General features: G+C 40.4%; 1 protein-coding gene and 1 non-coding gene across 2 annotated transcripts; both read left to right on the forward strand.

Annotated features, from left to right (window-relative positions):
* The first annotated feature begins 2486 nt into the window (after positions 1–2486).
* On the forward strand, positions 2487–114802 carry LOC126088218 (neural-cadherin-like). Its single transcript, XM_049906345.1, has 26 exons — positions 2487–2568; positions 6092–6207; positions 46353–46517; positions 61118–61255; positions 62977–63163; positions 63244–63477; positions 68471–68643; positions 68746–68895; positions 70559–70864; positions 73337–73610; positions 77366–77574; positions 77904–78067; positions 81081–81249; positions 81333–81539; positions 81656–81927; positions 82385–82590; positions 82805–82947; positions 83793–84053; positions 84833–85183; positions 89828–89941; positions 90042–90228; positions 91504–91693; positions 98485–98723; positions 104352–104552; positions 107021–107194; positions 111224–114802. Exons 1-26 carry the CDS (start codon positions 2487–2489, stop codon positions 111334–111336), a joined length of 5025 nt encoding a protein of 1674 aa, XP_049762302.1. The 3' UTR covers positions 111337–114802.
* On the forward strand, positions 3992–4097 carry LOC126090334 (U6 spliceosomal RNA). Its single transcript, XR_007521178.1, has one exon. It is a non-coding gene; the product is annotated as a U6 spliceosomal RNA (small nuclear RNA).
* Positions 114803–124133: the final 9331 nt, after the last annotated feature.

Raw genomic sequence — 124133 nt, forward strand, 5'->3', positions numbered from 1 at the left:
AAATTCGGGACGTGTGGGGTGTCGCATTGTCGTGCTGGAATTGTCCAAGTCCGTCGGAATGCACAGTGGACAGGAACGGATGCAGGTGATCAGACAGGATGCTTACGTAAGTGTCACCTGTCAGAGTCGTATCGAGACCTATCAGGGGGTCCTGTATCAGTCCAACTGCACACGCCCCACACCATTACAGAGCCTCCACCAGCTTGAACAGCCCCTGCTGACATGGGGTTGTCTGATTTGTCTGATTCACGAGGTTGCCTCCGTACCCGTGCACGTCCATCCGCTCGATACAATTTGAAACGAGACTCGTCCGACCAGGCAGCGTGTTTCCAATCATCAACAGTCCAAAGTCGGTGTTGACGGACCCAGGTGAGGCGTAAGCCGAGAAGAGAGAAGAGTAAAGTGTCTTCGTCTCCTTGTCGATCGCCCCACGGCCGTACGTTATACATCCCTAGCACACTATTGGCTACCTCTGAGCGGACCCCGGAAGCAGGGGCGCCATGCGCTCACCATTTTTAACCCATGGGCAGCTGAGTGGTATCCTCGCGAACAGCTCGTGGTGTGATCGTGGGAGTTAGCCAGGCCAAGTAAGCTCCGAGCAGGGCTTCTACGTTAACGGAAGTTGAAACGCAGAGAGTAAAAATTTAAAAAAAAATTGTTTTTTTTTCCGTACCACAATTCCTTCTGAACTAGCAGTCCTGCGCAGAATCTTATTACTTAATATTGTGACTAATGAGTACAGATGGTACGAGTAAGAGGAAGCAGAAATTGACAGAGTTCGAGAGGCAATCATCCCGTGACTTGCAAATCAACTAACGAGGTGCCAAAAAAAAAAAAAAAAAAAAAAAAAAACAAGTCTCTCTTATCCTGTCGTGAAGGCTGTGTTCCTTTTGAAACGTCACAGGCTCAGGTGTCGGAGACGCCCTAACGTCGACTGGACGCCACCTGGCCCTCTGCGGTATCGCCGCCAAGTCGGACGCTTCCTTTGAGTGAACTGAACTGTTGTGCGCGTGCTCAGATCGGCGCTTAGCCTGGAAAGGGCGAAGAGGGCAGTCGCTGAATAAAACGGGACGGCACTTTCTTTGTTCTGCTCATATCAAACGCTTTCCCTCCCCACTTTTTTTTCCCCCATGAGCCGTCTTTCCGAGCCTTTGAATATGGAAACGCAATTAAAATTTAAACCGGTGCAACGTACGCCGGCAGTTTATACATTCACTTGGCAAAAGTCTGTAGAGGAACACGGCAAAATTTCAACTCTCATTTTCTACCCCCTGCTCGTCTCTATGTATGCTCTATCTCTCGTACACCACACACACACACACACACACACACACACACACACACACACACACACAAGCGCGCCCGTGCGCTTTCAACGGCAGCCTCGGAATCAAAATAATCGAACCACATTAGCATATTGCATTTCCTGGTCAAAGTAATCACATAACTGCCGTGGTCCCGGCAGTATTATGCGTGAGCCCACCAGCTGGAAAGGTTGCCGCTGCGAGCACTGCGCATCAGTTCATTCAGTGCCGCTGGCAAGACCTCAGCACAGAGTCCTGCACCCGTTTCACCGTTAACTGCACGAATCCTCAAATTAGGACAGGCGGAAGAGGTGGTATAAAATGACAACATTACGATTTCAGCGGAATCGCTGAAAATACGAACGCATACGAAAGTTGCTCATAAAACCGTTCTAAGAACTCCACTTCCTGATCCCTCAGATTTTACCACTCACGGCAGAACGGGCAATTACTGATATAGAAATAAGAGGAATTAGTCGGAAAATAGGAGAAATTGTTTGATTCCGTATTTAAATATAGTGACATTGGGTGCTTATTTTGTTATTGACTGTGGGAAAGGCTAAATTTGTTTAGGTACACTCAGAGATTTTAAGTTGGTGAAAAACTGAACGGAGAATTTGCATTCATTTCAGCTGTAAGACTATAATAAAATGAAGTACCGCATTGGGAATGCTGACTGTTGCTTTTGGTGAGTGTTTATGAATGATACAAAAGTTTGCAAGTGATACAAACTTTTCAAACACGTTGGCGAAGACGTTCAAAATGACGAATGCTCTGGGTACTCAATCAGTCAGCAACCGATTAGAATGTAGAAAAAAAAAGGTGAGGACAGTGGTTACTGATAATCGTAAAATCATATTAGAGAGGTTGCTGAGGATGTTGGATAATCATTAACCACAGACCAAACTTGAAACGTGTAGCAGCAAACTTCGTTTGTAAGGTTTTGAGTTTCGACTGACAGAAGGGCATAATGAACAGTGTTCGTGGCTTTCTGGTTGCAATTTACGATAGTATAACTGTTCAGATGGCTCGTAACCGATGTCGAAACGTGGGTGTTTGCGAATGATGCCAAAACAAAGGTCCAGTGATACCAATGAAAGCTTCTTGAAGAACCAAGACCTATTGAAGCTCGTAAAGTTCAGTTGAATGTTATGCTAATTTCTTAGAGTTCAACAGTGTCACATGGTGGATAAGAAGTACACGCTTGACAAAATAAGATTGTTGAATATATTTATGAGCGAGAACGGCTATAGGTATTTTCAATGTGAGCACCATTTGTCACACGGCACACATCAAGTCTACAGCCGAGTTCTTCCCTAACGTTGATAAGTGCGTCTTTAGTGATTGTAGCAACAGCTGCTACAATCCGGTTTCTTCAGACAGGTCTGCTGCTAGCGGAGGCACGTACACACGATCCTTGATGAAGCTCCAAAGGAAAAAAATCGCATGGCCTTAGGTCGGGTGAACGTGGATGCCTTACAAAGCAAGCCCTGTCATTGGGCCCCTTGCAACCTATCCAGCGCCTGGGTACAGTGAAGTTCTACCGATCGCGTACTTCGGTACTGCAGTGAACATTTATAAGTTGCTCTTTCATTTGACATATCATTTATAACTGTAAGTTTAATGTGATAAATATTATAAAGCGTTAAAACCCCTACATTCATTTATAAACACCCTGTATGTGTTAAACAGTGTCGGTCTGACAAGGGAACCCTGTGGGACTAAGGCGCTTAATGGACACAAGTAGCAATAGTCTTGGGTCTATACACCACATGTTTCAAAGTCTTTGCATCCAAGAATTAGTATTCGTAGGCCCTGGGAACGAACTAGCAGGCTCTACTTAATCAGGCACACTTCGTACCACCTACCCTAGTAACTAGGCAGAATGATTTTCAACAATATATATGTCCGAAAGAACAGACACCATCTTCATACATATAGTTAAGTATTGGTTAAAAACAGTCTTGATGCAATTTATTTATTTATTTATTTATTTATTTTTTTCTCCAATGACGCGTTTCGCCTTATTTAGGCATCTTCAGGTTATCAACATAGAAAACAGAGACCAACTACATCTATTCAAGAATCGCGATCGCGTTGTGCAGACTTGTATAACCTATAAGCATGTATAAACAGATCAGGCCGGCCGGTGTGGCCGTGCGGTTCTAGGCGCTTCAGTCTGGAACCGCGTGACCGCTACAGTCGCAGGTTCGAATCCTGGATCGGGCATGGATGTGTGTGATGTCCTTAGGTTAGTTAGGTTTAAGTAGTTCTAAGTTCTAGGGGACTGCTGACCACAGATGTTAAGTCCTGTAGTGCTCAGAGCCATTTGAACCATTTATAAACAGATCAACTAATGAAAGAGCAAATACCTTAATTTGGTATTTTTTAGAAGAATCCTTTAGTCAGTGTAGCCAAAGAGCATAGTCGAATATATCAGGCCAACATCGCCTTCGTTAATATAGTTAAGGCTCACCGGCCATTCGACCGTCTTCTGTGCGGATGCACACAAATTGCCCGAACTCTTACGGGAATCTGTAAAACCGCGAGTAATGAGTGTAATGGGCAGGGGCACTACGAATATAGTGCGGGATAATATTTTGGGAATGTGGGTCTCACGGCAGGCGTGCCAGAGATAAGTTACTGCATTGGCACTATCCTCTTTGTACTCGGTGGCTCAGATGGATGTACTCGCTTCGGCAGGTTCATATACTAAAATTGGAACGATACAGAGAAGATTAGCATGCCTCCTGCACAAGGGTGACACAAAAAAAGAAGAAGAAAAAAGTTGGTCAGAGCGTCTGTCATGTAAGCAGGAGATCCCGGGTTCGAGTCTCGGTCGGGGCACACATTTTCAACTGTCCCCGTTGACGTATATCAACACCTGTATGCAGCTAAGGATATTCATTTCATTGTATTGATTTCATTGTAGATTTTCAACTAGATGACCTTAAGAATGAGAGTCTCTGAATTGAGAAATATTTTTTAGAAGCGGATCAGTAACTTTAATTTTGCTCGGCGTTTTCCCTTTCCACGTGGAGCATATGACTGAATTATAAGCAACATACTTTGCATATGCATGCCACACATTGCCTTCGCCGTGCCGCCCTTCAGGGGCATAACTAATATACAGAACTGACCATTAAAATTGCTACACCAAGATGAAATGCAGATGATAAACGGGTATTCATTGGACAAATATATTATACTAGAACTGACATGTGATTACATTTTCACGCAATTTGGGTGCATAGATCCTGAGAAATCAGTACCCAGAACAACCACCTCTGGCCGTAATAACGGCCTTGATACGCCTGGGCATTGAGTCAAACAGAGCTTGGATAGCTGCCCATGCAGCTTCAACACCATACCACAGTTCATCAAGAGTAGTGACTGGCGCATTGTGGCAAGCCAGTTGCTTGGCCACCATTGACCAGACGTTTTCAATTGGAGACAGGTATGGAGAATGTGCTGGCCAGGGCAGCAGTCGAACATTTTCTGTATCCAGAAAGGCCCATACGGGACTTGCAACATTCGGTCGTGCATTACCCTGCTGAAATGTAGGGTTTCGCAGGGATCGAATGAAGGGTAGAACCATGGGTCGTAACACATCTGAAATGTAACGTCCACTGTTCAAAGTGCCATCAGTGCGAACAAGAGGTGATCGAGACGTGTAACCAATGGCACCCCATACCATCACGCCGTGTGACACGCCAGTATGGCGATGACGAATACACGCTTCCAATGTGCGTTCACCGCGATGTCGCCAAATACGAATGCGACCATCATGATGCTGTAAACAGAACCTGGATTCATCTAAAAAAAATGACGTTTTGCCATTCGTGCACCCAGGTTCGTCGTTGAGTACACCATCGCAGGCGCTCCTGTCTGTGATGCAGCGTCAAGGGTAACCGCAGCCATGGTCTCCGAGCTGATAGTCCGTGCTGCTGCAAACGTAGTCAAACTGTTCGTGCAGATGGTTGTCTCGCAAACGTCCCCATCTGTTGACTCAGGGATCGAGACGTGGCTGCACGATCCGTTACAGCCATGCGGATAAGATGCATGTCATCTCGACTGCTAGTGATACGAGGCCGTTGGGATCCAGCACGGCGTTCCGTATTACCCTCCTGAACCCACCGATTCCATATTCTGCTAACAGTAATTGGAACTCGACCAACGCGAGCAGCAGTGTCGCGATACGATAAACCGCAATCGCGATAGGCTACAATCCGACCTTTATCAAAGTCGGAAACGTGATGGTAGGCATTTCTCCTCCTTACACGAGGCATCACAACAACGTTTCACCAGGGAACGCCGGTCAACTGCTGTTTGTGCGTGAGAAATCGGTTGGAAACGTTCCTCATGTCAGCACGTTGTAGGTGTCGGCTCAGGCGCCAACCTTGTGTGAATGCTCTGGAAAGCTAATCATTTGCATATCACAGCATCTTCTTCCTGTCGGTTAAATTTCGCGTCTGTAACACGTCATCTTCGTGGTGTAGCAATTTTAATGGTCAGTAGTGTAAAAGCACGCCGGAAAGCATCCGCGAATGTTTTGGCTTTAACGGAAGGCGTTCCCCATGATGTGATGTATCACCCCTAAATGTTTGATGCAAAGACTTCGAAATATCCTTTGTAATGCTCAGCCGGTGGTTATTTGTACACTACTGCTGCGGACTTTCTTTTGGGTAGTTAGGTTTACATAGATTTTTAGTTCGAGGTATTTTAGTGTTTTAGTTGTCGTCGAGTGTTGTGCATCGGTTATATTCTGTTGTGTTTGTGTGTTGCAGCGTCCCGTATTCGATATGAGATTACGAGCGGGAACATAGGCGGCTCGTTCGCGGTGAAGAACATGACGGGCGCCATCTACGTGGCGGGCCCGCTGGACTACGAGACCAGGAAGCGGGTGAGTGCGGCGAACCGCGCGCGCGCGCGCGGCTGCTGTCTGCCTCCGTGGCTCCCAGCGCAGCGGGCTGGGCCGGTGCCGGCAGCGGAGGACGTGTCGCGTAATTGGCCGTCCGTCGGCTTGCGACAGGCGAACGCGAATGGGCGGGCTGCGCCGAGCCGCGCCGCGGCTGCCAGAAAGGCCGCCACTCCGCCGGACATCACTTGCTGACGCCCACACTCACGTCTAAGGGATGCGTGCGCGCTGGATAGACACGAAGTTTTAATTATCACATCGGAAACTACAAAGTTACGTCACCAATTGTTTCTTTGTTTGTTTACATGTACACTCAAGTCCCCACACGACCGTAGCGCGTCGCTAGAGGACCAAAACTAAATGTAGCCCATTGATAAAATGGCGTATCGTGAAGTAATTTATTTTCGGCAGCAGCGCAACCATTGCATCTGTGTCAGGCCTATCGACATGACTTCTTTAGCCGTCTGAGTTGGCCTGACACAGAAGCAATAGTTCCGCTGCAGCCGAAAATACATGGTGACCAAGAAGGAGATAGAGAAGATCCAAAGAAGAGCGGCGCGTTTCGTCACAGGGTTATTTGGTAACCGTGATAGCGTTACGGAGATGTTTAACAAACTCAAGTGGCAGACTCTGCAAGAGAGGCGCTCTGCATCGCGGAGTAGCTTGCTCGTCAGGTTTCGAGAGGGTGCGTTTCTGGATGAGGTATCGAATATATTGCTCCCCCTACTTATACCTCCCGAGGAGATCACGAATGTAAAATTAGAGAGATTAGAGCGCGCACAGAGGCTTTCAGACAGTCGTTCTTCCCGCGAACCATACGCGACTGGAACAGGAAAGGGAGGTAATGACAGTGGCACGTAAAGTGCCCTCCGCCACACACCGTTGGGTGGCTTGCGGAGTATAAATGTAGATGTAGATGTAGATAAATTTGAAAACTGAATAAATAACGGAATAATGTAGATAGAGAGGTACAAATTGACACACATGCTTGGAATGACACTGGGTTTTATTGGAACCAAAAAAATACAAACGTTCAAAAAATGTCCGACAGATGGCGCTTCATCTGATCAGAATAGCAATAATTAGCATAACAAAGTAAGACAAAGCAAAGATGATGTTCTTTACAGGAAATGCTCAATAAGTCCACCATCATTCCTCAACAATAGCTGTAGTCGAGGAATAATTTTGTGAACAGCACTGTAAAGCATGTCCGGAGTTAATGGTGAGGCATTGGCGTCGGAAGTTGTCTTTCAGCATCCCTAGACATGTCGGTCGATCACGATACATTTGCTTCTTTAGGTAACCCCAAAGCCAATAATCGCACGGACTGAGGTCTGGTGACCTGGGAGGCCAAGCATGACGAAAGTGCCGGCTGAGCACACGATCATCACCAGACGACTCGCACAAGAGATCTTTCACGCGACTAGCAATACTTTGTTTATTTTGGGTTCTAATGAAACCCTATGCCGTTCCAAGCATGTGTGTCAATTTTTACCTCTCTATCTACATTGTTCCGTGGTTTATTAAGTTTTCAAATTTATACTGACCTGAAACTTCCTGGCAGATTAAAATTGTGTGCCCGACCGAGACTCGAACTCGGGACCTTTGCCTTTCGCGGACAAGTGCTGTACCATCTGAGCTACCGAAGCACGACTCACGCCCGGTACTCACAGCTTTACTTCTGCCAGTATCTCGTCTCCTACCTTCCAAACTTTACAGAAGCTCTCCTGCGAACCTTGCAGAATTAGCACTCCTGAAAGAAAGGATATTTCGGAGACATGGCTTAGCCACAGCCTGGGGGATGTTTCCAGAATGAGATTTTCACTCTGCAGCGGAGTGTGCGCTGATATATCAGAAGTAAAGCTGTGAGTACCGGGCGTGAGTCGTGCTTTGGTAGCTCAGATGGTAGAGCACTTGCCCGCGAAAGGCAAAGGTCCCGAGTTCGAGTCTCGGTCCGGCACACAGTTTTAATCTGCCAGGAAGTTTCATATCAGCGCACACTCCGCTGCAGAGTGAAAATCTCATTCTTATACTGACCTTTTGATCACCCGGTAAATTACTTAATGACACCCCACTTTATCAGTGGGCTGTTCCATGTTGCTTTGGACCCTTTAGTCAAGCGCTACGGGGATTTCAATGTGTACCAGGGCTGCAGACTGTACCTGCAAACACAAAAAAAATCAGCCCTCTTTTTCTATGTGACTAACCCTCCAACTAAACAACTCATTTGCGTATCTACGAACTTTTGTAAGCAGCAGAGAATGAAAGAATCTGCATTCATCGTTGTTACGGGAGGCGTTGGGAAATGAAGTGCCTGGGATAATTTTAACCAGAATATTAGCACAAGGTTTTTATTAACTATTTCGGCTACTAAATAACAATTGTAATTTTTTTATCAAATGTACGAGGAGCGTTCAATAAATAATGCAACATTCTTTTTTCTCCGCCAGTTTCGGTTGAAAAGAGGTGGAATTTGTTGTGGGGCAATGTGAAATATTCCCGTTTCAGTCTCTATAGTTCCGTGAAGACCCGATAGCTGGCAGCGCTGTACGTAGCCTTCAAAATGGCGCCTGCAACGGGGGTGCGTTCCAGGCAGAAGACGTGTCATTGAGTTTCTTTAGGCGGAAAACCAGAACAGTGTGTATATTAACAGGAGCATGCAGAATATGTACGGAGACCGGGGAGTGAACGAAAGCACGGTGAGTCGTTGGACGAGGCGTCTGCCATTATCGAAAACCTGTCCGGTCTCCCGGGTGCCGGCCGGCCGCTCAAAGCTGTGACTCCTGCCGTGTTGGAACTTGCGGACAGTCTCATTCGAGATGACCGACTGTTCACAATCAAACACCTTGCTGAAACTTCCTGGCAGATTAAAACTGTGTGCCGGAATGAGACCGTTCGCGGGAGAGCTTATGTAAAGTTTGGAGGATAAGAGACGAGGTATCGGCAGAAGTAAAGCTATGAGGACGGGGCGTAGCTTAGTTGGTAGCTTAGTTGGTAGAGCACTTGCCCGCGAAAGGCAAGGGTCCCGAGTTCGTGTCTCGGTCTGGCACACAGTTTTAATCTGCCAGGAAGTTTCATATCTGCGCGCACTCCGCTGCAGAGTGAAAATCTCATTCTGGAAACAGCTTGCTGCTTAACTGGACTTCTAAGTTGTTAATGCTGACACACTGGTCCACCAGTTGGGGTACTCCAAGGTTTGTGCCCGCCTTGTTTCTCGCCGCCTAACAGGAGACGTCCACCTGTTTGGCTCACAATGGAGGATGGAGTCTGCGGGAAGAAGTTTGTGGATGATGTGGAGGTTACTGATACAGGAACACGTCAACCACTAGAGAGGTACCATGCGGGCATACAGGCCATCTTAGCAACGTGGTGCAAGGTCGTCGCGTTGAACGGAGATTATGTTGAAAAATAGGATTCTGTAGTTAAAAAAGTGGGGAATAATATGGTGTATTGGAATCCTGAATACAACGAACCTGATTGCAGAAAAAAATGTGTTGCATTACTTATTGAACGCCCGTCGTATTTTCACGTTGCTCTATAAAAGATCGGTTACTGCATTCAGTAATGAAAAGAAATATCCATCAAATTAATCACAAGTATAACAGTCAGCTAGCTGATTTAATAAACATTATGACACAGTAAAAAAACTATAGTTAATTTATGACTTGTTTCGAAAAAATACGTGTGGTAAACTTCTTGTTCATTAATGTTGGCATAACTAGCCTAAAGGCGCCTTGGAATAGCATAAGGGGCGTTCAAAAAGAGCCGGACGCATAAATACAGAAACCAGTAGGCCTACCTGTATGTTAGAAGTATTGACGCTGGCTGTTGAGACACTTGTCCCACTATGACACAAGGGGGTGAATGGCTGTCTCATAAAATTCCCCGGGCTGCGATGTTAACCGGTTCCACACGTACAGCTGGACGTCGTCGTCCGAGGTGAATCGTTTGCCCCTCAGAGCCTTTTTAAGGTGACCAAAATTGGCGTAATCACAGGTAGAGAGGTCCTTACTGTATGGGGGGTGGCCGAGAACTTCCCATTTGAATTTCTGCAGGAGTGCCGCAACTGTGTTGGCCGTACGAGGCTTTGAATTTAAGTGGAGCAGAATGACCCGACGGGTGACATTGCCTGGTCGTTATGATTTGATCGCTTGGCGAAGGGTGGTCGAGGTTTGCGAGTAACGCTGGGCGTTCACTGTTGTCCCGTGCTGCAGGAAGTGAATCAGAAGGGGGCCATCTTGGCCAAAGAAGAACTGCAGCATAGGGGCAACCAACGATTCACCTCGGACGACGATGTCCAGCTGTACGTGCGAAACTGGTTAACACTGCAGCCCCGGGAATTTTATGAGACAGCCATTCACCGCCTTGTGTCATAGTGGGACAAGTGTCTCAGCAGCCAGGGTCAATACTTCTAACATACAGGTTCTGGTTTCTGTAATTATGCCTCCGGCTCGTCTCTTTTTGAAGGCCTTTATTATAAAATGGTTCAAATGGTTCTGAGCACTATAGGGCTTAACATCTGAGCACATCAGTCACCTAGAACTTAGAACTACTTGTACCTAACGAACCTAAGGCCATCACACACATCGATGCCCGAGGCAGGATTCAAACCTGCGACCGTAGCGGTCGCGCGGTTCCAGACTGAAGCGCCTAGATCCGCTCGGTCACAGAGGCCGGCTTTATAATAACAAATGGACAGTATAATAAATAATAGATAACAGACAGAAAGCAATCACTTTTCCATTCGTTTCAGTATTATCTGTAGGTCGTTTGAGTTTCCGTACACATCGAAATGCCACCGAGCCGAATTTGAGATTAATAAAGCGTAGTAGTCTCAACCAAAGTGTACTGCTGGCAGTCAACAAAACAACATGCAGTGACTGCACAGCCATTTCTTTAAGTCGGTTGAGGAGGAATGCTTCATATTTTGAGAGGTAGTGAAATCAGTAGTTCGTATTAGTTAGTTACACCCATCTATAAGTGTAATATTAGACGTGTTAACTTTTTTACAAAAAGGAAGCATCGAAAAATCAGCAATAGTCCAAAAATAAATTAGTGATGCACTATGTTGTTTCAAAAATACGGAAACAAATTACGGCAGTCAAGATTGAAATTTTCAAACAACCCCTCATTAAACATTGCACCCCTCGTCGCAACACTGCTTGCAGTTCAACGGTGATCGTCCCTGTTTGTATTTCTAGGAGGGCAGCGTTGTTCGTAGCGCCATGAACCAAGACGTTCTTTGTGATTCCTTTTACTTTGCAGACATCGCGTTTGATTCGCCATCACAGACCACGGTGACCAATGAACGTGCCCTGTGTGACTGATTTTACCTTATACTTCGAGTATGTTGGAGCATCGTTATGATGAAACATTGGGCCTAGTCGTACAGTTAACAACAGTGACATCTCATTATCCACAAAGTTCCCATGTGTGAGACTTTAAACACGATTCTCTAAGACGAAAAGATGCTTTTAAGCTACTACTTGATCCTACCGCGACATACATCTACAGAGGACTTGTGTTATATAGGTGAATGCACAAAGGTGTGTGGATTTTCGTGTGAGCTATTGCTGTTGCTTACGGTGTTTCTCTTTAAAATAGCTTCATTAGTGAACAGCATGGATTGCAGTAATCTGCGGTTAAGGGTTACCCTTACAAAAACGGCATCCAACGAACTTCATCGGCTACGTGGAGATGTTGCGCGAGCTGCTACATCTCTCATGGCCACGTCATCGACGGACGTTAAACCCTCCTTTGTTTCCAAAGAAAACGGGGCAGGCAAACACAGTATGTTCTTTCTGTCTCATCAAAGTCCAGCTGTGAACCTTGACGACACTTACTAGCTGTATGTGTTTGCAAACATCCGAGAACAGCAGATCTTCCCTGCGCGTTCTTTTATTTCTGTTACGGGTAGCAGAACGCATGTACTGCCGGAAGCGATTCGTTCCTATAAATTAATTTTGATGCCGCCTGTTTCCATATCCTACGGCAGCAGCGATTCCATTAAATCACTACTGATGCGACATGCTTCTCTCTTGTAACTGTTTTCCCGGGACCCGTGACATATGGTAATCCTGAACCTATTTACGAATGCAAAACGCCAACCATTCGCAGCACATGTGGCTGCAAAAATAATTAAATGAAATAAAACTGTGGCATACATAATACATTGTTATTTCGTTAATGCACTGCGTACTTTTTACAGTACTGTTATACCCGCGAAAACAGGTAGCTGTTCCCTCTCGTAGTAGATGACAGACCAACGTGAACTAGCAATTGCGTTCCACCAACCCCTCCCCACCCACGTCCCTACACCTCTCCCTCTGCCCTCTAAGAGGACCCATACCTCAACGGGCGTATCTTTCATCATCCAAGTCAGACGAGATCTCTGCTGAAAATCTTAATATCCAAAGCCAGGACTATTCCTGCGCCGAGATTAGTCATCAGAAGCAACAAGTGTTCTATCCGTGATATTAGGTCAGCGTTGTCGAGGAAACCATGACTCGACGCCGTTCAACCAAGCCAGAAGGAACAACATTGCGCGTATTCCATTCTGTGGTGCAACAACTAGTAAGATAGGCCGAGTCCTAATCAGGCAGGGAATCAGACCAGTCTTCTGGTCACCCAGGCAAATTTAAGAAATTGTTGCGACCTGAATCTCGGCGTGAGAGTACCAGGGATTTATATAATATTCCTTGCGAGTGCGGCAGCAGTTACGTGAAGTTGTCAGTACGAACTATGACCGATCGCTGTATTGAACGTAACCGTCACCTCAAATATAGGGATCTTGAGAAATAATCAGTGGTCGATCACAGTCTGTTAAATAAGCACCAGAATATGTTTGAAAATATAAGAATTGTGGCTCTCGCATGCAACTATTGGGGCTCCGTGATTAGGGAAGTAATGGAAATTGCACTGTGTTATATCAATTACACCACCAATGTAATTTTTGGACGTAGGGGACGCCACCACAACAAAAGCCTTCACCGTGGCGTAATCTAGCCAATCAGACGCCGTGCTCTGGGCATGGAAGTAAGTACCTCGCCAATTTGACAACGGTCAGATTGAGCCCCTGAAGACGATAAGGGAAAAAATATCTCGGAAGCTTGTAATTTTATCAGTATTCGAGCGGAAAGTTAACTAAGAGTCTTTTATCCATCAGATTCGTTCTGTTAGAAATGTGCCCTCCAAAAGACGACGTCGGATGAGATGCTACTTTTAAAGTGAAGGTTATTTGAGAACGTATCTACAGGAGACAACTGATGCTTGCGAAATCTGCAGCTCTCTTACGTCCATCTTTAAATTCATTCATCCAGTGAAGAACAGTGGCAGGGGTGTCTCCAAATGAAATTCCCAGACAGTCTGTATCCATCTCCCCGCTATTCTGAAATGAAAATGTTTATATCTACTGTTCAAGCCAATCGTGGCGGAGTGTACTTCGGCTATATATACTACCACTAAAATTTCTCCCTTTCCTGTTCTGTAGAAGACGGGGAAAAACTGTTTGTAAACCTATTTTAGAGCTCGAATTTGTTATTTTTTCGTCTTGATCATTTCACTAAACCTTCTCTGTCTCGTCTTTTAATTTACCTGCTAAGATTCCATGACTCACGAGCAGTAGTCAAGAATAAGTCGGGTGATGGTTTTGTGTGCTACCTGTACGCTGTATAGGATTCTTCCAGTGAATCTTACTAAATATACACATCTACTTTTGCTACATGTAGTTGTATCTTGTAGTTGCACTTTCGAGCCTGCCGCTGTGGCCTAGCGGTTCTTGGCGCTTCAGTCCATAACCGCGCGACCGCTACGGTCGCAGGTTCGAATCCTGCCTGGGGCATGGATGTGTGTGATGTCCTTAGGTTAGTTAGGTTTAAGTAGTTCTAAGTTCTAGGGGACTGATGACCTCAGATGTTAAGTCCCTTAGCGCTCAGAGCCATTTGAACCATCCATTTTAAAGCGCCCAGAATGAATGCACTAACTTGCGCAGAGAGAGGGAATGGTCTCCACAGCACGAGAGCAGTGAAGTACCTGTCCGATGTTGCAACGTAGTAACATGCACACAGTCTAGCGAAGAAAGCACTGAATATGTTAGGAATAAATGCCTATCGAATACCGAAATGATGTCCTACAGTTAAACGTCGTACTAAAATTAGGAACAGATTAAGCGGTAGTTTTCAGCGGAGAAGGGAGTTCAAAAAATGGTTCAAATGGCTCTGAGCACTATGGGACTCAACTGCTGAGGTTATTAGTCCCCTAGAACTTAGAACTCGTTAAACCTAACTAACCTAAGGACATCACAAACATCCATGCCCGAGGCAGGGTTCGAACCTGCGACCGTAGCGGTCTTGCGGTTCCAGACTGCAGCGCCTTTAACCGCACGGCCACTTCGGCCGGCGAGAAGGGAGTAGCCTAGTGTTTAAAGACCCTGTTGACGACGAAGCCGTTAGAAACGGAACTCATGTTAAGCTTTTTCGATAATGGGAACGGCAGTCGGCCGTGTCGTTTTGAAAGGAACGATCCCAGAATTCGCCTAAAGTAATTTATGGAAAGTACTGGAAGCTCAAAACCCCTCCCAAATTCGAGTCGAGTGTCTTGCCACTGTTCCGTCTCTCTTGTTCTTGAGCTGGTCGTCGACGGAGCGGTAAGACCCAATCCTCGTTTCTTGCATAGTGGCGGCAATAATTCGTTACCGTCATTTAATGTTGCATCACAGTCTTCGTAAAAACAGCAGACTATGGAGATATTTTTCACAGCCAGTTACTTCTTCGTCGCATTCGGAAAGCAGCTCCCACAATCCACCCTTATTTACACCACACTGTCAGAAATGCTTTATTCAGCTAGGCGCTGATAACACGGCCAGGTGGCAGTTTACTCGCTTGGCAAAACATCGCGGAAGTGGGCCGCACATAAAGTTCGCCCGTATACGGGGCTCCCAATTTATTATGCACGCGAGGACACCGAACTGACGAGCGGAATTTTCGAAACATGAGCGGAGCGTAATATGCTACGGCTTTGTCGGCTTCGATCCCGCAGGAAGCGCGCCGTTCCCTGCCGGTGTAGGGCACGTACTTCCTCAAGCTTTGTACCGTGCAATCCGGTTCTGTCCCTTCCGTGATTTATCCGCAGCGAACGATTTCAGCGGCGATTTTTTTCCACCGCTTGTCGCAGAGAATGGGGCCGTTGTGCAGAACGGAAGTGTGTGTGTGTGTGTGTGTGTGTGTATGTGTGTGCGTGTGTAAAGCACTTTGTTTGCCGCTTGGAGTGGATTATATTGCTACCCCCTGTCATTACTGGTCCGTAACTTAATTGTTTATTCATTGGAGCCTTTTTAATACCCACCAGGATGGAGTGGGGGAGCCTTGTCCATTGAGCACAGAGCCAGCGATTTCGAACCGGTTACGGTTGTTTATCGGCGGTAATGAATAGCCAGTGCTGGCGATAGCGGCGACAGTGCAGCAGTAGCAGCCGCAGCCCGGCTTGGGCGCCACAGTACAGCACCCGCCTACATCTCTCCCCCGCCCTCTTCCATTCCCCTCCGTGTTCCAAACAACCCGCACACACGCCAATGCGGTACCCGCGCGCGCTGATGGACGGAAAACGTCACTATTTCTCTCTCATCGCCAGGGCTAATTACAGCCTTGTAGGCTGTGATGGATTGATGCGTGACTCATTCACACTGTGTAATAATGTTTTTAGCACCCCAGCCAACCTTTTCTTTCACTGTGCGGGCTCTTGATTAAGGCCCCGTACTCGTGACCCGAAAAAGCTAAAAATCGGCGGTTTGCCGTTCCCATCCAGTTGTTACGCGGTTCCTCAGATATCCTAATAGCCTAGTACGCCGTCCCTAACGACGTAGTTGTTGCTGTTGTGGTCTTCAATCCTGAGATTGGTTTGATGCAGCTCTCCATGCTACTCTATCCTGTGCAAGCTTCTTCATCTCCCAGTACCTACTGCAACCTACGTCCTTCTGAATCTGCTTAGTGTATTCATCTCTTGGTCTCCCTCTACGATTTTTACCCTCCACGCTGCCCTCGAATACTAAATTGGTGATCCCTTGATACCTTAGAACATGTCCTACCAAGCGATTCCTTCTTCTAGTCAAGTTGTGCCACAAGCTCCTCTTCTCCCCAATTCTATTCAATACCTCCTCATTAGTTATGTGATCTACCCCTCTAATCTTCATCATTCTTCTGTAGCACCACATTTCGAAAGCTTCTATTCTCTTCTTCTCTAAACTACTTATCGTCCTTGTTTCAATTCCATACATGGCTACACTCCATACAAATACTTTCAGAAACGGCTTCCTGACACTTAAATCTATACTCGATGTTAACAAATTTCTCTTCGTCAGAAACGCTTTCGTTGCCATTGTCAGTCTACATTTTATATCCCCTCTACTTTGACCATCATCAGTTATTTTGCTCCCCAAATAGCAAAACTCCTTTACTACTTTAAGTGTCTCATTTCCTAATCTAATACTCTCAGCCTCACCCGACTTAATTCGACTACATCCCATTATCCTCGTTTTGCTTTTGTTGATGTTCATATTATACCCTCCTTTCAAGACACTGTCCATTCCGTTCAACTGCACTTCCAAGTCCTTTGCTGTCTCTGACAGAGTTACAATGTCATCGGCGAACCTCGAAGTTTTAATTTCTTCTCCATGGATTTTAATACCTACTCCGAATTTTTCTTTTGTTTCCTTTACTGCTTGCTCAGTATACAGATTGAACAACATCGGGGAGAGGCTACAACCCTGGCTCACACCCTTCCCAACCACTGCTTCCCTTTCATGTCCCTCGACTCTTATAACTGCCATCTGGTTTCTGTACAAATTGTAAATAGCCTTCCGCTCCCTGCATTTTACCCCTGCCACTCTCAGAATTTGAAAGAGAGTATTCCACTCAACAAAAGATTACTCTAAGTCTACAAATGCTAGAAACGTAGTCGGCTGGAATATATCAATTGCCTTCCTTTTAGTCAATTAACTGAAAATAATTATTTTCGTTTCGTATTTTCAGAACGACAGTGGTCGAACATGAATATAATAGCTTTTGTGGCACCTCTGCATCTGCATCATACTCCGCAAGCCACCTAATGGTGTGTGGCGGAGGGTACTTCCGGTACCACTACCTGATCCCTCCAACCCTGTTCCATTCGCGAATAGCGCGTGGGAAGAATGATTGTCGGTAAGCCTCTGTACTGGCTCTAATTTCTCGAATTTTCTCCTCGTCGTCGGTACGAGAGATGTATGTGGAGGGGAAGTAATATGTTGTCCGACTCCTGAAAAATGCTGTCCCAAAATTTCAATAGTAACTCTCTCCGTGATGCACAACGCCTCTCTCGTAACGTCTGCCAGTGGAGTTTGTTTAGCATCTCCGTAACGCTCTCTCGTCAGCTAAACGAATCGCGCCGCTCTTCGTTGGATCTTCTCTATCAGTCCTACCCCACTCGAAATGATGCAGTTTTGGTCCTAAGATTTGCATTTTGGATGGAGAATACAATTGGCACTAAAGAAAATGGTTTTGAAAGCATTGTTGAAAAATTGATAAAGTTATTTATATTATCTTCTGTGTTACTACGAAGATGAGGAAGTCTTCTCTTCTCTGACATATTCAATCTCTGCTTCTACTCCACCCCTCATTACGCACACACACACACACACACACACACACACACAGTCTGAGATACTGCAAAAGTTACAGAAAGGGCGGGAGGGACGACTGCGCGAAGAAATGAAGCATTATGGTTCAAATGGCTCTGAGCACTATGGGACTTAACTTCTGAGGTCATCAGTCCCCTAGAACTTAGAACTACTTAAACCTAAGGACATCACAAACATCAATGCCCGAGGCAGGATTCGAACCTGCGACTGTAGCGGTCGCGCGGCTCCAGAGAAGCATTATGTTCGCCGTCAGTTTGTGCTAAGAAGACTGCAGTGTGCGAGCAACGTGACCTAGTGGTCGAGGCACTGGACTGTCATTCAGAGTGATTGGGTTCTAATCTCCATCCAACTACCGACATTCAGTTTCCCCAAATAAACTACACGACAGTCATGTTGGGTGTCTCTAGAAGGACACAACCAATTTCCTTCACATTTTTTGTCCAACCCGAGCGGGTGATGGGTGCCTAAGGAGCTCGTCGTTTACATGATGCTGGAACTTTAATCTCCATGCTTTTTTTGGGATCGGTGGACGTTTTGTGATACAAATATCCTTAACAAGCTGACATGTACCAAAATTTTTACAAAATAGGTCATGTACTATAATAATACTTACATCTCGCTAAAATTAAGATATTCTGATTCTACATCGAAGCTGTTTTTAACTCTGTTCTTTCCATTACATTATCATGTATCATCTTTTAACCTATGAGGTTAAATGGACATAATGTTACGTATTTGCAACTAATATCAATTATGGAATTATGTGCACCTGACTGTTGTTATTCCAATAACGCAGATGCGTAGCTGAGATAGTTTTTGGACCCGACGGGCTGATTCTAGACCGAAATCGATCGTCTCTAATTGAGCGCACCGTTACAGCTATGTATTCCATAGTTCAGTTCTTAAATAGGTATCCTCTCAGTTTGACTCTTCTGGCAGAAGGTCTCTATTGAAAGGTATCCGAATTACAGTGGAGCTTCATGGGAGTCCTTAGCATAATTTGATGATGCAGTCCCGCGGTAAGAAATTCAGCTACTAAAGTGGTGGGTGTGTTGCGTGTGCTTGAAAGTCGGCAGCCTGTCACGCTCCAGTAAATTCTCAACGAGGCAGCTGGAAGTTACTGGAGAGCGGAACCCAGCATCATGAACTTCCAGTTCGTGTAACTTCAGTGAACTAATTCAGCGTTTTGTCGCTAACAGACTCACGGAATATGCCACACTCTTCAGGCAGATCCTCGATTTCCTTCCTGAAACGGTACCATACTAGTCAGCAAATGTTACTGAAGTTGAGTTATGTACAGAAGGCGTAACTCAGTTTTTCACAGGTTTTTCGTACAGATATTTGACGTACGTGTGTACTAGCTCTGCCTCTCGAGTCCTGTCATAACGGTGTCCTATAGTTACTCATTTGAAGTGAAACGTCGTCTGCCTCTTCACTTAAACTCCACAGAAATGTGAAAATCTCTTAGTGCCAAGTCCAACACCACTAGATCGAATAGTGGAGTACTAAGTAGTTTAGGTCACACAGAACATCCCATAAGAGCATCATGCATCTTTATTTGTATTTGAATGCACCTGTGTAGGTTTCACAACGTCTCGATATGCGCGCCGGCATTGGTTGTACACTGGTTGGCATGAATGGAACAAGCGAAACACGACTCTTGTCCCCAAAGACCACAACCAGAAACTTTTTTCTCTTCAATGTTTCTACATCCACATACACGGATTGGACAAATGTATGGAAACACTGCGAGAAATGCGCGCTTGAATATACGAGGGTCAGTCCAAAAGAAATCACTCATTTTTTCTTAAATCCATCTTTTATTCTACATGTCTGAAAAATTTACAGTGTGTGGATACATCCTTTAGGAACAATATTTTCATTTCTCCACATAATTTCCATCCCTCTCAACTGCCTTGCGCCATCTTGGAACCAGCGCCTGTATACCCGCACTGTAAAATTCTTGACCAACCTGTTGGAGCCACAGTTTGGCAGCGTGCACAAGGGAGTCATCATCTTCAAACCTTGTTCCACGAAGAGAGTCTTTCAGTTTCCCAAAGAGATGATAGTCACATGGAGCCAGGTCATGACTGTAAGGCGGGTGTTTCAGTGTTGCCCATCCGAGTTTTGTGATCGCTTCCATGGTTTTCTGACTGACATGTGGCCGTGCATTGTCGTGCAACAGCAAAACATCCTGCTTTTGCCAATGTGGTCGAACACGACTCAGTCGAGCTTGAAGTTTCTTCAGTATCGTCACATATGCATCAGAATTTATGATGGTTCCTCTTGGCGTGATGTCCACAAGCAAGAGTCCTTCGGAACCGAAAAACACTGTAGCCATAACTTTTCCAGCAGAAGGTGTGGTTTTGAATTTCTTTTCTTGGGTGAATTTGCATGATGCCACTTCATTGCTTGCCTCTCCGTCTCTGGTGAAGAATGATAGAGCCATGTTTCATCACCTGTCACAATTTCTTCCTAGAAATTCATCTCCACCATTCTCGTATTGTTCCAAAAGTTCGCTGCATACAGTTTTTCTTGTTTCTTTGTGAGCCACTGTCAACATCCTGCGAACCCACCTGGCACAAACCTTTTTTAACGCCAACACTTTCAGTGTTCTGCGAACACTTCCTTCCCCTATCCCAACGTAGCGTGACAATTCGTTCACTGTGATGTGTCTGTCAGCAGTCGCCAACTCGTTAACTCTCTGCACATTGTCTGGAATGTGTGCAGTACGAGGCCTGCCGCTGCGAGGACAGTCCTCAATATTGCTGTGCCCGCTTTCATCACGTAACCAACTAACTGTACTGCGATCGACAGCAGCATCTCCATACACCTTTTTCAACCTCTTGTAGATGTTTCCCAGTGTCTCGTTTTCACAGCACAGGAATTCTGTGAGAGCACGTTGCTTCTGACGAACGTCAAGTGTAGCAGCCACCTTGAAGACATGCTGTGACGGCGCCACTCACGGGAACAGGTTGAACTAAGTTTGAAAACTAGCGGGAAGGATGTATTTACAAACTGTAAAACTTTCACACATGCAGAATGAAAACTGTAGTTTTTTACAAAAATAGGGTGCATTTCTTTTGGAGTGACCCTCATAAATAGAGATGCTAGCCAGGACTGCTGGTTGTAGTACTGTATTTGCCCATGAACGGCATTTGTGCAATATCCTCAATAAGTTGCAGGGTCCAGGCGTGGTCAGAATGGTGTTCTGTCAATCGTGGGCACATTATGTGGGAGCTAAGTGAATACGACCGTGGGCTAATCGTCGGTGCTTGTATGATGTGTGCTTTCGTAACCAAGGTATCCGAAGTGTCTGTGTTTCAAGAAGGCACAGTATCGAAGATCTGTACCGCTTACAGGTCAAAATGGAAAATATCATCAGCTAAGTCGCAACAGGGACGAAAGTGCGTGTTGAGTGATCGTGACAGACGGTCATTGAAGGGGATTGTGGTGAAAAATAAGAGAGAGACATAGCACTGATGCAAATGCCCTTGACAGGAAAACGTGGCGCCGAAGCCACAAAACCTGGACCACGGAGCAATGGAATTTGGTCGGACGAATCTTATTGCACTTCCCGTTTTAACTTCTGGTCGAATTTACTTCCCAAGAATGAAACATAGTGGGGGTTCGGTGACGATTTGGGCAACCATATGGTGAAGTTCTATGGGCCACATACATGCATTCTGCAAGGTCGCATTACTGCCAAGAATTACGTGACCATTTTGGCTGATCAGGTCCTTCCTATGGTACAGTGTTAGTTCCTCGATGGTGATGCTGTTTTGCAAGACAACATGGGTGCCGTTCACACAGCTCGCATCGCCCAGGACTGGTTTAGTGAGCGCGACGATGAGCTGTCGCTTCTCTCCTGGCCAGGACGGTCACCAGATCTCACTGTTATTGAGCTTTTGTGGTCTACTTTGCAGAACAGGGTGCGTAATTACTATCCACTTTCATCGCCGTTACCTCGACTAGCCGCTATTTTGTGGGAAGAATGGTATAAGAATCCCTTGAAAACCACGCAGGACTTGTACAGGTTGTTTCAAAAATGACCGGTATATTTGAAACGGCAATAAAAACTAAACGAGCAGCGATAGAAATACACCGTTTGTTGCAATATGCTTGGGACAACAGTACATTTTCAGGCAGACAAACTTTCGAAATTACAGTAGTTACAATTTTCAACAACAGATGGCGCTGCGGTCTGGGAAACTCTATAGTACGATATTTTCCACATATCCACCATGCGTAGCAATAATATGGCGTAGTCTCTGAATGAAATTACCCGAAATCTTTGACAACGTGTCTGGCGGAATGGCTTCACATGCAGATGAGATGTACTGCTTCAGCTGTTCAATTGTTTCTGGATTCTGGCGGTACACCTGGTCTTTCAAGTGTCCCCACAGAAAGAAGTCACAGGGGTTCATGTCTGGCGAATAGGGAGGCCAATCCACGCCGCCTCCTGTATGTTTCGGATAGCCCAAAGCAATCACACGATCATCGAAATATTCATTCAGGACATTAAAGACGTCGGCCGTGCGATGTGGCCGGGCACCATCTTGCATAAACCACGAGGTGTTCGCAGTGTCGTCTAAGGCAGTTTGTACCGCCACAAATTCACGAAGAATGTCCAGATAGCGTGATGCAGTAATCGTTTCGGATCTGAAAAATGGGCCAATGATTCCTTTGGGAGAAATGGCGGCCCAGACCAGTACTTTTTGAGGATGCAGGGACGATGGGACTGCAACATGGGGCTTTTCGGTTCCCCATATGCTCCAGTTCTGTTTATTGACGAAGCCGTCCAGGTAAAAATAAGCTTCGTCAGTAAACCAAATGCTGCCCGCATGCATATCGCCGTCATCAATCCTGTGCACTATATCGTTAGCGAATGTCTCTCGTGCAGCAATGGTAGCGGCGCTGAGGGGTTGCCGCGTTTGAGTTTTATATGGATAGAGGTGTAAACTCTGGCGCATGAGACGATACGTGGACGTTGGCGTCATTTGGACCGCAGCTGCAACACGGCGAACGGAAACTCGAGGCCGCTGTTGGATCACCTGCTGCATTCGCTGCGCGTTGCCCTCTGTGGTTGCCGTACGCGGTCGCCCTACCTTTCCAGCACATTCATCCGTCACGTTCCCAGTCCGTTGAAATTTTTCAAACAGATCCTTTATTGTATCGCTTTTCGGTCCTTTGTTTACATTAAACCTCCGTTGAAAACATCGTCTTGTTGCAACAACACTGTGTTCTAGGCGGTGGAATTCCAACACCAGAAAAGTCCTCTGTTCTAAGGAATAAACCATGTTGTCTACAGCACACTTGCACGTTGTGAACAGCACACGCTTACAGCAGAAAGACGACGTACAGAATGGCGCACCCACAGACTGCGTTGTCTTCTATATCTTTCACATCACTTGCAGCGCCATCTGTTGTTGAAAATTGTAACTACTGTAATTTCGAAAGTTTGTCCGCCTGAAAATGTACTGTTGTCCCAAGCATATTGCAACAAACGGTGTATTTTTATCGCTGCTCGTTTAGTTTTTATTGCCGTTTCAAATATACCGGTCATTTTTGAAACACCCTGTAGATGTAGATGTAGACATGATAGGCCGACTGGAAAGGAGAGGCGGGTCGCACCAACGCAGCAACAAGACTGTTGACGAGTAGTAAATATAAGGCCTGAGCAGAAGCGGTAGGCCTACGCGACAAGCTTTCAGGGAGGGAACAGCGTCGTAGCGCGACGCCGGCCCGCCACGCATGGCTGGGGAGGCGGCGCCAGGTGATGAATGTCGGCGAGGGCGCCTCAGCCGGCTAGCACTGAGTAACTGTGCCGCGGTGCTGGGCGGAAGCTTCCGCAGCGCAGCGCAGATCCGGCGCGCGGGAAACTTGCCCCGCAGCGCGCCGTGAGGCACGAACAACCGCCCGCTAAATTTAAGAAGTTGCACGCGTGGCCCAAGTTTGAGCGGGGCAGCGCTTTACGCGGACGCGCCACGCGAGCCGTTCCCAGGGCCGCCGCCGACGACGACGCCGCCGCTTGGGTGGCTGGGAAGAGGACGCGGGGGCGGAGGCGGGAGACAAATAGCTGCTAACTTCGTATTGGCCGTCCCGCCGGCACCTCCTGGAGCGGACACAAAACGACAGCTACAACCGCGCGTCCGTCGGAAGGGACGTGCGCAGTTTTACGGACGAACCGAACGAAACAGGTCGTTGAAAGCTTCCGTATAGCTCCGGGCGGACATCTTCTTACATCCCATCTCCGAGGTGGTTCGCGAAATTCAATTCGCAGGAATCCCTCCTTCCTTTTCAGAGTCGTAAGTTTCATCCGCAATAAAAAATTGTTCAAATGGCTCTGAGCACCATGCGACTTAACTTCTGAGGTCATCAGTCGCCTAGAACTTAGAACTAATTAAACCTAACCAACCTAAGGACATCACAAGCATCCATGCCCGAGGCAAGATTCGAAACCTGCGACCGTTGCGGTCGCTCGGCTCCAGACTGCAGCGCCTAGAACCTCACGGTCACTCCGGCCGGCTTCATCCGCAATAGATCTCTATAAAGCATGGTTTTCAGCCAAGTTTCTTACCATTCATCTACCCGCGATAAAGGCGGTTGAGCTCCCTAGTTGTGGACTAAATTCATTGAAATACTACAGCAATCAACCACGCCGGTTGGGTTCATTACTTTGCGAGTCTCTGCAGTGAGTCTTGTAGATCCTGTACAATTGAATAATTTTTCGTTTGAAACTTCCTTCGAATGATTTTAGGATCCGGAGAAATGTTTTCTATATTTTTTTTCTTCTTCAAATTGCTACCCATTTCTTTCAGTGTCTTTCTGTCTGCTCTTTACCCTCGTCAGTAAGAAAAACATAATATCTAGAGAGCTTCAGTAACCTGTACTTCGTTAATCGCAACGTATCTGCAGCCCCAGTTTTACATGTCGTTTAAGAGATGACAGGTTTTAGACTATGCGACCATCTTTGCTCAAGCTTGTTCGCACTAGTTGTTTAATCATACATATCTGATAAGAGCCGGCCGCTGTGGCCGAGCGGTTCTAGGCGCTTCAAAAAAAAAAAAAAAAAAAAAAAAAAAAAAAAAAAAAAAAAAAAAAGGCTCTGGGCACTATGGGACTTAACTTCTGAGGTCATCAGTCCCCTAGAACTTAGAACTACTTAAACCTAACTAACCTAAGGACATCACACACATCCATGCCCGAGGCAAGATTCGAGCCTGCGACGGAAGCGGTCGCGCGGTTCCAGACTGTAGCGCCTAGAACCGCTCGACCACCCCGGCCGGCTTCTAGGCGCTTCAGTCCGGAACCGCGCTGCTACTACCGTCGCAGGTTCGAATCCTACCTTGGGCATCGATGTGTATGATGTCCTTGGCTTAGTTAGGTTTAACTAGTTCTAAGTTCTAGGGGACTGATGACCTCAGATGTTAAGTCCCATAGTGCACAGAGCCATTTTTATCTGACAAGCTTCTGGTGAAGTAAGCTGGAAATAATGTGTTGTTACCGTGTGACTGACATATGCACAAACTATTTCCTTTTCCTAGATCCGAGGTCATTCGAAGCAACTAGTTATGAGATTCAATATTAGCGTTGGGTATCACCTCGTCCAGTGATCGGATCAGGAATTCTCCAACAGTAGGATAGTTGTACAGGAATTGTGACAAACTGACCTCACGGGTCAAGGGCTCTTACTGAGGGGAAAGGAGGCAGCATGTGGTTCAGAGCCACGCGATAAAATGTGTGTTAATGAAAGGCTACTACTACCTTTTGTCGTATATAGTATCTAGTTTGTTAAACTAATAGTCCTTATGTGTTAAAACTGTGTGTAGAACAGCTTCAGCAAAATTTTTAATTAAGATCAAGTAAGTAAGATTGTTGGTAAATTAAAAAAACATAGACGTATTATTTGGCCTATTAAAGGGGTCAGCAAGGTGGAAGATCGTTTGCTGTTAGAGATTTGCGAAGCTCCCAACGTAGCCCCTCTTGGAAATATTGAGAGAAATGTTTTAGAGCCGCTGGACCACTCACTGGTAGAAAATCTGCTCAATTAACAAACAAAACTCAAACATGTATCCGCATTGCTACTGTTGTCTCGAAAATTTAAATAAATATCTCCGACACTCGTTCATAAACCAAAACATCTGCATTTCACGTTTTCAAAATCCTAGAAAATGCACGCAAGGAAGTGTTGCAGGCCTCTATTGTTCCTGATCTATATTAGCGACATAGGAGACAACCTGAGTAGCCGTCTTAGATTGTTTGCAGATGATGCTGTCATTTACCGTGTTGTAAAGTCGTCAGATGATAAAAACGACTTACAAAATGATTTAGATAAGATATCTGTATGGCGCGAAAAGTGGCAATTGACTCTGAGTAAGGAAAATTTGAAGTTATTCACATGAGTACTAAAAGAAATCAGCTAAATTTCGATTACGCGGTAAGTCACACAGTTCTGAAGGCTGTAAATCAGCTAAATACTTAGGGATTACAATTACAAATAACCTAAATTGGAACGATCACATAGATAATATTGTGGGTAGAGCGAACCAAAGACTGCGATTCATTGCAGAACACTTAGAAGGTGCAACATGTCTACTAAAGAGACTGCTCACATCACGCTTGTCAGCCCTATTCTGGAGTATTTGCTGTGCGGTATGGGATCCACATAAGGTGGTACTGACGGATGACATCGATAAAGTACAAAGAAGGGCAGCTCGTTTTGTATTATCGGGAAATAGGGGAGACAGTGTCACAGACATGATACGTGAATTGGAGTGGCATTCATTAAAACAAAGGCGTTTTTCGTCGCGACGGGGTCTTCTCACGAAATTTCAATCACCAGTTTTCTCTTCCGATTGCGAAAACATTCTGTTGGCACCCACCTACATAGGGAGAAATGATCATCACGATAAAATAAGAAAAATTTAAGTGTACGTTTTTCCCGCGTGCCGTTCGAGAGTGGAACGGTAGAGAGACAGCTTGAGGGTGGTTCATTGAACCCTCTGCCAGGCACTTTATTGTGAATAGCAGAGTAATCACGTAGATGTAGATGTAGACATCCTGTCGTAGTTTACAGGCGTCCCTGCACACCTCTTCTTTTTTTTTTAAAAAAAAAAAAAACGTTGGCAACGAAAAGGGATACAGTTACAATATGTACATTAAACTGCAATTTAACGTGCCCCTAAGAAGCTCTACTGGAATCTGAAAGCAGTTAAGAGGAAACGAAAAATAAAATAGTTGTCAGCGAGTGCGCTCTCTGGCCGCTAGCAAAACAAACAAGTCTAAAGCATTCCCTTTTAGTCTGTGCGAAAGCACGCAGTAACTCGGTTTTCCGTGCATAATAGGCCCTGCTGACGACGTTAAATCATTTGAATGGAGAGAGATGAGGAAAAAAAGAACCGCAGCTGTAAACCACGAAACTAGAAGAACATGAAAGAGAGAAGAGCATCAAGATGAATCCAAATGAGAGCTCTTGGACGACATAAGAATGAGCGCCATTATAGTCGGTTTGAAAAACGGGGATTAGCGAGGAAATGTAGAAAAAAGAATATGCGGATTAAAGTCGTCTGTACCGTCGGCCGGCTTCCCCCTGTGTTGCACTTTGTGCAGCATATGACGGCTGTGGAAGTTGAAACGAAGCTTACGTAGTTCAAACCTCTAGCGGCAAGCTGGAGTACCGCCCGTTAATTCAGAGAAGGAATACGATCTGTTAGGAAGGATGATTAAAAGTTGAAAGTCCCGTCGTTGTCGCGAGTATTTAAGACGAAGTGTTCGAACTATACAATGATGGGAAAGTGCATTTTTCAATAACATATTTCAGCTCTCGCATTAAATGTTCTGGGGAAACTGCAGATCAAAATCTGCATGGTCCACTGGAAATTGATCACAGCCCCCCGCGTATACCGGTCCACTATCTTAAAATATGCGGCGTCTCTCTCTCTCTCTCTCGGTTTAATGCGATAATGCCCCACTGAGAAGTGTGGCTCATTCATTGACATCAATCTATTTTTGTAGCTTTACGCAAGAATGAAAGCTCTAGTAATTGTAACAGTTATAATGCCACTTCATTCCGCTGCAAACATCAAAATTTCGTCTCGAACTATGCACTATACCGAATGTGCAGGCGGGTACAACTTAGCGTGCAGTAGTACAAAACCAAGCCTGTACCATAAATCGCACAAATGTAACTCCTCATGAAAAGGAGTAAGGTCGCCTGTAGTAGCTAGACGAGGACGCCTACCCAGTATTAGTTAATTATTTACTTTTTTGCCCTACGTTGTAGCGTAATACCTAACGTACTACAGTAGGCATATTTCTGTCTACAATTATATTCCTCCATTTACTTGAAATATAGTAACAACGACTGTAACTGTTAAAATCATAGCTAAATTTATTCTTGCTGTTATTGTCAGTATTGCTACTTCTAAACTACCATCATTATTACTACATCTCACTCCACGAGTATTATCTCTACCACTACTTTGATATGTAACTACAGAAAACCATCTACCTACTCGTATTTAACAACTTTTCCATCGTAGGATCCCCACACTTACTCGTTCGCACACGTTTCTGTAGTTTCACTGTTGGCCCGTGGGAACTTCAGAAGTTTGTGTGTGTGAAGGGATCTGAAACTTTTATCCATTTTAGCATAGAATGCAATCTTTGCTCAGATTTCGCCAGGCTGCAAGAAGAAATTCCTTGATCTTTGGGCGCACTGCCATGTTCATTGTCAATCTTTGCTACATGACGACCAGCGCCACCCCAATTTCTACAGTTTCTCGTGCGCAAACATCTGTACTTCAGTTGAGCTGCTGTTGCAGTAGTACAGGTGGAGAGGTCTTGGTCCAGTTCAGATGACGATGTGCCTCCCACGCATTTTTGGACACAGCGTCAACAGAGTCATAGGGGATCTGCCGGGTTGCAACATGGTGCAGGATCTCCTTTAATATCTGGTACTCCGTCCCGAGCCGGCCGGGGTGGCCGAGTGGTTCTAGGCGCTGCAGTCTGGAACCGCGCGACCGCTACGGTCGCAGGTTCGAATCCTGCTTCGGGCATGGATGTGTGTGTTCTAGGGGACTGATGACCTCAGAAGTTAAGTCCCATAGTGCTCAGAGCCATTTGAACCAACTCCGTGCCGAGTCGATTGTTGCCGCCCATCAGCAGCCATATTCGCATAAAGATGTAATTCCCAGATCGAGGCCGGGCGTTGTGGCCGAGTGGTTCTAGGCGCTTCAGTCCGGAACGGCGCTGCTGCTACGATCGCAGCTTCGAATCCGGCCTCGGGCATGGATGTGTGTGATGTCCTTAAGTTAGTTAGGTTTAAGTAGTTCTAAGTCGAGGGGACTGATGACCTCAGATGTAAAGTCCCATAGTGCTTAGAGCCATTTGAACCCAGATCGAGTACCCTAGGGTGCCTTCTTATGCGCAGCGATGTTCGTTTGTTTATTTCCTTCTGATTCGGTGCCAGTACGTGCCATATTGACTGTAGCTGGTAAGAAAATGAAGCAGCCCTCTAGGGGGCTTCAGATGTCGTAACCGGAGCCTTTATTTGTTTGGGAAGAAATCGTAGGTTCGTCTTTTTTTGCCGTCATCTCAGCTTTCCTGCGAAAGAAACGGAGTACGTAATTTGATTGTTGCTGTAGAAATATAAGGGTCAGTCAAATGAAAACGAGGCAGGTGGAAAAAAGAATGAAAACTGTGTAGTATTTCACAAGTAATTACCATCACTGTCAATTTATTAATCCCACCGTGAGACAAGACAGACAATGCCTTCACGCAAAAATGTATGAGTTTGCCTACGCAACCATGACTATACTCAGACGTGCACCTCTTCGTCCGAAGCGAATCGACGTCCACGACTGTATGGAGTATGTGTAAGGGCTCACCAGCGTAGTTGACACGACCTTGGGAAAGCCCACATCTTGGCAAGGCAGTAAACAGTCCGCTGCAGAAGTTTCGTTGGATAGCCCTTACACGGCCTCCATGAAGTCCCCATCTCTCCCCATGCGATGCTCATATTTTTAAGCCCTGAGAAAGAAAGACATTTGTGGTCATCGATTTTCTTCAGATTGAGTGCCAAATAGGAGGAACAAAGTTAGAACAGGTGGACGGTTTCAAGTACTTAGGATGCATATTCTCACAGGATGGCAACATAGTGAAAGAACTGGAAGCGAGGTGTAGCAAAGCTAATGCAGTGAGCGCTCAGCTACGATCTACTCTCTTCTGCAAGAAGGAAGTCAGTACCAAGACTAAGTTATCTGTGCACCGTTCAATCTTTCGACCAACTTTGTTGTATGGGAGCGAAAGCTGGGTGGATTCAGTTTACCTTATCAACAAGGTTGAGGTTACGGATATGAAAGTAGCTAGAGTGATTGCAGGTACTAGTAGATGGGAACAATGGCAGGAGGGTGTCCACAATGAGGAAATCAAAGAAAAACTCGGAATGAACTCTATAGATGTAGCAGTCAGGGCGAACAGGCTTAGATGGTGGGGTCATGTTACATGCATGGGAGAAGCAAGGTTACCCAAGAGACTCATGGATTCAGCAGTAGAGGGTAGGAGGAGTCGGGGAAGACCGAGGAGAAGGTACCTGGATTCGGTTAAGAATGATTTTGAAGTAACAGGTTTAACATCCGAAGAGGCACCAATGTTAGCACTGAATAGGGGATCATGGAGGAACTGTATAAGGGGGGCTATGCTCCAGACTGAACGCTGAAAGGCATAATCAGTCTTAAATGATGATGATGAAGAGGTACACTTGTCGGTACAAACATAGTTCCGTAGGCAACCCCAAACATTTTTCCATGAAGGCATTGACCGTCCTGTCTGACAATGGGATAAATGTATTAACAGTTGTAGCGATTGCTCTTGAAATAACGTACAATTTACTTACTTTTTTTTCATCTGTCTCGTTTTCGTTTGACTACCCCTTATATATAGCGATTAACCCCGCTCCAGACAAAATGTTTATACTTTTCATTCCCTGACCAAGCAGTCGGGGCTGTTCGAGACCCGACCCGTTTTACAGTTCCTGTCGTTTCCGTCAAATCTTAGCGGTCCGGGAGTGGCGCACATGTGTTACCAATTGCGAACACTTCGCAAAAGATTCCCAGTTCACTTTTTTTCTGGCCGGCAGGGCACATCTCAGACTGCTGGCAAAGCTGTTTCCTGACGCTCTCCATTACCTTTGACAAAGAATTTCACAGGTCCGTAGCGTATTTGTTTTTGAAACAGACATTCTGCAGCTACAGTTTGTTTTTACTTTTTTTTATTTTCTACATACATATTTTCTACATACGTATTTCGTTCTTTGCGACTAGTTTTGGAGTCGCAGCCCTACTCCACAACAGAGGTTCCCAAATTTTTCCTCTGTTGGACACATTGAGAGTCCTGGTACTCTAAAGGAACACTTCGTTCATTTTGAAGGTTAATATATTTTTTTAAAAAAATCAGCAAAACTTGTTTTATTCTGTTTTTACTTCACTTTTAAATCCTGGCTAATAACACAGAAATGATAATCAAAATTTTTAAAAAATAAGTAGTACCGGCAAAGTGTCGAAAAAACACCATGTTATTAGTAGTTTTCCGCGGAGCACTTAGTCACGTCCCGCTGGACAGCAGTGTTGTAGGGAGCACAGTTTGGCAGTTTCGGAAACCCTGCTGTAGAGGCAACCATTCCCACCATCAATCAAGCCGTCAGTCTGGACTCGGACATCGCTTCTGATCACAGCTAGTTTGGCTCGTTAAATGGGTCGATGCGGTGAAATGAAGTTTCCTAGCCTGCGTCACAAACGTAGCATAATAATCGTACGCGGCTGTATTAATCACTACATGACTTACTTTCTAGTAGGACAATTCGTTGAAGTAACAACAGTCGCTGAGGAGTACAGAGTTATTTATAGATACATCCAGGGTTTCAGAACATGACTACACTTACAGAAAAGTGACGCGTATCACTGGACAGAGCATGTCTTCAAATTTCGATCGTAATATGCGCCATGACATGGTTCCACTAAGTTACGGCCATCTCAGAATGCACTGAGGTGACAAAAATCATCGAGTACTTCCTAATATCGTGTCGGACCTCGGACCTCCTTTTTCCGTCGTAGTGCAGCAGTTCCACTTGGCACGGACTGAACAAGTCGTTGGAAGAACCCTGTAGAAATACTGAGCTACGTTGCCTGTACAGCCATCCCCAATTGCGGAAGTGTTCTCGGTGCAGCATTTTGTGCACGAACTAACCTCTCGATTATGTCCCATAAATGATCGATGGGATTCACGTCGTGCCACCTGGGCGGCCAATTATCCAAATCGTCCAGAATGTTCTTCAAACCAGTCGCGAACTGGTGCCATGGCGCATTGTCATCCATAACAATTTCATCGTTTTTTTTTTTTGGAACGAGAAGTCCATAAACAATCATTTCCAGTTAATGATAGGTTCAGTTGGACTAGAGGACCCAGTCCATTCCGTGTAAACACAGTCCACAGCATTATGGAGCCACCACCAGTTTTCACAGTGCCTTGTCGACGGTCGTGGTCCGTGACTTTGTTGGGTCTGCGCCGCACTTAAACCTTACCGCCAGCTCTTACCAAATGAAATCGGGACTCATCTGACCAGGCCACGGTTTTCTAGTCATGTAGGGTCCAACCGATATCGTGACGAGTCCGGGAGAGGCGCTGCAGGTGAGCTCCAGCTGATCTCAGTGGAATGATCATATAAAATTAATTGTTGGTAACCAGGTTGAGATTCATTGGGAGAGTCCTTAGAAAATGTAGTCCATCAACAAAGGAGGTGGCTTACAAAACACTCGTTCGACCTATACTCGAGTATTGCTCATCAGTGTGGGATCCGCACCAGATCAGGTTGACGGAGGAGATAGAGAAGATCCAAAGAACAGCGGCGCGTTTCGTCACAGGGTTATTTGGTAACCGTGATAGCGTTACGGAGATGTTTAACAAACTCAAGTGGCAGACTCTGCAAGAGAGGCGCTCTGCATCGCGGTGTAGCTTGCTCGCCAGGTTTCGAGAGGGTGCGTTTCTGGATGAGGTATCGAATATATTGCTTCCCCCTACTTATACCTCCCGAGGAGATCACGAATGTAAAATTAGAGAGATTAGAGCGCGCACAGAGGCTTTCAGACAGTCGTTCTTCCCGCGAACCATACGCGACTGGAACAGGAAAGGGAGGTAATGACAGTGGCACGTAAAGTGCCCTCCGCCACACACCGTTGGGTGGCTTGCGGAGTATAAATGTAGATGTAGATGTAGATGTAGATGTCGTGCTTTTAGCAATGGCACTCGCACTGGTCCTCTGCTGCTGTAGCCGATTAACGCCAGATTTCGCCGCGCTGTCCTAACCGATACGTTCGTCGTAAATTCCACATGGATTTTTGCTGTTATTTCACGTAGTGTTGTTAACTGTTAGCACTGACTACCGTACGCTAACACCATTGGTTTCGGTCGTTAAGTGATGGTAGTCGGTCACTGAGTTGCCCGTGGTAAGATGTAATGCCCTAAATTTGGTATTCTTGGCACAATCCTGACACCGGAATTTAAAATTCCCTAAAGATTTCCGAAATGGAATGTTCCACGCTTCTAGCTCCAACAACCGTTTCACGTTCATAGTCTGCTAATTTCCGTCAAGCGGTCATAACAACGTCGCAAACCTTTTCACTTAATCGCCTGGATGTAACTGACAGCTCCCCCAATGCCCTCTGTTTTATAGCCCGTGTACGCGTTGCTAGCACCATTTGTATATGTGCATATTGCTGTCCCATGAGTTTAGTCGCCTCGGTGCATGTAGACAAATCATCCAGTCTGTACTTTCGAATCGAATTAGTTCGCAACTGTCGGCGTACAACCCAGTGAACAGATTCCCAGTAAGGACTGTTGTCATCGCTATTTCTCGAGCAGCAGCAGCAGCAGTGACTTCAGTGAATTTCACGCATGTATTGTCGTTTCTCCATCACAAACTGTACCCGTATTGAGCATGTGTACTGTGAGTTAAAAACTTGGAGTGATGCGCTATCCACTGATATGTGTCTACTTTCCGTATGTCTTGTAGTTTGCCGGCCGCGGTGGCCGAGCGGTTCTAGACACTTCGGTCCGGAACCGCGTGACTGCTACGGTCGCAGGTTCGAATCCTGCCTCGGGCGTGGATGTGTGTGATGTCCTTATGTTAGTTAGGTTTAAGTAGTTCCAAGTTCTAGGGGACTGATGAGAGATGAGATGTCGTGTGGCTAAGGCCCCCCCGTCGGGTAGACCGTTCGCCTGGTGCAGGTCTTTCGATTTGACGCCACTTCGGCGACCTGCGCGTCGATGGGGATGAAATGATGATGATTAGGACAACACAACACCCAGTCCCTGAGCGGAGAAAATCTCAGACCCAGCCGGGAATCGAACCCGGGACCTTACGATTAACATTCCGTCACGCTGACCACTCAGCTACCGGGGCCGGACAGGGGACTGATGACCTCAGATGTTGAGTCCCATAGTGCTCAGAGCCATTTGAACCATTTGTCTTGTAGTTTTTGAGCCAACAGCGTTGGCACAGTGGTAACACCATTCCCCGTCGCATCACCGAAGTTACGTACTGTGTGGCTTGGCTAAGCACTTAGATGGTTTACAGGCCGGATCTGCCGAGCGCTCCTGCCAAGCGAGGTGCACTCAGCCCTTGTGAGACCATCTTGAGAAGCTGCTTGATTGAGGAGTAGCGGCTCTGGTGGCGAAAACTGACAACGGTTGGGAGAGAGGTGTGCTGACCACATGCCTATCGATGTCTGCATCCAGCGACGCCTATTGGCAGAGGACGACACGGCGGTCGTTCGGTACCGTTGGGCCTTCCGAAACCTGTTTGGATGGAGATAGTTGTAATATTTGCACACTCATCTCTTGAAACCCCGGAGGTACTTACGAATAGCCCTATACGTAGTAGCATGTTTACTTCGCGTTAACCGTACGGTGGACAGAGTATGGAAAATACGTATATGTTACAGCGTGTGACGAAATAAATAACAAAAATTAAAAGAGAAAAAATTATGGATATGGAACTGTAAATTTAGAATTTTTGAAAGACTTTTTTACGGACTGTATTGACCGGCTTGAATGCGGTCAAATTCAATGTTGTGTGAAATTTGCCTGTAATATAATTTACCATCCCGATTAATTACATTTTTGAATTCACGTCATTGTTGATTTATTCAGAGTTCTCACTTTAGACGTAGAATTTGTCCTTCTGCCACAATACTAATTCATTAGTCGCCATCGATGTTCTTCTCCTTGTTGACCGTGTCGGCATCGGTTCACTTCACGAAGACGGTGGAAACCAAGGAATACAATGCTACGTCGCTTTAAATAACTCTCGTAAAATTTAGATACTTCTCACTATTTTTTATTCACAACACAATAAGACTTGCTCTGCCCGTCGCACAAACCATAAATACTAACAATATGGCTGCCTTTCCGCACACACCAAAAATTACGTCCATCCTCTACAAGGCAACAATCGAAAGTGTCTCTTAACTCCTTCTTGCAGTATGAAACAAAAGAGAATCCAATATGCACATTACAGAGATTATATTCTACATCCCTCTCAATTTAATCCTTGGCGCAGCCTTTAAGGTATTGTATGTCTCTTCGTCGGAATGTGTCATTACAAGCGGCCTCAATAATCACAATTAATGATTATGAAATCGCTGTACTAAATAAATTTCGGTGCAGGACTGTGTAAGTCCGTTGCATGTAGGCCCAAAAATTAAATATTATTATTTTTCGTTTGAACGCTTCTCGAGGCCCTTTTCGTCCACACTACATCGCTGTCAGACGACCATTACCAATCAGCATAGCAACCATCAAGGAAATCGTACGTTTTGGAGGGCATAACATGGAAAGTACCCTTTAATGTGGAAGGGAAGAGGCGGTCCCCGCCGCCTCTGCTTCCGCCGTGGTCTTTTTTTTATTATTTTTAGACTAGAACGGCCGACCCCGCAGCTCCGCGAGCGGTTGGCCGCGGCCGTGAAATAATTCACGGATTACGAGGGCTCCGTGCGCCCTCGGCGCGGCCCCATTGTGCTCCACGGCTGTGCCGGGGCAGCCTCCAGCAGTGCGTACAGCACGCATTGCCACGCCACGAGCCAGCACATGCTGCCGAGGTGCTGCACAATGAGCACGCGACGACACGGCTGGCTCCTCATTTGCTGCACTGACGGAAAAAATCGCAACGTCAAAAAATAATCAATACAGAGTAAAGAAATTTCTGGAATACATTTGTCTAGGTAACGTACACTACTGGCCATTAAAATTGCTACACCAATAAGAAATGCAGATGATAAACGGGTATTCATTGGACAAATATACTAGAACTTACATGTAATTACATTTTCACGCAGTTTGGGTGCATAGATCCTGAGAAATCAGTACCCAGAACAACCACCTCTGGACGTAATAACGGCCCTGATACGCCTGGGCATTGAGGCAAACAGAGCTACGATGGCGTGTGCCCACGCAGCTTCAACACGATACCACAGTTCATCAAGAGTAGTGACTGGCGTATTGTGACGAGCCAGTTACTCGGCCACCATTGACCAGACGTTTAGAGTTGGTGAGAGATCTGGAGAATGTGCTCGCCAGGGCAGCAGTCGAACATTTTCTGTATCCAGAAAGCTCTATACAGGACATGCAATATGCGGTCGTGCATTATCCTGCTGAAATGTAGGGTTTCGCAGGGATCGAATGGAGGGTAGAGCCACGGGTGGTAACACATCTGAAATGTAACGTCCACTGTTCAAAATGCCGTCAGTGCGAACAAGAGGTGGCCGAGACGTGTAACCAATGGCACCCCATACCATCACGCCGGGTGATACGCCAGTATGGCGATGACGAGTACACGCTTCCAATGTGCATTCACCGCGATATCGCCAAACACGGATGCGACCATCATGATGCTGTAAACAGAACCTGGATTCATCCGAAAAAATGACGTTTTGCCATTCGTGCACCCAGGTTCGTCGTTGAGTACACCATCGCAGGCGCTCCTGTCTGTGATGCAGCGTCAAGGGTAACCGCAGTCACGGTCTCCGAGCTGATAGTCCATGCTGCTGCAAACGTCGTCGAACTGTTCGTGCAGATGGTTGTTGACTTGCAAACGTCCCTATCTGTCGACTCAGGGATCGAGACGTGGCTGCACGATCCGTTACAGCTATGCGGATAAGATGCCTGTCATCTCGACTGCTAGTGATACGAGGCCGTTGGGGTCCAGCATGGCGTTCCGTATTACCCTCCTGAACCCACCGATTCCATATTCTGCTAACAGTCATTGGATCTCGACCAACGCGAGCAGCAGTGTCGCGATACGATAAACCGCAATCGCGATAGGCTACAATCCGACCTTTATCAAAGTCGGAAACGTGCTGGTACGCATTTATCCTCCTTACACAAGGCAACGCCGGTCAACTGCTGTTTCTGTACGAGAAATCGGTTGGAAAGTTTCCTTATGTCAGCACGTTGTAGGTGTCGCCACCGGCGCCAACCTTGTGTGAATGCTCTGAAAAGCTAATCATTTGCATATCACAGCATCTTCTTCCTGTCCGTTTAATGTTCGCGTCTGTAGCACGTCACTTCGTCGTGTAGCAATTTTAATGGCTAGTAGTGTATTTAAGTGATTAACGTTACAAGATCACAGGTTAAGGTAAACGTGGCATAATCCATTGCAAATGTCAAATGCTGGTACATAATAACCAGCGTAACCACCAGAATGTTGAATGGAAGCATGCAAACATGTATTGTACAGGTGCCGGATGTCAGTTTGTGGGAAGGATTTGCACGCTTGTTGCACTTACTCGGTCAGTACAGGAACAATAAATGCTGGGTCTTGGAGTACACTGGAGTTGTGATCCGACGATGTCACATATCCGCTACATTGGAGACGGAGTTGGTAAGGTAATTGAGCAGACCAAAGTAACATGTCGACGCTCTGTACGGCATGTTGGAACAGCCGTATGTGGGCGAGTGTTATCCTGTTGAAAAACACTCACTGGAAGGCTGTTCAGGAATGGCAGCACAAAAGCCGAATTACCAGATTGATGTACAGATTTGCAGTCAGGTTGCGTGGTACTACCACGAGAGTACACCTGCTGTCGTGTGAAATCGCACTCCAGGTTGTAACGGAACATATTAAAGGCTTTACTGTACCGAAGTATGCGATACCCTCCAATTTCAACCAGTTTAACGAGTATTTATGATTATAGCAAAGGTATTGTGTATGTTAACAATGATTGCATAACATGTCTCCATAAACAGTCAACCCATTAAATTATACTGAATAACTGACCCACACAAAAGTTTATATCACTTGATCACTGATACAGCAAATGTCATCATGTAAAAACACTAAGTTCATCTTAAATAATTAATATGAAGTACGAAAAATAGTGGCCAACTTAGGTATTTTGGATCTCCTTAAATAAAAATCACCCAGTGAAACCTATTTGTGCACTAAGAGCGTTTTCACTCAGTATTCACGTAAGCAATCCTATTTTAGACGAAAACCAATGTAATTCTTAATAATTCATGTTATTTACTTATTTATGCAAATTAGAGAAGTCAATTGACAAACTTCTAAAAACGGCCTTTTTGTAACAAAGAATTATTCTGCCAAGTCAACAAATCTGTCTGTCATTTTAATAACATGTTAAATTATGTCACTCGATGCAAATTAATAACTTTTCTGTACAAATTATGGCAACAGATGTACATGTGACTTGTAAACTATATCTCTTTTTAGTAGTTCTTTGACAATGTTATAAATAGAAGCAGCAAGAACGGTCGGGAGGCAGTCGGAATGTCACTTTGGTAAAGTGTGTTTGTGTGTTATTGTTTGAGGTGGATAAACAATGCAAAGAACATGTAACGGAAGTACTACTTTGTGTTGTGTCATGGTCTTTGGTGGACAGTGGAATTAAGATGGCCACCAGAGTAATAAATATTTGAAGTTTACATATTTGTTGGTTTCGCTCGTTCTTTATCATCAAAAGCACATAAAAGACACGGGACCTCATGTTTTTAACCCTAGACAACCAGATGTAGAGCCAGCATCAGCATCGAGAGACAGCAGCGATCCAGCAAGTAGCAGCGATTACTACAACACAATGCATTTTAATGGCGCCAACCTAACATCAAGTGCTAACAAGCTCCGTAAATGGGAGTGAAATAGTGCGATTATAGCAATTAGCAATATCTACGACCAGGCGACCATTACAAGGTGTAGTTCCAGTGTGTCTAGCATGCAGATAGGTTGGTTGCAGGCGCTCAACTGTCCTCCTCCTAGCCAAGACACGGCCATCACTGGCACCGAGGCAGTACCAGCATTCATCAGAAAACACAACAAACCTCCACCCCGCCCACTAGTGAGCTCTCACCGAGCGAGGTGGCGCAGTGGCTAGCATACTGGACTCGCATTCGAGAGGACGACGGTTCAGTCCCGCGTCCGGCCATCCTGATTTAGGTTTTCCGTGATTTCCCTAAATCGCTCCAGGCAAATGCCGGGATGGTTCATTGAAAGGGCACGGCCGACTTCCTTCCCCGTCCTTCCCTAATCCGACGGGACAGATGATCTCGCTGTCTGGTCTCCGCCCCCCCAAACAACCCAACCCCCAACCTAGTGAGCTCTCGCTTGACACCACTGAAGTCGCAAATGGCGGTGGTTTGGTGCCGGTGGAATGCACGCCACAGGGCGTCTGGCTCGGAGATGTTCTTGAAGTAACCGCTTTGTATCAGTTCGTTGTGTCACTGTGGAGTCAACTGTTGCTGAGATTGCTGCTGCATGTGCAGTACGATGTGACAGAGCCATCTCCCTCTCGGTAGTACCACGTGGCCGTCGTGAGTCCCGATCTTCTTGCGACCATACATTCTCGTCACCTCCGCTGCCAGCAATCATGTACAGTGGCTACATTCCTGCCAAGTCTTCCTACGAGTACAATATCGCAAAAGGAATACCCAGCTCCCGTAGTCCTACTACACTACCTCGTTCAAACTCAGCGAGATGGTGATGTTGGCATCTCGCTCACAGCGTCCAATCTCAAAGGTAATTAGCGCCTACTACTGTTACAGCGTACATTTAAAGCAAACATCAACAGAACAGGCTCTGCTGGCCGGCCGCGGTGGTCTAGCGGTTCTGGCGCTGCAGTCCGGAACCGCGGGACTGCTACGGTCGCAGGTTCGAATCCTGCCTCGGGCATGGGTGTGTGTGATGTCCTTAGGTTAGTTAGGTTTAAGTAGTTCTAAGTTCTAGGGGACTTATGACCTAAGATGTTGAGTCCCATAGTGCTCAGAGCCATTTGAACAGGCTCTGCTAACGGTATACTACGCCTTCCACATCGCTGGCAACGGGTTCTACACAACGCTGGTGACTGCTTCGAAGGACAGTAACAGGTGCAAACATGTAACTCTTTTGTATCTGTTGTGATTAAATAGTTGCCAATATTTAAGTTCCAACCCTCGTAGTAAACTTCATTTATCCATGAATGCTCTCTTTCCCGCATTAGTCGGTGGAGTACACTCTTTGACATCCTAAAGACAACGAGGATGAAATATAGGGGCGAAATTTATCTGCAGCTTGTACGAAAACCAGACTGCAGTTATAAGATTCGCCCGCATCTCGTGGTCGTGCGGTAGCGTTCTCGCTTCCCACGCCCGGGTTCCCGGGTTCGATTCCCGGCGGGGTCAGGGATTTTCTCTGCCTCGTGATGGCTGGGTGTTGTGTGCTGTCCTTAGGTTAGTTAGGTTTAAGTAGTTCTAAGTTCTAGGGGACCGATGACCATAGCTGTTAAGTCCCATAGTGCTCAGAGCCATTTGAACCACTTTTAGTTATAAGATTCGAATACTACGAACGGGAAACAGTTGTTGAGTAGAGCGTGGGACGGGGTTGTAACCTGTCCCCAAGTTAATTGATCTGTACACTGAACGAGCTATGAAGTAAGCCGGCCGCGGTGGTCTAGCGGTTCTAGGCGCTCAGTCCGGAACTGCGCGACTGCTACGGTCGCAGGTTCGAATCCTGCCTCGGGCATGGATGTGTGTGATGTCCTTAGGTTAGTTAGGTTTAAGTAGTTCTAAGTTCTAGGGGACTGATGACCACAGATGTTAAGTCCCATAGTTCTCAGAGCCATTTGAACCATTTGAGCTATGAAGTGAACAATGAATATATTTGGAAACATAATTAATGTTTATGGAGAAGAAATAAAAAGCTGTAAAAATGGCCGATTATGTTGCTTTTCTCTCAGGTACAGCAAAGGACTTGGTAGAGCAGTTAAGTGGAATGGATAGTGTTTTGAAACGAGGTTACCTGATGAACATCAACAAAAGTAAAACAGAGGCAATGAACTGTAGTCGAATTAAATCAGATGATACTGACGGCATTAGATGAGGAAATGACAAGCAAAATAACTGACGATGGCGGATGTAAAGACTTGCAATAATAAGAGAGAGGATAGTGAAAGAGAGAAATATGTTAATTTCAAATCCGCCTGAAACCCAGGCATAGGAGCTTTAATCAAATGGTGTTGTTCCAGTGCAGTTGAAGTTTAGGGGGAATACCAAGTGGTCTGAGGTGTGAATGTCAATGTAGACTGAGGAGTAAGGGGTACTAGAGTAGTCGGTGCAGTTGTGGAAAGCCACAAATATTTAAATTTCTGTCCAGGGGATCGAAGTTTTCAAACATACGGTTTCGTGAGGTTAACAAAGACTTCGACAATGTTAGATTCAAATGAAATGATATAAAATAATCGGACAGCGCTGAAAGACACCTTGAAAGCTCCCGTAAAGAGGAAGAGTAGATCTGCGGCTCGTAGGAGGATACATACGTAATTAGGGAAAAAATTCTGCGAGCCTGGACAGAAAAGCCATATACAATAACATTTTAATACGTGATAAAAGATGCTTAACGTTATCTGTAATAGCCTAGTACGACAAAAAAACTGTTGGTGCTTGGCTGACCAGCCGCTGTCGCATCTTTCGCAAGATTACGTCGTTTGGATATATCGGGTCAATACACCACTCTTCCGGCCGTTGTTATCTTCCCAGGCGTTGAAGCCGTTTCTGCTCATTCAAATAGATGGTCACTTGTTTTTCATGAAGGTCCTGTCAAGTAGTAAAGGTTTAATTGTGAACACCTTGTACTACAATACGCCGTTACGTATTTGCCCTAGAATTCCAAAACATTAATTGTTTAGAGAATAATCATTAGCCATATATATTTCTCCTCATTCAAGTAGATCGTCAACTTCCCTCAAGAAGCTGGGTGCATCCTGTTCCAGTTCTCCGATCGACGATACCTCTCGGCACCAAGCTAGACATACTGAATTAAGTGACTCATATGTTGAAAAATGCATTCCTAATTGCCATTGCCTATATTGTTTCTTTTGTACTTTTACGCAAGAAAACAGTGTAAATGATAGTTAGAATGTGAGTTTCTACGTACGTGGTCACTCAAAATTCCAAGTTCTATATGTTTTATGCTTCGTGGCACTGAAATAACGAGGAACGTTACAATCAAAAATTTACGCTTGTTTTCGTCAAATGGAAGTTACCGAAGCACTGAAACCGTTCAGAACAAACAAACGCCGTATTTAAAATCTCACAAGGTAAAGAAACCGCACTTATGAATTGGGGTTGTAAATAAAGAAGTCATGACCGACAGTAAGAAATTTCTTTAATGCAGTAAAATAATAATAGTTATGAGTAATTACTCCTAGATTTAGATGGAACAAAATGTAAAGCAAAAAGTTTGAAAGGAAAAGTAAATAAGTCTGCCTGAGCTTTATTAAGACAAAGACCTGTTCGTAAAGTAAAGACGTAGGAGTTTAGTATTCAAAGTTTTACGTTTTCTCCCTTAAATACTGTAGGCACCCCGGTGGTCCCGGTCGCCTACGGTGGACTGGATGGCCGAGCAGTGACCTCTCCAGTTGTCAGGATGCTAGGAAATGGCTGTAGAAGCGTCAGAAACGCCAAAGAAACATTATTAATTCATAACACCTTTATTCCTGCCGAGTACAATGTGGCTTGTTGATATCAACGACCTTCCCCGAGTCCTCGCTGACTCGCAGCGATGACACCAGATCCGGGCCGCACAGTCTTGCTAGCGCAGCGCCGCGTGCTGTGACGTAGCGGAGGAATGCCCTTACTTCGGCCGCGCGTGGCTGGCGGCGTCCGGCTGAGCGGCCGGCTCGGCTGCGGACAGCAGGTGGCTCCGGGTTGGAGTCCCGGCACTGTCGGCACGAGAGGCGTTCTCGTAGTGCGGAGTGTACTCTATCCCACCCCGTCTTCTTCCCTGCTGCTCCTGGTGGCTCGTCCGCGGTGGACGGGCGGAACGGGCTGCAGTCCCCCAGCGTCGTCGGCTCACCCGGTTGTGACAGCGGATGCACAGGGCCTAGGCCCCGAACGATCTCGACGACGACTCACTGATGTGGTCAGCATGGGCGGCGAGCGAGTCTGCCGCGATGTCTGCTAGTCCTGGGTCGATGACTGACAGCGGCAGCAGAGAGGACCAGAGCTGGTACTGTCCCATCACGTCTGCTGCTGGATGGGCCACCCTTACTGCAACATCTCCTTAATAAAGATTAACATGTCGATCACCGAGCTGACCGCTACGCAGCGACCCAGTACACATCTAACTGCAAGTCTAACTGCGAGTGCGAGTGTCTTGTTGCTATCAAAGCTGGCGTATTTGAAGGAAGCACGAGCGACGTCCTGACGTCATGCTCGTTTGTAATGACCGCATTCGTTCCACTTATACTGCTGATTCATCTGTCTTACTCGCCCCTTAGGTGTTCTTGCGACAGAGTTACGTGTTGTTGCGGCAGACTTACGCGAAGTTGTGAAATGCAGTACAGCTGACGTTATACCTCTGTCTTGCACTCTACGAAAGTCTCCGTCTAACACAAACCCACGCGCTAAGCAATTCTCTCTCGTCTGTTGTGTGTAACCAGGCCATTGCCCCTGCGTGACGACACATTCCGAAATATGTGCAAACCTTCTTACCTCTTGGCTCTCGGCATAGGCAACGAAACTCTGAGAATACTCCACGTTTCCAACTCTTTACTATTCCGCGACACTACAATACGAACTTAATGTTAAAAAAAGTAACGAATATCTATATGCCAGGAAAACAAAAAATGTCTGTATTTTGTTCCCTGTAAACTAAAAAATATTATATGAAAATAAAGAAGTAATTACATTTCTTGTAATTATAGATTAGTGCATACAAGACCATAAATGTTCATCTTTGGCAACCTGAATAGTAACAAAATCATTAAGTCGCTTCTCAGAAGCAAATATTGTGAGAAACAGCAGAAATTCCAGTTAAATTTTCAATGCATGGTCTAAGACTGGACGTTTACCTGTAGAAGAATTTGTGGCAAAAACAATGGGGATAAATTTAATTCAAATAGTGTGTAAATTCTTTATGATGTCAAAAATCTGAGTAACACCTGCTGCGAAATTTCACAATCCCTGAGTGCTTCACAAAGTTGCATTACTTTGTTTTACTTGAAGTAAACTTAGCATTACCACCTTTCTTTAAGAACAGTTCAATTTAGTAGCTGCAGCGGATAAAGCCTCTCGTTATTTCGATGTTGTATTTGTGGTAGGCAACCACTACTATCTGTTATAATGTTCCCGGAAAACGAGGTTATCGCGATCACAGAAGTGGAACTTAATGATGACGAAGACATTGTTTAGGCATATCGCGGACATAATATCTGCTCGCAGTTATGAGCGTTTTTCAATTTGATCACAGTTTCATTTTCATGTACTCCCGACTGCCTCTGTAGTCTTATTGTTAGTGTCGCTGACTGCAAATGTGGAGATGCCGGGTTCAATACCTAGGGAAAATATCAGGTATTTCTAGGGTAGTGAGGTCTGTACCGGCTAAACTTCAGAGAAAAGAGAAGCTGCTTGAATACAAACAAGCAAAGCAATTAACACTCAAGCCTCCGAAGTGGCGTCATATTGAAAAGCTTGCACTCGTTAGCTTCTCAGATCAAGCTTGTTAATTTCTTTTCCCAGAGGTACTAGAAGATCTGTTTGCCGATCTCGTTTCCTTCATCCTGTGAAAGTATTTCCTCACTGTTTGTAATTCGCTCCCTCTCTGTCCCCCCTCCCTTCCCCCCCCTCACCCCCCCCCCTCTCTCTCTCTCTCTCTCTCTCTCTCTCTCTCTCTCTCTCTCTCCCTCTCTCCCCCCCCTAAAAGTCGTCAGACGCATTTTCTATGGTGTTTCGGCAGATATTTGCAATCTCTTTTATGCAGTGCTTAGATGGAGTCGACCCAAACAACTAATGCTCATCACGTGTTTCATGCTTCGCGCATTTTCAGAAGAAAGCGTCAGTTTATTCCCTGTTACGTACTAAATTATTTTTACAGTGGAATTTTACTTGCCCATTCGCTACGGTGGTACCAAATCAGTCTAGTGTGATATTCGTTTTATCGATACGTATTAACAAGGACAGTAAAACGAAGAACTCAGCAGCGCTACTCAGCCGCTGCTGGAGTTCTGATTACTCTTCCCGTTTTACTGTTCCTGTTGATAAATATCGATAAAACGAATGTCACTCTAAACTCTCGTTTTTAATCATTTTGAACGGGAAGCAAACCAACGCTTTGCACTGACACAGGACTCGCTTGAAAGATTTGATGAGCAGCATTTGTTTGGGCTGACATCAGCTAAACGAAATTGCAAATATATGCCGAAACACAAGATAAAATGCACCTGACGGCGTTTAGGAGAGAGACCCAGTATTGGACAAAAAAATTTTCTTGTGATTTTTCTTTCTAATATTTTTGCCTTTGTCGCGTGACATTTACTTTTTTTAGTAATCTTCATAATTTTTACAGACTGACTAGCCTAAGAAGAAATACGAGTATATTTCTTTTTCCCTCCCGTGCAATTGTCCAGATCTGATTTAAATTGTATTTATCACAATGTGACTTACAGTTATATAATCTTCGCCGACTTCACGTGAACTTATAGTTGATGGAAACGATCTTTTTATACCTAGTAATTGCGCTCGTTAAAGATAATATCGGTGCGATCTCGTGAACCTATTATTTTTCCTTTACTAATTTTTGCCGCTACATATGAGATCTGGTATTAAGGGCATAGTCCTTAATCTGTTGGTTGCTCTGTACTTGTTGTTGGCACCCTTAGGAGAGTGGTATAAAAGAATCAGTAATACCACCTTTATGACTGCAGAAGTGACACCATTGTTGTGTTATAAGTACAGTAGTTTAGCAACGACGTGAACACGCCTCCGCTGCCGCAGCCTAATTGGTCACTGTATTAGTTCATGTGTGTGTGTGTCTTGTGTATAGAATGCTGTTGTAATGTTTGGCACGCAGCGCTAGCCAGCGCAGTTTGGCAGCGGGGGAACCCCCGTCGGCGGCCCGCGCTCACACTTGCTTTGCCGACAGTATGAGCTGCGCCTGGCGGCCTCGGACAACCTCAAGGAGAATTACACGACGGTGGTGATCCACGTGAAGGACGTCAACGACAATCCGCCGGCCTTCGAGAGGCCGACCTACCGCACGCAGATCACCGAGGAGGACGACCGCAACCTGCCAAAGCGCGTGCTGCAGGTCCTGCCCATCGCACCCCCCGACCACCGCCATTACTCAGCAAGCGTCACTGCATGCCATGCACCGCCTGAGCTGTTTTCAAACTACTCTTTTTTTTTTTCAGTAGTAGCCACAAGCAGACTTTCTTCTGCAGTAGGGTAGTTTCACCTACCAACTACCTTACAGAAACGTATTTCCTTTTTTACGGCTACCTAATCCATCACCCAGAGTTGCCCATCCCAAGCTTCTGACAGGCAAGAACAGGAATTTTATATATTTGGGGGGGTGACCTATTTTAACTTACGCAGAAAAATACCTTGAGAAATACGAGGGCTATTCGAAAAGTAGGGTCCGAATGGGCGCTAAATGGCAACCACAGTGAAAATCCGATGAAGCTTTGCACAGATGTGTCTCTAGTACGCCCGTCGATCGGGTCACGCCGCTCTTTTCAGTTCTGAGCGCACAGTGAGCACGAAAAAAAGACCAGAAAATAGTGTCTCCCGCCAAGTATGCCCTGCCTGCCGAGAGATTTCACCTGATTTCATGCAACCTCACATAACTTAATTATAATGCATTTCTTTCTTCATGCCAATTGTCAGCCGCACTCTGAAGGAAAATGAAGATATAACAAGGCGAAAATCCCCATTAATGTATGAGTACAAAATAAATGATCAGTCTTTGGAAGCGGTAACATCAGTCAAGTATCTGGGTGTGACTATTCGAAATGATCTCATATGGAATGATCAGATTAGACAAGTAACGGGTATGGCGAACTCTGGATTGTGGTTTATTGGTAGAATCCTGAAGCGATGCAGTCCTTCAACAAACGAAATAGCTTACAATACGTTAGTTCGTCCAGTCTTAGAGTATTGTTCGTCTGTATGGGACCCTTACCAGTCGGGTCTGATTCAAGAGATTGAGAAGGTCCAAAGAAGAGCGGCAAGATTCGTGACTGGTACCTTTAGCCATCGCGAGAGCGTTACAAATCTCATAGAAAGTTTGAAGTGGGTCACACTTGCAGATAGACGACGCGCCAAACAGAAGGGGCTGCTCACTAAATTCCGAAATCCAATCTTCGCCGGCTGTAGAGCATATACTATCACCACGAACTTTCAAATCGCGTAGTGATCATCATTCAAAGATAAGGGAAATAAGAGCTCGTACTGAGGCGTTCAGACAGTCGTTTTTCCCTCGCGCGATCCGTGAGTTGAGCAGGGGGGAGGGGGGGGGATATGACTTTGCCGCGAATTGTGCCCTTCTCCACACACCGCTTGTTGGCTAGCGGAGTACAGATGTAGATGTAGATGTAGATGTAGAAGATACTCCTGCAGCGTTTTCGATGGGAAGTGTTTGATCACAGACAATACAGCACGTAACTGGTTTCCCCTGAGTTTCATCTCTGCTCATATGAACCGCTTTCTATATTATAACATTTTGGCACAGACAACAAGCTGTAGACCAGCGTACAGAACTGGGGGAAAAGCACAGGCGGCTGCTTTCTAAGACGAGGATGTTGGATAGTTGGAACAACGGTACGAGAAATATCTGTCGGAGCGGCGACTATGTAGAGAATTAGCTGGAAGATGTAGCTAACTGTTGCAAATAAAACATTTTTGATATTTACAGTGGTATCCATTTCGTGACAGATCGGGCCTTGCTTTCCGAAAAGCTGTCGTATAAGCACATTCACAGGAAACATCACGCCAGTGTCGAGTAATACCGACTCTAGCTTTGATAATGGCCCCAATTTGCCAAGGAAGAGAGCCACAATTTCAGGTAGTCCATATCCAGTTTAGGGCACTCATTCATGATTAGGTCCCGCAGGGCCACCAGATTGTAAGGTGTTTGACTGCTACGTTTCACCCGCTGTCGCAGATAGTCCTAGACATTTTCTATGCGACTGAGATGGGGTGACTTAGAGGGCGAAACGAGGTACGATACGATATCACAGTTTTCGTCGGACCAGGAATGTTTGCTTACAGCCTTGTGAACACGACTGTTGTCATCTTACAATGCGGGAGTGTCCACACCATACTCATCATAAAGATGAAGGAAAAAAGTTCGAACAGTACTCGCACTCTTGACGGTTCTGGACAAACTTAATTACGTGTATATTGGGTTGCTGCATAAGTTTAATAAACACAGCAGATACACGTAACATAGACTCTTGTCATCAATAATGTATTCTCCTACACACACTCTATTTACAACAGTCTGTTAATTCTGGAGTAACTTCTCGATACCGCGAATGTAGAAACCACTTGGTTTTGAGGCAAAGTATTCCTCGAGCCATGTTCGGAACGTATTTTCATCCAGAGAGGAAGTTCCTTAAAGGCTGTTCGATTGCGAGCGGAAAAGGTGAAAATCTGAGGGCGCAAGAACAGGTTGGGTGCGGAACGACTTCTCATCCCAACTTCTGTATAGCGTTTTTCGTCAGCCTAGCAGAATGCGAGCGGCCGTTACCGTGAAGTAGCATCACTTCGCGCAGTCTTCCTGGTTGTTGGACTGCGTCTGCAAGGCGTCTCAGTTGTTGACAATAAATATCAGCAGTGATCGTCACATCTCGGGGGAGCAATTCGTAATACACCACACAGCCGCTGTTCCACCAGATACATAACAACGGACGCACGAAGGTCTTTGTACGGAAAGTTGCTGCTTTGTTTGGCCTCAATCATTCCTTTCCCTTCCCTACGTTAGCATAAAGCCACCACTTCTCGTCACCCGTAACAGCACAGGACAGGAATGGTCGCTGTTGTTCATGAGGCAATTGATCACGAACAAGCACAAATGCTCCTATAGGCCAACCGCTGATTTTTGTGATTTTGGCTTAGAGCATGCGGTACCCATGCGCCAGATTTTTGAAGCTTCCACGTTGCTTGCAGATGTCACACGATTATGGAATAATCACAGTTTATTACATCTGCGAGTTATCATAGTGGATTAATGCGTTTAAATGATATTCATCAAACGCCGAAGGTCTTCCTGAACGTGGAGAGTCACTAACGTCAAAACTGTCTTCCTTAAAACTAGAAAACCACTTTTTTGCCGTGCTCTGTCCAGTGGCATTCTGTCCATACACGGCGCAAATGTTCCTAGCAGCCTTCGCTGCTGTCACCCCTCTGCTGAACTCCAACAGGAGAATATGTTGGAATTGTTCCAATTTCTCCACTTGGCATTCCATTTTCTACCGTCCATAGCTCTACTCACTGTGAAAAAGGACATTTTAATATCTGTCCTAGGAGAAAGAATAAGTTATTCTTGGGTGAACCCACTCTAGAGCAAGAAACGCAAAGTTACCCGTGAGAGAAACAATCGTTTCCAAATCCATTACGAACCACCTCATAAACTGCTGTTTTCAAAAAATTACACACAGTTTGTTCGTTCTATTCGACGAAAGTACTAGAGACACATGAAAACAATGGATTCGATATCAGTAGCGGACATTTTAGATTATTTTTGCACGTCTCTGCCTTCCTGTCCCTACCGCTGCACCTATGGTTGCTAGGCTGTCTCATCAGTGCAGCGTTATTCGCCAATCAATGTTGGGACGGACACACGCATCCATTAATATACACGAACTTTTCTCTGACACGGTGTAACAAAATGCTACCGATAACCTTTGAGGGGTTATGGAGGGTATCATGAGGAACAAACTAATGACAGGAACCTGTGTCCAGAAAGTCGCCCAGTTGTTTTAACATACGCGGAGCACGCGTAATGAGTACTGTACTGTCAAGCCCATTGCGAGCAGTTACGCCTGAGCGTCCGTCAGCACGTAAGAGCACGCTTGCTGCTGCCTGGGTGGCCTAACTGCAGGCGTTAATTCAGGCGACATCCCGCTATAGCCTCGTCTGTGATGTTTCTGTACGTGGTTTCCTATCCTCAATGTATTCCTCAAGACTCGCTCTGCAGTCCAACGACGTTTGAGTGTATCGTTTGTTAGAATCTGTGTATCATAACTGTCGTAAATGCATGTAGTTGAAAGTACACAATACTAGAAGCAAAAGGCTCAGTAAACATGGACTCTGAAACGCATATCTAGGAGCTATGAACACTTCTTCATCTTCGATACTGTGAAACAAATATCTTCCACTGCAAGCTGTCTGCTTTTCATATTTCGGGAGGTGGTAGATTGGACCAAAACAAGACATTGGCTCTGAAATCCATACCTTCAGAGTCATGAGCACTTCATTATTTTCGCTATTGTGAAACATCTCTTCTACTGAACAAATGTTCGTAGCTCTTAAGGTATGCACTTTAGAACCCATGTTTACTGGACATTTTTTCTTGTTTTGGTTCGTACTACCTCCTCCCAAAATATGGAAAGTAAAAGAGATTTGTTTCACAGTATCGAAGATGAAGAAGTGCTCATAGTTCTTCAGATACGCCTTTTGCAGCCCATGTTTACTGAGACTTTTTTTGCTTCTGGTATCATGTACTTCCAGTTGCCTGCAGTTACGCAATTAATTATGATACACTACAGATATTCTATGAGAACTATGCCTCCCCTGTTGAATCGCGTGATGTGAAACTCGTCCACTGGGAATTGCGTCTGCATCAAAAGGAAGTTTAATGGTTTTGTTTAAAGGTAAGTGCTGAGCGAATATCAGATATTATGTGCGTATAGGAACGGTATAAAATTAATAAGAGAGATATAAATGGCAATCGGTGACCCTTGCTGAGTAATGCACCTTACTTTTGCCCTTATGCCTGCGTTTGTTATTTTTTTCCTTTGTTTTCATGTCAGAAACGCTAAGCAGCATGTATCCTGCCTGTCCCAGCATGACAGAGATACCGTATGGCATACTTGAATGCTGCATGTATGACTTTTGTTTATTGGCATGGCTTCATTTGATTTGTTTGTAGTATGAACTGACTCTGGTGGCGTCTGACAGCCTAAATGAGCAATCGACTAAGGTGGTAATCCACGTGAACGACGTCAACGACCTCCCACCGGTGTTCAATGCGACACTGTACGAGGCATCCCTGCAGGAGGAGTTCTCGGGCCCGCATCCCTACAGACTGCTCCAGGTCAGGCATCTGGCGCCGCTGCCTTCTCGTTAGCTGGTGGTGGAGTAATCTGCGGGCGCGGCCGCTGGGTGTTGGATACCGTAGTACAGTAGCTACACGCCAAGGGAATAGCTGGTGCTTCAGCGAGCACCGTTCTACGCATTTCTTCATACATTCCACCTATACCGTGGTCGAGTCTCCCCCTTACATAAGTAGACACGCAACTCCACTACTCTGTTGATGTACTTACCTTCGTTGATTTCGTTGTGCCCAGAATTACAGGTTGAAGCCTTCATTTGCTGCCGAAAGTCAAACTGTTTGACAACAAAGAAGAAACTTGTTTATTCCGTTAACTTCCAGCTCAAATACGAGTATATACAGTGTGACTCAGCTGCTCCTACCACTGGGTTTTATGCAGCCCGCAGCACCTTCGAATGCCACTCGCAAGATTTTCATATTATCTCGCTCTCAATGCGCGAACCGATATTCTTATGTTGTTGTTGTGGTCTTCAGTCCTGAGACTGGTTTGATGCAGCTCTCCATGATATACAATAAAGCTGTGTGCCCTCGGGAAAAATTACGGCTGTAGTTTCCCCTTGCTTTCAGCCGTTTGCAGTACCAGCACAGCAAGGCCGTTTTGGTTAGTGTTACAAGGCCAGATCAGTCAATCATCCAGACTGTTGCCCCTGCAACTACTGAAAAGGCTGCTGCCCCTCTTCATGAACAACACGTTTGTCTGGCCTCTCAACAGATACCCCTCCGTTGTGGCTGCACCTACGGTACGGCTATCTGTATCGCTGAGGCACGCAAGCCTCCCCACCAACTGCAAGGTCCATGGTTCTTATAGAAAAAATAAATAAGACCTTATTGTACGAAATTTAATGTTAAATTTTGTACTGGGATTCGTTTTCGCCGAAGGCCATAGTTTTTCGGGTTATTCAACAAAAACACATTTGATGGTCACTTTTGTTCATTTTTCTTGAATAATAGCGAAAAAAATCTAAGTAAAAAGTTTAACTACGTTGATGATGATGAGGTCCCATAATCCGAGGAGCGAAGGGGACGACGCGGGAGACCCGCACCGTCGACTAGGCAAGATCTTAGTCATTGCTAGGACATACAATGCCATTGCCTTAAGCCGCCCGGTGTGCCCGAGCGGTTCTAGGCGCTTCAGTCTGCAACCGCGAGACCGCTAGGTCGCAGGTTTGAATCCTGCCTCGGGCATGAACGTGTGTGATGTTCTTACGTTAGTTAGGTTTAAGTAGTTCTAAGTTCTAGGGGACTGATGACCTCAGATGTTAAGTCCTATAGTGCTCAGAACCATTTGAATTTTTGCCATTGCCTTCCTGCGACCGTAATGGGGATGAATGATGATGATGAAGAGGACACAACAACACTCAGTCATCTCGAGGCAGTGAAAATCCCTGACCCCGCCGGGAATCGAACGCGGGACCCCGTGCGAGGGAAGCGAGAACGCTACCGCAAGACCACGAGCTTAACTACATTAAATTTCCTAAAAAAAAGTCCTATTCATTTTTTTCTGTAGGACTAACAGGTTGTGTGCAGCGAAAATGAGAACATGAAAATCTTGCATGTGGTATTTGAAGCTATTGCAGGTTGTATAATAACCGTATCAGTCCACCTAATTTTGAACATTCTTCCGTAGCACCACATCTCAAATGCTTCAACTCTCTTCCATTCCAGTTTTCCCACAGTCCATGTTTCACTAGCATACAATGATACACCCGAAACGTACATTCTCAGAATTTTTTTCCTCAATTTGAGGCCTATGTTTGACGCTAGTAGATTTCTCTTGGTCGGGAATGCCCAGTTTTGCCTTTACTAGGCTGCTTTTTATACCCTCCTTGCTCCGTCCCTCATGGGTTATTTTGCTGCCTAGGTAGCAGATTTCGTTAACTACTTCCTGATCAGCAGTTTTGATGTTAAGTTTCTCACTGTTCACATCTGCTTATCATTACTTTCGTCTTTCATCGATTTACTCTCAATTTATACGCCATATCCTTTACTAGTAGTATTCCCGCCTTCGCAATGGAAGTTATAGAAGGGCGTTAGGTGTAGTATAGCTGTATGTGTCACTGTAATGTGATGTAACAGAAAATTCATTACAATTTTTTGAAACCAAACTGGCCGTTTGTCCATGCACAACCCCAGCCATTTTCTGAATGCGAAACTTTTCAAAGGAAAGGGATAACCAGGCAGTTTGCCACCTAAAGTTATCTCCTCACGAGAGTCAGCTTTTCATATTCCCTTTCCACGGGCTGTACCTTTGTTGGTACGTAAATTATTTTCCTCTAATGAGACACAGTGTAGTTCGCACTGTTATTTCTCTGTCACGAGAGCTGTGGAATGGAATTTTTGGTTTGCATTTCATACCCATCTTACCAAGTTATCGGTTGAATTGTAAAAAAATTATTTTGCTGTGGGTCCTGTTTTCGCTCCAAACTTATTGTTTATAGGACCTGTGGTTTGGGCTTGGCATCGAGTTGCCAAATCGAAGACACGTCACCCCGTCCCCCTCCACCCCTCCCGGCACACACAAAAATTGAATACTGATTTCACCTCAATAGGAACTGAAATTTTCAAAATACTTTCTTGGTCGAAACCAATGGCATTTGTGCAGCGCAAATATTTGTTTGTTCACTGAAGTGTTCAAAAATTTCATCTGCGACAAAAAGTCCATAAAAATCGTCGCGGCGACGTTTACGTGGGACAAATAACACACTCGGTAAATCAGGACTTCTCTCGAGATTTTTGCTATTATGGGCAACAAAGCTTTTAAAAGATAATCGCTGTGAAACTAGCCCCTTATTACACAACAATTACTTTCCCTTACTTGCCGTGCCTTGGAGTTTGTCTTCTTACCGTACCACTCCCGTTTACATTCCAACTTAAGAACCGTCAAGCAATGTATTTCCATTTTGTTTACTTAACGCAACTCGGCGGCAGCAGCCGAACGAAATTTTTCCATGCTAACGCCTGTGTGGTGGGGCATATACTGCGCGACAGTCAGATGCGCTGCCGGCCAACAACCACACCATTACGCGCCCCCTTTAACTCAACACACGTCACGTGACCGCCTGCACGCAGAAAGCCAAACAAAATCACCATCACAGAACCCTTTTAAAAGGTCTATAAGAGAATTGGGATTGAAGAGTGGTGGACTGTGCTGGTAAGACAAAATAACTGGACATTGAGAAGTGTGAAAGAAAGGAATGAAGACGACAAGGTATTTGAAATGGCCAAACATCTGATTCCAGTAATTTTAGAAGAAATGTTTCTTATGCAAGGGAGTGGATGATGGAATATGTGCCACTGTATTATAAGTCATTCCATGACTCGCACGTGGAGAGTAATTACTTTTTAGAGGAAGAGAAGACCAAAGAAAACTTTCTTAGAAATAAAAAATGAATATAATTACAACATTACAGGCATTATTCGTATATTGCAGTCACTGAATACAGAAAATACAGGAAAATATGTGTGTATGTTCAAGTAACTAAAACACCTCTCGTAGAGATGTTGTAATTGACAGAGATGACAAGGATGGAATACAATTTCGTAAGAAAACTAGAAACAGGAGAAGTAGATAGCCAGGAAATAAGGAAATGACAAGTAAAATGATAAATGAAAACCGAGCACAACTTTTTACATTACTGAACAAAGCTACACGAACGGGCGTAGTCGATTGAATTCAGTATGTGATATGTAAGACGTAGGCGTACTAAAAGAAATGGCTTATTAAAACTCCTGAGTCTAAAGCTGCTGTAGGCTACACAGAAAGCACACTTATTCTAAAAGAAATTCCAAGAAAGAAACTAAAATCAGACGAGGCACTTGACACGATCAGTGCAGTGGGAAATTTCAAATAAAACTGATGCACACGTCGCTAGAGAAACGCCCCCTGGTAAAAAAAAAAATGCATGGTATTTAAACAACCCATGAAAGGAAACAGTCTGCAAACTTATATGATCCACATAATTAATTCTTAATTCGTGTGTTCAGAACCTCGTGACACGTGGACAATGGAGTAACAAAATATTCTTATTGCCTTAACTGACACAAGTCTTTTCAGAATTTAATATTCACAAGTGATAACACTGTAATTGCCAATGCAGGTGATTTACAGACGACCTTCGTGAAGCAGAGCAATGTGAAATGCGCAGATCTGGGCAGAAAGGAAAGATTCTGCTTCCTGGTAAATACTTCGTTTGTTGTGGAGTAACTACGCGGACATCATGCAATAAATAAAGAGTGTTTACTGTTAAGTATTTTCACCAGTATCAATGTGATGTAATAAGGAAAACAAAATGACTGTATTAAAACAGGATTGCATAATGTTGGATACGACTTATTTACCTTGATAAGTACAGAAAAAAGGAAATTAAAGAAAGAACAGCAAGCAAGTTAAATGAAATTCCTTTCAAGCGAAGGAAGAGTATGAGCTTAAGAAGGAAGTTAAAAGACTCCCGACGTTTTTAAGCCAGGGAGAAAAGAAACGTAGAACTGATACCGCTCATAGAGAACATATATTTTTCTCGTTTACGACGTAAACAGAATGAGAATGTATATTGAGTACACCAGATCAAACCTAATTGATTGCACTATGAATGTTGGTGATTATTATGTGACGACCCAAAATTAAAAGAGCCTTATGTACAGTCTGCGGCTCAGATTAACACTTCCTGCTAAGTTAAGCTTATACTAATCCTACACGGTAAGAAATCTGTACGACGAATGCGACAGTCCCTCAAAGGAGTGATATCTTGGACTTAACTTTGCTACAGGTTACATGTTTTCTGCACAACTTTTTAAGATCTTATGAGAACTTGGTGAAAAAGCGATGATATTTTCATTGTGGGTCATTAAATTAATAGCTGTGCTGACAGAATCGCGGAGGACGTATTCACGGAACAGAGAAAGAACAAAGTCAGTTCGATAAGGGAGTAATTACAGTAGTTTCATGTCGAAATCTTATCAAAGGTGGGATGTCCTCCGGAACAGATGAAACGTATTGTGATACCGTCACGGAATATAAAAGAACAGATGGCATTATTACAAAGGTGTAATGTTTCCGCAAAAGAAAACTAAAACTCACTTCCGATTTTCCACCCATACATGTATATACTAGGCAAGCGCCAGGCTGCAAAAACTAAAGGTTTGCAGTTCGAGCCTCAGTCGGTCCTGAGATGTTATCTCTACGCCATCGCATCTTTTGCTTCTGGTAATGATGTGTTAATGCGAAAATTGCGGAGATGCAGTGTGTTCAGAGTCCATTTCAAACTATAGTTCCCCTACAACTGGTTGGATAAGTTAGTCAGCAGATTGGAGGAAGGACCACGACTAGGAAAACACTGCAGTTATCAAACCAAACTTCGGTTTGATGATAGCTCTACTTTGCTACCTGTACTGTACTGACAGAAGTTCAAAGTAATTTTGGTAAAATCCAATTCAGTGTTGATGAAGAACCCAGTCAGCGTCTACCAGTAAGTCCTCACCTGCGATTCTTTAAAGAATAGAACTCCAGTGTATAAATTAGCTTCAAACGTATGATTACAAATGAGTTAATATGTTCAAATATTTGAAGTTATCCACTTAATACCTTTACACCTTAGACGCAAAACCATAATTTTATCTCATCAACAACGAACGTTTAGTTAGCCATAAATTCCTTTCCTTTCATTACTTGAAGCGGATGTTAGCGAGAAAACACTTTAAAACCGTTTGAAATGTTGTGTAAAGTTTGTTGGAAGTCACCGAGTGTGTTTTCGGTAAAATGCGCTCCATTTTAAGTAAAAGCTAGTCTTTCACGCGTCTCAATTTTTATGCCGTTATGTCTCCTGAACTGTGAGTCGTACAATGATATAATTTTTCAGGTGCGAGTACATTCAGTGGTGTATGTGAACACTGTCTGGAAAATGTATCGTGAACAGGGGTAGTAGTAAAGAAATAATAAATTATAAATATTACCTGATGCAGCAGTCTTACTGCATTAATGGCGAAAATGTAGTAAGTGATTAACGTTTGGGAACATAACAAAAAATTCAGAGGCAGTACTTCTCACTACACCGTCGTACACTTTCGCTGTTCGGACAGTCAAACCGTCACATGAGGCATAAAATTTTAATTTATTACTTCTTCGCTACTAACTGTATTTGCAGCACATTTTGCAGACAATATCCATGAATACCACTGGATATACCTGCAAAATTACAATATATGACATATAGCTCAGGACATGCATGAAAAACCAGCTTTTGCTTAAAATGGAGCACAAATTACCTAGACTATACTCAATCAGTGTTTGATAATGAGAGCAGTTAGCATCTTCTTTGTCACTTGCATGCTTAAGGCCAGATTTTTAAGAAGGTATTGCATTTGTAAAATATTCAGTGGTTTGAAACTCTTTTATACATGTGTGTTCGATTCTTTACAGAATCAGGAGTTTACTCATTTGAAACTATTCCGCATACCTGCTTCTGAAAGGTAGGATGCATTGCACATGAAAAATATTAACTTACTTCATGTGTTCTTTTCACTTTCTGTCTGGGTAGTGTTGTTTTATTTGAGAATCTATGACACAGTGGTAGTGTCTGTTCTAAAATATATGGATGTAAAGCAAAGGCTGCTGCAAAGATACAAAAATACAAGCTGCTGAAACACCGTTTTGACAGCCATGAAGGGATATACAAGAAGAAGTGGCATTAGGAATGAAGAAATTTGCAAGACATTTAATGTTGAATCATTGTTAAGATACAACAAAGCATTACAGCAGAAATGGTACTCATATTTTCAGCAAATGAATGACATAAGAATCCCAAAATCTTTGGTTCAATACTGACCAAGAGACAATAGAGGTGGACCAAGAAAGTAACGGAGACTGGGTCAGGCAGTTTTGTCCAGCCTGTGACTGTTAATGATAGGTTCATGTCATAAAGTATTCATAATGAAATGAAAATTCCTTCACATATTCCAACACTACATAAGCCATTATAAATTTCACTTGGTGTCAACAATGTGCTCATATTCTGATAGTCTGCGGTAACCTCTGAAGCAAATATGCAGCAAATTAAAATGCATTATTCTTAATAATCAAATTTGTAAATAACTTTTGAATATGACCACTTACAGTATTACCAAAAACCAACCAATATTTGTATCCTCTGTATAGTTATTGGAAAAACACTACACGACTGAAAAGTTCAGAATGGGATTAGTCCAGTCTTAATTTTTACAATTTCATATGTTTGCAGTAGTCTTCAATCTGAAGACTGAGTTGATTCATTCCTCTATGCTAGTCTACCCTGTGCAAGCCTCATCTGTGCACAACTACGACAAATTACATCCTCTTCAATCTGTTTAATGTAGTCAAACCATGATCTCCGTCTACAATTTTTACCTCCTAAACTTCCTTCCATTGCCAAATTAACTATGATATACCTCGATACCTCAGAAGATCACCTATCACCGTATCCCGTCTTTTTGTCAAGTTGCGCCATGAAGATCTTTGCCCGTCAGCTTGATTCAGCACCTCTGTGTGAGGTGTCTGATTTACTCCTCCAGTCTTCATCGTTATTCCGTAGTACTTCATTACAAAAGCTTCTGTTCTTCTTTCTGTTTGATTTCTCTACCATCTATCTTTCTTTTTCCTATTTTCATTTTAAATTATAGCTGTGGAGGAGTAAATGGAAAAATAATAATTCTGATACTAAATGATAAGTCTGAGAAAGAACACACAAGATGAGAAGAGGGGAAAAGAGAATGTGTAATATAACACACAAGACTTCCTATTTAATATTTAGCTGCATACTTCTTCTCAAAAACAGCAATTGATAAATACATTAACTTTTCGGACTAGATGCCTTTAATTTTCCAAGGAAAGAAAATATATGACAACAAGACCATAAATGCTTTACCCCAGAAAGTCGCCAATCGCTTGAAAAGTGTTTTTACTGTCCTGCAGTCACTCCTTTGATCCACCATCCAGGGTGGCACTTTGTGTAATCCATGAATATTATTATTTCTTCCAACCCTTTATTATCTTTTTTTGAAATGAAAGAACCGCTAGTTGTAGATTCTACAGAGTCTTGATTTTGTAAGCATTCTGAGTGACGTTCCAATTTAATGTTCATATATTCCTAACTACCCCACCCTTGTCCTGTTTTTCACTACATGAGGAAGGCCCTGGTTTCTATCAACTAGGTACTGTTGTCTGTGAGGGTCAATTTTTGTCACACAACAATTAGAAGTTTTTCTACATTTCTTTAGTTATTGTTAATTTCAGAGCTTATCTGCAGATTTTAATTCAGATTGTGAATACTATCAGTCATACTCATCATTAAATATAAAGAATCTGCATATGATTAATCAGTAATTATTTCACTTAAAATTGGCTTTCCTGTTTAGAGCTTCATTGTATTATTTGTCTTTTTGGTGTGACTATACAATACACTTGGAATGGAATGTGCCTAATATAATTCATACATTCATCACTTTTCAGAATTCATGCTAAAAATGAGGTATATGCATATTTGCATGTTCTTGATAGCATAAATATTGTATCACTGGGGGAATGTTTTTGTAGAATATTGCTCTTCAAATCTGTAATTTAAAATTGAATGATTTCTGTAGTGGTTACACATATATTCTTGTTAAGATATTTAGCATGAACCAGCCAGATTTTAAAATTTTTGTCATCCATAAAACCTGCAAAATGGAGTTCTTCTGTGTCATTAAGTTGGCAGAGCATGTGCAGCATGATATAATTTAAATTCATTTGCTGCATGCTTCCTGTGTTTCATCGACACAGAAACTACACTAGTAGAATTTCTTTATTTTGTTTAAAAGCATGGTCCAACTAACAATATGTGTTGTTAACATTTTTAAACTAGTATAATTAATGTAGCTAAGATTTTCTCGTTTTACCGGAGTAAATCTTTAACAATAACTCTTTCTGTATTAATTCATTTCTTTTTTTATTTATTTTTTATTTTCTTGCTGTTGAAAATGTTATTTTGAGAGAAATATTTTGAGCATAATATAAAATCTAAAACCCATTTCAAAAAACAATTTCGATTGGACTGCCATGGTGTCAGCTTAATGACTTCAAAGCAGGGAATTAAGTACAAAACTTTAGGTGTGTTTTTAATCCAGTGTGTTTGTTGTGTAGTTTTATCACTGAGGCGGAGATAAATAAGATGGGAAATAAGACAAATGATGATTTTTATAGTTACTCAATGAAATGTAGGAATAATTTGATGTTCACGTGTTTTCAATTCATCAGAAGTATCCACTGTGATCATACTAATTGAACAAAAACAAATAATGCTATAAAACGGAAGTATTTAAACTGAATATGAAACCAATAGTTTACAGGTAACAGGAAAATAACATATATCAAAGATAAATACCGGTACATGTTAAAGTATCAACAGCACCATTTATTGACTAGAAGTAACAACATAATAGCTTATTATATAACTTCTGAAGAGACTCTCAGCTTAACATTTCTGAAAAATGTTTTTTTGATGCAATAAGTGTTCCTTCTGTAGGCTTTATTGGTCACATTCATTAACAGTCTGGTATTTCAACAGGTCACAGCAACTGATGGTGATAAAGATCGACCACAGAATATTGTCTACTTCTTGACAGGTCAAGGAATTGATCCTGATAATCCAGCCAACAGCAAATTTGATATAAATAGGACAACAGGAGAAATCTTCGTTCTTAAGGTACTGATAGTTTTATAAATATACATTCTGACACACGTCTGTGCACTCATATGCAAGTGCATCTGTACTTACGTACACACACACACACACACACACACACACACACACACACACACACACACACACACAACAGCTGGTTGTGTTGTGGTCCTCAGTCCAAAGAATCTCTTGATGCAGCTCAGCTCTCTACACTAACCTATCCTGTACATGCCTCGTTATCTCCAGATAACTACTGCAAACAGTATCCATTTGAATCTGCTTACTGTATACACCCCTTGGTCTACCTCTGCAATTTTTACCTGCCGCTGTTCCCTCCAATAACAAACTGACAATTCCTTGGTGCCTCAGAATGTGTCCTATCAACCGATCCAATCAAGCAGCATCAATTTTTTTCCTCTCCTGTTATATTTAGGACCTCCTCATTAGTTACAGGATATAACTGCCCAATCTTTAACATTCTTCTTTAGTACCAGCGAGCAATGTGGCGCAGTGGTTAGCACACCAGACTTGCACTCAGGAGGATGACGGTTCAAACTGACATCTGGCCATCCAGATTTAGGTTTTCTGTGATTTTCCTAAATCACTCCAGGCAGACACTGGGATGGTTCTTTTGAAGTGGCATGGCCAATATCTTTCCCCATTCTTGACACAATCCAAGCTTGTCCTGTGTCTCTAGAGACCTCGATGTCAATGGGATGTTAAAACCAATCTTCCTTCCTTCCTTCTTTTATAGTACCACATTTCAAAAGCTTCTATTCTCATCTTGCCTGAGCTGCTAATTGTCTCCATTTCACTTTTCTACAAAGCTACAGTCCAGACAAATACATTCAGAAAAGACTTCCCGAAACTCAAGTTTCTACTAGAGGTTAACAAATTACTCATTTTCAGAAATGCTTTCCTTGTGATTGCTGGTCTGCATTTTATATCCTCAGTTACTTTCCTGTCCAAACAGCAAACCTCATTTGCTATATTTAGTGTCTGATTTCCTAATATAAATCTCTCAGTACTGCCTAATTTAATTCAGTTACATTCTATTACCCATCACAGCTCAACTACAAGACTGAAACTTATTAATAATGGATACATACAGCAAACTTTTAAACTTTTGGACAAAAGGAAGTTCAAGGAATAAGTCATATGTATTTATCTCTGTGTTTGTGATTGTAATATGTAACTTTTAACAGATGCTTATATACTTTCCTCCATATATTGTTAACAACTGTTAAAATAATCTCATAAAGGCAATATGGAAATGACAGTTGCACTGTTTCTGAGAGAGATGCCCAAGCATTCGCCTTGCATTTCATTACATGCAAACCTGCGTAGTTGAACTAACTTTTAGTAATAAATACTTAGTTAAATTATTGCACTATCTCTTATTTTGGATATAGCTGATTTAATATCAGTTCTTTTGTTGAACTGATCAGTCTAAATATTTCCTGAATCATTGCCTTTGATTTAAATAAAACTTTCATCAGCTGACAGTTTTTCACATAAAGACAAATGAAAAAGAAAGAAATATTGCACAGACCTGTTATGAGTGAGCACTTTCTAGAAAAGTCCATTTCGTAGAAAATGTAGATATTCTGAAATCTCACATAAGGTTATTAGTTTACATATACTGTGATACATGGATATAAATTTGCCTTATGAACAGTGTTAACTTCACAGATTATTTCCGGTATCTGTCATTTTTAATTTCCATTTTTTTTTATTCCTAGCCATTGGACAGGGACCAGCCAAATGGCCGTCCTCAGTGGAGGTTTACAGTTTTTGCTCAAGATGAAGGTGGAGAAGGTCTTGTTGGTTATGCTGATGTACAAGTAAATCTAAAAGATATTAATGATAATGCACCAGTTTTCCCCCAAGGGATCTATTTTGGAAATGTCACAGAGAATGGGACTGCTGGTGAGTACTTGTGATTACCAGATATAAGAGGATAAAATTGTGTAAAGATGTTTACCTATTATAGTTGTATTTTCTTGCAGGAATGGTTGTTATGACTATGACAGCAGTAGACTATGATGATCCGAGTGAAGGCACAAATGCAAGACTTATCTATTCTATTGAAAAGAATGTCATAGAAGAAGAGACTGGCTCACCAATATTTGAAATTGAATCAGAAACAGGTGTAATTAAGACAGCTGTGTGTTGTCTTGACCGTGAACGCACACCAGATTATTCAATACAGGTTGTTGCCATGGATGGTGGAGGGCTTAAAGGTTAGTTGTGTGATCAAAACATTCAGGCAAGTAAAAATTAAAACTCTTACTGTATTAGTTGCACTGCTTAATAAATAGCTTGTGATGTCTAAAATTTTGGATAAGTGCTTTCTTGTTTGTGTATTGCTATCATGAGTATCTACAGTTGAAAGATAAAATAAAAATGGAAACTGAGATTTGTATTTCTTGTTTCAGCACCACATGTTTACCTTTCTGATATAAGAACATAATGTAAAACCAAAAGCTTTATAAGTACCTTCAGTTTTCCCGCGAAACCCATGCACAATTATTCAAAATTTCCTTTTCGATCTGCCAATATAGTGGCATACATTGTAATGTATGGAAAAGAGCAGTAGAGGTTGCTAATAGTTATTTATTTTTTAAGAAATTATTTTTGAAGTTTAAATGGTTCATAGAAAGAGCAAAATAGAGAAAAAGTTCCTGTGTTCCTAGTTAAAAAAAAAGTCTAGGTGTTGCATATATGCAATGCATCATGTAAGCATACACTTGCCAGTCAACAAAGCATACAATACAATATGGAGAAACATCAGTTATTTTATTTTTGTTTCCAAGATATTTATTAAAACAACTTCCACTGATATTCTATCATTGTTCTGCCATATTTATGAATATATAACTAACACAATCTGCTATAGTAACATCATACCTGAATTTTTATTAATCTTGTAGTAATGATAAGAGCACTAAGAGTAATTTTCCAGCTACTGGTGGAAATTGGTGTAACAATTCTTAAGACAGAAAACAAAGGTACATCTCACATTTTGCACAAGTAACAAATGTATACCCACCACATCCAAGATCTCTGCATTGGTTTCTTCTGGCATTCCAATTAGGCCAGGGGTCAGAACATTCACTTGGTACCTATTGTTGTGGGATGACAGCCCTGGGACACTTTTTCGTTCTTGTTTCAAGTTGCTGCAGAATGCCATTGCTTGGTCTACCTCTTTTCTGTCCATATCTTCCTATGTTACAAAGACACTGCACCACCTCAGTCCCAAACTATTCTGATTCAGGGGTTGCTCAGAAAGTTTCTTCTTTAGTAGCACTTCCTTATAAAGGATCCATGCATTTATGACTGAAAGCTGATGCTTATGGTAAAACAGTCTGCAATACCACCTCTTGCATGTTAGTGTTATATAATAATGACCTAGATTATTGTCCATCAAATCTACTCTTCCCAAGTGCTTGTTATACACTGTTAAAATTTTATGACAGCCAATTTCTTCATATGGTTTTGAACTTTTAATAGCACCTCAGTTTCTTTTCAGCAGTTTACCTGTGAATGTTGACAGGAAAGTTGTCCTTCCATATCACAGAAGATACACCAACACTATCTACACTGGACATGAATTCATCTGCTGTACCTGCTGCATGAATTCATCTGATGTACCTGCTGACGGCTTACTCAGTTCTTTTTCTGCACATAATTTGCAATCATGAATTGTGTTTGTATGTAATTTTTCTAAAGACAGTATGCCCTGTTGACACAAATACACCATAAGGGGGGCTTATGTGCAGAAGCTGCCAAAGTAAAGTTTATGACTGGTATGTTTCAGGATGTTTCTAGTAATACTGATGACAACATTCCAATTAGCAGTCAAATCTGGCTCTGAAGGTAACTGAAAAGCAGGATCATTCTCTTGCCCTGTATATATCTCAAATCTGCAGGCAAATTCAGATTTAGAACAAAGAACAAGTAACTTGTAACCTCACAGTTCGTTCTGAATGTAATGCCTCAGATGATGCCTGATTTTCATTGCTCACATTTGCTCATCAAGTCACAAACTCTCATCCATTGGAACTGATGAAAAGCTTTTCAGCAGAGAATCAACAGTTGGTATGATTCTATACAATTTATCTTCATGATCTTTCTCTCCTATACCTATTTATGAAAGTTGTCATGAAAATGTAGACTTACCTGAATTTTTCAAATATATTCAAGGCATATGTTAGTACTATAAGTGACAAACATCAGTAAACATATTTTAATACACTTTTCCCCATCAGACTTTGTTATTTGAAGGACTTTAGCTGGATCTGTACAGAAAATATACAACATTTTTTCATCTGTTATTTTTTGGAACAGTTCACATTCGAAGAAATATTTGCACAAGTAGTAGGTGTCTTCCGCTGTGTTATTTCATCAGAATAATCTAAGTTTCTTTTAAAGTTCTGCAGGAAAGGTTCTTTCTTTCCAACATACACTGGATTTTTTTAAATTGCTTTGACACTTTCAGGTTCACCTTTCATGTTCATCATCTTGTGAGCACAACCAATGGTTTTGCTGTTATGATGCTGAGTTAGTGGTATAACATAATGAGAAACATTTTCATTTTCAGCCTTTTGAGGCACATGTTCATTTTCAACACTTTGTGAGGTACTTGGAGGAAAATGAGATAAATCAAAAGTTTCTATTTTGTCTTCTGCTGAGAAATCATTTTCAGAACTTGTGTAACCATGTAATTCATTTGGATTTACTGTGAGGTCATCATCAACGCCACTGTCGAAGTCACTGAGTTCATCATCACTCACAGAAGGTATATCCAGCTGACACTGGCGTGTCTTTCAACAAAAAACCGCTGAGATTGAATAATTGATCCATAACCTAAAAGTCAATGTTAAAAATTAACATAACAATAACTATACCTCCATAGAAAATAACATCCAAGCACAAAAAGCAGACCATTGAATGAGAATATTTACAAAAATTATGATAAGGCACAGTAGATTCACCAATACTGTATGTCAGTATCCACACAGTGTTCCATATGTGCAATATACACAAACAATAACATACAATTTGAAACTGAATAATTTGCACAGCTTGTCTTCTCAATTATTGTTCTACAAATCTGCTTTAGTTTGTGTGATTTTTCCCTTCTTTCTAAACTGGTTCTTACTGAGGCAAACACAATGTGATATTAAGCAAAATTCACACTCAACAACTTTATCTGCCGTCATACAAAGAAGTTACCAGGAGTCTGCAATGCAGCCACCTACTACACACATAGTATCAGAGATCCTAACTATGAACTTTGTTGCATCTGGGAAACTTGGTTTAGTTCATTAAATTGCCACTTGGTGTGGAAAAAGCAATTTTTCAATCTATGTTGCAGATATGCAACACCGTACATTTAAGGGATAAAAAAAAGATGAGAAAGCTGAGAAGAACATGTTCCATAATGTAGAAGATTATCTAAAAGTCATTTCAAGTTTAATTATTTCTGAGAAATATTCACTGTCATATATAATTGCTGTGTCATAATTAAAAAGTCTTTATAAAACATGCACCTACATGTGCTCACTGAATTAGACCCAAGGCATAATTTATGGGTCACCATAAGAATATTTTCTAGAGGCACCACAGTAATGAATGTTTGGAGTATCATATCAATGTATGTTATTTCTGCGTTCCAAATAACATAAAAGGTCACATTTAAATAGTATCACAGCTGGGACCTCAGCAGTTCGGTCCCATGGGAACTTACTGCCACATGTACCATGTTGCATCTGAAAAATATAGTATATATTATATGCATTACAATAATTTTCTGATGATGGAAGATCATACCACAGAATTCTCCATGTGGGAATTAGCACCAAGACATATGGGTTAGTGGTTACAACAAACCAAATACATTGGTGACCATAATATGTCATTACACAAAATACGTACTGCAAGTGGAGACATCAACAGGAAGTGAGAATCATATGAGTCAGCTCCTCTATTGTCAGAATATTTTTTTTTTAAATCTTTCACAAACCAAGCTAGAGCCATTTTTCTCATTTGTCTCTCTTTTTTGTCCACTGTGCTTCATACATTTATGGTATTTCTTCTGTAAATTGTTCCATCACCATGTCGAATCATCTCTTACCTGGATGTTCCACAACACTGTGTCCATCAAACAAGTCACCAACTTATATGCTCCTCCTCAATCCACCTGTGACACACTTCTCTCATTCACTTTGGCTTTGGTCTTCATCCACTGTATTCTTTCACCTTTTAAAAATATTTTGAAGAATGTTCACTTAGCCATACAGTTTTCCATTTTTTGCCACTTTTATTTATCTTACATTAAGTGTCAGAATCCATTTATGCTCAGTTTTTGAACACTTTAAGTAGCTGATATTTGATGTCACTCAGCAGATTTCTTTGTTGCATTCCACACTGCAGGACAAGGAAAAGGGGGGTTGGTAAACATTAAAGGAAGGTAAGAAGGAGAAAGAGAAAATGCAAAGTGTTAAGAGGCAGTGAATGGGTTGTAGGATGATTAGGTATGATTGGGAGCTGAAGCAGCAGGTAGAAGAAGGTGGAAGTAGAAAGAAAGAAAGGAAACAAATAGAATTTAACACAAAATTCAGTTCATACAATTAGAGAAACAACTTCCATCTCAAGGTAAAGGTCTTGGGTGATACCAAGAAGATAGAAGTTCCTGCTGTTGCATTAACATTGCATTAGAGACTGTCTCTAGAATATACCAAAACTGTTATTTGCTTCTTCTTCTATCTGTTGTCCTTTCTTCTTATGTATTGTCTACTCCTTCTGCCCTTTTCTTACATGTTGCTCTCTCTCTCTCTCTCTCTCTCTCTCTCTCTCTCTCTCTCTCTCTCTCTCTCTCTCTCTTGCTCTTGTAGTATATGATGCTGTTTATTACTTGACTTTATGGTCTTTTTATTGGTTAAAAATCATTTAACTCTTATGGTTATAGTAAATAAATTGTTGTTCCTACATTCTTTCTTTGTTATTGCCCCAGTTTTTCATCAGCTACAAAATCAGTTTGTAATTTTCTTCCTTTTATTTGTCATTGCCAGTAAAAAGCCATAAGAGCTGAAAGCTGCAATGTATACATTTTGTTGTATGATAACTATTTAATATACAGATGAAAGTACTATGTTGAATTTGTAGTATATTCGATGTTTGAATAGTTTATCAGAACTGACAACTGATTCCATCACATTTATTTGTTTGTAGGAACTGGAACAGCTTCTATAAGAGTGAAAGATATTAATGATATGCCTCCTCAGTTTACAAAGGATGAATGGTTTACTGAAGTTGATGAAACAGATGGAACTAACTTGCCTGATACTCCTATACTAACTGTAACTGTTCACGATGAAGATGAGACAAATAAATTTCAGTATAAAGTGAGTTTATTCTAAATAGCAGCTATGCTTATTTACATATCTGTTACCTTAATGATAAATAAGGAACGTTTGAGCAGAAATACTAATACAAGACTATTTTAGGTTATCGAAAACAGTGGTTATGGCGCCGATAAGTTCACTATGGTAAGAAACAATGATGGAACAGGATCACTGAAGATAGTCCAACCATTGGATTATGAAGATCAGCTTCAGAGTAATGGATTCCGTTTCCGGATACAAGTCAATGATAAGGTATGTTACATTCATCTTTTAACAATTCTCTTGAAAAACAGTCAGTCACCTGACAAATACACTTAAAACGCCATGATGCCATGGCCAAATATATGATAAAATCTTTCAGACATCAGAAATAAATTTTGTAGATTTTCAGATTAACAAATATTATGTTCACAGCTTATGCCAAAAATTTAGTAACTGATTAGTTTCAAAGTGAGAAAAATTTATCTTTAACCTTTCCTGAAAAATTACATTTTTCTTAAAAAAAAACATTAATTTTGTTTGACATTTAATATCCTAGTAATATGAAATATTATCATCTGTATTACAATTGATCTTGTAATGTCCAATTCACACACATTTTAAAATGAATTTTACAAGACAGTTGCAAACCGAAACATTAGCATTATCTGTGTCTTGGTTTGTCAAGTGTTCCATGTATTCCCTTTAGAATTTATAAGACAGACATTTCTGCAAGACATGAATATTGTCCATCTCCATTTGCTATGTTTTAATGAGTGGCAATAGTGCCTCAGTATGCAGTATATAGCAAATGCCCATATTTGAACCTCAGTGTGAAAGGGCTCAGGCATATATAATACAGAAAACAATCTATTGTTGCACATGTGTGTTTGTGTATACATTTGTGCCTAATATTTATAAGTAAATGATGCATTATAATCTGGCAAGGTTTTTCAATGATTGGGCCCCAAAAAATTCATATGGTAATGTGAACGAACATTTGTGGTATTCTTACAGTCTCACTAGATGACCATGTCATCATAAGATACTGTAACATGAACAAGCAATCTGCTTAATCCACAGTTTCATAGAATTTCCAATTTCAGAAACAGGAAGCTTATCACAATAAAATAACTCTTACTAAAAATGATATTGCTTCCATGAAATGGAACAAATTTTCATATCTGCGAGAAGAGCTCAAGACAAGTGCAAAAAGTTTTAGGTATTATCCAGCACTTAGTTAAGATTCTGGTAGTAATGAGATGATCTTGAGCTTAAATAGTGTGATTTTAGATACTGAAAGTGAACTAAATGCCACTCATGGATTAGGCTTTAGGCCTGTTCTAACAGGCCAGCTGTTGCCTACAAGGCAGTGTGAGAAGTTACCTACGAACAGAGGACATGTGATTAATGAACATAGAACGTGTGATAAGCATGTTGCCAATCCCTCCAGCCATTATTGCGAGTAGGTGAGTCCTGGTGATGCCTCTGTTTCTTTATTCAAACAGCTTCTCATTTGGCCTCATGGTCCTCATTCCAGACCTGTCTGTGTTCCACATGGAAGGCAGAGCTGCTAACAATTTGGCTACTGAGAAGTGTGATAGAGATCTAACAGCTTCAAAAGCCTTTTTCTGATATTGAGGAAATTATTTGAATTAGTCAGCTGCTGCAAGATTGACTGTAGTTGTGAGAGTTACTCCTCTATGAGCCACATTAGATCATACTGTTAATGTGACTGTACTATCAGAAGATTCCGTCATTCATTGCAATGAGCATGTTTCAAGCTTTTCATTGGACTGTACAATCGTAACTTTCACGAAAAGTTGGATTTTGTGTCTCTCTGGTTCTGCAGACAACATTAATAAGTTTGAATTATGCTTCTGATTTCTTTAGATGTAGAATGCTACTTCTAACTGTCCTAAATTTCTCTTTTCAGGGAGAAGACAATGATAATGATAAGTACCATGTGGCATACTCTTGGGTTGTTGTAAAACTGAGGGACATCAATGACAATAAGCCACAATTTGAGCGTCCAAACATTGAAGTGTCTGTATTTGAAAGTGCTGAACTGGGGAAAACCCTTGAAACCTTTAAAGCCAGTGATCCAGATCAAGGAGGCAAAAGTAAAGTAAAATATGCCATTGATCGGACATCAGACAGAAAGCGACAGTTTTCTATTAATCAAGAGGGCACTGTATCTATTCAGAGGAAGCTTGACAGAGAAGAGACACCAAGGCATCAGGTAACACAGATAAAAATTCTTGATAGATCTTAATTTAGAGTATAATTTAAACTTACTTCTAGAGGTGGTATAGCTGTGCAGTCATTTGAGATATTAAATGGTTTTTGTGTCAGTTTCAAGCTCATAAAATCTCCTGGTTGTGTCATTATTTTTCCCTACGAGTGCCATCTATTAATTTAATTCCATAATAGCCTTTCTTAGGTACAGTGTAATCAAAGAAACTTGTAAACTGTATTTATATTTAAAACAATTCTCATGTATACTTCAGTCTTGAAAACAGTGCATGTGGGATTGAAGAATAAATGAGAATTGTTTTAAGATACACATTTTGTTAGACTTTGCTGTGAGAAATAGTAGTACACAAATTCTTCATTAATGGGGAATATTTTTTGGAAAGCAACTAATATTAAGAGTTAATTATAAAATTCCACCCATATTTTTATTTAAGATGTTATTTCCTTAGCCATTTCTCACCTTAATAATTGTACATGAATGTTTCTTCCAACTGAGACTTTGGATCATGCTAGTAAAAAATAAATGCAGTAAGAAAGTGGTTGTATTAGATGATACTAATCTATAGTACATACTGTGATTTATCAGAAGAATATAATAGATGGAAATGAATTGTGGTAAGGCAAGAACAGACTTGAAACAAAAAAATGCAAAAGATGGAATCTGAAACAGAAGAAGTATTTTAAACTTGGTATAAGCATTTCTTCGAATGTCACATTTCATGATAAACTGCCAGAGTAATGTCTCATCCACTTCCCTTTGTGGTGATAACAGATAAGAGGGTGTCACAAAATGTAACTGAATTATCTGAAATAGATATCAACACTGCTAGAGGCAACAGTGTTCAATTACTAAACTGACAATATTCTAATCTAGGTCCCCTAAATTTACTGTGCCCACAAATTTTAAGTTAACTGGAATCAAGAATACTCTGTATTACCTCAATTTTGCTGAACATTATGTTCATACATGCAAATAATTACCCAAAAACTATAACATTATGAATGATCACCCATTATCCCAAATCAAACAGATAACCACTGATAAAATATTCTCCTAGAAAAACTGAACAACCCGTGATGTGTGGTTAATGCATAGCACGTAAGATAAATCAACAGGTCACAATAATTCAAACAAGATCAAATGCATAACAAAAAAACATGGAAATGCAAATAAACACTTACATAATACATAAACAAAGAAGCATTGGCAATTAAAAGCAAATAAAAGGGACTGAACTGTTTAACTATTACCTAAACTTTTTAACTTTTACCTTGTTAGTATTGATAGCAATATTTGCAATAATGCAGACTGTGCCATAAGTCAATGAGTTTGCAAAATTATTATGATTGTAAAAAGAAATAAGTTAATGGACAAAATCAGGTTTTAACTACTATTCTGAATGTTACTATTAAAAAGAAATCAAAATTTATAGTTATATAAAATTAACCACCATGAAAAGCTGTGCTTGCTTATGCACATTGAGTTTTTACATCACTGATTAGAACAATATATTTCACGGTGTTTCTTAGTCAGTGTTCCTTCAAAACAGTTTCCATTTATCTGATGCTTTCGGTGAGTTGTCGACGTCCGCCTCATTAGTCCATAATCCTTCAGCACGTAATCCAGTAATTGGCATTGTCTTGCTGAGCTGCTTGATCAGGGGTATCTGTTACAAATCTAACAGGAATGATCAATGTTTGCAGAATTAATTCCATTTTGCATATGTGTCTGCAACGACAAACATAAGGCAAATTCCAAATTAACTAGTGATCAGCAAAATTCTGTTTTCTACACTGATAGACATTTGAGGACATGAAAGTTATTTAAAAGGTAGTCTACAGCTGTTTGTAAAAATGACTGTAAAGCAAATAACTGTACATATTGACATGGTACACAAATGATTTTAAGGTTTAAAAGTAAACAATCACCAAATAGATAGCATGCCACATCATTGAAAGGCAAGCCGAGTTGAGCTGCTGTGCTGTCACAGTAGAGTCAGCCAGGACAATGTGGCCATGCAGGTATATGTGAATATATGTGTGTATCATATGTGTATGTGACTATAATGAAAGCTAGCAACATTGCAATTCTTGTTTATGTGCCTGTTGATGACTCAGAACCCCAATTATTTCATGAGTTGTGTCTTCACTGCTTAAATTGTTCAAATTTACACATACAACTATCATTTTTAAATTCCAGGTAAGTGTATTTATTTGCTGATTTGCTAAGTCCTGTATTATAGTAATTAATGTCTGTTTCTTTAAATCTATTATTTTCTCCATGTATGATAGATCCAAGCTTCCTCTGTTAAGGCACATTATTAAATAAGTTTTATCAAATGAAGTTCACTTTTCTTTTTCTTCTTCTACAGCTTGTTTTTATGAATTATTATTATTGCAAGCATGCTTATTGTAAACACACATTTTCAAATTGTACTGATTTTTCCTATGTCTTTAGGTAAAAGTCTTAGCTATTGATGATGGAGTGCCACCGAAAACAGCAACAGCTACACTCACTGTTATAGTTCAAGACATAAATGACAATGCTCCCACATTCTTGAAGGATTATAGACCTGTATTACCTGAGCATGTACCGCCTCGGAAGGTAGTAGAAATACTTGCAACAGATGATGATGACAGATCAAAAAGCAATGGACCACCATTCACATTCAGGATGGACCCAAATGCAGATGATGTTATACGTGCATCATTCAAAGTTGAACATGATCAAAGTAAGTAAATATATCCTGGTTTCTGCAAAATAAAATTTAGAATTTTACACAGTAGTTAAATCAGAGAACAAAGAACAACTTGAAGAGCAAATGAATGTTAGACAAAAAAGAGAGGAATATTTAGAAATCTGGTACAAGTAGTACAGATAGGAATTACTAGATGTTGTGCTATGGCTTTGTTTTAATTTAATTTTTTTAACAGAATGGTGCATCTGTGTAAGTTTATATTGTTTTGTTCACGCTTTATGTAATATCTGTTTATTGTGTCAGCTGTTGAGTGAGTGACATCTGTTAAAATGTGTAGTGGTCATGTGGCTATCAAAATTTGCATTCTGATAAATTTAATAAATTATGAGACAGAACTGCTGACTAGTGTTTTCCTCCAGGAGAAAAAATATGTAGTGCTGCTGACAGACACATATAAAAGTAAAAGAGGCACATTACATAGCTTTTGGAATTGTTAGTTCCTTTCTTAGGGAGGAAACAGGGATAGTTTGGAGAGGGTTAAAAAGGAAGGACAGATTGCTTAGACCTCAGGGTGAGAGAGACCCACGTGCAGTGAGGATGAGGTACACAAAAATGAAGGCTGAGGTGTCAAAGACCAAAATTGTGTTCTCCATTTTCACGTAACGTCAGATCACAGGTGGCGTTGAAAGTATGACTGTACCCATGTGTTTATGATTTTATGTTGCTTATTGGGTGTTTCTCTTTTATTTCTTGGAGAAATGACAAAGGTTCCTCATTTTTTAATACATCCAAAAAACATTTGTATTTATACTGTTTTAATTACAGTTTAAGCTTTAACAAAAGTGAACTTGTAATGCACTGTGGAAAGACATAATCTAATCACAGATGTGACCACAATGTTATGGATAAGACACAGAAAAATGAATGAGAAAAAATGATCTATCAAAAGTTTAGGACTTTTTCAGGATAGAAAATAAAATGTATAAGCAGTGAGCAACATTATTATAACTTATCACTGAAGTTTTGCTTGTCTTCACATTATTAGTGGACAAACCACATCTGTGAACATGAAAATTGTGGAATTTGAACATCTGGAATAATCATAATACAGTCAAACCTGGATAAGTGACAGTTCAAGGAACCACTTATTGAAATTTCTCACTAATGGAATTTCAGGTATAGTCTCTCTCATATTTAGGAGTTTACCTTAGTCATGGTTTAGCAGTTACATGTCTGACCTGGAGAAGTTTAAGAAAAGAGTGTTAAGTTATACTGTATTAAGTTATAATGCAATTTTTAACGTCATTTACTGTGTACCTAGCTACATTTACTTAAAGATATCTGTCAGCTTTCTTTGTATTTCCAGTTTGTTATTCTGAATATGGTTTTCAACCTCTCATCTTTTTTCAAAAACTGACTCACCTGTCGAAAAATCAAAAATATATGCGGACTTCTTCTAACCTATTTGAAGCATATTGCTTTTTGGGGATAGAATTTATTCCTCTTCAAAACAGACATTTGTGTGATAAAGTCTATTATTGTTACTTTTTCTGTCTTTGGATGCGCTGACATAAACAGTAACAATTGGATGTGCTGACATAATCAGTAACAACATTGTCATCCTTATATTGTCCGACAACTGTCATTGTTGTCAACACTAAAAAGCCTTTTAATGTGGCCAATGATTGCTTTGCAAGAAACTAGTATGTTCTATTTCTTGTTGCAAGGACTAATTTCAGTATTTTTTTCTCTGGCTCGAAATATTGGCTGCCTTACAGATCTAAATCCAGGTTCCCTGAAACAGTTCTTGATAATACTGTCATTTGCTGCTGACTGGACTTTCGCAGCAAGTTTCATACCAAGAATTATATTTATCTCAGGATCAGTGTCCTTGTCCAGACTAGTCAGAATGTTTCTGATAATGTTTTTGTGATAATGATTACCACAAGTGTTGTAACGAACTGGTGGCATTGGGAGGTAAAGAAATGAATTTCACATTTATAAGTGTTGGTATTTCTGTGTGGGTAGAACAGTTATCAACAAAAAGAATGATTTTTCTTCTGTTGTTCTTACTTTCTCCTTCACCTTTATTCAGCAATACCTTAAGTGTTTCCCTTATCCACCAAGCCTCCGTGTTTCAGATAGTAAGTTTAAAGCTGTGAATATTTAAATTTACCATACCACAAATTTAACCCATCTCTTCATGCACTATCACCCAAAGCAACTGGTAATTAAAATTTTTAGAGAGTAATTATTAAGTGTCCCATTCAGTACAAGACTAATGATGGCTAGAATTGCTCTCCACCAGTTTGGGCTGCTGGCGACATTCATAATAGTTGACTCTTATATCTGTTCATATGTGTGTGTGTGACCCACTCTACACAGAAGTTGGAACTGAAATTGTTCCACAGGTACAACAATTATAATTTCGGCACAAACAGTGTTGTGTGTGACCTGAGCATTGTCTGTTCTTAAGATAAAAGCATCAGAAAAAATATTCACATGATAAAACTTTCAAACTGAGAGATTAACTGACTAGCTAGTACTTAACTGCCAATAGACACATATAAAAATGCAAGAAACTATCTTAGTTTCTGGAACTATTAGTATGTTCTTCTGGGAGGAAAAATGGGTAGGTTAAAGAAAGCAATAAAGGAGGGGCAGGGCCCTCTGATTCCAGGATGGGAATCCACCTGTCATGAGGATGAGAGGTGACCAAGTTCTAAAAACTAGGGTACTTCCTTGTACTTTTATATGACTTTATTGACAATAATAAATATTTTGCCTCCTGAAGCCATACTATTAAGTTTAAATTTGGACTCAGAAATGCAGCAATAAAGAGGTCCTACAAGTTTGCTGTTTTTGATACAGCTACGAACTTCAATTCAATATATACACCAGGCGTAGAAAAGAATAGTGAGGTGCTCTGCACTTTGTTTACGTTTTCTCCTCAGATCTGAATGTTTTAGCTGGGAAGTGCTTGGCAACTTGTAAAAGGATTATCAGATTTCAATTCTGTTGAGTACACACGTCTTGATCTGCAAGTTTGCATTCCCCAGCTGCTTTCTTAAAAACTGAATAATTACATCTTTTAAAAGTCTTTAACCAATAATTACTAGCTGTAAAAGTTTTATAGCAAACTTTTCTGTCCAACAGCAATCCAAACACAGGAATATTTTTATGTTTGACCCATTTCATAAGCCATTTTACTATTGTAGAAAATTCACAACTTAATTGTATCTCTGTATATTTCCATATGCCTCAGAATGCAGAGACATTATGGGATCTTTCCCATTCACAATCTTATGAAGGGTGGATTGAGGCAAGCCACTTCACTCTGAAACACACTCACAGTTCTGTGTTTATTATTTGATGGAGGTGTCCTAATATATGCCTGAACATACTGAGAATATGATGAATCTTCCTCAGCAACTAATGCCTGCTTAGTTTTTCTTTGTTTCCTAAAATACTGCTGCTGTGTAAAGAGGGGGGAAAAGGCAATGTGTGTTTGTCTGATGTGTAAAAATGTGATTGATGCACACACTTACAATTCATCCAAATTCAGAAAAATATAACAATAGACATATTTTAATGTATGGATAACATGACTGTAGGTAAAGCGAGTGTTTCCTGGATTTTATGGATGTCAGTCTCTCTTATGAAGATGTCTGGTGGTTTCACTTATTGAGTTATCTCACTTATTCAAGTCTGAATATGTTGATAATAATAGTATCAAGTGGTTTAATAAAAAAAAACTTGTGTAGAAACATTTCCTTTTTTCCTTGTAGAGGGTGCTAATGGAGATGGAATGGCAGTTGTTTCGTCTCTCCGATCGTTTGACCGAGAACAGCAGAAGGAGTACTTGATTCCCATTGTTATAAAGGATGCTGGTAATCCTGCAATGTCTGGCACTAGCACACTTACTGTAGTCATTGGTGATGTCAATGACAACAAAATGCAACCTGGTTCAAAGGAAATATTTGTCTACAATTACATGGTATGTGAATTATAATAATATGCTTGGCATCACAAATTACTAAACATGTTCCATTTCCTAAAACATTTTCACACTATTTTTACACTTGTACATTTTTAATTATATATAAAATAATGGTTACCAATTTTCTCTATGGGTCATGTATTTCCAAAAGAAAATATTCAAAAGCTATGATTTTTTTATGTAAGATGGAATTCATTGACACATTTTTGAAGTGAGATATTCTGAATTTGCGGGCTAAAAAGAAATGTACTGTTTGTTGTTTGTTAAAATTACTTCATGTTTCTGTATTAATTGTTTACATGTTTCATTCTTATCTTTTAAATTAGGGGCAGGCTCCAGACACAGAAATAGGACGTGTTTATGTTTATGATCTGGATGATTGGGATTTGCCAGACAAGAAGTTTTACTGGGAAGGAATAGATCATCCCAGATTTAAACTAAATGAAGATTCAGGCATGATAATCATGAGACATGGCACACAGGATGGCAGGTAATTCTAAAAGTTTCAAAATGTCAATAATGAAATTCATTTTAAGAGATTGGTTATGAAGACCACAGAATTTTTGGAATTTTTCAAGGATGGCTTTTTGTGAAATAGAGGTAATACTTTAAAGAAGAGTTACAGGTCAATGTCCTGTAAACCTGAAGGTTGTTAGAAACAGACTTTAAGAAAATAATTTGATAATTCAGCTGAAGATATTTCTGAAAAATCACAGAAAACCTAAATCTGTCAAACTGAAATGGGTTTATTGTTGTAGTGCATGAAGCACTAGTAACATCTCTTCATCTCCTCCTCAAACACACTCTTCAAATTAGAATCAAATACTTCTGATTCATTCACAAATTTGAAACAGTCGCAGTAGATATTGTCATTTTTGTGGTTGATACTTTGCCCATCTAGTACAAATTTGTGCCCAATAATATGACGTGACTGAAAAAGGTAGAAAGGGTATTGACAATGTTTCAATATTGCATCTACATCTAAGTTTATACACTGCAAACCACCATAAAGTGCATTGCAGAAGGTACACCCCGATGTACCATTTCTAAGGTTATTTCTGTGTTTCGTTCTCATATGGAGTGCAAGAAGAATGGTTGGCTGGATGCCTCTCTGCTCACCATAATTAGTCTAATATTGTCTTCATGATCCCTGTGGAGCTTTTAGCGCATTCCTAGGATTGTCACATAAAGTTGGTTCCAGAAACTTTCTTGGTAGGCTTTCAGAAGATAATTTGCATCCTTCTTCAAGCATGTGCCAGTTCATTTCTTTCAGAATCACTATGACACTCTCCCATGGGTCAGACGAACCTATTACCAGTCCTTTTTTGTATACATTTAATATCCTCTATTAGTCCTGTTTGGTATGGTTCTTACATACTTGAGGAGAATTTAAGGATGGGTTGTATGGAGTGTTTTGTATGCTATTTGGTTTATAGACTGATTCCCTTTTATTATACCAATGGAATGCAGTCTGCCACCTGCTTTACTTGTGACTGAGCTTATGTGATCATTCTATTTCATATCCCCATAAATTGTTACACACAGATTTTTTTTTAATGAGTTGACTGATTCAAACTGTGACTCATTGATATTGCTGTCATAAGATGATGCTGTATTTTAATTTTGTGAACGGCAAAATTTTATATTTCTGAACATTTAAGGCATATTGCCAATCTTTGCACCACTTTTAAATCTCATCAAGACTTGACTGAGTATTTATGCACCTTTACTCAAACAGTGCTTTGTTATAGATAACTGCAGCATCTACAAAAAATTTGTCTGCTAGGTCATTAATATGCTCAACTGAACTTAACAACCTCATTTACATCTTAGAGACATTCTGGGATTTTCACTGAAGTGACTACACCTTGATGTATTTGCAATTGCATTTTAGATCAATTATTGATTAAATCAAATCCAGTTATCCCACAAACATTCATTCTTGTAGCACTTCATTCTGTATTATGATGAAAGTTCTTGTCACTTGTTTGATAGAGTGTGATTTGAAGACACTAGTATTATATCTTGTAGGGCTGGTCAAGATATAAGCTGCCTTTAAATAAGTAAAGGAGAAGTGAAGCAAAGGTACTAGTAATGAATTAAAGAAACTCTGGAAAACCACTTTAAGGATAACTACATCTGAATCTGACTTGGGCTTCTCATGAAACTTACAATAGAGAGAGAAGTGATAGAGAACAGTAACAAAGTGACAATGAGACGTGCAAGAATTAGAACAAAAGAAAGAAACAGAGATGGAGAACACAGGCTGTCCAAGAATCTGACAGAATCCACTTGTTGTTTTGGCCTATAACTAAGAGGCTTCTTCTCGCATAATATCCAACCCAGCCTTATCCACTGAGGTGACAAACAGTCCTGGGATAACAATATGCTCATATACAGGTGATGATAGCATCCTGTACACAAGGTATAAAAGGGCAGCGCATTGGCAGATCTGTTGTTTCTACTCAGATAATTCGTGTGAAAAGATTTCTGACATGTTTATGGCCACCCAATGGAATGAACAGACTTTGAATGAGAAGTGGTGGTTAGAACTAGATGCATGGAACATTCCATTTCAGAAATCATTAGGGAATTCAGTATTCCAAGATCGACAGCGACAGAGAGCACCAGTGTTTGTGTAGAGTTGTCAGTGCTAACAGAATAGTGACATTGCATGAAGTAACCATTGAAGTCATTGTGGGATGTATGACAAACATATCTATGAGGACAGTGCAACAAAATTTGGCGTTAATGGGCTACAGCAGCAGACGACCAATGCATGTGCCATTGCTAACAGCATGACATCGTCTGTAGCAACTTTCCTGGTCTCATGACCATTACAGTTGGATCCTAGGTGAGTGGAAAACCATGGCCTGGTCAGATGAAAACCAGATTCCAGTTGACAAGGGTTGATGATAGGGTTCAAGTGTGATGCAGACATTACGAAGCCATGGAACCAAGTTGTCAACAAGGCAAGCTGGTAGTGGCTGCATAATGGTGTGCAGTGCGTTTACATGGAATGGTCTAACTGAACTGGTCATTAAATGAAAAAGGTTACTTTTGGATTCTTGGAGACTATTTAATCCATTGATGGACTTTTTTATGGATGACAGTGCATCTTGTCACCAGGCCATAATTTTTAATGTCGGGTTTGAAGAATATTGGGGACAGTTTGAGTAAGGGATCTGGCCACCTAGATCATCCATCGTGAATCCCTTCATACATTTATGGGAGATAACCGAGAGGTCAGTTAATGCAGAAACACATGAACCAGCAACACTTTCACAATTATGGATGGCTGTAAAGGTAGCATGGCTCAGTATCTGGGCAGGGGACATCCAATGACTTATTGAGTCCATGTCATGTCAAATTTTTGTTCTATGCTGAGCAAAAGGAGGTCCATCATGATATTAGGAGGTACCCCATGACTTTTATAACTCAGTGTATTACTTAATGTCACATATAAGCTATTAATTAAATATGGTATTATTATATCTTTCTAGGTATAATTTGAGGTTCAAGGTGTATGACCGCAAACACACTCAGACTGATGTACAAGCAAATGTAACAGTCATTGTCAGAGAGATTCCTCATGATGCTGTTATTAACTCTGGCTCTATAAGAATAGCTGGTATTACAGATGAAGATTTCATTAGAGTGTGGAACTACAGGGTATGTAAACTGGCTCTGATTTATTTTTTTTATTTGACATATATTTTTATACCAACTTCAACACACTGTCTTTGTTCTTGTAGACACAAAGCCTTCAGAGGAGCAAAGCTGATCGATTCAGAGACAAACTAGCCGAATTGCTCGATACAGAAAGGGAGAATGTTGATGTTTTTAGTGTACAGTTACGAAAAAAGCATCCACCTGTCACGGATATTAGATTTGCAGCCCATGGCTCCCCATACTACAAACCTGTGAGACTGAATGGACTTGTGCTTATGCACAGAGAGGAGGTAGGCTAAACATAACTTTTTTTTTTTTTTTTTTTTTTTTTTGAGAGAGAGTTCTTATGGTGAAAAATGCATTTTTGTTTGGTTTCTGGATTTATGGCTTGTTTTTTCTGTTGCAGATTGAAAAAGATGTTGGTATAAATATAACTATGGTAGGAATTGATGAGTGCCTTTATGAAAATGTGATGTGTGAAGGAAGTTGTACAAATATACTAGACATTAGTAATTTACCATACATGGTTAACGCCAACAAGACCGCACTGGTAGGAGTGCGTGTTGATGTCATAGCAGAATGTACTTGTGGTGCACGTAATTTCAGTAAAGGAGAGAGCTGTAGATTGAGTCCATGTTATAATGGAGGACGTTGTATGGAGGGCAGATTTGGACTGAGGTATGTGTACTGAGTTAATGTGTTCCTTTAAATTGTATTTCCTGAGTCTGAAGATCTTCTAACATAGTTCATTTCCCATTATTGTGTTATTTCCGTCCATAATTTCAGATGTTTCTTCTTTTTTAAAGGTTTTTCATATCAAACAACTCGTAAGTCTGGTTTTAATGAAACAGTACATTACTTGGCATGAAAAAAGAGAGTGTTGTTACCTGTTACCTATTTTCCTGTCTCTAAACACCTTAGTGTCCACTATTTTTTTTTAAAAAAGGAAACCTTATTTTTTACATTTTCATTGGCCAATCATGTTCTTTCAGATGGTTAAGCAGAGGACAGTACAGCAAATGTCCTTCGAATTAAAGACATAGCTCAAATTAAATATTAAGTATACATCTATTTAAATCTTAAATAACTATTGAGACAGGAAAAAACTAATTAATTCATTCTGAATCTTTTGCAGTTGCTCATGTCCAACTGGTTATAGTGGTCCAAGGTGTCAGCAGACAGGTCGTAGTTTCCGAGGAAATGGATGGGCATGGTATCCTCCTCTGGAAATGTGTGATAGTTCTCATCTCAGCCTTGAGTTTATAACAAAAAAGAAAGATGGAATGCTGCTTTATAATGGACCTATTGTGCCTCCAGAGTCTAATGAAATTATTGTGTCAGGTATGTGCAGCATGAAACTGAAAGCTGTAAGTTTTGGCAGGCAAAGTAGTGTAATGGACAGAAAGCTAGTTAGATAGAAATTGTGTCATTATTATTATTATTATTATTATTATTATTATTAACAGATTATAAATTCCACTACACACTTTCATATAGAACAAAACACTGATGTAAATCAAGTAGTACTGAAATGGTTATTGTTTGTATGTTTCAGATTTTATTTCCTTAGAGCTTGAAAGTGGAATGCCTAAGCTTTTAATTGATTTTGGATCAGGCACTCTGGAATTACGTGTGAAAACAAAAAAGAGTTTAGATGATGGAGAATGGCACAGAGTTGATATATTTTGGGATACTGAGGTAAAATCTGATGTGGCTCTAGTTGTTTTATTAAGTTAATCATATTTAATAATCTGTAAAATAAGGAGGAGGAAACTACTCGCCTATAGCAGACTAATGTGTCCTGCATACACATATGTAAAATAAGACAGCATTCACTGCAGCTTTTGAACTTTCTAACAAAAGTACCCAGATTCGCACCCAAACACACACACCTGTGGCCACAGGATTGATCTACATCTACATCCATACTCTGCAAGCCAGCTGACGGTGTGTGGCGGAGGGTACCTTGAGTACCTCTATCGGTTCTCCCTTCTATTCCAGTCTCGTATTGTTTGTGGAAAGAAGGATTGTCAGTATGCTTCTGTGTGGGTTGTAATCTCTCTGATTTTATCCTCATGGTCTCTTCTCGAGATATACGTAGGAGGGAGCAATATACTGCTCGACTCTTCAGTGAAGGTATGTTCTCGAAATTTTAACAAAAGCCCGTACCGAGCTACTGAGCGTCTCTCCTGCAGAGTCTTCCACTGGAGTTTATCTATCATCTCCCGCGATTGCTAAATGATCCTGTAACAAAGCCCTTACCTCTGTGTGTGTGTGTGTGTGTGTGTGTGTGTGTGTGTGTGTGTGTGTGTGTGTGTGTGTGTGTGTGTGTGCGCGCGCGCGCGCTTTTGCTGGAAAAATAGCAAAAGCTCTGGAGCTACTACGAATATTGTTTTCTGTTACATGTATTTGTACACCACACATCAGTCCACTAATCTTTATTCCATGTTACAGTATTTTGATAAATGTAGACTCCAGTTTAATTTCTAACCCAAGAAATATATTTGCTGGAAATATAATGAAACATTTTTTCTTTAATGCAGAATGTTCGCATGGTAATAGATTACTGCAAATCTGCTGATGTAGTTGAACTGGAAGATGGAACTCCACCAGATTTTGATGATTCAAGCTGTCAGGCACATGGTACCATTCCACCATTTAATGAATACCTGAATGTGAATGCACCATTGCAACTTGGGGGTTGGTTTGTGGAAGCTATTAACCCAGAATTGTACCACTGGCATGCAGCACCATCTGGAAAAGGTTTTGATGGTTGTATTAAAAATGTCTTCCACAACAGCAAGGTAAGGGGGCTATGTCAAATTTTAAAGTTCTTTGGCGTGGTTTTAATTAATATAGTGGAATTCATTAGAAATTAATAATCGATACGTAATGTACAGCTCCTAAATTTCTTTTCTGTCACTTCTCATTCCAAATGATACATCTGTACTTACAGCTTATGGCCTAATAGTAACTAACGAAATGAATTTTGATAAATATACTGAAATGAGGATGAGAACTGTATTTGCTATTGTTATTTTGCTTTCAATGTGGGTATGTATTTCTGCCTTCTATGTCTCGCATCTACTGAAAACTTAAGTGCAGTCACATCTCTAATTAAAAATTTGGATTTTTTTAATGTGCATGTACGTGTATGTATATAAAGCTTTCAAACTATAGTCTTTTATGGTTTCTCTCTGTTAATTCTACTTGGAGTTAACTAGTGCAGCATAGAAATTTGACACTCCAGTTCCACAAAACCCATCATCTTTAAGTTTTTATGATCATCATTTTCTTGCAAATTAAGAAAAGACTATTTATTTCATCATCACTCTATTTATTGATATGCAAGGCTTCTTTATATGATCTGTGGGAAGACCTGCACTGTTTCTATAATTCTCATTATCTTGTTTGATTATATTTGGTGTGTGAGCAAGATAGAATCAGCAGTAAATCTTGTCCATTGTTTTGACAAGTATTTTTCTCCACATTATAAGTGTATATTGAGATATCTTAGCAGATCAGAGGTTTGTATTGTTTTTGTTTGCTTTTTTAATCCCTTTATCCTATTCTTTCTTTGCAGCTTTATGACCTTGCTCATCCTGGCCATCATCGCAACAGTGTAGCTGGCTGCCCTCAAACAGAGGAAATATGCAACACACAGGACTCTACCATTCGCTGTTGGGAACATGGTACTTGTGTAGGTAGTTTCTCAGAGGGGCGTTGCGAGTGCAAACCTGGATGGACAGGTCCCAGCTGTACTCTGCCTACTGTGCCCACTATGTTCAAAACACAGAGCTATGTCAAGTATGCTTTGTCCTTTGAACCCGATCGCTTCTCTACTCAGATGCAGCTTAGGTTTCGCACAAGAGAGCAACATGGTGAACTATTCCGTGTCAGTGACCAGCACAACCGGGAATATGGAATTCTTGAGGTAAGTGCTTTCCACTGTTCTGTCCATTGTTACAGGAGGTCAATGGCTGTCATTAACATTTGTTGCTTTAGTTTTCTCCATTCTAATATGACACTCAGTTTTGTTCTGCATTCCCATGTCTCTACTTCCAAAATACATCATTTCCTTCAGTCTTGATCTCACATCATATCTTTCCATTGTCTTTATTTGCATCTGAATATGTATTTCACTCAATATGTACTACAGTTTTATTTCTGAATTCTCTGTCCTTTACTTCTACAGTATTATGATATCAAATCTATCTGTCATTCGAATTTCATTCATTCACTTCTGTAACTACTTTATTAATTGTCACATGTTCTGAGATCTCAGTATTCAGAAATAAGCACTTGTAGTAGATTACAAGCTGACATTCAATATCAGTCTGGCCACTTCCAGCCAAAATTGTGAATTGTGAGGCATAAAATTGTAGTTACAGATGTCTACATCTACATGACTACTCTTGAATTGCCACTAAGTGCTTGGCAGAATGTTCATAGAACCACTTTTACACTATTTCACAGTGGCTTCGCTCAAGAACAGCACATGAGAAAAATGAACACTTAAATCCTTCCATGCAAGCTCTGATTTCTGTTATTTTCTTATGATGGTCATTTCTCACTACATAGGTGGGAGTCAAAATAACATTTTCACAATTGGAAAAGAAAGTTGGTGATCGAAATTTCATGAAAGAATTTTGCCACAAAGAGAAATACCCTTGTTTCAATGACTGTCACACCAACTTGTGTATCATGTACTTCACACTCTTCTCTATTTCACGATAATGCAAAATGAACTTCCCTTCATTGAGCTATTTGGATGTACTCCATGAGTCCTGTGGGATAAGGATCCTGTGTGGTGTAGCAATGCTGCAGGAGAGGATGCACAGCATATGGAGATTCATAAGTAGATTTGCTGCATTTTCCAAATGTTCCAAAAGTAAAATGCAATCTTTGGTTCACCTTCCCTGCAAAATTTTTTTGTGCGGTGGTTTCAATGTAAATTGTTTGTAATTGTAATCCTTAGGTATTTGGTTGAATTGACAACCTTTAAATTTGTTTATTGTGTAACCCAAATTTAACAGTTTTTTTAGTATTTGTATGTAGGACATTACACTTTTTATTGTTCAGGGTCAATTGCCACTTGTCTAACTCTTTTTGCAGTTCATTTTGTTACAGTAAGTAGCAATCTGTCTTTTCTTACATTGTTGATATTCCTACCAGAAGCTTCCATTGTTTCATAAACAAATGATTTCAAATGATTTTAAAAATAATGGATGATGTGTTCAGGAGAAAGAGCTTCGTGAATTGAGCTAGTCAGTAACACATTAGTCCATATCTGGCCCCTATGCAAGCATTTATTCAACTTGGCATTGACTGATAGTTGTTGGATGTCCTCCTGAGGGATATTGTGCCAAATTCTGTCCAATTGGCACATTATATCATCAAAATCCTGTGCTAGTTGGAGGGTCCTGTCCATAATGCTCCAAGAATTCTCAATTGGGGAGAGATCTGGCAACCTTGCTGACCAGGGTTGGGTTTGGCAAGCAAGAAGGCAAGCAGTAGAAAACGATGTTTTTCAGAAAATGATTAAGTGGTTCTCTGCAAATGGGCTCTCATTAAACTTTGACAAAACACAGTATATACAGTTCCACACAGTAAATGGAATGACACCATTGATAAGTATAGACTTCGCTTAGAAATCGGTAGCTAAGGTAGAATATTCAAAATTTCTAGGTGTATGCATTGATGAGGGGTTGAACTGGAAAAAACACACTGAGGATCTGCTGAAACGTTTGAGTTCAGCTACTTATGGTATTAGAGTCATTGCAAAGTTTGGTGATATACATCTGAGTAAATTAGCTTACCATGCCTATTTTCATTCTCTGCTTTCATATGGCATCATAGTCTGGGGTAACTCATCATTGAGTAAAAGAATGTTCATTGCACAAAGGCGTGTAATCAGAATAATTGCTGGAGCTCATCCAAGATCATCCAGCAGACACTTATTTAAAGAACTAGAGATCTTCACTGTAGCCTCATATTATATATATTCACTTATGAAATTTGTTATTAACAATCCGAACGAATTCAAAAGTAATTGCAGTGTACATGGCTACAACACTAGGAGAAAGGATGATCTTCACTACTCAAAGTTAAACCTAACTTTGGCTCAGAAGGGGGTAAATTATGCTGCCGCAAAAGTCTTTGGTCACTTATCTAATAGCATCAAAAGTCTGACAGATAGCCATATAGCGTTTAAAAGGAAATTAAAAGAATTTCTTAATGGCAACTCCTTCTACTCATTAGATGAATTTTTGGATATAATAAGTGGGTAAAAAAATTTAAAAAAAATTAAAAATATTAAGTGTCATGTAATATTTTGTGTAATGTAATATCTTGTGTAGACACCTTTTATTAACCTGACATGTTCCACATCATTACGAAGTGTCGTATTCATGATCTATGGAACAAGTACTAATCTAATCTAAACTCTCACTGTGTGCAGGAAGGCATTATCTTGCTGAAATGTAAGTCCAGGATGTCTCGGATTGAAGGGCAGAGGATATCATCAATGTACTGCTGTGCTGTAAGGGTTCTATGAATGGCAACCAAAGGGTCCTGCTATGAAAAAATGGCACTCCACACCTTGACTCCAGGTTGTCAGGCTGTATGGTGTGCCACCAGTATCAGGAGCATCTCCAGGCATTTCTTGAACATGGAACCTTATTGACTGGAGTAGAATTGTCTTTAGTGATGAGTCTCGTATCAAAACAAGCTCTGTGACCAGTGTAGATGTGTTTGTAGATGCTCTGGGTAGTGATGGGATATCAGCCTATGTGCCGCCCACCATATGGCCTGACAGCAAGGAGTGATAGTCTGGTGTGCCATTTCCTTTCATAGCAGGACCGCTTTGATTCTCATCCACAGCACCATTACAGCACAGCGAGACATAAGTGATGTTCTAAGCCTTGTTTTGTTGCCCTTCATGACACACCATCCCGGGCTTAAATTTCAGCAAGATAATGCCCGCCTGCACACAGTGAGCATTTCTGCTGGTTGTCTTCATGCTTGCCAAACCCCTATCTTTCCCAACAAGGTCGCTGGATCTCTCCTCAGTTAGAACTTTTGGAGCATTATGGGCAAGATCCCCCAACTAGCTTGCTAGTTTGACAATCTAACATACCATTTTGACAGAATTTGGCCTGATATCCCTCAACAACAACAACTCTATCAATCAGTGCCAAGCCAAATAACTGGTTGCATAAGGGCCAGAGGTGGACCAATGTGTTATTGACATGCTCAGTTTGTGAAGCTTTTCCTCTTGAATAAGTCATCCAGTTTTTCTGAAATTGTAATCATTTGTCATGTGTACAAATACATCTCATTTACTGATCTCCATCCCATTTTGATAATTTTTTCATGGTGTTCTTTTTTTTATTGGGAAAAGCAGAGGATCTATAACACTTCCTTAGGAAGTGTCAAATGTCGCTCAGTGTCCTTCTGTCAACTACTACAAACTGTCATATTTCTGACAGGAAACCACAAATCCACTCACAAAGTTCAGACAATACTCATAGGCATGCAATTTGGTTAGAAACCACCTGTGAGGAATCATGTCAAAAGGCTTCTGGATATCTACAAATATGGAATCAACTTGAGATCCCCTTTCAGTGGCAGTCATTATTTCATGTGAATAAAGAGCTAGTTTTGTTTCATAGGAATACTTTTTTCTGAATCTATGCTGGCTATCTGTCAGGGGATCATAAGTTTCATGTAATTACTGTTTCTCCAACTGGAAAAGCTGGCACAGTGTTGGCAGCTTGATAAATGAGTCTTAAGCCATCACATTCAGATGCACTTCATTGGAAAGATGAAAATGAGAAAACTTGACACGGAGAATGAAGAACTTCTGAACATAACTGATCAGAAGAAAGGAAAGTGACTATACACTTCTATAATTACAGTTCCATTATTACTCTGTTATAGTGATTCTTGGTACATATCTAGTAAGCCTCAGATGAGCTAGAATCATTAATGGCTTATGCTAGCTTTCTCTGTTCACGTCTCTGCCCTGTATTGTATTTTTCCTTTATTTTCATGTCTATTACAGTTAATAACATAATTTTGAAATGAAAGTGCAACATTTGAAATTAAATGCAAAAGTAAATAATTCAGCCGTGCAGTGGGTTATATATTCAGCACTGAAATAGAAACAAACCAGTGCTAGCAGTCACACAGATAGAACAAATTTAAGATATGTACATTACAAATTGAACAACAAACCTTTCTTGCTCATTCCAATTGACCTACTCAACGTAATTAAGGCCGGTCAGTGTGGCCGTGCGGTTAAAGGCGCTTCAGTCTGGAACCGCGTGACCGCTCCGGTCGCAGGTTCGAATCCTGCCTCGGGCATGGATGTGTGTGATGTCCTTAGGTTAGTTAGGTTTAAGTAGTTCTAAGTTCTAGGGGACTGATGACCACAGATGTTAAGTCCCATAGTGCTCAAAGCCAACGTAATTAAGTTACTGATCTAATACTTGTGTTTAGTGTTATATGATATGTATCATTAGTTGTTCATGGGTTTTCAAGATCTGATAACTATTTGAAACATATATACTTTCAGATTAAAGATAGCAGATTACATTTCCGCTATAATCTTAATAGTCTTCGTACTGAGGAGAAAGATCTCTGGTTAAGTGCAGTTGCAGTGGATGATGGACAATGGCATACAGCTAAGGTATTTCTGAGCATTGTTTGTTCAACTTTTATTTTTGGATATAATGGTAAAAATTATGTATGGTTGCCAAAAAGCTACTAACGTGCTTTTGTCATGTCAGGTTTCACGACATGGTTCAGCTGCAACTTTGGAACTCGATGGTGGCGAAGGCCGTAGATATAACGAAACTTTCACCTTTGAGGGACACCAGCTTTTACTGGTAGATAAGCAGGAAGGTGTTTACGCTGGAGGAAAAGCAGAATATACAGGAGTTCGAACATTTGAAGTTTATGCTGATTACCAGAAAGGTAACTTCCACTTCATCTTCTATTCTCAAACAACTGTTATTTATAAAAATTTAATGTTATCGGAAAGAAACTCTGAAAGCTTTGTGTTGCTGTTTTCTGTAATGTAATGTTGTTGTCATTATATTTTATTCAGTTTTATGAATATAATTTTGTAATAATGGTTTTTACCTTTGATCTGTCAGTTACCTATGTTTCTGAAACCATGAACAGTCATTGCTTCATGTGTATAAATAACAACATTTACTTCAATTTTCTGCCTGTAGGAACTATAAACAGTAGGAATATATGTGTGGACCTTGTACATCTTCATCCATACTTGCAAAGCACTATGAAGTGCATGACAGGGAGTACTTCTCATTTGACTATATATTAGGGTTTCTTCCCATCTCATTCCCATATATAGCTTGGGGAAAGTTCCAGCTTCTGTTTGCCATCTGAGCTATTGGCTGTTTTAGCAAATGACCCACGGACTGTTGACCGCAATATACTTTTTATCCGTTGTAGCAGTATGGTGAAGGGCATTTAAATTTTAGTTCTGGACCTCCATCTCTCTGTGGTGTATTTTACAGACCTTCCTTCACATCCCTGTTTTTAGCTGGTTTCTCTTACATTGATTGGGACTGACATGCAGTCATTTTTTAACTCCTCTCTGTCTTCGTGTCCTACAGTTTTGACATGGGTGCGTATGACCCTAGTTGTTTTTGCACCCTAAAACAAAACAAGCAAACTATTGAATGCCTCTGTATATGTGGTAATTGGTGCAATCTTGTCTTTGCAGGTCCTATGGTCAAAACACACAGGTGACTAGTATATTCCTAGAGACTTCACTTAATAGTTCTTTAAACTTTGTAAGTAGACTTCCACGGCATCAGATGTATAACCACACATTGCATTCTTTCTCAGATAATGCCAAAATGAGTGACATGGTGGACAGAGAGCTTGTTTCATTCCTGGAGAAACTGTTGAGTGTAAAGAGTCCTTCCACAATGGGAAACATGTATAACAACAAGAGTTAACATAAGAAAATTTTCAAATTTTGATGAGATATCTTGTTCACATTGCTGAAAACAGAGAGTAAATTTTTGCAGTGTCTGCTTCTCTACAAGCAAAGATTCTGCATATAGTTAATGTTTCAGGAGTATTTGTTACTAAATAATGTAATCCGAAACTCCGCAAAATACATATTTTAGTATATCAAGACCTCTTGGAAAAAGTGGTAAAGTCACACTTGAAATTGTGCAAAGATAGAAATTTTAAGAGCTGCATATTTTTTAGGCTGCCTGGATGACATCAGACTGGAAGGGAAACATCTGCCTCTGCCTCCTGCAATGAATGGGACTCAGTGGGGACAGGCAACAATGGCTAGAAACTTAGAGCGTAACTGCCCTTCTAATAAACCATGTGCTAATGTCATCTGTCCTGATCCATTTGAGTGTGTTGATCTGTGGAATGAATATGAATGCACGTAAGTATTTAATTCAGTTTCTTTTTCAATTTTTATTTGAATTTACTTAATTTATCATAGGACAATGAAACTTCAAACTTGACCCAAACTTCGCATGTTTCTACATTTTACTAGGTGTGATTGGAAAGTTTTAATAATGTGTGGTACTTACATGCTACTGTGATCCATCTCCTTCAGAATAGTCCCCTTCTGACTGAACACACTGACTCCAACAGTGTTTCCACTTTTGGAAACATTCCTGGAAATTTTTTTCCTGAAGTATGTTAAGGACGCTTTATGTATTTGCCTGGATTACTTCAATCGAATCAAATCGCTTTCCTTTTAGTGAAAATTTCAGTTTAGGAAACAGGTAGAAGTCTGCAGGGGCCAAATTAGGGGAGTATTGAATTTTGAATTTGGTAAGAAATTCAACAATGGAGAAGGCATGATGAGCCGGAGCATTGTCATGGTGTAACACCCAACTCCTGTCTTTCCACAATACAGGCCTTTTCTTCCGTACCTTTTCGCGCAAACGCTCAAGGACACATTTGTAGTATTCCTGGTTAATTGTCTGTCCTCCAGGTGTAAATTCAAGGTGCACATTACTAGTAGAATAAAAAAAAAAAAACAAATCACCATCATTGTCTACACCTTTGACCGACTTTGCCATGCTTTCTTTGGACACGGTGTACCTGGAGTATTCCACTGCATAGACTGCACTTTGGTTTTAGGATCATATCCATTTACCCATGATTTATCACCTGTAATTACCCTATTTATTAAATATGGGTCATTTTTAGTCTGATTAATCACCCCTTGCCGCACTTCAAATTGGCATTGTCTCTGGTCAATTGACAACACTTTTGGAATGAATTTTGCGGACATTCAATGCATGTTCAGATCTTCAGTTAAAATTGACTGAACTGCATAGAAACTTAAATTAAGTTCATCAGCCATCTCCCTAATTGTAAGTCTGTGCTCAGAGTGCACTAAGTCGCAAACTTTCACAAAATTTCCATTCATTTTTGAGGTGGAAGGACGGCCGGACTGTGGTTCATCTTCAAATGATTCGCGGCCATTTTCAAATCCATTGGACCAGTCAGAAACATTTGACTGGCTCATACAATTATCTCCAAAAGCTGTTTTTAATAGTCTGTAAGTCTTGGAATCTGATTTCTCAGTTTTAAAACAAAATTTCTCACAAACTTGTTGCTCCATTTTTACATCCATTTTAACGCAGACAGAATCTGGCAGTAAGCCCAGGAAATGCAGTTTCCTGTCAGAGGGCGTTCAAGTACAAGGCAATGACTCACTCCCCACCTTCCATGTACCTGCGCACCAAACCAGTAAGCAGTAGCGGATCCATTCTTAAAACTTTCCAATCACACCTCGTATGACTTTGTAGATCACCAAATTAAACTTCATTTCTCCTTTACATCCTCCTACTGTCCACTACCTTGATAAATGGTAAAATTGTCCTCAACTTGAAAATTGATTTAAATACTGCAGTACATTACTAGGCGTTGTCCTATCAGAGGTGGTGTTTCTTTGTCTTCCTCCACTCTGTAAACTGACTTATTCAGCGCAGTATGTGGTTTTTTAACATAAACAAATAAATGTCAGTTGTGGAAGGGGTTAGTGCCTATACGTGGGAGGAAGAAAATCCTAGGATTTTCTAAGGATTAAATGTTTGAACTCTTGTATTTACAATCTGACACTTATCCACAAAGTCACTTTCTGTCCTTAAGATGCTCATAGGAGGGGAAAAAAGTCTTTCAGCTGAAGCTTAATCTACTGTTAAGGTGTAGTGCTCCAGTTTATACGCAGAGGGATGATGAATAATCATACAACACAGATACAGTATAGAACACTTTTATTAATGCAAGGAGCATACACATTAGAAGCACCCAAACTCAATGAAGTAGTAAGGTGGACTAACAGTCAGAGTGTTCTGTGCATTTGTCAACATAGTGTTCTCGTTCTCACAGAGCTGGGGGAAGAATAATACCACATATCGATCCACATAGTGCACCCAAGTGACCAAGCAGATTGGCGCATTTCATACCATCTCTATTGATGTCATTCAAAGCAAAAACACTGTCTGCAGTGGTGAAGTGCAAAGCTGGTTGATGTGGTCGAATAGGAGGTAGCTTGAGATTTGTGATGTGGCCATCAGGTTGTCAAGGCAATGTTCATGGTGGAAGAGCAGCCAAATAGTGTTATCCATAAGAGGCATGATATGATGATGCACTGTAGGCAATGTGGAAGACAATGCAGCCAGCTGCACGAGGTCCAGAGCAATCAGATTCATGCGTGGCATGGTCGCTGACTTTTCAAAAGTGACTAGGCGCGAATCCAACTGGTTGGATTGCTGTGGCTCATGAGTAGCCTGGCTTGAATGCAAAACTGGATGACATGCAAGACCACATAGTGCATTGTCTGTTACACTGCATTGTCTAGCAGTGTTGTGCGCTGTCATAGCATTGTCCAGAAGATTGTCACTGTCATTTTTTATCACACAAGATGCAATCAGAGTGTTATCCATAGCATCTGACATTGTGACACAAGAACTGTTGTCCAGTGGTGTAAACTGCATGACACATTGAGGCCAGGACAGCAGCATTGTAGTTGCAAAATAGTTGGAAATGTTCAAGTTATACGCAAACACGGTCATCGGAATAATCAGTGTAGTGCTATGTGTATGTACAGTGGTGATGATGAATACTCACGCAACACAGATACAATGTAACATATTAACACAAGGAGCATACATGTCAGAAGCAATTGAACTCAACTAAGTCAGTCAGAGAGTTTTGTATGAGGTCAAATATGATGTTTGCCATACAGTGTTCCCACAAAGGCTTCAACAATCGGTACTTCAGTTTCTGAGATTAGCAGAAGAACTAATTTCATGATTAGATGAGGAAGAGTTCTTTTAAGTAAATTGCTTCATGAGCAAAATCAGTTAACTGCAGACTGATAGAAGTATGTCCCTGTATAATTGATTTCTTAAAGAATATCCAATTTGTTACACCTAAGAAATATATGTATATGAACTTTTTCTAACTTTGATATTTGCTGAATATGAATGTGCCAGAAATGTCACTTGCAAGCACTCATCTGACATTAGTGAATAGCAATCAGTTATTTTAACTACTTTAAATATATGGAGTTCCCTGCATTGTAAGCACTGTGGTCGCAGTTTTAGATAATCTAATTTTCCTTTTACTTCTGGAACCGCACTCTCATTTCTCACAAAGAAAGAAGCATGTGGTGACCAGAGAAGGAGGAGTAAAGATGGAATCTTAGTACCCCATTGTTATACACAATAATGGAAACAGAATAGAAAAAAATCAGTGACACAATATCTCAATTCAGTATCAATGTCATCTTCCACTTTATTATTTCTTGACCATTATCCTTGAATTGTATTAATCTTTAAAATTTATTTTTCTAATCCACGTTATTCTTTCTTATTCCTTGGAGAAGTAATTGCTACTTATGAAAAATCAAGTCTGTCAACTTCTCACATTTGTACTCCATGCTTAGACGATATGTCATACTCATTGCCAGTTAATTTACTCCACTGAGAATTTGCAAGAAATTAAAACTTGTACCAGCTCAGGACTCAAATCAAGACACTATGATTTAGTGCATAGTACTTTTATATTTATGTGATGCAAGCATGTGCCTTAGTCTGTGGACTAGCCCTTTAATACAGGAACTTGGGATTTCCTCTCAACCCATCATTGGCAGAATGAAGCTTTAAATCAGTCAGTGGGGCATGGTTAGATGTATCAGTTGGAAGGAAGATATTCTGGTTTGAGTTCTGATGCAACATAAAGTTTACTTGTCATAAATGTTTGTGCATTATTAATAAAGATATTTGGCAATGCAGATGTAATACATTTACATTGTTACTAACAGTGCAATTTTTTTCCTAGAAATAACCAATTAATTATCATTTTTGTGTAAATGTTTCATTTTGGAAATGTTGTGTTTTTATTCCCTTTCTAGTTATTAATATACTATCCCCTTAAGGAGCTGTAGAGACAAGCTGTTTGTTGATAGCTAGTGAAACAGGAGAAATTATTGTGGGAAGAAAATCATTTTTTATATGTTATATATGAAGACATAAATCAGCACGTACAAAAATACTGTAAAAATCTTTGACAACTGATGATAAATGCAAGTAGCATTAACAATGATCCAACAAAATTATTGTGAAAGGGAATCTACTTTTAGAAAGTGTCAACCATTAATTTTACATGTACATAGTGTGGTCCATACATTCCTGGACTTAGGTAATAACAAATTCAAAAGAAGATGTATATATGTTTGTTAGCTATCTCTTTGCTCAAAACAGAATCAATTTCACATAATACATTTCTCAGTATGAATTTTTAATGTCTTTGTTGCCCCATAAAAATATTCTTTGGCTGTTGTCTTTGCGATTCACTGCTGCTGATTAGCAGCATAGTTGTTCATCATAAAGAATCACCAAAATTGAAAAGATCTGAAAAAGCTCTTATGATTCAAGCTAGAAAGCATTATAACAATTTTTAATAGACTTTCTTATGCACTGTTGTACTTGGAACTCTCATTCTTTGCGAACAGTGCCACTGTTTCTGCAAAGTACAATCAACATTTTCTTCACCTACTATTTTTGAAAGAACAGTTTTATCAGTGTTGGTGATGTTTCATTGAACCATGCAGAACTCACAACTTATATTTTAGCATCTTTATGTGTTGGTGTCAGATAAGCCTTCCACTGATGTCAAATTGGTGCCCACTGTTCTTTCTATACCTCCATCTCCCAACTCTGACATATGCATAATAGGAGATCATTTCAGACATGAAAGAGAGAAAGAGAGAGAGAGAGAGAGAGAGAGAGAGAGAGAGAGATCTGTCTGGGAACTCTTGGACTGCACTGTGTATCCCACAAAGCATTAAAAGGCATGGAAAAAAAAAAAACTAAAAATCGAATGCTGCAGCCATAGTCAGTAGTCGACATTTCTTGTACATTTTCTGAGATAAGTTTACATAAAAGCTACTGCAGATTTTTCAGTTAAATATATTTCAAATTGATACTGACTCAGGAAATTAATTGTAACAAGAATTCAAAAGTAATTTCTAGTTTCAATCTCTGTTAATGGTGATAAATCTTCTTCTAGACAAATTCTGACCTTTAAGTAAACAATTTCTTTCAAGGATTCAAATACAGTATACTCCCAATTATTTAATCAGTGTGTAAGTATCAGTGAAGCAAGTTAAAAGAAATTTGCAAAAGAAATGAAAGAAATGTGTTGACATTAAAATAAAAGTTAGAATTAATTAAAAGATTTAATAAGGGGAAACCTGCCACAAAACTAAGTGCTGATTATGATATTGGAATCCACACTGTTTGGTACATTAAAAGGAATAAGCAGAAAAAAAGGATGTCAGGAAATGTGATTCTAGTTCTGGACCACCTGTACAAAAAGCATGAGGCAATCTACCTTGATGAATTAGATGCTGCTCTTTTGCAATGATTTAGCAACATCACAGGATTCATAAACTTACTGTGCTTTTGAAGATGTTTATGAAGAAACATCAAATGCATGGCTAAAGGTAGACACATGAATGCAGCTGTCACTAAATTAGTTACACTGAAACTGTGACTGCAGCTTCACAATAAGCCAAAGAAGAGGACAGTGAATGTGAAATAGTCATTGTACCACATTGCAATGTGTTGATACTCTTCTAGATTATATGGGCCAGAGGGGGTTTCAGTACAGTGACATTATTGCTGCAGGAAAAATTCAAATTGCTGCGAAAAAAAAGTCAACTCCTCTCAGATTCAGACCAATATCATAGACTGTTTTAAGAAACAAAAAGCCCTACAGTACCTTTGCACAGAAATTGGATAAACTTTTGTAGAAATAACAAATGTTTGAAAATATCTCGATTTTTCATGTTTTTCAATTACAGTGCATTTCCTTCCCCACATTACCCCAAATAATCAGGAGTATACTGTACTCAGTAATAGGAGTAGCAAACTGTGCATGTGTTAAATAAATTGCTGATAAAAATTTTAAAATCAAGCAAATACTGTCAATGGAAGAAACACACTCAAGTTGTCTAATAACGTGTAGTTTTATATGCTGTTTTTTGGTAAACTACTCTTTCATAGCAATAATGATATCTTGCAACATTTCTCAGCTGTGGTGAAGGCAAGGTAGTGTCTGCTGACCAAAAGGGGTGTGAGGATAAAAACGAATGCCTGGACAGACCATGTCAAAATGGTGGCACATGCATCAATGAAGAGCCAAAACTTCGTTATCAATGCTTGTGTCCCGAGGGATACTGGGGGGAAAATTGCGAATTGGTGCAGGAAGGGCGAACTTTGAAACTTAGTATGGGGGCACTTGCAGCCATCTTGGTCTGTCTGCTCATCATCCTTAGTAAGTCACAAAATATTTGGTGATGAGAAATGTAGGAAAGTCCTTTTTCTTTTGCTCATGCGCATGGAAAGTATGTACTCATGTAACAGCCAGCAAATAATTTTGCTTGAATATTGGGAACTGTTTGAATGTCAGATTTGCTCCGCAACTTTAATGGAATTAAATGCCTTTATGTCTTGCACTGACTTTTTTGTATGTTTATGTAGAGGTCATTGCTTATTTCTGTACAGCTTCTTACATTTGTTTCATTATTTTTTATTTTTCTTAAACGGTGTTTAGATCTTGCATTTCAGTACTGTTGACTGCAAAGGTCAGTAAGGTTCTTTGTGCATGTAGTTATATTTTTTAATGTTTGTATGTGCTTGCTAGCTGTCCCACTGGATTCCGAATTCAGGGCAGAGATTGTGTAAACGAAGATGAATGTGAATGGAGGCCCTGCCTCAATGGAGGCCGTTGTGTTGACTTTGCTGATGAACGTCATTACGCCTGTCTTTGCCCTCCTGGTTTCAAGGGAATACATTGTGAACTGGAACAGCTTGAATCAGGAATAATTAAACCATCCACAAATTTCATCATAGCCATCATATCTTGTGTGATTCTCTTGATAAGTAAGTTTTAAACAATTTATTTTTATGTATCTTTGTAGATCATGCATGCATGAAAAATATCAGTTAATCTCTTGTCTCACATTTTGTTTTTATTTGTGCAGTGCATTGGTATTTTTCTATTCTATATTATTCTTAGGCAGTTGTTCATATTTGGATTCTATGTTGATAGATGTAATGAATATCTAGAGTGAGCCATTATATAGTAATAATTAATGCATGATTACTGTTATCCATTGCTGAATCCAATTGACATTCATAAATTTTGTGCATATTTGCTTAGAAAACGTTCAGTACTATCTTTTGTAGTTACTAGCTGTAAAAGTGTTGCTAATTGCATTCAGTTTTTCTATATATTTATATTTGTCCATTTGTTTGTTCAAAACTGTAACAGATTTCTTTCTTTTTGGGTTATTTATCTTTTAAAAAGATAAAAGACAGAATTGTAAATGAAAAATTTTCTGTCACTACTTTTCTGTTTTCACAATTAATTTCGGAATGTGATTCACTGATAATGAATTGTTTAAAGTCAAGTTATGTGACAACTGCAACTTCTAGGACCAGTGAGATTTGTACGTCTAAGCATAAGAGTAAGCTGTGATGTGGATTGCTGGTGTTATAATAATACTTCAGTAAGGAGACTGATCTTACTTACTTAATAGGTGGGAGATAATAAGCATAAAATCCAATAACAATACAAAATGACATTAATCTACCATTTGAATGTGTTCCTCATTCCACATTACTTTTCTATTACAAGTTTCTGTCATTAATTGTATGTATTTGCTCCCCAGAAGTGATGTATTTTGTGACCTAAAGCTCTGGACACATCATCATCAGTTTGAAGGACTGAATTATCTCTGATATGTTCACTGCTGATTTATTTTGCTCTGGCATCCCCCCCCCCCCCTCCTACCCCCCTATGGAAAGCAATATTTTTGCCAGGTGACTATCTGAGGCAAGATAATTTATTCCACTATCAGTTTCAACCTAAGTAGCCATTTTAAGCAGGTCTGTGACACCTTGATAAATTAGTTAGTAAAGTTAAAAAAGTCAAAAATGAATTTCAAGAACATGCAATCCATGATATTAAACTTACGTGCAGTAAGGCATCCTATGAAAGTTTAACACGATTGGTGTATTAATTTGTCATGGAATTGCAGAACCAGTTGAAAATAGCCCTTTGGGCTGAAGTCATCAGTGAAAGAAATTATCATACTTCAGGCAGATGGTTAGCTAAATTTTTACCTTTCCATAATATATGATGACCAAAATGAAAATATTTGCTTTGGTTGATCAGTTTTCCTTCTCCTTATTTTGGAATCTTGTTCGGCAGTGAGTATGGTGTTTTGTTTTCTTCATTTTGATTAAATATGTTTAATTTCTTCCCAATATTTTCATTTCTCATCCTATCTGTATTGCTCCACTGTGGCTAATTAATGCCCTTAGTGGCAGATTGATTTCCCAAGACTGATGCATTGATGAGAAATGATGATAGAATGAAACCATTTCTTTTAATTGATGAGGTGAAGAGCATGTGACAGCTAAATATGAGACATGATATGTCTTAAGATTGATGCAGCCTTATGATGAATGCCACTTTTTGACGAAGTAAATTGACATCAACTTTATTCACATGTTCAAAATAAAAACACTAGGTGTCAATGAATTCTACTTCTTTAGCTTTTCTCTAAAGCATCAATGCCTGGCACCACTTTCTGAGCACATCTAATTTGAAGATAGGTGAGCTTCTGTCGGTGAATTTTATTCTCCTCACTGCGAAAAACAGTTGCTCGCACAAGTATGTAGGGCCAAACATTGATATAATCATGTAAATTTGCAATGAGAAAAAGTTTTATTTGAACTTACAAGACTTATTTTAATATGAGATGTATCATGCAACTGATTTTCACACTGTAGGTTTATAAGTAATAACTGTAACTAGCCATCCCACAATGATGTCAGGTAGATACTGACATGTCTGACCTTTGCTGTGAAGTTCCTAACTCAGCTATAATGCTCCTTTTCACCAATTTCCAAAGAGCTGCCTCCACTTCAAGCACCGCACCATTAAAGATGAGTATAAAGGTTGCATCTACAGCTGTGGTGAATGTAACACATGGACATTCCTGTGAAGACAGTGCACAGTTTGCACTTCCCCTGCACTACAAAATGACATCTGACTAGCACACATTACCTCATGTGCTCACTTCCCAAGCTGCGAGCGAGTGTAGTCACCCATGGAGAGGGTAAAGCAGCAGAAGGGCGAGAGAGTCAGTCTGGAGGAGAAGATGGAGAGAGGTAGGAGGAGGAAGAGGAGGTGGATGGAGAGAGGGATGAGGAGCTGATAACCAGAGATAGAATGAGGAGGACTTTAGGATGTATCTATATCCATATTTACCAATTATGAAGCATTGCCAGATTTGCTAGTAAATATATAAAATCACTGTCACAGTTAATCTGGTCTGTAGCCATTAATATAGTCGCTTTTAAATGATATTCATTCTCAAAATCTAGTTCAGTGGTAGACGTGTGGTACGTGGATAAAAATATTTTTTAACTCTAAGATATGCCAGTATCAAAGAATGAAGTCATAAGTTGCCTCCATGAGAAAAAGGTTTCACTGTACCACCTCTGCATTCAGATTCTACTGTAGATACTATAGAGGGTGGTAGATGGCATTCGACAGACATTCTTTTATGTGCACATTTCTGTCAGGACATCACATAATGTTTTGTGATTCATCGCACATTAAACTGCTTCCATTGTTCAACTACCTTGTAATATCACACTGTGTGCAATGTGGAATCAAGGATAGTTGTTAACAACCTTATAGTCTAGAAACATGACAATCTCTGGTTGCCAAAGCCAGACTGCTGAGCAGGGCAGTCTAGTCTTGGCAGCAAGAGACTGTTGTCCTGTTTGTGTGGGCTGCATTTGTGTGAGTGTTATACCTATTCTGATTAAGACCTGTCTGGTCAAAAGCTTTGTTTGACAATATTTTTGTTGTGCCTATCTGCGACTCAGCATCTCTGCTATATGGTGAGTAGTAACAATCCTTTTCATAATGTTGTATAAAGACACTGAAAATGTGTAGTGGTAGGAAAGGAGACAGTTACATTGTTTAGTTACTTCATTTGTGCTCACGGTACACTATTGGCCATTAAAATTGCTACACCATGAAGATGACGTGCTACAGATGCGAAATTTAACCGACAGGAAGAAGATGCTGTGATATGCAAATGATTAGCTTTTCAGAGCATTCACACAAGGTTGGCGCCGGTGGCGACACCTACAACGTACTGACATGAGGAAAGTTTCCAACCAATTTCTCACACACAATCAGCAGTTGACCGGTGTTGCCTGGTGAAACGTTGTTGTGATGCCTCGTGTAAGGAGGGGAAATGTGTACCATCACATTTCCGACTTTGATAAAGGTCAGATTGTAGCCTATCGCGATTGTTGCTTATCGTATCGCGACATTGGTGCTCACATTGGTCGAGATCCAATGACTGTTGTCAGAATATGGAATCGGTGGGTTCAGGAGGGTAATACGGAATGCCGTGCTGGATCCCAACAGCCTCCTATCACTAGCAGTCGAGATGACAGGCATCTTACCGCATGGCTGTAACAGATCGTGCAGCCACGTCTTGATCCCTGAGTCAACAGATGAGGACATTTGCAAGACAACAACCATCTGCACGAACAGTTCGACAACGTTTGCAGCAGCATGGACTACCAGCTTGGAGACCATGGCTGCGGTTACCCTTGACGCTGCAGATGCTGCACCTGCGATGGTGTACTCAACGACGAACCTGGGTGCACGAATAGCAAAACGTCATTTTTTCGGACGAATCCAGGTTCTGTTTACAGCATCATAATGGTCGCATCCGTGTTTGGCAACATCTCGGTGAATGCACATTGGAAGCATGTATTGGTCATCACCATACTGCCGTATCACCCAGCTTGATGGTATGGGACGCCACTGGTTACACGTCTCAGTCACCTCTTGTTCGCATTGACGTCACTATGATCAGTGGATGTTACATTTCAAATGTGTTACGACCCATGGCTCTACCCTTCATTCGATCCCTGCAGAACCCTACATTTCAGCAGGATAATGCACGACCACATTCTGCAGGTCCTGTATGGGCCTTTCTGGATACAGAAAATGTTTGACTGCTGCCCTGGCCAGCATATTCTCCAGATCTCTCATTAATTGAAAACGTCTGGTCAATGGTTGCCAAGCAACTGGCTCGTCACAATATGCGAGTCACTACTCTTGATGAACTGTGGTTTCGTGTTGAAGCTGCATGGGCAGCTGTACCTGTACACACCATCCAAGCTCTGTTTGACTCAACACTCAGGCGTATCAAGGCCGTTGTTATGGCCAGAGGTGGTTGTTCTGGGTACTGATTTCTCAGGATTTATGCACCCAAATTGTGTGAAAATGTAATCACATGTCAATTCTAGTATAATATATTTGTCCAATGAATACCCATTTATCATCTGCATTTCTTCTTGGTATAGAAATTTTAATGGCCAGTAGTGTAGATTACTGATTTGTCAGAATAATCTTTTCAATATAATTTTGCTTTTTTAAAACTTTTTTGGTGCTTGCAGTCTTAGGGAGTAAGAATGAATGATCTGTCTGGTTAGTTGTAGGCTGTGGACATTCCAGCTGATTACTAGTTCCCCATGAAAATAGCAAACAGTCTATGTTAAAATTACAGTGTTTCGAAATTTGGTTCATGTACTTGTTACAGCTATGTCGCGGAATCTTCTGATTAAGTTGGAGATCTGGGAATTCTGCAGAGTAACCAATCTGGTCTTCATAAAATTACAAAGAGATAGAATATACCTTTAGGAGATGAAATTCTGACATCACAAATAGACGCTTAAAAACAGAAAAAGTATTTCTAATTTTCAGAACTGTAAGTTTCCTCCATGGGAGGGGGGCAGGAGACTAAGTGATCTGCTCATCCCTTCCAATCTTCTGACATCCCCCTTTCATTCCCAAGAAAAGGAATTGACAGTTCAAAAAACTAGGAATAGTTTTTTAAGCTTTTAAGTTTGCCTGTTATTGGTACCAGAATTTTGTCTCCTGAAGGCACTCTGGCTTCTGCTAATTCTACAGTTTCTCAAGTGAATTCTCTTACTGATACAATTCTGGCCTCTCCTATTTCAAACAGAAGACCTATTTATATGTGTGATGAAGTAGGTGGTCTCAAATGGTGTTCAACATTATTGTCAAGTGGTACACATGTACTTTTCATTACATATCATGTCTTCCATTTCTGTTTTTCAAAACAGATATTTGTGGTCTGATTTTGTTGGATATTTATAGAAAGATTATGAAATAAGGTCTGAAAAACATTAGTCATTATGTGTTAGAACTGCTCAGCTGTGAATATTACTGCAAATAAGCTTTGGTAACATGAAGGTATGTATGTATTGAAGGGCAGTATCTCATATGCTGCAGCTGTCCTTTCATTTTTTGCATTGTAATTACTCACTTTATGCTTCCATCACAGTGTAAGACTTATCCAAATCTTTCAATCAAGAATTTGCAACATTTGGATAGTCTGTTATTCTGACTAATAATCATACCACTTATCTCTCCTATTTCAGTATTGGTCCTAGTCTTTGTAGTGTACAACAGGCGCCGTGAAGCCCACATAAAGTATCCAGGGCCAGACGATGATGTCCGTGAAAATATTATTAATTATGATGATGAGGGTGGTGGAGAAGATGATATGACAGCTTTTGACATCACACCTCTGCAGATTCCTATTGGAGGGCCAATACCTGAGATGACTGGAAAGATGCCATGTAAGTAATAGACTGAAACATTGTCTCTTCTTTCTGTTGCACAACAATTAAGGTAATTGCTGCTGCATACACCCCAAAACAATTAATAATGTGTTACAATAATGTAGATTAATATAAATTTTATGCAATAAATTGATGTCACCATGAAAGAGAGAGCAGCTGATGAACTGTGGATATTGTTGCAAATATCTGAAACAGGAACAGTTCAGAGTACTATGATATACAACTGATTTTGTTGTAGGTTGTAAGATGATTTGACAATACTGTGCTGCCTTTTCTTTTTTAGCTTATATATATATATATAATAGAGGGAAACATTCCACGTGGGAAAAATATATTTAAAAAGAAAGATGATGAGACTTACCAAACAAAAGCGCTGGCAGGTCGATAGACACACAAACAAACACAAACATACACACAAAATTCTAGCTTTCGCAACCAACGGTTGCCTCGTCAGGAAAGAGGGAAGGAGAGGGAAAGACAAAAGGATTTGGGTTTTAAGGGAGAGGGTAAGGAGTCATTCCAATCCCGGGAGCGGAAAGACTTACCTTAGGGGGAAAAAAGGACAGGTATACACTCGCACACACACACATATCCATCCGCATATACACAGACTTCCTTGAAACCCATATCCTTTTGTCTTTCCCTCTCCTTCCCTCTTTCCTGACGGGGCGGCCGTTGGTTGCGAAAGCTAGAGTTTTGTGTGTGTGTTTGTGTTTGTTTGTATATATATATATATATATATATATATATATATATATATATATATATATATTGTTCAGAGTAATGAAACAAAGAGGTATGTTAGTTAAAGGCTCTATGGGTGGTACTACAGAATGTATTCAATTAACATGATGAAGTAAAATAAAGCATCACATGTATAACATTCAGGCTAACACTCTTTCGAAGGATATCAAAAGTGGTGACTGAAATATCGTAATATGGATATACTTTATCTACAGCTTTTAATCTAATCATCAAGAGTACTGTATGCTAGAGGCAGTGAACATTGTCAATATTACCATGTAAGTCCAACTGGCAAGCCTGAAGTCAGACAGAAGTGAATATTTCTCAATAAAAAGTCAGCAGTACCATGTGATAATTTTTTTTGGAATCATTGATTGTCATCAGCAGATCTTTTGGATCATTTTAAGGGCCAAAGTTCATATGGGAAATTATAACAGATGCCAGTGAGACAAATTTTCATAATCAGGCACGCGCACACACACACACACACACACACGCGCTTTTTGTGAAGTGTATAATTTTACATTTCTGAACATTTAAAACTAGTTGCCAATCTTTGCACCACCACGAAACCTTATCGAAATGGCTGAATATTTGTGCACTTTTTTCAAATAGTATGTCATTATAGATAGCTACATCATTTACAGAATTTCTGAAGTTAATGTTCACATTATCTGTCAGGTCATCAATATACATCATGAACAACCAGGGTCCCATTTATTTTCATGGGACACCCCTGAAGTTACTTCTACATCTCCAACCAAGATTACATGCTGCTTTGTCCCCACAAAAAAATCCTCAAGCCTGCCACAACTTTTGTTCAATACCCATAGGATCACACATTCATAAATAAGCTTTGGTGTGGTACTGAGACAAATGCTTCTTGAAGGTCAAGAAATACTGCATCTACCTTGATCCATAACTTTCAGGATGTCATGGAAAGAGCATGAGTTTTTGGGATCCTTGCTGGGTGGCATGGATTTGTTCATTCTGTTTGAGATATATTGTTAGTTTAAGCTCAGAATATACTCTAAGATTTTACAACAGATAGATGTTAATGAAATCTGCAAATAGTTTTGTGAATCACTTCTGTAGCCCTTCTCATGGGGTTGGCTTCTGCCTATCTTCCACCCCCCCACCCCCCCACCCTCTCCGTCTTGGAATTTGCAGTATACTATCATTAGAAGGGGAGCTAATAAATGAGTCAGAAATTCATGATCATGGTGCCATGTTCAGTTTAATCAATTTCAACACTCAATGCCACTGACCCTAATATTCAATATCCTCATCTTTGCAGTAGTGTGAGAGTATGCTGGGGCAGTTCTCGTGAATCCTGCTTTGTGTAGGACTACTTGAATGCAGAGTTCTGCATTTCTGCTATTGCATTTTTACTCTCAATTTCAGTTCATGTGTCATTACTGAGTGTCGGGGCACTAACGCTGATGTCAGTAACAGCGATTACATATGACCAGGATTTCTTTCGGTTTTGAGGAAGGTCTATTCTTGGCAAACGGAAGACATTTAAAGAGAAATTGTTATTAAACACTGATAACAACTCATTATTCAAATGTTATATGCAGTGATACATTGCAGATTTTCTATGACTGCTTATATAATAGATTTTTAGTCAATTACTTACAAGTTATTCACTTAAAATATTTTTCTTTTATTAATGGTATCTCAAACCAGTTCATGAGCATTTTATTAAATGTTCCTTGCAGATTCACATTTTCCAGTGCCTCCTTTGGGGTCTGAGCCAAATGTCGGTGTCTTTATTGAAGAACACAAGAAACGTGCTGATGCAGATCCTAATGCTCCTCCATTTGATGACTTGAGGAACTATGCATATGAGGGAGGCGGTAGTACGGCAGGCTCTTTATCATCTTTAGCATCTGGTTTGTATCAGTTTATCCAGTTGTTATTATCCAATATTCTGCTAAATGATGTATATCTTGGCTTATACTAGTTAATGTGAATACTGAGCAATTGTTTTGAATGAAGAAGCCAACAATTTACTTTTAGTTACAGCTGCAAGATTACATTCACAATTTTTTACTGTCAAACAGTTTCCCTTGCTGACAGCATCTGTAACCTTTTAATTCTGTATGAGTTCAGATCTTCATGCATCTTCCATGTAGTGTATATGAAGTGTTAACAAGGCAGCTTGTCCCTTTGACTACTAGACGTGTAGCTACAAACTGAAACACTGAAACTCTTGTTACAAGTTTCCTATGAGAAACTGGGAAGAGGGGGTGGTGGGACAATATGCAGTTAAGAACTTTTTGTTGTTGTGGGCAATGGACAGGCACCAACAGTACCGAAGGACTGTTATGTCAAGTGTGGAAATGGAAGCAGGTTTAGAGAAACAATTTTATGTGGGACACATTAATATCTAATAGGAAACGACCAGATGGTGACAAATGTGTTGATTGTTCCAAATACAGGGTGTTTCAAAAATAACCGGTATATTTGAAACGGCAATAAAAGCAATAAACAAGCAGCGATAGAAATACACCGTTTGTTGCAATATGCTTGGGACAACAGTACATTTTCAGGCGGACAAACTTTCAAAATTACAGTAGTTACAATTTTCAACAACAGATGGCGCTGCAAGTGATGTGAAAGATATAGAAGACAACGCAGTCTATGGGTGCGCCATTCTGTACGTCGTCTTTCTGCTGTGAGCGTGTGCTGTTCACAACGTGCAAGTGTGCTGTAGACAACATGGTTTATTCCTTAGAACAGAGGATTTTTCTGGTGTTGGAATTCCACCGCCTAGAACACAGTGTTGTTGCAACAAGACAAAGTTTTCAACGGAGGTTTAATATAACCAAAGGACCGAAAAGCGATACAATAAAGGATCTGTTTGAAAAATTTCAACGGACTGGGAACGTGACGGATGAACATGCTGGAAAGGTAGGGCGACCGCGTACGGCAACCACAGAGGGCAACGCGCAGCTAGTGCAGCAGGTGATCCAACAGCGGCCTTGGGTTTCCGTTTGCCGTGTTGCAGCTGCGGTCCAAATGACGCCAGCGTCCACGTATCGTCTCATGCGCCAGAGTTTACACCTCTATCCATACAAAATTCAAACGTGGCAACCCCTCAGCGCCGCTACCATTGCTGCACGAGAGACATTTGCTAACGATATAGTGCACAGGATTGATGACGGCGATATGCATGTGGGCAGCATTTGGTTTACTGACGAAGCTTATTTTTACCTGGACGGCTTCGTCAATAAACAGAACTGGCGCATATGGGGAACCAAAAAGCCCCATGTTGCAGTCCCATCGTCCCTGCATCCTCAAAAAGTACTGGTCTGGGCCGCCATTTCTTCCAAAGGAATCATTGGCCCATTTTTCAGATCCGAAACGATTACTGCATCACGCTATCTGGACATTCTTCGTGAATTTGTGGCGGTACAAACTGCCTTAGACGACACTGCGAACACCTCGTGGTTTATGCAAGATGGTGCCCGGCCACATCGCACGGCCGACGTCTTTAATTTCCTGAATGAATATTTCAGTGATCGTGTGATTGCTTTGGGCTATCTCAAACATACAGGAGGCGGCGTGGATTGGCCTCCCTATTCGCCGGACATGAACCCCTGTGACTTCTTTCTGTGGGGACACTTGAAAGACCAGGTGTACCGCCAGAATCCAGAAACAATTGAACAGCTGAAGCAGTACATCTCATCTGCATGTGAAGCCATTCCGCCAGACACGTTGTCAAAGGTTTCGGGTAATTTCATTCAGAGACTACACCATATTATTGCTACGCATGGTGGATATGTGGAAAATATCGTACTATAGAGTTTCCCAGACCGCAGCGCCATCTGTTGTTGAAAACTGTAACTACTGTAATTTCGAAAGTTTGTCTGCCTGAAAATGTACTGTTGTCCCAAGCATATTGCAACAAATGGTGTATTTCTATCGCTGCTCGTTTAGTTTTTATTGCCGTTTCAAATATACCGGTCATTTTTGAAACACCCTGTACATACATCTTCATTTCATTCACACTTATCATATCATGAAAGGAGCCATTTTGAACCCATCAAATGCAGTTATGACTCATGGTAATTCAGTAAGTTTACTACTCCATTTCTCGGATCCCCAAATTCTGTGATTATTTTTAGATGTAAACCAGCTCTTGTAGAGGAGCAAGACAATAAAGTACACACCATGAGTTTATAACACAAAATAAACAACAATTTCCACACTCAGTGGACCAGTTGAAGTTACTCAAAATTGATGATGTAGTTAGTATGTGAATTTGTAGTCCATTTATATGAGAACAAATGGTGTTTGAGTTCACGGAGAGAGCAGTCAACAATGAAGTTATTCTAAGAAATTACCTACTACACATTCCACATTTGCTGTGTTTTTTTGCAGTAGCTTGGTAGGATGTCCTTTGTCTGAAAACACGTTACGGTTTATGTTTGACATCTGTATTGTGTGTGGCTTGGTGGATTACTGTTGGACTACAAATTCTCAGTTAATCCTAGGATATTTTCTGACACCTATCACTGCTTTCACAACTAGCAGTAATGCGTATATGTGTATAGTCACATTTGCATCATCGTTTGAAGTCTGTATCAAACTTAGATCCTCCTATAACGGGCTGGGCAAGTCAGTTCAGAATTCAGAGGTGAGAGGAAGGCAAGGACTTTCCACCTCCAATTGAGCCACACCTAGTGAAACACTGTCATATTCAAATGTACATTTGGGTTGAGGGCAGCTTAATCATCTTACTAGCTGACAAACCTGGCATTGCTTGGGTATTCATTTTGCCGATTTGCTATTAGAAATGAAAACTGAACTGTGTTTGTACTGTAATATAAAAAAAATCATTATTATGGATTCATGAAAACACCTTTGATCTCATGCAGTAGACATGACATGAGACAATACCAGGCAGTTTCTGTATGCTGGGCACAGCTGCTTTGTGTGTCTATAATGTGATTTTTGTAAACGTCTCTATGGAAACGCCTTTCTGTAGCTCTATACATGGTTGCTGTTTTTGCCTACAGTTGTTTGTGCTTCACAGTTGAAAGCTGTCAGAAGTTCTGCCAGGTGTCAGGGATTTCCTTAAGTGAACTCAACTGTAGGATCGTCTTAGTGGGAAAGAATAGATGTATTAAAACTTAATGCACAAGGCAGCAGTTTTCACGATCACAGCGTTTATGATGTCTTATCTCCAAAACTGTAATAAGTAGGAGGTTCTTACCCCAACAACAATTGTTGCCTAATAGTAAGGGATTTGTTCACAAAATTTGGTTGGAATCAGTCCAGTGGTTTAGGAGGAGATGTGAAACATATATACATACATAAATGTTTATAATATGTATGGGTCTGCATCTTGGTTCTAAGTGGGCAGTTTCACCTAGTTTTGGGATACTACATTCAGAGGTTCAGCCTTTTTAATGATCACCACTAAATTGTCTGTGTGCATATAAGGGTGTAGAAGAACTGTCTGCCTTGGAGATGCCCATTATTCATGTGTACCTGAGTACCTGCTATTATGGTTAACATTGAAACTTTAAGTAAGCATTAGCACAAAGCAAACTGCATGGATATAGGTAGTTTTTAAGTGACTTGCTGAATTGTCCCTGTATTAATTCATTTGATTAAGTACCTTAGTAATTAAAAACTTGCCATTATGAATAAGTTTAAGAAGGCCTCATTCATCATGTAATTCTTATAGGAATTGGTTAAGTTTTGTAAATTTGGATCCATATATTTGTAAGTGGAAGGAGTATAAAAAATTTAGCAAATAGGCTGAATCGTAGGACCAAGCTTATGTAATGTCATCAGTTATGGTCTCCAGATAAATGAGCAAGAGACAAAAATATTAAGAAATTTTATAATGTTCTATATACTTACTTCCATTAAGCATCTGAAGCAGACTTGTAAATTATTTGTTTCAGGCACTGATGACAATGAGCAGGACTTTGATTATTTGGGTGCATGGGGTCCACGGTTTGACAAACTGGCTGATATGTATGGACAAGAAGGTGAAGAAAGTGAAGAAGAACAGTAAAGGGAAGCTACAGTCCTCCACCAGTCATTTTTAGCAGACTCTGTTAGATATTTACTGCAGTGCAGGTGGTTTGAACACCTCATTTTGAGGTGAGTCGAAACAGAAGCATTTATCATGTGCTGTAGACAAGAACTGTGTTGGCACTAATCTGATCTCGTTGGTAGGGAGAATCTGAAGCCCTAGTCTATCCCTGGCACTCTATTCCTTTTACATGGACCTGCCCTGTGCCAGATATTTACCTCAACTCAGGATTTGCAGATTAACTCACACTGTTATAGTATCTTATATGAAGCAAAGAATTTGTTCATGTAGAGGTAAGCTTCCTCTTACTGAACAACATGGACTGTCTAATTCCTGTTCCTCATAGGTCACTATCCCAGAAACTGGCCTAAAAATTCATACTTTTGATATAAGAAGAAGAAAAAGATGAAGTCAATTACTTCGGGCATATAGAAGAACTGATTTCAGGGGGATAAAGTTTCAGTCTCAAAGTTCGTGATGCAGGCCACAGGCCTTTTTCTTGGTAGTATACCTATGATGCTCCTAGGCCTTTTTAAGTGAGATTATGTGAAAGTAATTTTAAGACAAATAAGACTGTAAAGGCCCACAATCAACGTGAGTCTCACTATGCTGTGTTCTTGAGTATAGGATGAGCACGATGCCAGTATTTATAAACAAGTGTATATGTATTGTTCTCTTAATGTGAATCAATTGTAACTGTGAATGTTTTGTACATAGTTGTCATAGAGTAGAGATGAGTTATGTAACTGTGAAAAAGTTTGTCCTGTACTGTAGTTTATGAACTGTAAATAGGTTGTCATTGTGTTGTAATGTTTAAAGTACAGTATACCAAGCCAAGGATTAGTAATTTATTTCATGTTTACATTGTAATATTATGGGCTCAACTTGAAAGAAGGCTACTGTGCTCATCTTTCCTCCAAGGCCACAGTTTCTGTGACATTTCTGTATGTGTATGATTTGTATTTGTTCCTGTTCATATGAGCGTGGATGTATGAGAGTGTGTGTCAGTTAAAAAAAGTCGCAAGTGGCTGTTGAGCGTTGTGCCATTACTCAAGTAAGAAAGGACTGGATAATTGAGTGTAGTATGAAAGATATATATATAGTTTGATTGTCAGCATACTAGCTGGAAATAAATCAAAAAGGTAGCTTGGAGAATGTATTTATTATTCTTTTACCCTTCTTCTTTTGGCATGAAATTATGTCAATTATGAGAATGTGTAGTGTAAACTCACAGAAAAATCACATTAATGTTTTGCACTTGTGTATCAATTTGTAGTGTTAGTCATATTTTAATACATGTATAATGTAAAATACTTTGGTCTTCATTCAAAATGTATAATTCTGTGTATCATCATACTTACGTTGTGAAGGTGTGATTGTTTGAGTACAGTGTGTAACTTATTTGTGTGTTCAAGACCTTAGTAAGGAGATTTATTTGTACTTTAGTTAATTAATTGTTCTAGTATATTTTAAGCTCTGTAGCCAAAGTAATCATTTCAGTTTTGTATTTCTTTTTGTGAGTCATGCCATCCTGATAATTGTTTGTGTGTGTGTGTTTTTTTTTTTTTACTACTGTATCGGATTTTGTCATATTGAATAATTAATTGCACCAGTTCATAAAATGGTAATTTTTTTTTTCTTTTTTCATTTCTGCTATTGAAGTAGTACTCTTATGTAACTGCAAGCAGTAAACTGCCTCATACATTCAGTGTAGCAGCTGAACAAAATGAATGGTAAAATCTGTATGTGATAAATATTGTGACTGTGCTGTTGATGAGTTCATCAACAGAAAGTGGCCACAGGACAGTTCTCCTGTTGGAGATCTGGTACATGTTTTCAATTTCTTATACTAAACAGGACTGACAGTTTTTTAAGAATTAATTTTTCTATCTTTATGGTGATGAATGGGATACTTTGTACATGTTAAAGATAATGCTCAAAAACAAAAGCTCTCCAGTACTCTGTAACTTATGTTGCAAACTCTAATGGGGTAAACTTTTTTTTGTTCAGAATAGTGGGGTAATAATAATTTGTTCATGTAGTATCTGAATATTTCTATTGTCTTGCATTGTTGCTTCTACAATCATTTGTTATTTTTTTATTTTGTTAACTTTTCCCTGATATCGCTTTTGTTTATAAGATTGCAAGAAATTAACATATACAGCTTCAGTAAGCACAAAATTGGGAAAATTATATTAAAAAAACATTTGGGATTATTGACCATATGTTAATTAAATATAATTTCACATAATAAATAAAAATCCAGTAACTGAAACAGGCAATCAATTGTCTGAGGCAATTAGTAATAAGAGAATATGTAACTGAAAACCCTGATATCTAGATATTGTGTCAGGCTGTGACAATTGGCTCAAATTTCTAGACAAGTTACATCAGTATTAGTGCTAATGAAAGCCTTCTGTATGGCATGGTGTGTAAAATAATGTGTGAGAAAGCAAGTAACTGTGGTTCATTTTCATGACGATATAATGTAAAACTGCAGTTAAAGGCATGTAATCTAAAAGCTCAAATTGTCACTGCCATTACAGAATTTAATGAACATTTCTACCACTTTGATTCAGAACACAGTGTAAAGATCAAAATGAAAAAGAAGTACATCTATGTAAATTTTTGGGCATAGTTCAGCATGAGATATTCAGATATTTTTTAATCACTGAGAGAAGTAAGGAGGCAGTACTCTGCCTACATAGTGACAAGAAAAGGAGATTTTGTACAATTTTGAACTAATAGGAAAGCCACATTACACTCCTCATTATCACCATTATCACATCAGACATTATGATTGTTTCTTACATGAACCATGATACACTGACTGTGGGTTAATTAAAAACCACTAAATTCTGTCTTTAATGACTTTTGAGACATATTTGTTGTTTTATTTTTATTATATTTATATAACTGTAAAATGTGTTTCAGTAGTGCATATTGAAAAAATGATAGATTTGTGACTAATGTGAACTCAGAGGTTGTGGTAGCTTGCTGATAGTTTTCTGAAAATATTTTATTTATGGACATACATTTTTGCATATTGTTTAAATATTAATATTTAAAATCAGCAGTTGGACCAAAAATGACACTCATCCTCTAAAACTAGCACCAGAGAGATGGAAAAAGTTTTTTTGTATCTGAAGTCATTGAAACTTTAATTGTATTCCAAAGCATAAATTGCAATGTGTGAAACTGAAAATTAACCCAGAGAAGTGGTTCAGTGTGCGGTTACAGTATTTGTACCTTCATCTACATTGTTATGTATTGGATGTGCATGATATTTTTTTAATTTCATTTCTAGAACTGTATGCTGTAATTTCATTATGTGAGCAAGGTGCAAGCCAACATGACAGAACCTTAATCCCTGAGCTTGCTATGTTAATTGTGTAATTTTTCATTGCCAACTGAAATCTTGGAATAATAAAGTGTAATTTATAATTTTGATTGTATCATTTAACCTTAGATTTCTCTCGATTTTTGAGAGTGCAGTACTTCATATTATAACAGAGTTATTTGTGTTCATGAGTGAGTAATTATCAGCATCTCCTTTGATGTATTTTTCATCCATTTGAGTTAGTAGTCCTATTTGTATTCATTTCCTCACATAGCTTTTATTCAACTGATGTGGAAATTTCATGTTAAGTAACTTAATCCATGCTCCCTGGTTTTTAAGTTTTCTGTATAGTTTGATGGTACAAGCAGTACCATCAGTGTCAATTCAGTGCAGAGAAACGATTAGTAAATCTGGTTTTTATCTGATTATTGGTAGACTTGGTAGTACAACTTGAATCACAGTAAAAGTATGATGTGGAAGGCAACAGGATGACACCACATTACTTTCGAAGTATTACAATTTGGAGAATACAGAGAATAATGTTGACATTACTGACCATGGGACTCAAACCATGAGATTCGTCAGGTGTATGAGTGAGGTGCCCCAGGTTGATACCTGGGAAAAGCCTCTCATTATGAAGAAAATTATTATCAGCAATAATGACAAAATGACTCTAAGAAATCTAATTGTAAGGGCAATAAAATGAATCAGAAAGTATTTGCCCCCTCCTGGTTTTTTAATGCGAACTAAACATATTCATTCCCACTGGCAGACCTTTCTTAGACTGGGCTAGTCTAAGCTGGGAGGTCCACTACATGGAGTTGCTGTCAGCTGTTGAAGATGGTGGTTGTGCTTCACACTTCCATGATGTACGAGCAACAAAGTGTTATGAATTTTCTGCAGAGTAAGGGACAAGCATCCATAAAAATCTACAGGGAAATGCAGCCAACATAAGGGGGGGGGGGTAATGTGTTGCATTGAGAAGTGTGAGATGGTTGTGCTGTGAGTCTGCAAAAAGCCATGAAGGCTTACAAGATGTTGAGTGTTTAGGAAGGCTGCGTTTGTCGCTGACTGACGACATTCCCCACCTGCATGCTATGGTGAAAGTGGATTGCATATGGGAGTGTTAACATTGTCATTCACGCATCCTTAAGATACTGGAAGGTTTCATGTCTGTTGGTGGGTGCCTAAGCAGTTGGATGACATGATGAAAAGCAAGCAAATGATTCCTTCACAGTGGTGTATTGAGGAGAGGAATAGTTTTCTGAACCGTATCATGACTGGCAATGAAATGTGGATACTGCATTTCATGCTGGAATTGAAGCAGCAAAGCATGATGTGGAAATACCCAGGTTTGCATGTGGCAAAAAATTCTGTTTTTTTTTTTTTTTTTTTTTTAATTTCATTTTTTTTTTTATGTCAAGTTCCATAGGACCAAATTGAGGAGCAAATCTTCAAGGTCACGGAACATGTCAGTACAAGAAATTACTTTATGAATCTGAAAAAAGTCAAGCCATAAGTTTAAGTAAACGCAATCAACAATACGACAAGAAACAGCTTAATTTTTCAAGGAACTCCTCAGTAGAATAGAAGGAGTGACTACTTTGGCCATCGGTAGTTATTTTTTTGCTCAAATAGTAAAACTCTTCTAAAACTTTTAGTTTCTCATTTCCTTCTCTAATTCCTTCAGCATCGCCTGGTTTATTTCGATTACACTCCATTACCCTTGTTTTACTTTTACACACTCCAGTCACATTAATATGATTTGAAAGTGCGTGAATTATTGCTAAGATTTTTGAATTTTAGTGGTAGCTTATTGAAAATGGTTGCAGCACTATAATGCACACCTTTTTGCACAAGAGTTAAGTAAGTCCAGTCCAAACGCAGGTTTGATTTCTGCCAAGTATTAACCGAGTGAAAGCTAATTATTCTTGGGAATGAGCTAATATTGTTAACAAGAAATGACAGTAAGGAATATATATATTGTGAGGCCAATGTCAAAATACCCAGACTCGTGACCAGGGGTCGACAAGAGGTTCATGGACTTACACCACTTATTGCCCGAACCACCCATTCCTGAATCAAAAATATCCTTTTAGAATGAAAAGAGTTACCCCAAAATATAGAACTGTATGACATAAGTGAATGAAAATAAGCAAAGTAGACTAATTTTTGTGTCGAATGATCGCCCACTTCAGATACCATTTGAATAGTAAAAATGGCAACATTAAGTCTTTGAACAAGATCCTGAATGTGGGCTTTCCATGACAGTTTACTATCTATCTGAACACCTAAAAATCTGAACTGTTCAGTTTCACTTAACATATGCCCATTCTGTGAATTAAAATGTCAGGTTTTGTTTAATTGTGTGTTAGAAACTGTAAAACCTGAGTCTTACTGTGATTTAGCATTAGTTTATTTTCTACAACCCATAAACTTAAGTCATGAACTGTGCTATTTGAAACCGAGCCAATGTTGCACACAACATCCTTTACTACCAAGCTAATGTCATCAGCAAAAAGAAATAAAGAGTTACCTGTTGTACTAGAGGGCATATCATTTATATAAATAAGGAACATGAGTGACCCCAACACCGATCCCTGGGGTACCCCCCACTTGACAATGACCCACCCAGACCCCACATTACAGCCATTCTCAACACTGTGAATACTGATCTTTTGCTGTCTGTTGCTAAAGTAAGAGGTGACCCAATTGTGAGCTACTCCCCGTATTCCGTAATGGTCCAACTTCTGGCACAATATTTTGTGATGAACACAATCAAACGCCTTAGTTAAATCAAAAAATATGCCTAGCATTTGAAACCTTTTGCTTAACCCATCCAGTACCTCACAAAGAAGAAAAGAGAATATAGCATTTTCAGTTGTTAAACAACTTCTAAAGCTGAACTGTACATTTTCTAGCAAATTGTGTGGTATAAAATGATCAATTATCCTTACACATACAGCCTTTTCAATAACTTTAGCAATCACTGATGGCATAGAAACAGGTCTGAAATTGTCTACATTATCCATTTCTCCCTTTTTATCAAGTGTCATTACTACTGAGTACTTTCATTGTTCAGGAAACTGACCATTCCTAAAGGAAAACTTAAAATTACAGCTAGATACAGGGCTGACATGTGCAGCACAGTACTTTAATATTCTGCTAAGCACTCCATCATATCCATGACAGTCCTTAGTCTTCAGTGATTTCATTATTGACTCAATCTCCCCCTTGTCTGTATCACAGACTCGGAAAGGCATTTGACAAGAGAGTTATATGGTTCCCTGTAGAAACTAAATTTTTATGCAATTCACCAGCAGTGCTCAGAAAATGATTGTTAAATACTGTACATATATCTGATTTATCAGTAACAGAAATATTTTTACTACAAACTGACTTTACATTGTCGCCCTTGTTCTGCTGACCAGACACTTCCTTCTGTGCAATTAGTTGGAAAATGGATAATAGTGGTCTTCTGGGATTGCCATGGACTTTCCCTGCTGTATTTCAGGCCACTAGGTGCAACCACCAATGCTGACATTATTGTTACTCACTGTCATGTCTGTATGAAGCACCAAGAAATTCTCGATGTGGACAACATGGTTACCCTTCACGACAATGCAAAGTCCACATTTGGCAATCAGAGCTACCAACAAGCTCCGGTCATTTCACTGGGAGAGACTGGACCTCTTACGATATGTTTGAACCTTGCCCCTAGTCATTTCCACATTTTGGTCTTCTCAAGATGTTCCTGGCAGAACAGTGATTCACATGCAAAGCTGAAGCTAAGACAGCAGTCCGATTGTTGTTTAACAGTCAGCCAGACAAATTCCACCACAGGGGCATCTCAACTTTAGTACAGTGATGGAACATATGTCTGCAGCTGTGTGAGGACTATGTGGAAAAGTAGTATAAGGTATGTAGAAAGAATAAAATGTATATGTGTAATTATACGTATAATTTGTGATAGTCTTTTTGTTGTGCCTATCTACGACCCAGCATTTCCGCTATATGGTGAATGGCAGTTTTCCTTTCCATAATATTGTAATTATCTGTGTGTTCCTTATTTTGGCTCATCAAAAAGTAGACACAAAGACTTTCTGATTCACCCTATAATAGATTATTAATGATAAGAATTCTAGATGAACCTGCCAATTTAGTAACTAACTTGAAGATGACTGTTTGTGAGCTCAGAACATGCAACAGCCTAATCCTTGAAAGGAAGGTGATGATGATTGATGATGATGACAGTATTATGGATAGGGAAGAGGAAGTAAATGGACGTGAGATGGCAGATGTGATTCTGTGAGAAGAATTTGATGGAGCATTGAGATACCTAAGGTGAAACAATGCCCCTGGAGTAGTTGACATTCCTTCAAATTTATTGAGATCCTTGGGTGAACCAACCATGAAAGAACTATTCCACATGGTATGCAAGATGTGCAAGACAGGTGGAATACCATTTGACTTGAAGAAGAATGTAATAATTCCGTTTCCAAAGAAAGCAGGTGCTGACAGGTGTGAATATTATCAAACTAGTGATTTACTATATAATTGGACTGATAAAAAAAATCTACTCAGGAAATGACACAAGAAAACACACATAAAGCTTAAAGAAATGGATAAGCTTTCAGAGCCAGTGGCTCCTGCTTTTGGCAGAAGGACTGGAGGGAAAGAAAGGACATGAAGGAAAAGGACTGGTGAGGTTTAGGAAATGAGGAGAGTTTGGAACAGTTGCCTAGAACATCAGATTAGGAGAAGTTTACTGGACACGATGAGAAAAAAAGACAGGCTGTTGGAGACTGCACTGGAAGATATTTGAGGCCCCCAACAATCAGTCTTTCTTTCTCATGCTGTGCAGTAAGTCTCCCCTGACTCTGGGTTCTGGGTGACTTTTCAAAACTCTCCCCATTTCCTAAACCTTGCCAGATGTTTTCCTTCATCATACTTCCTTCTCCTTCAACCTTTTGCCAGAAGCAGGAGCTTCACATTTCTTTAACCTTTATATGTGTTTTCTCATGCTACTACTTGGTGAACAGATAAGCTTCTTTTTTTTATCTATCCAATGACATTATATTTTCAAAAATTGACAAACCTTTCACAAAATATTGCCACAACAGAAGGATGGAAATTCTGTAAGAAGTCAACCTTAGGAAAGCTCAATTTTAGAACTGTTCATTCATTAACTGTGTTCTATAGATACCATGAAGATGGAGAATGTTCAGGGAGTGGAACAAGTCAAGATATAAGGTAACCAAAGACAAGAATATTATACGATCTTTATCTGTTTATGGTAACAACAGAAAACTCTCTATACTGCTTAACACTATTCACACTGCCAACAGATAAATTTAATTTAATAAGTTAGATGGCAAGCCACTACGTTGAAAAAAAGCTGCTGCCTTCTCAGTTATACCATGTGCCTGCTATTTATCTGCTGTTGGTAGCTTAGAATTACTTGAGTGCAATAGTATTATTCAAGGAAAATGAGTCCTATTTACAGCAGAATACCACTTGTCACAGCCGTACAATAAACACTTACTTGCATGTAGCTAACAGAAGCTTTAAAGCTCTGCATATAGATATCCAGATAATTTGTAGAAAGAATGGTTAATAAATCACGTTTTTAATTTGCTTTTGAATTGGGATTCCCAGTTTCTAGTTTTATGTTAGATGATCATATTTCCCATCAAAGTATTAAACTCAACTCTGAATTATAGACAAGGAGGTGAAGTCAACACGTAAATTATTTTTGTGTATTGTATTGTGACTTTTTAAATCATAGTTCAGCTTATACTGATTTTTATTCCCAGCAATGAAAATATTCAAGGTGTAACCATATGGAAAGTGGATATAATAATTTCAAGATCATTAAAAAGGATTTGGCAAGATGTACGATTATCTGCTTTACACAATATTCTGCTCACATTTGTTGGATGAATATTTTTCTCCCTGCCACAGAACATAATTCTTAAGACAACAGGGGGTGAAAATATGGAAAATAGATTGACAGACTTGTCTTTAGATCAAAATAATGAGAGATGCTTCAAAGAGCTTAACATCCTGAATTGAGCTTATAGATTATGTATGTGTTGATTCGACTTTAACTTTTTATCGAACTGGAGTCCCAGGAATTTTACACAGTGTGTTTCATTCAGTGTATGACCATTAGCTGTAAAACACTTGTAAGTCAGTTCATCTATCATCTGAGCTGATCTGCTAAGGTTGAGTTTGAATCCTGGGTTAACATGTTTGTGTCATCATTACGATTTTTGAATTGCACTTTAATGTCACCAGAGATTATTTGTGTAGTTTTAGAGCATGAGGGGGAACACCAGAAGATTATTTGTGTAGTTTTAGGGCATGAGGGGGCACAGTACTGATCCTTGTGCCACCCTACACAATACCCTATACACACAAATAATCAGTGTGTGTATTTCCCAAATTTAAGGATGAGAAACTGGGGTGCAGAGATTAATTGTAATAAGGTTGCTACTACTATGTCTCAAACAATAGATCTCTTGTACTATAGTGTTGTTGTGCCCTCGATCTGTGATAGATCAGTAGCACACAAGACGTGAAGTATTATATCACATGCTAACTTGTGAATTCTGACTACAAATTCTTTTTATCACTTGTACAGAGCTAAAGAAAAACTTAAATTATTGAAGAAGTGGAGAGTGTTGGAAATCATGCAGTTTGAAGAAAGTACAATATGAGGATAGTTGTATTCATGGCTTGGGAAAAAACAAATCACAGCTTCAAGAAACAAACAGTAACTGCCATTTTGGAGCCTGGAAACTAGTATATGGACTCCTACGCTCTGTGCTTATGTAGAAGCGGATCAACAGTATGGTAGTGCAGTGACTAGTGAAATGTGCCAACTCAAAGCATTGGCTTCATCCAAAAAACTAGGTGTCACCAGTCTCAAAACTAGCTGGGACTGGCTATTGAGATTTTTCAAGTGAAATGTGTTAGGCTTCTGGAGGAAAACTACCACCACTCAATGGCTTCCAGGCAATTACAAGAGAAAAGTAGTACATTTTCATTGCTACATGATAAATTTGTACAGCAAACATCCCTATATATTTTCACAAGTTGGTAATGCAGATCAAATACCAGTCTATTTTGAGATGCCACTCAACAACACTGTGAACAGGAAAGGGGAATCCATCATCATGATATAAACTGGTGGCGATGCGAAGCAAAGGCGCACAGTGACGCTATGTATAACCGGCAACGGAGAAAAGCCACGACTTTACGCTATATATAAAAGGAAAACTTCTGAAAACATGAGTGAAGGCATATTGGTGAGAGCAAATCCAAAAGCATGGATACACAATAACCTTTTGATTGATTGTATGTTTGGCAATGTCGCCCTGGTGCATTACTGAATTTATGTAGCATATTGGTCATGAAAAGTATTTGCAGACATACACCAGAGGAAATGCGAGACAAGTTACAAAAAGGAAAAACTGACTTGGTCATTATACCAGGAAGCCTAACATCCATCCTGCAGCTGCTAGACTTATGTATAAATTGGCCTTTCAAAGCTGCTCTTAAACAGCGACAAACACAACTGATGGCCGACAGAAACTACAAGCTCACACCGAGTGTAAAGATCAAGTGGCCAGATTTGTTCCATATTTGTAAGTGGGTGAAATGTGCATGGGCCTCCATTCCACCACCACTGGCAGAAACTTCCTTCAAAAAAGTGCGGCATCACTAATTCACTGGATGGAACTGAGGACAACTCTCTGTGCGAAGATGACCATGACAACAATGATTCTTCTGCTAGTGATGGCAACAAAATTGATGACGAATAGAATCATTAAGTCAGATCTTTTTTATAAATAAAACACAAAGCAAAGCCAATTTTTTTTTTACTTCCTTAAGATTAGGGTGTGCGAATTACTCGGTAGTGTGCATTATTCGCTTACATACAGTATGTTCCCCCATTCTGAGGTTAGTTTCATCCATGTGATCCAGTCTGTCAATGAGGCCCTCTGCTTTCTCCGTCTATGTAAGAAGAGTGTGATAAATTGCATAACACTTTTTTGCCAAGTGGAATTTTTTAATCTACACAATCAAGTGCTTTGACAAAGTCACAAAATATAAAAGCAGGATAGTTTCTCTAGTTTAGCGCTTCTAGCACTTGTGATGTCTTATATTTCTTTCTCTGTGGAGAATCCTTTACAAAAACTGAACTGAGAGGCAGTTAACAGGTTGTTTTTAGTTCAATGAGACAGTATTCTGCTATAGACAACTCTCACAAACACTTTTCAAAAGACTATGTGGTGTGAACAGGTTTGCAATTACAGGTGGCTTCCTTATCTCCGGTTTTATAGGTGGGTGTTACCACAGCATATTTAAGTCTGTTGGGAAATAATCTCTGAGTCATCGATTTATTACAAATGGTAATCCTATGAAGTCAGCACAAGATTTGAATGTTATGCTAGAATGATCATTATAGCTAACAGAAATTACTAATTTTACTGATCTTATAGAGATTAAAGGCAGTAAGATAGGGATGTAGTCTTTCACCCCTGCTATTCAATCTACACATCGAAGAAGCAAGCATGGAAATAAAAAAAAAAAAAGTTCAGAAGTGGAATTAAAATTCAGAGTGGAAGGATATCAATGATGGTGAAAGTGAAAAAAAATTACACTGACTGCTGAATGGTATGAACAGCCTAAGGAGTACAGAATATGGATTGAGAGTAAATCGAAGAAAGACAAAAGTAATGAGAAGTAGAAGAAATGACAACAATGAGAAACTTAACATCAGGACTGATGGTCATGAAGTTAAGGTATTCTACTACCCATGCAGAAAAATAGCCAATGATGGATGGAGTAAGGATGACATCAAAAGCAGACTTGCACTGTCAAAAAGGGCATTCCTGTCTAAGAGAAGTGTACTAGTATCAAACATGGGCCTTAATTTGAGGAAGAGCTTTCTGAGAATGTATATTTGGAGCACAGCATTGTGTGGTAGTGAAACATGGACTGTGGGAAAACTGGAATAGGTGAGTATTGAAGCATTTGAGATGTGGTGCTACAGACAAATGTTAAAAATTGGACTGATAAGGTAAGGAATGAGGTGGTTCTCCAGAGAACTGTTGAGGAAAGGAACATATGCAAAATACTGACAAGAAGAAGGGTCAGAGTGATAGCACATCTGTTAACGCATCAGGGAATAACTACCATGGTCCTAGAGGGAGCTGTAGAGGAAGACAGAGACTGGAATACATCTAGCAAATAATAAGAGAACATAGGTTGCAAGTGCTACTCTGCGATTAAGAGGTTGACACAGAAGAGGATTCGTGGTGGGCTGCATCAAGCTGTTGATCCACACAGAATTATTAGTTATAGCAACCCTATGAATTTTGTAAACTTGTTAGGCACATTTTTTAATATAATTCCCGTTGATGAT

This window comes from Schistocerca cancellata, chromosome 6 (genome assembly GCF_023864275.1).
Source record: "Schistocerca cancellata isolate TAMUIC-IGC-003103 chromosome 6, iqSchCanc2.1, whole genome shotgun sequence".
In the NCBI taxonomy this organism is placed as follows: domain Eukaryota; kingdom Metazoa; phylum Arthropoda; class Insecta; order Orthoptera; family Acrididae; genus Schistocerca; species Schistocerca cancellata.

Bases quoted from the DNA above. Each gene is read 5' to 3' on its own strand.
- LOC126088218 (XM_049906345.1), top strand. From the start codon at position 2,487: ATGGTGGATAAGAAGTACACGCTTGACAAAATAAGATTGTTGAATATA. The intron at 90,229-91,503 runs GTAACTTCCACT...CATATTTTTTAG, and splicing joins TTATGCTGATTACCAGAAAG to GCTGCCTGGATGACATCAGA. The intron at 98,724-104,351 runs GTAAGTTTTAAA...CTCCTATTTCAG, and splicing joins TTGTGTGATTCTCTTGATAA to TATTGGTCCTAGTCTTTGTA.